General features: G+C 46.5%; 5 protein-coding genes, 2 long non-coding RNA genes and 1 pseudogene across 11 annotated transcripts in view; 5 read left to right on the top strand and 3 right to left on the bottom strand.

The window, feature by feature from the left end:
* The first annotated feature begins 14562 nt into the window (after positions 1-14562).
* LOC144118862 (chymotrypsin-like protease CTRL-1) lies at positions 14563-23547 on the top strand. Its single transcript, XM_077651652.1, has 6 exons — positions 14563-14722; positions 16929-17124; positions 18278-18398; positions 19246-19384; positions 20672-20814; positions 22480-23547. The coding sequence occupies exons 1-6, from the start codon at positions 14626-14628 to the stop codon at positions 22681-22683; spliced, it is 900 nt and encodes a 299-aa protein (XP_077507778.1). The 5' UTR covers positions 14563-14625; the 3' UTR covers positions 22684-23547.
* Positions 23548-35967: 12420 nt separating this feature from the next.
* Positions 35968-61463, top strand: LOC144118861 (uncharacterized). 5 transcript variants are annotated; one of them, XM_077651650.1, is made up of 7 exons: positions 35968-36298; positions 41389-41489; positions 42037-42147; positions 51426-51584; positions 52376-52488; positions 53038-53106; positions 61277-61463. In XM_077651650.1, the coding sequence occupies exons 2-7, from the start codon at positions 41405-41407 to the stop codon at positions 61382-61384; spliced, it is 645 nt and encodes a 214-aa protein (XP_077507776.1). In that variant the 5' UTR covers positions 35968-36298; positions 41389-41404; the 3' UTR covers positions 61385-61463. The 5 variants fall into 5 exon arrangements, with proteins under 5 accessions (XP_077507776.1, XP_077507774.1, XP_077507773.1 ...); XM_077651648.1 differs by having other exon boundaries at positions 35968-36302; positions 52382-52488; XM_077651647.1 differs by having other exon boundaries at positions 35968-36302.
* A 12500-nt stretch (positions 61464-73963) lies between these two features.
* LOC144119922 (uncharacterized) lies at positions 73964-76940 on the top strand. The gene is made up of 4 exons (XM_077652424.1): positions 73964-74467; positions 75315-75445; positions 76232-76294; positions 76909-76940. The coding sequence occupies exons 1-4, from the start codon at positions 74073-74075 to the stop codon at positions 76938-76940; spliced, it is 621 nt and encodes a 206-aa protein (XP_077508550.1). The 5' UTR covers positions 73964-74072.
* Positions 76941-83199: 6259 nt separating this feature from the next.
* LOC144118860 (uncharacterized) lies at positions 83200-104565 on the top strand. Its single transcript, XR_013312172.1, has 3 exons — positions 83200-83348; positions 99568-99779; positions 104488-104565. It is a non-coding gene; the product is annotated as an uncharacterized LOC144118860 (long non-coding RNA).
* LOC144118451 (uncharacterized) lies at positions 85711-90024 on the bottom strand (annotated as a pseudogene).
* Positions 104566-104951: 386 nt separating the features above from the next.
* Positions 104952-124507, top strand: LOC144119921 (uncharacterized). Its single transcript, XM_077652422.1, has 5 exons — positions 104952-104977; positions 106539-106641; positions 112915-113067; positions 120971-121075; positions 123737-124507. The coding sequence occupies exons 1-5, from the start codon at positions 104952-104954 to the stop codon at positions 123863-123865; spliced, it is 516 nt and encodes a 171-aa protein (XP_077508548.1). The 3' UTR covers positions 123866-124507.
* A 4826-nt stretch (positions 124508-129333) lies between these two features.
* Positions 129334-132473, bottom strand: LOC144118859 (uncharacterized). Its single transcript, XR_013312171.1, has 3 exons — positions 132434-132473; positions 131131-131206; positions 129334-130327 (listed from the first exon to the last, which is right to left on the bottom strand). It is a non-coding gene; the product is annotated as an uncharacterized LOC144118859 (long non-coding RNA).
* A 7918-nt stretch (positions 132474-140391) lies between these two features.
* LOC144121662 (sulfotransferase 2A1-like) overlaps positions 140392-144179 on the bottom strand; it is a 9295-nt gene continuing 5507 nt past the window's right edge. The window contains exon 2 of the mRNA XM_077654991.1: positions 140392-142324. Coding sequence (XP_077511117.1) covers positions 141325-142296 — 972 coding nt within the window. The 5' untranslated portion in view covers positions 142297-142324 and the 3' untranslated portion in view covers positions 140392-141324. The remainder of the gene's footprint in view (positions 142325-144179) is intronic.

The raw sequence follows: 144179 nt of genomic DNA, 5'->3' as shown, positions 1-144179 counted from the left end.
CATGATAAATTTGAATTTTCACGTGGGTGGGAAGGAGCCATCGACATCGTGTTAGAAAACCTGCTACTGAAGAGAGCTTTTTGCAAATATTTTCCACATGCCGATCCCACCTGAGATGCGACGAGAAAGTAACTTCAAGGATTTTGTGGCTGCCTAAAATTTGAATTTCTTGACCTGCGTATTTAGGAGCGCGTTGTAGTTCGACTGGCTTGTTCCTTGCACGGAAAATTATTACCTTAGTCTTTGTAGGGTTTATTTGGAGGCAATTAGAAGAGGACCAGTTCTCTAGTTTCGTAAGGATTACGTTGCACTCTTCAATTAACTTGTGACCGGAGATTAGTATACTGCAATCATCGGGGTATATAATAAATTTCGCTTTGTCATAGATATGCACAATGTCATTTATATAGATGTTAAAAAGCATCGGGCCCAGAATGCTGCTTTGAGGCACACCATTTCGTACCGCCAAAAAAGAAGACTGATGGTTGTGGATATAGACAGATTGTTTTCGATTTTGCAGGTATGATTTCATGAGGTCTAAAGGTGATCCACGAACTCCGTTTTGGGAAATTTTATGAGTAAAAAATTTGATGGTTTAGGGAATCGAAAGCCTTACTAAAATCAATGAAGAGTCCGACAGTGAGAATACCTGCTTCAGTGTTTTGCAGGATACATTCCTTAAGTGATAACAAAGCCGTTTCCGTCGACTCGCCCCTTCGGAAGCCAAATTGAGCATCAGACAGGATTTGTTTTGCATTAAAAAAGTTCACTACACGGGAAAAGATTACTTTTTCCAAGCCCTTTGAAAACATTGGAATCACAGATATTGGTCTATAATTGGACACTACATCTTTATCTCCCCCTTTAAACACAACTGTCACTCTTGCTTTCTTCATTTCTTCCGGGTAAACTCCCGTTTCAATTAACAAATTGAAGATGTATGCAAGCACAGTTATAATACAAGATAGTACATATCTGACTGGTTTTATCTGAATATTGCCATCATCTAAGGCTTCGCTATTGCTTAAATTCGTAAAGGTTGTACATACTTCGGTCTCACTGGTGGGCTCAAGGAAAAGGCTTTCGAAAGGGCTACAAGATGAAGGAACTTCAGGTAGATGCATCATAGATAAATGGGTAGTTAAATATTGCTGTTGAAATGGTCAGCAAGAGCCTGACCGGATAATTCAGAGCCCTTATAGATTATTCGTTGAGTTGGCGCATTTTTCGTATTGCGACGTAACAAGTTATTTACAACTTTCCAGACAGCGTCTGAATATTTCATTCTAGCATCAGAGAACAGTTTTTGATAATACACAATCTTAGCACGCCTAAGCTCAGCATTTAGTTAATTTCTTGTTTTTTTTTTAAAAATAAGATTAGATTCTAGAGAGGGATTATTCAAAAAGGCATGGTACAACTTGTTTTTGCGCTTTATCATTCTTTTGAGCTCTGGCGTGATCCATGGTTTTCTTATTTGTTTAGACTGCTTAATGTTCTTGAAGGGAAAGTGCTTAGAGTATATTTCTACAAAAACCTTGATAAACTCTTGAATATGCATTATTTGAGTCTTTTATATCGAATAACTATGTGATGACCCCCATAATGCGCAGGTCCACACGGGACGGAGAGGCAAAGAGACACCGTATGGCTCAGTTTAAACAAACAGGTATATTCAATAATTACACATGATTAAGGTTATACATCAGAGGCTGGGGCGTCCGAGCTTACGTGCCGACGACTTCATGGGGGCGATGGAGTGGCTCCGGAGTTGGGCTCGAGCGGTTGCTGGCAGAAGCTGCACGCCGTCGGGCTTCGGCGCTGAAGGCCCTCTTGGCGAACGATGTCGTCCTCAGCTCTATGCAGTAGAATTTCAATAGTCGTCCGTTTCTTCGAGGATGGTTCACAAACCCTTCCTCTAGTGTCGTTCGGCTTGGAAGATGAACAGGAGGCGAGCTTGTAGATGATGACAGCAGAGCATATTTTACAACATACATATGCAGAGAGTTAAACTGGAAAAAGCAGAACTGAATTTACAAAAGAACAAACTTTGCACTACATTACTCATCGACCGGGCAGGTTAGTGCCTAAGTAGCATCACATTACATGCTAAGCATGGAGCCCCAGCTCAGACTGGACTGCATCCATTTACATGCGCTTTTTAAGCACTTGATTAACAAAGGACTAAGGGCGGTCATTTTCAGTGGCCCGCCCAAAGCATCAATTCTCCAATCCAAAATAACATGCGAGATGGGGACCACCCCCTGGGTTGGGCTTAGCCTCGAACCCAGAGTCTGTTAACAATACAAACTAAATAAACAACAAAAACGCCACCACTCTCTCTCAAGTGAGAGTATACACAGGCTCTCTCTTCGGAGCTAATTCACTAGCGCCTGTCTTTCCACATTCTTGGCGAGTACTGCCTGTCCGCCATGACAGGTGTCCGTCACGGCCCTTCTGGGAAGCTGTGGGTGCCTTCCCGGCGATAGCCCACGACAAAGGGGGGGGGGGGGGAGGGAAAGAATGTTGTCTTCGCGGTAGCGCATAGCGTCGGCTGTGGTACGGCGCGCTGACAGCTCCCTTGTCCTGGAATGTGCCCGGAAATTGGGGAGGATAAAGCCTGTTTCCCCGGGGCGGCGGCGGGTCCGGTTGTTCTGGTCGTCACTCAAAGAGCATGGCTGGGTAATTGATGATGCCGCTGTCACGGGTCTCCGTCTACGCCGCGCCGTCGAACGTGGATCCTCGTAGCACACACGGAATGTCACAACTAGGAGTCCTGTCCAAAACCATTTTAGCTTGTTATCTGGGTACCGCCAACCTTTCTTTATTTGCGTGTAACTCCAGCCCTGCTTCACCTTTGCCATTGTAGCCGCTATTGTTTCTCAAGTACCATGCACCATCTTAATATTAGCTGTTCCTAATTCAAGCCTTCTGCAGGGTTTGAAAGACCTATTGGAAATGTGGAGAACACGTGCACAGGGTGCAAAGCACGTGATCTGCCAGGAAACACTGAGGCGGCCCCGAAAAGGGCCTTTATTAAGGTTAACAGCCGTTTTGTGCCTCTTCACTTGGCAGCGACGACACAGCGTGTGCGGTCCCCATGGTTTTGCCCCAGCTGTCAAAACAATCCTCGGACACGACCACGACCTTCGACATCTGATGTTTTTATTCAAAAAACACATGGACCAAAGTCTTGCTGTATGCAGTGCGATCGCCATGTGGTTCCATTGACGGCGAACAATCATCCACCTAGCCCGGCTCTTTGGACGGATTCAGGAAACGACTGAAAAGAACAAAAGTAACGAGCGAACGAAGGTGTGCTCCATACAAGTTAGAACGCAAAGAGACGAAGGCGCGTTGCGCTGGGCTAATGCTCTAGCGAGGTCTAATATGTAAATTTTCACGGCTGGCGTTGATTTCTACAAAGCGCGTGCAGTCGCTACGGAAATAAACAAAGGCGCACTGGAGCTGGGTAAGTCTGCAGCTACAAGCACGAGTTTTTTGTCTCTACCGCCGATTTCCACACCGCGCGATCGTCATAACTTTTCTTGGACTTGCTGTTGAAGCTGACAGCGGTCATAAAAATTAAGGCCGCCGACTGTAGTGACAGAGGCTTGCCATTGAAAGGAACAAAGCCCTGCACTTTGTCAACCAGGCAACGAGGCCTAGCGCGAGTTTTAGAGCCGACTTGGACAAAGCGCGAGACGGCGCGCGCTTCTATCGCTTGCCAACGCAAAGAAACAAAGGCACGCGGCGCTGGGATAATGCTGTAGCGAGGTCTCATATGTAAATTTTCACGGCTGCCGTCGATTTCGACAAAGCGCGCGAAGTCCAAGGAATTAAACAAAGCTGCTCTGCACTGGCAGACGGTGGTTCAGCTGGCGGCGCCGGCGGTCCTCAAACCGCGCCTTATGTGGGTCGTCGTAATGGCGTGGCAAAATTTTGAACACCAGCACGACACTAGCCACGTGCTCCTGCAGCAGTAAAACGAGGTCCTGGAATGCGCAAGGCATGTAGGTAAGCGGTACAGCACTACATGAAGCGAAATTTGAGATAAAATGCGTACCTTTATGCGGGTCGTCGTAATGTCGTGAAAGCGAGAACTGTACAGAAATTTCAGCTGGCTGTCGCCGACGAGCGCACCACGCAAAAAAAGCCATACCTGGACAGCTCCCGAAACGCGCGCGTCGCCGCCTACGCTCACGAAGAGAATGCCCGCAGTACAGTGGCTAGTATTCCAGCCACTGTACCCGCAGACCACGCACGCCCGGCGGCCGGCCGGCCAGCCCTAGCGATTCCCTAGGCACTCTAGGGACAGGCCGAGAGAGGCGCGGCGACCCCACATCCGGTTGAGAACGAGGGCGAAGCGAAAAAACGTCACGCAGACACGCATCCCACGTACCAATCGGCGTTTCCAGCCTACCGACCCGCAAACGCTTCTAGCATTTCGAGCCTTCAGCGCGGCGGCCGCCACGCTGTCACGTGGTTGGTCACGTGGTGCAGAACAGATCACGTGGTTCGTCACGTGGCAGCAGACATGGCAGTAATTGAAATACTGTATTGAAATTACTGTAATTTAATTACTTTTACCGGTAAATTGTGATGCTTAAGTACCTTTCCTGGTCCAGTAATTTAGGAATGTAATGAATTACTTTGCGGCAATAATTTCGCCGCGAAAGCAATGAATTACTTGTAAAATTTCATTTAAATGCAGTTCTTCTCACTACTTCAATACTTCACTACTTAAAACTCACTACTTCTTCTGTCGGAAAATCACTGGTATCTCGCGCGCTCTGTTGAGTGCCTCGAAGGAACGACGCGTGGTAAGAAGCGCACAGGACTGTGCTTTCGAGACCGCCAGTGTCGTCTGTTGTCGGCTCGCTGTCCGCGGGTGTGGATGAGTAGGCAGGACAATTAACATGTGTGACGATTGTGTGTGACGGGATTCGCTAAAGGTCGCAGGATAAAGGACTCAGTCTCCGACCGCCACGTTGCAATTATAACGCCATGTATTAAATCATTTCCTGTTTGTCCTACCTAACCCGGTGTCTGGTCTCCTCTTACCTGCTTCGTGTGAATGAGTAGGCACGAGTTGTTGGGATTCACAAAGATAGTGTGGTCGGGGTCGAAGCAGGAAAGAGGAGACTAGACACGGGGTTACATAGGGAAAAACAGGAAATGATTTAATACATATTGTTAGAATTGCAACGTGGCTGTCGGAGACTTAGTCGATAGCCTGCCACCTTTATCGAATCCCGTCACACACTCTTCACACGTGTTGCTTGTCCGGTGGCTGCTGCGTTCTCATCGCAGCGTTGAAGCCGGCTACCAGAAATGTCCCCCTAGCCCGCGCAACTCGACCAGAAACGTGAGCAGAGTAGCACGTTGGGTCCGTCCCTCTCGCCGCGTCTTTTCCCCCGTACGCAAGTTTCTGAGGAGATGGGGTTTTGGAAAGCGGGTGTTTCCGAAACGTCAACGCAAACATGTGCCTTCCCCGAGGCCGAGGCCACGTTTGTCGCTGCGGCTAATTTTTATAACAGTTGAGCTATGAGGTTCGGCGCGTGGTGTGCTCGGAAGGATTGGGACACTATCGCAACGTTGCCACTGAGGGGAAAAGGGGGAAAACCAGCATTCTTCTCCGTAAACGGTTGTGCCACGCAGTCTTGCCAGATCCAGTTAAAAGAAGTAGTGTTTGTAAGACGTTTTATTGCTAAAAAGCAGAACCGAGTGCACTTTTAGCGAGCATCCCCCAAGCAGCACGATGCGAGGCTGTGCTTGGGGCGCCGAAGGGACAGGTGGCGTACGTCGCAGTTTAAAACTATAGCCAGCAGCGCGCCAAGGCAGTCCCAAGGTAACGTCATCTGAGGGCCCAGTGGGTGCCTGATTGTACTCGTCGCCTCGAGGCGCGAGGGAACAGACGGAAATGCGCATGGCCCGAACATTACCAAGCGCAGCCTGCCGAGGTCGTTTCTTGGAACCACCGAGGCAATCGGTAGCCTGCTTTAGAGACTTGTAGCGGTGGAGACAGCTTTGGATGGCAAGTTGGTGTTTCCATTGCTCGTTTCTTTCTTGAGCGCAGTGCAAGTATCGAGTGTTCGGCCATGCTTCTGTTTTATTTGTTTTGCCAGAGTTGCGTAACTCTCTAATGGCCCACACTAGAAGAAAGAACAGGGGTGGGCTAATAGTTGGCTGGGATGGACTTTGGCGGCAAGAACAAAGATTGTGTTCAACTAGAAAGTTCGATGTTCGGTGTTTCTTTTACTCTTTAGTTTTTTTGGATCGATGACAACCAGAAAGTAACATAAAAGCAATCTGATTTAATTTAATTTAATATCAGGTAATTTCATTGCTTTCCAAAGTAATGTTGCCATGTATGTCCGTCAGCAACAGTCGCCAGGCGTTGAGATCGCAGGCCCGCCGACTCATTGCTCACTTATCTTCAGCTCACGATCAAACCTGATGCTTCTACTGTGAAGGTATACGGAGGGGGCTTCTGGCGGCAAAGTGCGGCACTTAAGCGTGGTACCGTTCTTAATGGGTCGTTAGAGTTCAGGGCAGCGGTCCAGCAAAGCGCTGATGATTTAATGAAAGCTTGCCGGTAACCCGAGTCGCAGTACTCTCAAAGGCTGCGATGGCAATGTACCACTCGAAACCATCCACGCGTTTTGTTGCGAGTGAGTGCTGAAGCCGAATCATACGAACTAAGACACTGGCTTAGTCCACTGCCGCGGTGGCTCAGTGGTTAGTGCGTTCGGCTACTGAGCTGGAGTATCGGCCGTGGGTTCGAACCCGACCGCGGCGGACGCGTTTCGATGGAGGCGAAACGCAAAAAGCGTCCGAGTGCTATGCTATGTGAATATTTGTTAAAGATCCCCAGGTGGTCGAAACTATTCCGGAGCCCCTCCACTACGGCCCCTCCTTCTCTCTTAAATCTCATGCTCCTCGACCAGTTCCCTCACGGCGTGGTTGAGGTGTCCACCGAGGATCGAGACAGTTACTGCGCCATTTTCTTTCCTAGAAAAACACTAATTGAATCTAATCTTTTGTGCCTGAAACGTCGTCTTAGCGAACAGAACACTCTTGCCTCTCACTTTCGTGCGATATGCAACCAGAATGTTTCTACCATTATGGATGCGTTTCTACAGGCTCAGGCAGTGACTGCAGTTCTTGACAACTTATTGCCGTGCCTTTGAGAGACTCAATGGAGATACTGATTCAATGCACATAACTGCTGTGTTCTCTTCGTCATTGGTTTCCGGAAAGGAAATGCCATTACCTTGCACATTTGTTCGAGCGCTGCGTTGCTTGGATTTACACTGACACAGTTGACGAACGGAGACAAGAATGTTTAAGCGTATTTCCAAGGAGGGAAGCTATCGAAAAATAGTGTTCCAACTAGCCCGATCACAAATAAACACTTCTGAAAGCTTGTACCTGCGTCTCAAGGAAGTAAACGTGTAAATATATTTAGAGTATGCTGCTTATGTGATGCGTTATTGAATTTTCAGTAGTGCGGTGCAGAGCGAGATTCATACCGAAGCTGGACATGATCATATCGGGATTGAGGGGGGGGGGGGGGGGGGGTTTAAATGCCGCTTACGCTCGTTACGCCTCTGGCCGCTCGTCCAAACGTGTCATTTTAGGAAAGGTATTTACCACCGTTTTACATCGTTAGCTGTTGTTAGCTCGTTCCTCAAAAAAGTGGCGTTGGCCGCGCTGTTCGCATAACCCTCCGGGCCATGAGGAAGCTTTCTCTGCTGGGGCGCACCCACCGAAAAAATGCACATGGCAGCTCCGGGCAAAGCACCCTACACGGATTATCTCTCGGATACGGGGACAATGCGCTACCCACTAGGCCATCGCTGTATAGTCGTTAGAAATATATAAACTCTAACTCAACCCCATTTCTTCGTGATGACAAGCAAGCTAACGCTAGATCATTCGTGTTACAAACTGAAAACCGTCCCATAATTTTTATTCTCGATCACTCAACGGGTGCTGATAATAAGATAGTCTGTTTGATACGCGAGGAAGTATAGCATAAGGCAAGAAATATAAAGAAAGCAAGACCATTCTTGCATACTAGTTGGTACATAATTGGCGCATTTCTAGCTCAGAAAGAGAAGGACACAACAAACGAAGTTGACAGGACACAGCACGACTAACAATTCCACTTTTGATTGAAACGCTGCTTTTATACAGTACTCGTTCTTAACAACAAAAGGAAACCACCATGGAAGCTTATGAATCGCCTTGCCTATCTCGTCCGCCTTAGAAATGATACGGGGTGAATTGGGTTTACTTATGTCTAAGATATCTGATCTCGTTTTCTGTGAGCGGTACGTATTGATCGTTGGCTGACACATGTGTTCCCGGAACGTTCAGTTTCGGTAGCTTAAATTATTACCTTCCCAGATGCATTCGGAACGAGAGACTTGACGAAGGCACACACAACAAGCGCTTGTCGTGTGGATACTCGACAATAGACCATATTCACACTATCAATAAGGTGATATAGAAATGCGCAGAATACAACCTCCTCTATATATAGTCTTTATTGACTACGAGAAATCATTTGACCCAGTGGAAACCTCAGAATTCTTGCAGGAATTGCGGAATTAGTGTGTAGAAGAGCCTTTTGTGAAAATACTGGAACATGTCTATAACGACTGCACAGCTACCATAGCCCTCCATAAAGTCAGCAATAAAATTCTAATAAATCAGTGTGTCAGGCAAGGAGGCACGACCTCACCAATGCTATATATTCACCGCCTGTTTGCAGGAGGTGTTCCGATGACTGGATTGGGAATAGTTTTGGGTAAGAGTTAATGGAGAATACCTAAATAATCTGCGATTCGCTGATTGAATTGCCTTGCTAAGTCACTCAGGGAATGAATTGCAAAGCGCGATCAATGAGTTAGACAGGCTGAGCAGTACTGTGGGTCTAAAAATTAACACGCAGCAAACCAAAGTAATGTTCAACAGTCTCGCAAGAGAACAGCAGTTCACAATTGGCTGCGAGGTGCTGGAAGCGATTAAGAAATACGTCTACTTAGGGCAGGTAGTGACAGCTGATCCGGATGATGAAAGGGAGAAAAATAATGAGATGGAGCGCATATAGCAGGTTCTCTCATACCAATATCTTTCAAGAGAAAAGTGTACAACAGCTGTATCTTACCGGTACTCACCTACGGGACAAAAACGTGGAGGCTAACGAAAAGGGTTCAGCTTATGTTGACAACGCAGCGAACTATGGAGAGAAAAATATATGTGACGTTAAGGAACCAGAAGCCGGCAGAGTGGGTGAGGGAACAAACGCGTATTAATGACATCTTAGTCGAAATCAAGAGGAAGAATTGGGCTTGGGCAGGACATGTAATGCGATAGCAAGATAACCGCTGGTCCTGAAGGGCAACAGAGTGGATTCTGATAGAAGGCAAGCGTAGCAGAGGGCGGCATAAAGTTAATTGGATGAGATTACGAAGGTTGCGGGGATACGGTGGCCGCAGTTGGCAAAGGACAGGGTTAATGGAGAAACATGGAAGAGGCCTCTGCCCTGCAGTGGGCGTCATGAAGCTAGGAATTACAATGTCTAGGAATTACAAGCTGAATTCAGCATCAATGAAATAAACATCTCCGGTGAGTGTGAGGATGGCCTGCTTACCCGGTACGTTCCATAAATAGTACAACATTGATTTTCTTAGGAATCCGTGTCCCCAGCTGACTATGTTCTCTGCCGAAAGTGTAACTACAGCAACTACATCCCCGCGACTCTGGCGGAATAAACATGGTGGCACTGTCAGATCATCGTAGATGTTCATCTAGGTGAACATCTTTGGTAAAATTCTGTATTTTGTCAAGAACCTTTGTTTTCCTCCCTGCAACTAGTATGTACATAGAGGTAGCGCCTTCCTTCAGCACATCTCTCGCATTGGCGCAGGCAGCTACCTAATTGTCTCGTTAATAATAATAATAATAATAATAATAATAATAATAATAATTGGTTTTGGGGGAAAGGATATGGCGCAGTATCTGTCTCATATATCGTTGGACACCTGAACCGCGCCGTAAGGGAAAGGATAAAGGAGGGAGTGAAAGAAGAAAGGAACTAATTGTCTCGTTCGACGCCGTTTTTTTTTTTCACTTTTGCTCCTGGACGAATTAATCATCAAATCACGATACGTCATGTAAGAAGACTGTCTAGACGCCTGCTAAAAGCGTTCACACAACTGCACAGCTTCAAGGGACAACTCCGTCAGCCATGGAATGCGCGTCTGACTTGTTCTGTCAAGTGGCATCATGGACAAAAAAGACTGATCCCCCCTCCACGTTCCGAACCGTGTCGCACTGCACGCGGGCTTCATCTGACGGATGCACTCCTGGCGACGAAACCGTCGCGCTGCATTGGTCTGGACACCACGAACCGTATTCTATAAGCTGTCCATTTTCCGTTGTCCATTTCGCATCCTTTCCATCCTCTGTCAATGGCCACTCAGATGTACGCGTGGCTTTCAAGCGTATGTGGCAGGCGACCCCACCATTGGGTGGTTGGCGACCGGGCCTTACTATTGGCTGAGATTGGATACAATATGCAGCCAATGGTAGGGTGCATCACAACGTTCTGTCAAAAGCGGGCTGCCGGATGTGACCACTGGTTACCATTGCCTGTGATATGCAGCCAATGGTAAGGTCTGGTGGCCAACCACCTAATGGCCCGGTTGATTCTGCGAAAGCACTTGTATTTACCCTCGATGACCACGTTTATGCTTTTGCTCTAACGAAGGCTTTAACCCTAAGCCGAGGCTTCACTCACGCGACAGAATTTTTCTAGAAGGTGAAGGTGGGTGACGCTTTTGCAGGATGGATCGCCACCTCAAACCCTGCTTAACTCAGACGTCAAATTCTTAAAGGAATACCGAATAAAAATTTAAATTATTCAGAAAGAACGACATTCCATTCGCAAGATACGATTACCAGGGTATGCAGCCATCATTCCCTTAATTTTTGACTGGATGGCTGTATCTTTAAGGTTTCGTGAGCGGCCGCTATGCCGTAATCAGCGTGCTCCTGGCTACGAACTGGCGGACATGACGTCAAACCTACCCTCAGCACCGCCTTAGGCAAGCTGGCTGGCAGTGACTCAGTGAGCAGTTAAGGGTTTCGCATCTCGTCCCTTGCTTGCCAGCGTTTATACTGAACCTTGCATGAACGCGCGGTGACACTGAAACTTCCAACACTACTTCAGGTGCGGCATCATAGTAGAATCCTGATATAAATGCGGTTTCAGCGGGTCGGGCGAAAGATCGCAAGCTCGCCCCTACCTAGTACGAAACAGCGCTCGTTTTCTGGCGGGCGTGAGATGGCGCATCCGGTACCGTCTTTGCGAAATCTTGTTTTTTGGCTCGCCGTCTCTGCAGACGGTGTAGATTTTTATTAATTCTGACCGAATCCGGGAAGTAGTCACCCAAACCACACGACCACGAGAGGCAGAGATTCTTGGAGTGTGGACACGAGGAAGCCGAACGAAGTGTACTGTACAGTCGCGAGTAAAAAAGATGAGGACCATGACGTCAACGGAGCAGCGAAAATCGCATCGTGCGGCTGGCGGAACGCCATGTTTTGCTAACACATCTGGAACTTTTGATGTCGGCATGCCCGTAAATGCACCTCCGAGCGTTGCTATTTGCCGCTCCTGTGGCACGTCACTGGTGCTAATCTTTTTTTACTCGCATCTGTACGGTAATGACTGAAAAGCATGTCAGACGCGTCTACTTTCTTGCGGTCCGTGCGATTAGTGGGATAGACGTCACATCGCCTATTTTAATATTCATAAAACAAATATTGTCCGCGCATTTATTTTTCAAAAGATTTGTTTTGGCTACTCGCAATGGCTCAGCCATCATCTGGGCCCGAAATCTTGGCGGTAGTTCTCCTAGTCGCCATCCCTTCAGCTTACAGAAGTTTAAAAGCCAAGACGCTCTGTAAGTGTTCCAGTGTGCGGCTGAAAAACAAACTATGTGCCCCGAAGACCTCTGACCGAAGGCCTACTTGTTTACTTTCGTACGTAGTAGCAAGCTAATTCGCCTTTGTGAGTTATTCCGCATATTGCTTACTTCCTCCGCATTCTCGCCGAACACGCATCTGCGCATCTTTCTTGCGAGTGTAATTTGACGCGGTTAAATATGAAAGTGCACTTGTTGCCGCAAAGAAGTAAAACTGACGTTCTTCTGAAAGGGAAGAGCGTTTTCCAGCCGAGGCGTTCGGGGCGCGTACGGCAGTGACCCTCAGCGCGTGCGTAGATCCCAAAGCCACTGTCACAGCCACGGATCTTATTACCAAACAAAGCACCCCCAAGGAGAAGAGAGAAAGGATGTATAATTACGAAGCAGCTTGATCTAGGCCAGAAAAACCGACACGGAATGTTGCATTGAAGATGTTTGCGCAAGCATGTCTCGTCGTGGAACCACCACTTCATTAGTGGCCGAGTGTTGAAGGGGACGCAGTGTGGCAAGCGCCCTTCCATGTATGTAGTTATTTAAATACGCGTGGTGGAGCTCTCCATTAATGAAAAGGACAAAACATATTTCACAGTGGCCTTCTCCACAGCATTCGTGTGAGACATTCCAAGGAAGTATCCACTGCTGATAGAATAGGGGCGCGTTAATAAGCCCTTGTTATTAGCTTTGTAGGCAGACGTTTCGTCTCCTGTTTTTGTTTACGTGACTGAAATTTTATTTCCAAATGCCGAAGGTGCTGCTTTTGGTTCCATGCTCAGCAGTATTTCGGGGCCAGCATGAAGTTGTCTTAATGGATTTCTTAGCAAGAGGTACCACGATTAGTGAGGTATACTAGGCTTCACTGCTACGGAAATTGCGAGTGGCGATCAAAACCGAGAGACATGGCATGCTCACCAAAGGTGTCTGCCTTCTAAGACAATGCCCTGTAGTTTCCAACTCACATGTTGCCCACGTGGAAGCACGCTGCTGCAGGTTTTACATAGGACTTCCACCTGTTTCCAAAATAGTCATTTTTGTAGGGAAGGTATTTTTCAGATGATGAGACAGACTTCCGAAGTCACGACGTGGCTTTTGGAGCAACGTATTGTCATCTATAAACGAGGTGTTTGCAGAGAGGGACTAATAAATATGCCTTGTTTCGTTGCTCTCAGTCCAAAGGAAGTGGGCCAGGGGAAATGTTTATTGAACGCCACTAATAGTTACATAACAAGGGGTTTTAGTGTAGCTTGTAATACCAGCTGCGCTAAAATTCAACTAACCATTCAGGCAATTACACGATGCAAAGTCTTCATCATAAATAATGAAAAATCGCTGTGACAGTGCATAACTACGATCGATCAGCTACATTGCAACCTCGCAACGACGTAGAAGATAGCGCGAGAGTAAGATAATTCTTTGAGGAATTCGCGAAGTAATTGTCACTTGAGAATGGTTTGTGATGAGCCGACGGCCATCAATAGATGATTAATTGCTGGTAACGCCACGGTACCGAAGGCGCCAACCAGTCATCAAAGAGTCTTCCCAGAGCGTTGTTAAGCTAGTCGCTAGTTAGATGACGCCAGCGCAAGTCCCTAAAGTGAGGCGAAGTTCTCATATATGGAAACATTGAAACGCGCACACGTGTAGATAAGGAACACATTTTTTACCCACAGACGTGTGACGGGCTTTGGTGTTTATTATGGTTGATTGCGGAGTCGACCGGAAAGGAGCTTCGGACTATTATACGTTTTGCGTTTCTTTGAAAGGGCACTGAAACTTCTGCTCCTCGTAGGAGTGCACCGTGATTACGCCCATATTGAACTTGCCAGTGCAATTTTAGCTACGCACGAGTAACACGACTAAAATATCAAGACACCACAGTGGCGCTACGTCATCCGCCGGAATGTGAATTTGCAGGCACTCGGGGAAGCGAGATTCAGTGCTTGCTGTGACGAAAGCAATGCACGGTTTTGCATGCACAATTTGCATTCAGAACAGTACATGCAGAAAGTATCAATGCAAGTGACGCACTTGCTCTAACCCTAATTAAGTTTCGCAGTACGTAGTGCGAGGAGCATTCCGTCAGCACCTACGTGATGCGACGAGTATTTGGAAAAGCATGAGCCTCATGACGTCACGAGAGAGAAGGAAACAGACGCACTAGGCTGTGCGGTTCCGGAAGCCAAATTTTTCTCGAGCCGAAAACAGCAGTATCAAATGTCTGCCGTCTCGCAATTGACATCCGTTCTTTCTCACGGGAAGAGGCATTCATGTGGCAACCACTCCTGGTTGGGGCAGGCCTGCGAACAGAGCAGGGGAGCTCTCTTTCGTTCTCCGAACACGTCCTCCCCGGGCAGATAAAGAGGTAGAAAAGCGAATTAAAAATGGCATAGGGCAAAGAATGTGCGAGCGACTGCGCACTCTCTGGCTCGTTAGGCGGGAAAAGGAGAAAGCGAAGTGTAAGGAGAGGAATGAACAGAGGGAATGGCACGCGGAGACACGTGAACCACAGAAGCGTGTCTTGAGCCATCGCAGAGCTCGTTTCTCAAGGACCCTCGCTGCTTGACGGACGAGTGGTGAAAGAAGGCCGCGCAGCACCAGATATACATAGGGCCGGCGAACCCTCGACATGAAGAGTGCCGCCGTTAGTGCGCGGACTGAGAAGATGGAAGCCAGCATGTGCATCGTCTTGGCCTTAATTGCGACACTCGCTGTGACCTGTAACGGTGAGCAAGTCTGTCCTGTTCCTGTGCATTTGGTGTGGTTTCCGGACAGGTTTTATGAAATAGGTAGATGTAATTTTTTTTTTTACCTAATGGACAATTCCTTTCATTGCCGAACATGACAACTTCATTGAGTGACTCTGCTTTCTTTTTGGCAGCAGAATACTAAAAGTGCGCACATCGAAGGGTGCGACCACCAATAGTCATTCTTGAAAACGTTTATTTACTGTTGTTCATGGCGGAAAAGCGTAGAAATAGCACGTGCAAGATACAAAAATGAGTTCTAGTGTTACACGCAGAGAATTGTACAACATAGTCTGCGGCATGATTTGGCCGTGTATCTGTACTTCCAGCCGTGCTGTAGCAAAAAAAAAATGTTTTATGTCGAGGCGTATGTTGGCAGCCCTCTGGGCTAATTGTGGTTGAACACTTCTCGGTCAAGCAGCGAGTGCTGAGCCAATTTTTTTTAGAGTTCGCTCATGCGAGAGTAAAAAGGCAGGGCTGGTGTAATTGGTCTTGCTCTTGTTAGTTATCCCCTCGTAGGCGCATACCTAGGCCATGAACTATTTTGCGCAGTATACCCACGTTAAAGAAATTCTGCTTTAAAAGCGTTGGAAACCACCGGCCGCAGTGTTAGTTTCCTGCCTTCGACATGGAAACGGTCAGCAACGCCCTGTTTATGGTTGCAGGTCTTCCCAAATCGGAATGAGACTAAATGCTTCACGCGCACTTGCTGACTCGGCGCTGGTAGAGCCAGAGGCACGCTTAAGCAGTTTCATTCACAGTGTCGAAGAAGTTGCATATGATTTCTCCCGGAAAGTAAATGTTGAAAAGTGCTTTTTTCGATTGTACTATCAGTTAACAGGCTAGCTTATAGCCTGCTGACCTCGATACAGTCAGCTGCTGAGACGGCAGTCTCAGACTGTGCATGAAGTTGTGGCTGGTAAAGACATTCTGGTTTGGTGCTTAGTTATGATAATTTTGCATAGGCAGTGGACAGTGCACACAGGAGTTATCTCGGTGTGTTGGTGCCCCTTCTGATGTACAGATTTAGGAGCCACAGTTGGCGTTCTTTCCACAATCAGTAATTTCAGGCAGGACCTAGCTGCATCAGGAGTGTGCCACATCACTGTTTAGATGGATGATGTCTTCTTCAGTTGTACGGCAACATTAACTGCTACCCTCAATAAATTCGACAGAAAATGCAAAAAATTTGCAGGAGAAAAATGTTATTTACATGAGTTAGCTAATAAATATAAAACATAAATGGTGAAGCTGGATGTATGAAGAAATGACGCCAAGAGCCGATATCCGGCCCTTTAGATGTTTATTACTCAATTTTAAATCTTTATTGCAACTACAGTTTTTGGTGGATAAGAGAATAACTGCTTGAACATATTTTTTTAAAATTTTGTGGACCACGGTACTAAGCCAATGTAATCACCAACAGTGTAAGAATGTGTTGTAGCGAAAACTCAAAAGTTCAGGGACTGCCAATGTTGAAAATTGGTTTCCAAATACTTTTGCAGGCATGTATATACGCAAAAGGCTGGTGTAACCAGACAGTCAGCTCACACCATTCATAGAAATTATTCTTGCACACACTGACGCACAGTAATGCAAGCAGAACCGGAAAAGAGGGAGAGTGCGATACAAAATTTTTGGTTTACTGCTACAAAGGTTGAAAACGATGCTGAATTTGAAAATCTTTGAATTGAAGCAGACAGTAATGAGCGTTTGTCTTGTTTATTCAAAATAGTTTGGTTAAGATAAAATTGCAAACACTGTCCTGAGAAGCAGGAGTGCTAATTTCCTACATTAAGTCTGAGTCTCCTTGTATTTGGCTACGTATTTGGTACCACATGTGATAATGACGCGTAATTTCATGTCCTGATCCAAGAAATGCACAAATTGTAGCTTTATTTTCTACCACTATGCTCTAGCTAGCTCTCATTTCATTTTAGAGGCAATGCGTGAAGAGTATGACTGTTCGTGCTACTCAAGCAACGGTTCAGTCCCTTGGCGTTAAAAGGGTTGAATATGTGTCTAACCTGCAAGCGACCAAACGTGCATTAGAAATCAAGGAGAAATTAAAACAGCACAGTACACTTATCATTACGCTGCGCATGTCTTTGCTTCGCTGCTATCCTCTTGCATCTGGCACGTGTAAACTAGTTTCATTCATTCGTAATCCTGTTCACTCGTGAAGCGGCCTATGAGCTGTGCGGCACCGCGCCATTGCGGCAGCAGCAGTTCTCCGGCGGCACAAAGTCCACGGACGTGATGCCCACACACTGGCCCTGGAACGCTGGCATCCACACCATCTCCAAATTCCGGCCGGAGCAGTACTGCAGCGGAGCCCTTATCACCGACCAGCACGTGGTCACCGCGGCGCACTGCGTCGAGTAAGTTGAGCTTTGTCTTCCACCCTTATATTTATATAGTGTCACGATGGTCTCTGCCATGGACCGCACCAAAAGAAGTAGAAACTGGTTTAATGACGCAAAATTACGAGGTCGAGGTTCCTGCAAGCAACAGGTGGGGCTAACCGTACGTAACACTGCCGGCACTTGCTGCACCGGAGCGACGTTTAATTATAGAAAATTTTGTGAAGATTTGTAGCGCAGCTCTGTGACCTAGCAGTACTCTGTCATCACTCACACTATATATAGCCGGATACAACTCAAGAACGAAGCGGCAGATAGCTTTCAAAACAGGCCCTCTAGCCAATGGCGTCGACCGATTTTCATGACACCACGGTTAATCCAACGAAGCCGTGGTTATTCTCCATTAATTTACAACCACCTGCGATTTCACACTAGCCGGACGAAAGGGATCGGTCAAGGGGGAGAAAGGGAAATCAGTCAAGGGTTACAATCATCTACGCCATTGGCTGGAAGGGCTCCTATAAGGGGCATTTGCCGCTTCATTCTTGAGTTGTATCCGACTCTAGCATCCACAAAAGCCTTCAGCTGTTCACGCCACCATGTATAAACCAGTTTACTTCACTAGAGGAAGTCTAGAAAAACCCGGGAAGCTTCCTTTAAAATTGTCCGGTTCTACCGCCGGTAAACGATGTCCTGTAGAGAACCGTGTGGCACGCCTGGCCTTTTGAAAGAAGTGATCAGGACTTCTCTCATCCGCGTTGCAAGCTGGATCGCACGCAAGATAATGGTGTGAATCACAGGCAACACCACGCGAGGACTGGCGCTACTCTATGATATATGGTGTTCATAACGTAATCCAAAAGTAAAGAGTAGGTTTGGTAATGTCTACGTTTTTGCACAGAGAACGACACTATTTCCGAATGTACGAGACCTTTTCACATGTTACTGTGCGAGTCTAAACCGTGTGGTGCCTTTGTGCCTTCATTTTGTTTCTTGTACTCTCTTGTCTGGACGCCGAGTGGACGGCTGCAGTGTATGTGCATGTTGCAGCACTAGGCTAATTAATCTAAGGCTGTAACGAAAAAAAGCACTGATATCATCGCAGAGCAGAGTGCAGTGCCATTCATGCAGGGAATTTAGTCATAAGTGAACAATTTTCATTTCCTTTCAGCAAAAGGACCAGCGATGGAATACGGGTTCACTTGGGATCATGGCGAAGGAGCGCCCTGGACGAAGGCGAAATCGCACTGTCTGTGGAGGAAATGTGCATCCACCATGACTATTCTGGCACTGTGAGTAATTCATGACACAGGACACTCAAAACGCGATCATTTCTAGAACATTACGAATTGCGCACGAATTTTTGAAGGCACGTGCAATGCATGCTTGCAACGACGCAGCCGGAAAAAAAAGTACTTTCCTCCGGTGTTTTTTCTTACTTTCCACGGTTTTTCCGTTTTAACGAAAATATCCTTTTAAACAATTCAATCGAATGATGAGAAAAAAAAACTTTTAAGAGTATAAAGCGCTGGCGGAAAACCAGGCAGACAGGTTTTGGTCGTGACAGAAAGGTCACCAGTTACTTCAGACCAGAACAACTGGTTACTTAAAATGCAGCTTGGTCGTCACTTATCTAAGTCGTATAGCAAGTTTACTTGCTTGGCGAGTCTTTGTTTCCGCATTGCTATTACTTTTCTTAACCACCGCATCGCGGTTTTCGTGTTTGGCCTGCACGTAATTATTCTTTTGGGGTACTGAGATAACAAGCTCCTTTTAACTGCTTTGATCAGGAACTCGTTTCACAAGAATATTTTTTCTTTTGTGCAGCACTGACGACGTAAAACAAACTTGTAACTGTAAATGTTCTAAATACGTCGTGATTCCGGCTGTTATAACTATTACTATAGCAATATGTGAGAACCTTCAATTTTAAACAACAAAATGGGATATTCATGTAAAGCTGCACTCCTTTTAGATCTAGAAACATTGACATGCTTATCTTTTCTTCCTGCAGCGGTACTTAGCAATGTTATGCTTGCACTAAGCGGCACGTTGGAACACCAAACAAAAATAAAAATAATAAAGAAGCCGACTCACCCAGAGTTACATGGTTGCCTATGCTTTTCTTGTTCATCGCAGGAGAACGACATCGCCATAATAAAGCTGGCGCAACCAGTAGACTTCAAGAGCGGAATAAGACCCGTGTGTCTGCCGGACAGAAGTGAACACTTGCCAAAAGATTCCGAAGCATACACAACAGGATGGACTGTTAGAAAGGGTATGGCTGCAGATTATCTCCCGCGATGTCTTTAAACTTGCCTTAGGTAATCACACAACGCAGGACGCAGTGGCGTTAAGTGGTGGCTGCATCCATTATGCGTCAGTGAATGTACGTTAGTCAGCGCACACTGTCCGTAGGGTAGAGGATCGAACTTTCTTATCATGCGAACGCCGTTATGATCACTAATAAGAGGGAGACACATAATTCTGATATATTTTTTGTCAGACCACAACTCTTTTTTTTTACCACGAATTGGTGCGCAGCGATAAGTTTGTGCGGTTATATTTGTTAATTATGAGCGCATATTTATATCATATAGTTAAAATTTCTAAGCTTTTCTTGCGCACCTTGGTATGTAGAAGTAAAATCATTGAAGGAAGTGACCGAAGCATGTTTAACGTCCACAGCAGTTCAGTTATGAATTACACCACATTCAGGAAAAGCGCCCACTAATAAATCTTTTTTTGTCGTTCCTTTGAAAGCGTTAGTGTGGACAAATAAAGGCTAAGAGCTGCGTAGAAAATCATCGTAGAAAATTCATCATAGAAAATAATGAAAAAATATAAAAGCAATTTGCAGGCACATGCAGGTTCATATCTGTTCGAATTCAAGGGTCCAGCCTTTTCTGATGGAAACACTGGAGTGTATGTCGTCATAATGAGCTAGGACATTCGTTCAGGCTTTCAAAAGCTTACTTCTCTCTACGTTTAGTTACTAATTACGAGTGTTCGCTGGCATCGACTTCAAGGCTCTTTTCGAACGCTTTAGTTGCAGTTTTGTGAGTGCCAAAACCAATTTTAATGGGGGAAGCTTTACTTCCTTAATTTCTTCAGCGAAATATCAGCTCCTCGTAAATAAGCATGAAAATTTCAATTTATATTCAGTTATTATATGCACCGTTACGATTAAAAACATTTATTTACCTAAAAATAGAGAAAAGAAAAGCAGGAGGCCATAAGAAATTCAACGCTGCTTATGAGTGCAATCGCAGTGTTGTTCAAAAACTAACAAATAAAAATATTAACGCCTGGCCTGGCATTGGTTGCAGTGTTCAGCATTTCATGAAAGGGATAGTGCTGCTATTAAAGAACACCTGCCAAAGATTATCTAGAGTATATTTTAAAACTGTCCAGCAGAGATAAGTAAAAACTGAGCTTTTTTAGTCTTGAGGAAACCTATTAATTTAACACGATGAGGAATAGAAACAGTGCAGACGGCAAGGGGGTGATGTGGAATTTTGGAAGATTTCTCTTCCTCTGTGAATGGCCAATTTTGTGTTTGCAGGGAAGCCAACCCGTCGCATGAGGAGAACGCTGCAAGAGTTGAAACTGACGCTGATGAACAAAAACAAATGTGCCAAGTCCTTTGATGTCAGCCTTTCTGAAGACATCCTGTGCGCATCTCACGAGCACGGTTCGCTGTGTGAGGTAAGCATCGCGTAATTTCGGTAATAGCGCGAAACAAGGCGGCGCTCTCGCAACACCTGCAAGCAGTAAACATAATGTTCGTACGCTTAATAGTCGCGGTAAGGTGCATGTGCACAAGAAAAAAAATTAATACCTAATTCATACCTGATGGTATTACGTGTTGCTAATGCGAGAGCATTAAAAGCTGTTCGCATCGTTACCGAAAGTGACGTCACTTCCTTCTGACCAATGGAAACTATTTGGTCTTTTGACGTCATTTACCTTCAGCCAATCAAAATTATCCGGTCTGGTGACGTCATTTCTCCGCAGCGAATGGGCGAATTTTAACATTTTTTTCCGGATCAGGCTTCTAAACTATCGCATTAAAAAAAAAAGAAACCTGAAGAACGGAAAAAAGACCAGGTGCGTGTCTCGGGTCTATGCTCTTCAGAACTGAAAAAGCTACTCGCTTGCATCTTTCTTTAATACAGGGCTACGAAGTTAAGAGATTTCGTCTGCCATCTTAACACCTGTTGCTTCGTGATACCGTGTTAACTGTACGTGTCGTGAAATATTGGCATGTAGTTAATGCTTTTGTGTCAGGTTGGTGTCAAGGAAATTAAATGGGTTTACTTTAAGTTTTGTATGCTCGAAGTCTGGTTTGTTATTATTTTCGTAGGTGAAAATTTTAGCGTTTTACTGTAGACTATGGTCACTGCGGATTGACTTGTGGCGAGTTTAATAATTCAGTATGCATGAATGCCTTCTTTTATCATTTTGGATGTTTATGCTGCCCTACCGGCGCTTGCCGGCGCTTGCGCCTTCACGGTGGCTCGCAGCGAGTTTATTTCACATCTCTAATTATGCCTAGTGTTACGAGGAAGCAAAAAAAGCAAACGAAAAGGAAAGAATCGCATTTTTTCTCATATACCAGGTGTTTCAGGGAAGGTGATCACTAATGATTAAAAATACGGTTTTTGACGTCAAGAGAAGTTTTCGCGGCATAGTAATACCGGTTTTGGCGGACGGCAAAAAAAAAAAAAAACAGGCTAATCATGGTAAATAGCGAGGAGATTAACTAAATTCTAGCAATTAACTTCTTAACTCTTACTGGTAGGCACCTGATTGCAATTACATATATGTAGCCGGCAGTTAGCAACAGCCACATCAGTTTTTAGAATTTCAAAAGCGCTATTACCCTCGCCTCCGTGGCTTAACAAAAATTTTCCTACATCGCGCTTTCGAGAAGCTTGCAGGCAAAGCGACCCCTCCAGCGCTCGTAACTAGTTGAAGTAGCCAAATTTAGTCGAGCCACAGCGCCGAGGGTAAACGCGTTTTCGAAATTATAAAAACTGATTTGAATATTTACTAACGGCAGGCTACATATCCATAATTGCAATCAGCTGCCTGTAGGTAATAGATAAAAAGTTAACTGTTAGAATTTAGTCAATTAATTTACTAGTTAACATGATTCGCCTATTTTCTGACGTCCGCCAACACAGGCATTACAATGCCGAAAAAAGCTTCTCTTTACCACAAAAACCTTAATTATAATAATTAGTGATCACATCCCCTGAAGCAAGGCATATCTAGAGTTGCCTCGAAGTGATAATCAGCTATGAACATCTAAACGTGGTATCACTTGCGGTATTAAACATAAGTGTCCACATCATATGAAATGTGCAGGGAGACAGTGGGGCACCGGTGATGCAGAACATCGCTGGCCAGTGGTTCCTGCAGGGAGTCCTTTCCGGAGGCCCACCCAAATGCGGGGACCCTACGCTTCCCATGGTCTTCACACGTATTGCTAGCTTTGTGGATAATTTCATCAACGCCTACCTTGGCGCCAGGACTGAAAGTCAGAAGACGCAGGTCTGCACACTGAAATGATACCATTTGCTCCGACCAAGAAGCTACTGTACACACATATTTAACTGCAGCGGGTTCGTATGCACCATAACATTACAGCAATGGGCGTTCATTGTGCAATAGACCATCATAATTTATGTGAACGATTTCATACTGACCTGGTGTTAGAAAATGTGCATCAAAGAATGCGCACTATCCGGGCGTGAGGTTCTAAGCCATTATTGCTGCTATTTATGATCTCCTTCTCTTCATAATCACGGCACAGAGAGCTCAATTTACTAACAGATCTCACTGCAGTACTGCGCTACTTGGAGTCTACTATAAAGCTACTGCCAGAATGAAAATGGTTTGAAAATTCTTTCGGCGCGAATGAAGCCAAGTTCTAGTCGATAAAGCGTGCCATCTGTTTAAATATTCGCGCTTTGTAAATATCACCAAGTGTTAAATACTTTAAAACAACTTAAATCATCAAAACTTTGAATTGCAAGTCTTTATTTTGCTGAGAGCATTTGGTATTTGGTTTGTTTACTTAAATTTTGTAGCGATGACATGGATCAACGAATATGTTTCATAGATCTTAATCTTATAGTGGGAAGTATAATATTCTAAAACATAACGCATATACAGATCGAAATAAGCATAAAATGTTTAACAAATAAATAATATATATGCTGAAGCGAATGGAACGTTGATTAAAGTATCTACGCATGCTTTTGCATAATGTTAGGAAACATGGGTTCGAAGCAAGCTTGCTTATAAACTTCTTTTGTAATTTATCACTTGGCGGTTTGCTGACGCTTATTCCTTATGGTCATAGTGAACTTTACATACAGCTGAATGAAACGTCATTACTCAACATTGCATGATGACGTCAATAAAATTGTCAAAAAGTAACATTGGTGTGAAGCCTGTAATTTCTTTCAATGAACAAGTTAAGTTTTGATTGGATCGCTGCATAAAAAAAATTACTGGTACTTTACTAATTAAAGTATATGCCATCGGTGTTGTGGGATTCATCGTTCATCTGCAATACTGTAAGTATTCTGTTCTAATAGAACCAATGCATCAGGATGCAATGGGTTGAATGAAGAATAAAGTTCTTCATAATTCATCCCAACAAAACAAAAAAGGAGCCCCAACGAACGCTGCAAATAATGGTGGTGGTGACTGTGTGAGGCAGGCGGGATCAGCTTTACAATAATTTTGTCGGTATTTGTTCTACCTGTGCATCAAAGGCAAAAGAAGTGCACCCAATACCACTACCACGGAAGGACAGCGATCTCTAGAAAGTTTGTAAGTAGCTTAGCTATCAAGCGCTTCTGGTTCAGGAAATAAAGTCAGGCGACGCTGTCCGATGACACATCCCACCTTTTTTTCAGAGCGCGCAGCAATGCCCGACGCTCGGCACGGAAATATGAGTGCACTGTGAGGAAACGGCGCGCATCACTCACAACGCCGAAACTCATGCGCAGAGTTGATGGAGCACATTGGATCTTGTACAGTCGCGGTGGCGTTGGTGCGTAGGCGATGCAGGAGACTGGTTTCTCTCGCGATATACGCCGCGTAACTATAGGAGCCTGCAAAGTCAGGCAAAGCGAAGGGTTGCGCCACGAGCTGTTCAGCGAGGTTCTTGTGGTTTGGAACTGCCAATTATGCTGGACGCGATTAGACTTTTTGAGCGAGGTAGTTATTAACATTTAGTTTGATAACTCGGAGAAAGGCACAGGAAGTGGGAAAAAGGAGTGGGGCTGGCAATTTCTCACATTAGAAGGGCTTAAACCTGTCCGCTTCAGGAGGGAAAAGGGCATCTGTTACGCTCTGTGGCGCAACGCGCTGAAGTGAGCGAAGGCAAACCAGATGGTGTCCACATGATGACGGTGTTGAGCGGTGTCAGATGTGTAAAGACTGTTTGATATTATGTGACCGTAGACGCATCGCTGCTCGATTTCCGGCGTATTGCGACATAACGGCGCGTTGGCATTGTCGCAGACCTTTTGCGAGAGACTTCCAACAAGTTGGTCGCACTGCTGCATCGTCGGCGCGATCGTTGCTTACTGCCCAGCCGTTAACCAGGAGGATTTAAAGAGAGGCAGGCTGTTCGTAGTTGCCTATATGTTAGACGAGCTCAAAAAAGGCTAAAATGTTTTATCGAACATAAACGCACGACAGCTCAATAGGACTACTGCAGATTATAAAATAAACGCATATTAATGTGTTTGACATTTATATTTCCTAAAGCCTTTCTTGCCTATGAAAGCCGCTCGCGCCGCACCGACTGAAATTGTTAGCATGCGAAACAATGGCTGCGATTGGCGTCGCAACGACTATGCGACTGGGCCGTATTTTTTCGTGCACGTCGCATCGTGTGAAACAACCTTAACCTCTGGACGCGCACAGCCGCCGCACATTGACGCTGCGCGCATTTGAAACGCGTTCAGACCCGACTTCGGCAAATCCCGACGCAAGCGCTCAGAGTACTCTTGTTGCAGGGGCACCAAATCCCTCTGGGATCTCAGTCTGTCGCACACAGGGCACGAGTGGCCTAACGTACTCGCCCGCATTTCACGGTTGTACTCGACGGTCACGCTGTCGCGCGCTGCGTACCGTAGCTGATATACCGGCGGCACCGGCGGCGGCGCTTCGCTCGTCCCACCAATGTTCGTTGACTTCAGCTTCTCGCTGGACTCGCAGTCTTGCGAGGACCAGCCTCCGCATCCAGCGGCTCCCTGCAGCGTCTGTCGATGGTCAGGACATGGTTCAAGCCTCCAACAAAGTCTCCAGCACCAGCTGCGAGTAAACTTCGAAAGCGGAGGCTGGAGACTGGTGGCGACGTTCGGTCCGGTCCACGGTGGTCTGGCCTCTGCGTCGATCAGCGTCGCGTTCAGCAGCGCTCAAAGCGGAATCTTTTATGCTGATTCTGGCAGTCATGCTGCTGAGCTGTTGGTGTTGTTGTCTGCCTCTGCTCACATGGTACAAACCCACGAAGGGGGATTGGCCAGGGTTTTTTGAGGAATGCCAGAAAGAATGGTTGAAGTGATAGCAAGGTCAAAGGGAAAGTAAGCGTTTATGAACGAGAGCTGCGGCGACCAATTGAGCCACCGCTGCTTCTGCATCATTTTCTTTCTGAAGTACTGTAATCGGATTATTATAATTGAGCAAGATACTTCGCAGCTGTGTTACTGCTGCTCTGATCTTCAAAGCGAGCCGCTGTAAACTTGCCGGAAATATTTTATGCCAGGCGCTATTTTTTTTCTCAGCGAGATTAGTAGTCGAAGACTCAACCTATCCACAGCGTTACAAAACTGGAAGCGCTGTGGTGCTGACTTGAATAATCAGAATCACAAATATATGGGAGTCGCGCAGGCAGAGACATTTAGTGTCATTTTAGTAGCCGCACTCCACGAACTCGATCTGCCTAATATATGCCAAGGGTGCATGTCACGAACACAGCAGAACATGAGTGTTCATTTTACTGTGAAAACATTAGAGGCGTCGTTCGCGACAAAAACCGGCGTCCGTCCGTCCGTGACACTAAGAAACAGGTGGCCCATCTGCTGCGGGGGCAGGTGAAAACCTGCCTATCACGGCCCGTGGCAACATAATTATTTTAAATAAATTAAATGCAGTTGTCGCCCTCCAAAGTGGCACTGTACATCAGCTTATTGGTAGAGAGAGAGACAGCTTCCCAAATAACTGTGAGCAGAAATGAGCCTTACGGGAGGTCGGGACGAGCAACTTGCGTCTCACAAGCCCGACAAGCGGTTGTGTTTGAAACAGCCACCTGCCGGGGCGGTGGGGCATCGCTTAACAGCACTGCTCCAGTAGGTGTATGAGGACTCAACGCAATTAATGAATCTATTAAAGAGAAGGATTACTTGCGTGGCAGGGATCTCTGATACGTTAAGCGTCATCCAGGTTTTTTGCTCGCTGGTCGCTCCGGGTTTGCCTGCTGGTGAGATCAGTGGGTATTGCTTCGATACTCGAATGCCAGAAATCTTGCATGGGACCCGAAAGTGAACGGCTTGGAGTGGATGACTATACTTTACGAGGTGGCAGTTTATGCTGCCGAATGTCCACGCAGGGTCCTGGCAAGTGTTTTCCAAAGAAAAGCACAATACTTATAATGTGCGAATTCTGCGGAAGACCACGAGCAACAGTCAGCGTTCTAGACCGAAAGCAGGGACGTACGGCCGAGTCTGGTCAAGTCTGTCCCATAGACCGGGAAGTTGAACTTTTTGGTTTATTATCGCATAGGATATCAGGGCAAATGAATGAGACAGGGGAGAGACAGGGCACACGCGCGCCATTGTCAGCTGGTCGTCTCGATGCCAGATATGGAATAAGGAAGCTTGAACGACGGGAACAACACAAGCGCGGCAGAATGTTGTCAAAACGACAGCCTCCCACCACGTGCCATCTGTTTTTCTTCTCTCCTGTTTATCTGTGCGCATGCCACGTGCCTGCCACAGTCGACCTTATGGTGCAAGCAGGTTTCGAAAGAGCTGCAGACGCAGCGGGAGGCATTGAGAATCTTCAATGCTTGTGCTGGAAACGCCTTGAGTTATATCCCCAAAAAGCTCCTCTTGGATGACGTGACATGCGCCCGGAGTACAGCGCCGTCTGGCAAGTCATGTTAACCTTTTAGTGTTTTTCTTTTATGCTATTTGCAAACCATATGCTTCACCTGAAATGTTCTGCAATCTTAAAAATAGGCTTTCTGGGCGAGAAGAGCACTTTTTTCCCATAGCGTTGTCAGCGGTGTACCGAACCAAAATACAGCTAAGACGTGCTAACTAGCAGGCCGGTTAACTAATATTGAACAGCTACCTTTCTGACTATTAGTATTAGGCTACTTAATAACTTAGAGGCGTGTAGCCCACCGTGAGCAATATCCATATCAATTTCTAGAATTTCGAAAACGCTGTTGCCCTCATCACTGTGGCCCAACAAATTTTGTCTGTTTCGTCAAGTTACGTGCACTGAAGGGGTTTCTTTGCCTTCAAGCTGTCCGAAGGTGTTTATTTTTTGGCGCGATGTCAGCAAAATTTGGTGGGCTACAGCGCTGAGGGTAATAACGTTTTAGAAATTCTAAAGACTGATGTAATTATCACTTACGGTGGGCTGTATGCCTCTCAATAAATAAGGAGACTAACTGTAATAACTATAAAGTTAGCTACTCAGTATTAGTTCACTAGCTTACCAGTTAGCACGTCTTAGCTACATTCTGATGCGCTATGCCTCTGACAATGCTATGGTAAAAAGAGCGCACTTCTCACTAAAAAAGCCAACTTTTAAAAATTGCAAAACATCTTAGGCGATTAAAACTTTCTTTTGGTCGAGTTGGTTTATATCCATCTTGTAACAAATTTTAGCGCAAACAGACACAGACAATGAGAGAGGCAACACACAGAAGCGCTTGTGTGTGCATGTGTTGTCTTTCTCGCGGTCTGTGTCTGCTCGCACTAAACTTTATACAGCATCTTAGGTGAAACACCTGGTATGTTTAAAAAATCTTGCGATCATGCTTTAAGGTATATTTGTACATTAAAAATTTGGAGGCGCTTAGGGCTGCACATTTATACATTAAATTTTGATTATTCAGAAGGTGATTTATGTTAGTTGATGGCCTTAGTTTCTGGCATTTTCAAATAAAACGATTCGAAAATAACTTTTGTAACATTTCGAAAACATATAGCTTGTTGCTATAACGTAGGAAAGCTATTATGTAGCTAGAATTATTCCTAAGCCTGAACACTGAACTTTCTTCCAGCCCCTGGGAAAGAAAGGGAGTGCCACATCATGATTCGGTTATTAACAAGTATTCAAACATTTTTTAAAGCTTTGCTGGGGTTTCTGCAGGACTTCTTTAGAGTGTGGTACCTCTCGAGGCACTCTCTTGGGTGGAGGCCAGGCTTCCTCCCATATGCCTTGCAAAATAGTAACTTAACCCTTCTGCCGCATTTTGCCTTCTGTCACTGCGGACAGAACGATCCTTGTCGAAGGAGGTGGCACACAGTTGTCTTCGTCAAAAAAGTCATCTTCGATTTCTACAAAGTCATCAGACAACTTTCCGTAGAACACGCCCGCAGATATGAAAGTCTGGCAGTGATTTTTTGGCACCAATTCAGGCGCACAAACCAACATGATTAAAAATACTTCTGCGTCAGTATGGGGCCATCCCTCGAGAGGAAAGCCAAACAGCTTACCTACAGACTACAATGATTCCAACCAGATTTCGCGCCATTTTGTCCTACAGAAATAGCAGGCAAAACACTTTGTCTGACCAGACGCAGACTTTTCCGCCGTCGGGCGGTGCCCATCAGATGACTAGGACGGGCATAACGCTATATGTCGTCTAGAATTTTGACTCACATTTGTATTAAAAGAATGAACTTGCGCCATGTTCTTTAGAATTTATAGTTCAGATAAACATTATATCATAAAATAATAGTTTCATCTTCCTTCATTTAATTTTAAACTGTCTGTCGCCGAACCTGAGTGCATATACTACGAAGTGCAAATACTACGGAGCGCAAGTACGGAATGAAAATACTGGTGTTTTTCTTAAGCCGAATCGAATTCGAGTAGAGCAGCTTTGCTAATGAATCAAACGCGAGGACTGCAATTTAAAACCAAACCGAAAACGAATCACATAGTGAAAAAGCCGAATCTAATACGGATCGAATACTTTCTGTAATTATTCCGTACATGGGCGCATGTTCATACAAAACGAATATTCCTGCAAAACAGCCGCCAGCGGCACCTTTATAAGTTATGACACAAAGCTGTCGCTGTCAAAAGACGCAACATTGATATCTACTAGGGGATAGGCAACAGGAGGTCTGTATATTAACTCTTTTACCGTCATGTCATTCATACGCGTAGTAAAATTAGCTTTTCGTACTAATGACGGCAGCGTACTAACTATAGCGCCAAATTACTATCGGTGAGAGGGATGACAATTTGAGATATCGCCACCAAGATCGAGCACACCGGCAGGGCTTGATAAACCTGGTATAAGGCTTCGCATCGCCCAACCTTGAAGGCCATATGTATGAGCATCATGAACGCCGCCACAGGAATGAACCATGCCGTCGTGCTGATCCCTCCGTTCAGTGCAGACCGATCGCGGGAGCATCCTGTAGGCCCGGCTTCTGAAATAGCCACCGAAAAAAACTATGGCGTGCCCTATTCGAACTCCGTGCTATTTACCCCAAAACTATTCGATAACGTTAGAACGTATCCCATTTTTCGTTGCGAACAATTTTGAAGATGCAATATTTGATTTGTTCATGGAAACGAGTACCAGATATTTTGATAGACTATTCGAAGATTTCGGATATTCGCACACCCCTTACTTAACGTGTATTGTACCCCAGTAGCGCTCTATTCTTCATTCTGGAGTAGCATGTCAGGCCGACAACCAGGCAGACCTCTCCTGTTCCATTAAAGTTCTTCCCCTCCTCCTTTATTCTTCATTACCGCGCAGTTTTTCCCTCGTTTCGTCATAGTACTCTGTTCATGCTTTTCTATAGACCCCTTGATTTAGTTTAGCCTTTATCTCAAAATATACCCAGGAGACGGGGTCTCGCTTTGGACCTCTCTGCGGACCCCTGGTCTTTGCGAAAAGTTTCAGCAGCGTTTCATTGGTCCCTACTTGGTGCTCAACCAAACTTTTCCAGTGAACTTCCGCGTCACTCCTGTGGATTCTCTTTCGAACCGCCGTTACCGCGGGACTGAAATTGACCACGTCTTCCGACCGAAGCCTTTCATTATTCGCACTGCATCTGACCGCACGGGTAGTAGTTGTTGTCCTCTATTGGAGTTGCACATACCCACTGCGTCTTCGTCGTTTTCACCCATCTGACGCCGACTTCATCCTCTTTCGCCTCTGAATACTCGCCATCATCGCTTTGGTTGTTCGCTCGGGGCGCGTCTCTGGCAGCGGGTTGGAATAAACGTCTTCCGTGAAGTCTTGCCTTACAATATTTACTTGTCTGACCATACCTATAATGCCTTGTATTGTGAACTCTTGGTTAGTGGCATCGGTGAATATTGTCACCGAAAGCCTGCAGAGCGTTGAAGAGCTTTTATTAGGCACGAAACCACTAGACTTTGCAGGGACGAATCAGCCGGCGGATGCTCGGTAGAGGAAGGCGATGAAGTCAGGCAGGCGTCAATTATTTTGTTTCTGATTAATTATTTAAAATTTAGTTACTCAACCCACACCGCTTTGTTTCCTCGATTTTCATTTCGATTTCCTCAAGATCTCTCAACATTCGTGATTTTACTTTTCCCTCAGATTCCTCTATATTTATGAGCCGCTTGAGATAAACCCGGGTGAATTTTTTCCTGTTTGGATCTGAACCAAACCCTGGCCAATCTCCCACCATGGGTATGTGCCATCGTATTTGAGGCAACAACAACAACAACAGCAACAACTTTTTCCGAACGCATTGCGCCGCAAGTAGTTGGACAAATAGTGTGGAAATTTCATCAAACCTCATTTATCCGCGCAAACCGTAGAGCCTAGAACGTCTCCTTCATTGCCGAGAATATTCAGAAGGGGCTATGAATCCGTTAGGCTATCAGCTATATGCCGTATTATAACGTCAGCATACATTAAACACGCGAGCCTCTGATCCATGTTCGTTTGCTTAGTTTACACGATATGCTATATCCTAACTTACATTCCAGTAGCCTTCTTTCTATATTTTTCTCATATATATTAAACAGAAGCGGTGATAGCACAAAATTTTGCCTCAATCTTTTGTGTATATCAGCTGTCGCATCATTCTTTATGGCACCCTCTCTGTTAGCTCTGTTATGCTTGCCCTCTTGTTAGCTATGCTATTTTTGTCTTCTTTTTCCTTCGTGGTCTTCTCACGGAAAATTTTGTTTTTGGTTTGGTACATGGGGTTTAACGTCTCAAAGCGACCCTGGCTATGAGGGACGCAGTATTGGAGGGCTCCAGATAATTTCGACTGGCTGGGGTTTTTTAACGTGCACTGACTTCGCACAGTACACGGGCCTCCAGCATTTAGCCTCCATGGAAAATGCGACCGCCGCGGCCGAGATCGGACCCGTGTCTTTCGGGTCAGCAGCCGAGCACCATAACCACTTAGCCACCGTGGCTGCCATTTTTTGGTGCTGATCTTGGCCCTTCTAATTACACACTTTTTTCTAGTGTCCCCTAATCTGACGCCCGGAGTGCTCCGCGAACTCCATATAAAGCCTACTGCGCGGTCTGCAAGTCCCCTGCCTTTCCTCCCAGCCTTGCACAGAAATGTTCCGGCTCATTCGAAAATTCTCCCCAATTCCTGGTCCTCGCGCTGCCTTGCTCATTGCTAACACTTCGAAGTACTTCTTGCAGCATTTTAAGTTCCGAAGGCCCGGTTCGCAGTTAACGAAGTCATTTTCCAGTTGTCTGCTGCGTTCTTCCTCGTCCCGTACCCTGCACTAGCGATGACATGTTTCTCATGTCTTGAGCTTCCTCGGCTAAGTGATCAGCTATTCATGCTTCATCTTCGCTCAATAGGTCGTTAAGCCTTGCCGCTATTATTACAACATTACACCCTGGAACTACCGACAACTTACTTTCCGTCTTCTGGAGCACTGCATTCGTCGCATTACCTGTGAACCTCTGGAGTGCGGCCCGCCTATCTCCTTTTACTCTTTACATTACGGCTCCTTCGTATATACTCATATTTCATTCCCCTGCGGTAAACAGCTCCGCACTCTTCATTTCTCCTAACTGCCTCCACCTGCTCGCTTGTATCAGGAGATTGGAAGCGTGGCTATTTTGTTCTTGCTCTCGGTCGGCTGTCACAGCGGTCCCGATCCCGTTGCTTCTCTGCTCCCTACGCAGCTATCTTAACCCGTCGTATCAGGTGCTGCTTCTGCACAGGCCTACGTGATATTTGCTTTCTGACCTTGTTTCATCTCGGCCACGCCGATGCTAGACTCATGCGTGTGCTTCCCATACACCGGCATGCTCGCCATTGCGGCCTGAATAGCGGTGGATTTCACATTTTCCCCTAATTCTTCCAACTTTACCCCCGGTTTTTTTTTACGCCTTTCCCAACACCAGTTTTGTTTTTATATTCTCAACACGCGACACAAGTGCGGCGTTTTAGCCTTTCATACTGTCCAATCTTGCTCTCACTGCTCATAACGTATACAATAATTCCGCACCCTGTTACACCTACTGGTTCATAACGCCTCCTATTGCCTTAATTGTGTAAGCATGAGCCTCCACATTTTAACAAAGTTGTTAAAATTCAAGTTTCAAGTTCATATTTTTCGTCAGGTAAAAATGCAGTGCATCAAAGCTTCTGTTGCAGAAAGAGGTCCCGAAGCAGAAAGCAGTAGTAGGACCTCTGGTGGGAAAGTAGATATACTTAGTAAGCATTAGGTATGCAAAGAATAAACAAAAATTACAGTTAAAGAACAAACAATAACCGTAATAACAAACAGCAACAGGAAAAACATTTAAAAACAGAGCAGTAATGCCCCAGCAAGAAAATAACATAAAAATGTTCTTCGTTAGAGAAAAAGTTATCTAGGTAGAAATGAAAAAAACATTATGACCGTTTGAATGATGTAAGAGACGGTGAGCACTTAGCGGTGAAGGGTAGACTGTTCTAGTGGCTAATTGCTGCAAATCCAACTGTTTGTTTACCGCAGCTAGTGCGTACTTTTGGTAGTGAAAAGTTGTTGTGTAGAGGAAATCACGTGAAAATGGGAATATTTAGGTTCGTTTTGCCGATAATATGAAGCAAATTTCTATTAAAGACGAACTGAAAGGCAGTGATCGCCAAATTAAATTTGATTAGCAAATTAATCGGAAGATTATGCTGTTCATTGAAAAGTGGAGGGAAACGAGCATTATAATGACTATTTGTAATGAATCGAACAGCTTGATTTTATATGCGTTCAAGAGGAACTAGATTAGTCTGGTACGTAAGACCCCAGAACTAATGCAGTAATCGAGATGACTGTGGATGAAGGCATGATACAGCGTGATTAGCATTTTGGGTGCTGAAGCACTTACGTGCTTTTAGAAAATCCGCAAGCTGTATAAAGTGTTTTGCTTAGTCTGTTAAATATGAGAAGTAAACTTAAAAACCTATAAGCGCTACACCAAGGAACGTACAATAAATGATCACTGAGATGAATTTCTTGGGAGATGAAGAAAACTGGAGTTATGTTGTCTTGCTCCTTGTTGTGCGAACTAAAAGCCATATACTTAGTCTTGGAAGAATTAATCATGAGTTCATCATTTTGACACCGTACGTTTAAATTAGCTAAGCCTTAGTTCAATTGGTTACTTAATGTGCTGATGCTACTATGAGAGGTTAACACAGTCGTGTAGAAAGAACTACGCTGTTAGCAATATAAAAACGAGCGATAAGAATCAGGCAATGGACATCTCGCCGTTAAGATTGCCCAAGCTTTCTTTCCCGCAATTTTTGAGGAACGCAGTTTAACGAATGCTCGCTCCTCTATGAAGGCCAGACTGCTTGGGGAAAACACAGCGTAAGAGTGGAAGTAACCGAGAAGCAACAATAAGCGAAACGTCTAAAGGACAACTTTCTGGAAATATCAGCAGAATGCCAAGCAAGCAAACGCAACAGCTATATTGTGTATATTTGATGAAAGACGACCAATGGAAATAAATAATTCATTCGAAAGTCATTACCAGTATTAAAACAAAATGTCAGGAGAAGAATTTTGAAGCAGCAATGAAAAACTTTAGAGAATAAATTTGAAGCAGCGATGACAAAAGTTTATCGAAGCATTCCACGCCGTGTAGCCTTGCGGTGTGTATGATGACGCTTGTGACATTTTCCGCGCTTAGTTTTTCAGACCTCAATTATCGACTTGGTGGGAGGCCTTGCACCGCATTAAAATACGCTTCGCTGTCCCACGTAACCGCGAAAAATTTGAAACAGTAAATGGGTTGGGCTTTTAGCATTGTTTTCAAGCACGAATCCCTAGTTTGGGCTGACCGATGCCATCCTCTTTCTGCTTAAAAGAAACGAAAGAAAATGTTTGTTTTCGTCATGAAAGTAATGAAACTTCTAATAACAAATAGCTGGCGGTATAGCTTGCTGAGCACAAAATATTGTCCGAAAGGAAGTTTTTTTGCAGGTGAACACCACCGCCACGCACCTGAAAGCTCGATTGAGGTGTCCACTGACTCAGGGAGCCAGTAATGCGCCTTTCCTTTCATCAAACTCAACAGAGTCTATACCTTCCGCTGGTTTTGAAAAAAAAAAATAAAGGCGCGATACGGTCTTAACTTGTAGGTTGACGCCACCAGCACTGCCTCCTCAAAGCACGATTAAAAAGTCCAGTGAGCAAGTTACACTTGCAACTCAGAGGATTCACACAGACATACACCGCTGAAAACCTGAGAGTGCGGCTAAATTGCTTTCGCAATAAAAGTGCCGTCTGTGCCGAAAGCAACCACACTACAAGGATTGTTTCTTACCCATGGAGCGGCGCGTATTTATGGCATACTTCAAGCTCTAGGTGTAAGGCAAGTAAGAACCTTATTCTCACCTATCGATACCTTTTAGTTTTTAAGGATGCCGTAAGAACACCACTATATGGCTGAGAACAAAACCCAATTGCCTCGTTACTTGGGAAAAGCAGGTACATTCCTGGTAAAGATGCCGTTTTTCACTCGATCACCCCATGGGGTGCAACGGTCTGGAGTACAGCCTAGAAATAACTATAATATATGACTATACCGGGAAAGCATCGTGAGGGGAGTCCCTACAGTCCTGCTCATTGCTTACTGCGCCAGGTGCGCTGATAATTCATTACATACGCACTCCTAACCAGCCCTGGCTTGCTTCGGCTCGAGGCCAAATTATGATAAAACCGTGGCCCGGGAAAATGCTTTTGGTTTACCGAGCGATAGCAAAAAGAATTCTTTCACTATTCAGGACCACAGTGAATGGACAGAAAGCGGAAACGCCGCAATGCATGTAGGTACACGCTGTCTAAAATCTTTGACGCTGCCGTCATTTTGTCGTGCTATTTCGCGTGGCAGTCTTCGGCTACTCTGCACACTGATTCGCACTTGTGATGATTCTCTCTGATTTACAATTGTGGAGCAAGCAGTCAGCTAGGATTTGCAAACAGGAAAACCGAAGCGCATTTGCATACCACAGAAAAGATCATACCACATATGTTAAAGCCAGATTTAATGTATTCAACAAAATGTCATGAAGATATATGCTCATGCATTCATTTTGTGCTACTTGAGAATATTCATGTGGTGTCTAGATTTCAGAACAGCTCGTCTTGTCCAGCTGACAGTTGGTCTATTTGGTTAGAAAGGCTCTGACAGGAGCTTTCAATAAAAAGGCGGTATTCCTAGGATGCCAAAGGACGCCGCTTCATTCTTATCCTCCATCAAGAATTTTATAAAATACGTTTTTGAAGCTGAATCATCTGTAGTCAAACGTTGAATATCAGCGCCTTCGCGCCTTTCCCTCTCATCTCGTCACTTTTTACTGGCTAAAACACCGAGGCTCTTCCGCCGGCTACCGACGCGCGCGGGAATTCTCCGGGAGGTGGAGCTTCCTGACCCGCCGGAGCGGCTGACTGGCCGCGGCCATGAGTGAGTGAGTAAGAACTTTATTTTCCACCGATGTAGGAGACCCCCTACTCCCCATCCCCGGCACGCAGGCCTAGAGAACGGGGGCCGGGGTCTCCGCGACTAAAGACAGGCGAAGCGACAGTGTTTCTTCGCGGCTTTAGCCGCCAGGCGGATGGCTTGCTGCTGGTGGGCGAGGGACTCGCTTCGCAGCATCAGTTCCCAGGCTTCTCTACTTCTTATGTTCTCCTTGGCGCCCGGGGAACCAGGGCATTGCCAGATTATGTGGTCTAAAGTACCCCTGTTTCCACATGTCGCGCATTTATCGTCGGCTCTTTCCTCCACTTGCGTGTGGTAGAGCCAGACGGGGTTCGGGAAGTTCCCAGCTTGCAGGCGCCGCCATGCGACTGCCTCCCTGTTTGTTAGCGCTCGGTCCGGTCGTGGCAGGGACCATCTACCAAGTCTATAGTGCTCTATGATCTCTTTGTATGTCTGCAGCCTCTCGTCCATCCCTTCGCAACCAGGCGGCTCTGCGGCTGCCCGGAAGTAGAGTGCTCGGGCTAGCTCGTGCGCCGCCTCGTTGCCGGGGACGGATTCGTGCGCGGGGGTCCAAATTATTCGAACTCCTCTATCGAGTTTTCCCTTTTCCAAGATTTTGACTGCCTCCTTCGAGACCCTCCCTTTTCCAAAGTTCCAGACAGCTGTTTTGCTGTCGCTAATGATCGTACTGGCTTCCGTGCCAACGCAAGCGAGCGCTATTGCAACTTCTTCGGCCGTGTCTATGTTTCGACTTCTAACGGAAGCGGCGGCGACGGGTACGCCGCGGCCGTCAACGACCGCAGCCACCGCCGCCCCCAACTTTTTCCGCTAGCCACGTCCACGTAGGCGACTCCTTTCGGCCCTATTTTGTCCGCGTTTTTTTGCGAGAGTCTCGGCCCTCTTCCGTCTCCTCTCCCCGTTGTATGTGGGGTGCATGTTTTTAGGTAGCGGGGGCACTGTTATGTGTTCGCGGCATCCTCGTGGAATGTCCGCGTGTTGGCATGTCCCCCTGTCTGACTGCAGCCCCACCCAGCCAAGGATGGTTCTGCCCGTGGTAGATTTGCTTAATCTTTCCAGTTGTGTCATGCGCACAGCCTCCGCTAGCTCCGTCCAATTATTGTGCACACCCATTTCGAGGAGGCGTTCAGTAGAGGTCGAGATGGGGAGTCCCAGAGCCCTCTTCACGCATCGTCTGATGAGTGCGTCTATTTTCTGCTTTTCGTCCGATCTGATGTTTAGGAATGGTGTGGCGTAGCATATGCGGCTAGTGATGTGACGGAAGAGGGCGCGAGCATGAAAAAGTAGCCATAAAGTACTCGCAGACTTTCCTGCTCGACTGTGGGTTTTCTGCAGCGTGTGGACGTGTATTATTTGGCTCAGGTGCTCATGATGAGAGAATGTAGTGATTGAGCGAGTTTATGTACTCTCTTCGGAAGGTGCTTGAGAGCCCCTTTAAGCCACAAAAGCAAACACATATAACCTCTGTATTTACACAGTTGTTTCAGACTTGTTCCTTTCAAGAAACCTGTCGGCGGCCAGATGACTGACGACGTAAGTAAGCTTTGATTTTGAGGAAAAGGTGAAGGGGCTCCTTACTTTTTCTCAGCTTCTGGAACTGATTGTATCAAGAGATGATTGATGAAATAGTAATAAGCCGGACATGCATTGCTGAGAGTTTTCAGCTGGTGAGGTGCTCTGCTGATACCTTTTACTACTACTTGAGTACCAACTGGTCTGTCTTCTGGAGGTGGTCGAAAAGAATTGGATTTAGCTTAAATCGCTGCGCATTCGCATACGCAGCTCTTTATTTACTCCCTTTGTCTGCGTTCTTCCCGATTCAAGGGCAGGCGGTTCTTCCAGTACTCCAGAAACTCAAATAAATCGCTGTTATAAATAGATTTGGATATATAAGACGAGTTAATTATCAGCGGCGTGTTCTTACTATGAATACCTAATAAAACTGCCTTTTTATTAGCTAAGCTGTAAAAACTGATCTACATTCTACAACCTGCCGCACTTGCACTGGCTGTTTGGCACAAGATAAGCGTACTCATATAGATGGTGAAATATGTTTTGAAATTATTCCGTGCTACTGTTGATGCCTTCGTGTTGTGCTTACAATAGATGCCCTCAGAGATCATCTAAGTTTGAAAATTATGTGAGGAAAGCAAGCCGCCAAGAAAAAATGTACGGCGCTTTCAGTAGTCCCCATCAGCTAGCGCTGCAAATGGCTCCAAGAAGATACTCGTGAAAATAGTTTTCGGTAGACGCAGCCATGAAAACACAGGTTTCTAGGATGTCATAAAAAAAGAAGTGCAGAAGTTTTGCCGCTATAGCTCATACAGCTGGATTTCTGCGTGGAGTTGGCGTTTCGCTCTCAATGCAGGTGCACAACGTAGTTTTGTGCATGTCGCCGAGATTACGTTACCTTTCGTTCTGGGTTTAGTGCCGCAAGATGAAAAGAGAAGAAATGCTGCGCCACATCCGTAGATAGGTAGAAGTAGGCGGGAAGGCGTGGTCACAGAGCTGCGGAACACCAATGAAGGATGACTTGTCAGCGCATCCTTCAAAGCACGCCTCCGCTGTGGTGCTTTCCGACATGTTCACAGCACTAGGCATTACCTGTCCAAACGGCAGTGCCTTGGAAGATGGCGCGATGATGTGGCTTCTGGCACCACGAAAAGTTACCGACTGGTCATCAAGGACGCTGTGATTTTCAGCTCTGCCTGGTCGCTTAAACCGGCGTCACTACAGACTGTGGTGGCTTAGTAGCTATGGTGTTTCGCTGCTGAGCGCAAAGTTGCGGGTCTAATCTGAATCGCAAACTCCAGATTCTATGATGTCAGGACACGTTAAAGAAAGCCACCTGGTTGAAGTACGCGGTTGAAGGAAGAACAACTTACTATGTAGATGGTGTGAAGAGCAGCAATGAGGCGGCATTTCGTCCTCGTTTGTAGTCGACAGAGCAGGCCCTGACCTGTCCCACGAAAACGGACTAATGTAGAAGCTGCCTTCGGAGGCGTGCAGACGCTACGTAAGGAAATGGGCTTCTTTCAAGACTCCCAACACTCTTTTCAGGCCCTTGCTGTTGGTAATCTTAAGCCGTTTATACTGGCTGCTTGAAGGCGTCATAAAAGGCAGTGTTTAGAGAATCCTGCTGCTCCCGATAGCTGACTGTAGTTTTAGGATTGTAGAAGGACCTCTGCCCCAGGTCTCAGCTGAAAAAACGATGTTGTCCACAGCCGTCTTCCAGGTCAGACATGAGTCAAGCATGACGCCCCGAAACATCGCATGGATCGCCTGACGAACCTTGGTTACTTGCATTCCTAGGCCATCGCGTCCACCAGATTCTCTAAATTTGCAGGCACAGCCATCAGCTTGACCACAGAATCTTATGCTTATAACTTGATGTCCACGCGCCGCTGCCGTCAGTGTAAACTGACATTCGCAGGGGCGTACGATCACACGGTAAAATGTCTGGCAGAGCAGCCATAGCGATGCTTAACAAACGCGGGTATAGCACACTTCTTTGATGCGCTTTTCTAAGCCGGACCTTAGTGCTTCCAAATGTCTTTACAGTACGCACGTCACCCTACGGTCACAGACATAGTACGAACGAAGGAAAAATGTGCTCTGTCGGTTTCATGCGTTGTCGCTGAAAAATAATGGCTTCTTGTTCGACACAGTCAAACGCCTTCGACACGTCCATACATGAGACAAGGATAGAGGGATCTTTTCCCTGGCGCTAGATATGACTTACCAAATCTAAAGTTTTGTTTTGTGCGTTGAGAGAGGAACGGAACCCAGTCATACATGGTAGCGGGTAACGGTTCGACTCTGCCCATCTGGGCTGCCATTGCAAATTATTCTCTTTCTCTTAGCTTTGAGACGAACGAGGGCAGCGAACTGGCCTGTACGAGAAGAGGTCCGCTGCCTTTAGCGGGTGTTTCAAAACAGACACCACCCATGCTGTAAACAAGGGTGCCGGCATGTTTTCTGTTGCACAGAATTGTTAACTAGATCCCATAACGTCACGTGTGATCATGCCTCGACAGTTTTGAAAGCGCTGAAGCCGTCGTCGACATGGATGAGGTCGAACACGAATGGTTGAAACTCATTCAATGTTATTTCATAGACGCCAGCAACTACTGCGGCATGTAAATTGAGTTGAGCTCTCCAATAATATTGAGAGTCATCTTAGGCTTGCGCTAAGCTGCGCCTGTGAGTCGAGCGCAGTTTGGCTTAGCTAAGATGACTTTTAAGCTGCCTTGGCGAACATCAACTTCCAGAATCCTTTAAAATTGCAAAACGTTTTATATCTGTCGTAAGGCTTTCTTTTCTTCGTTTGAACGCACACAGTATGAAGAAATTGAACAAACTAATAATTTCGTATGCAAAAAGAAACGTGCGCCAAAGTGTAGAATTTGCAATCATCATAGTTGAGCGCAGATTCATGCCCAGCTTTTTCGGGTAAAAATTTGGAAAATTGAAAAATTGTAAGACACAGTCACAGAAATATTAGAGTTAATGGCCCATTATTCTGAGATGTAGCAAAATATTTCTTTTAAAATGGTTCTGTCGATTGCATCGAACAGTTAAGACTGAAATAGAAAACCAATGGAGAAAGCTTTTGGCGATAGAAAGACGTGAATAGAAAAAAAAATACAAGACTGCCGTCGGGTGACGTGTGGATATATTGATTGTTATAGTGAAATCCATTATATGAAAAAATGGCGTTCCTAAACGGTTTCTCACTCAAAAATGCTTTTCCCCAGAATTGCTTGGTATGCGAAGATTCAGATTAATGTTTTTGTTACCGGTTCCCCATTTTTAGGCCTTTCCTTGTAAATACGGGGCTTTGGTTCCGTTAAATTTACTGAGATCATAGATAGGAGGAAAGTTCGATATTTATTTCAACGGTTCTCAGGATGCATTTCGTTTGCTGTTGTTGCTGCCTCAAAAGCGATGGTACTTACCCAAGGTGGGGGATTGACAACGGATTTCGTTTGTTGATGATAACACTTCTTTGTCTTCGAATATAACACCTTTAGATGGTGTTTTTCTTCCCCTTCCAGTGAAAAAATTACGATCATGCCAATAACGAGAAGTGGCGTAAATATTTTATATGGTGCCATCTTTCTAATAATCTCAATATCGACCTCTTCTTACGGAAAAGGTGAGTTCATATGTTCATTGGCCTTTTCTACTTCTGGGGAAAACAGACGACAACATAAACTCAAAGGTGTGGCCAAAAAGCATGCTCTATACCTTATCTAAGCTTTGAAAGCGCTTGAACAAGCTTTTGCTCTCCCAGAATCATATGAAACTTGTAGCCTGAGTTTTTCATCAGTCAAACGGCGCTAATTTGGTTAGTAAAGTCGGCAGTCCGCGAAGCCCGAAGAGGAAAGGACGCACACCATGTAAACATCACCCTCATCAACAATGCACAAATCCGCAGGTGAGGATCTTTACGGGATAGTCAACGTTAGCACGCTGTTGCCATTGTGCCCTGAATATGCTTGGGAAAGGTTCGGTTGAAAGAACCAGCTGAGGTGTCCATCAGAGATAAGAACATGGGTCAGTCTAGTGCGTAAGAGAGCCGTCCGTTCGGTCTTTAGCGGCTGGAAGTGCTCTTATTCTTGAATACATGAATTTAAACACCAGTCATTGGCAGTGCGCTTTGCTTTTACGTGAACTCGGATGTGCTGTGTGACCTTTTGCAGAGTGCCGGCAATCCTGTACAAAAGATTGGTGCCCAGCTGTCAGGAACGGCGAATGGAATAAGTGGATTGATGAAACCGCTGCAGACCCCGAAGAGCCTCCCGGAGCAAAAGGTGAGCAGACAGCTAGTCAAGTAAAAAAATAATCCGACGATGAGGCAGCGATCGAATATCGAGCGTTAACACAACTAACATAGAACGCCGGTTCGAATCCCTGGCACCAACTAGACTCGAACTTAAATAGTAAATATATGCTGCACGAAACGCGAAATCCTATGCCATCATCCCGAACACTGTGCGACAAACGGCTGAGCCGCATTGTTCATATGAAGATTCTTTAAAACTTGGAATTAGGGGCACTTAGGTCGCCGGTTCGAATCCCTGCCCGAGCAAGGCTCTAACTTAACTAGTAAGTGTGTGCTGAAAAAATGATGAATCGTATGGCATCATCTGGAACTTTCTGCGGAAAACGGTTGGCCCACAAATTTTACCGAATGTCGGCACTAAGTGGACCTACTTTGACTCCTTCCAGACAAGGATGCATATACAGGATCAATGTACTTTCTTTTTAGTCGTGTTGCTCGGGCATCAGGCTGTAGTCTGCTATTTTATTTCATTATGCAACCACCTCGGTTACCACGGCAGCCATTGGGTTACGATTTGCCTTTAAACGCGTGACGCTTAAGTAGAGATAACGCTCTAAAAGGGGCTGCGAGTAGAGACAAATGCGATATATGGGCACAAACACATGAAGATATATCAACTAAAAAGAGAAATGTCCTGCGTGCGACCAGGCCAGATAACTTGCAGTTTCCGCCACGAAGCACCATAAATATCAGTTGCAGGACATAAACTAGCATGCCGTACTGTGAATAATGGAAGTGTTTGATAGTATAGGGAAGAAGGAAGTCAACTACGCTTTTCTGTAGCGGTTACGGTGCAACATTTTCACAGGAGCGCAAAATTGTTGCAAGCCAGCGGGCAACTCGCAAGTTGCTTTTCTTTTTGTCAGGGAGCAAAAAAAAAAAACTGTCGTTTTGACTACTTTAATTCAAATGTTTATGGTATAAAATGGCAAGAAAAAACGGGTGCGCGTCTTCTGCGTGTCCAGGCGATGGTTTGGTTTTATACCTCCGGAGCCATAGTGACTAACTAACGATAGACAAAGTAAACGTATCATGCAAAGCCGTTTAGGCCTTTGCAGTGTTCCTACTCCGCCGGAAAACTGACTCGCGCAAGAATAAGTGAACGCAAAAAAAATGACCTCGTTCGCCCCTCCTGGACCCACTTTTGCCCTGCGCGACAGGAGATCCTAAACGGTTATATAAAGCAGCAATCTCGCTGTTGAGTCCAGAAGCCCTGAAATTCTGGACTAACGCTTTTGGATTGCGTGGCTACCGCCACGCACTGCATGTGACTGAACATTCAAAGATGCCTTGGAATTTTTTACTGATTGGTAGAGCCTATTGATTTTCTAAGCGCAGGAAGCATTTTACAAGTGAGGCTTTGCAGCGTCGATGAAAGGTAGGGCATCAGTATGAGCCTGCTCAAGAAGCATCTTACCGTACTCTGTTGTTTCTTAACATTTTCATACGACAATATTCGTACTGAGTTACACGGTGTTCGCTACTCGCAGCTGACAGACGGCCCCACTTGTTAATGTCCGAGAAAGCTTGGTATGTTCTACCCCTAAGAAGTGAACGACTGACTAGTTTTGGAGCTCCTGTCACTTTCATAGCTTCTGGGCAGTTCATTTAGTCTGTAGCAGGAAGCATTGGTGAGACGCTTGGTAACCCATGTCCATCTGATAAATCAATGGGAAAAAAAAACTCACAGAATGGTTACCACGGTGAAATGAGAGATTCAGCGATGAGTGTTGAGGAATTTGTATTTCACAATATATTGAGGTAGAAAAGACGGAAACAATTTCATATTTATTTTATTGCGAAAGCATAACTGGTCCCATTACGAGGAAAAGCCGGTGGCGTGTGTGTGTGTGTGTGCCTGTACTCGCAGGTGGTAAAAAAAAAATCCCACCGATAGCAAGAAAAATAGGGTGACGTCATCAAGCGGCCGTATGACGCACACAGCAAGCCGAGCACTGCCACTTCAGAGAATCCTAAGCATGTCGTTCGTCTGTATATACTCGCTACTGACCCACCTCAGTGCGGCGTTTATTTTCCCAGCATTCATAAAGAATTATGACGCAACCATCTGTCGCGCAAAGTTAAGAGTGGTGTTATATACTCGAGTGAGTGTGTGGGTGACGTAGTACATCGCGCCACTGCAAACAAACTGTCAGCACACGCCACGACATGCAAAATCGGCTAACCTCATCGCCGGGCAGCGAGAGCGTCCGAATGTTTGAGGCCTTTTGCATAGCCAATTTAAACTCGTAAAAAATAACTTTAATCTGCATACAAACCTTATGCGTAAAGAATGCACCCAGAGACAAGCAATGCTTTCGCATTGCTAAACCTAAGCACCCTTAAGTGTCTCTGCCAAATTTTCTGGCTTTCCACCCATCGTGGTTCTTCTAGCGGTCCTCTGCAGCCAAGAGCTTTAGGTGGGAGGCGCCACCACCTCTGACCCTCTTCTCAGGCGGAACGTTTTTCAGCAGCCGTCGCGGACAAACCGCGCTGCATTCCTAAGCACTTGCCACACTATCCCTCCTCCTGCCACGGTAACCACCGCAGTGAGCCACGGAAAGAAAAATCATGGGTGTAACGTTAAGGTACAGGAAGCAGGCAGTGTGGGTGAGGGAACAAACGCGGGTTAATGACGTACTAGTCGAAATCAAGAGGAAGAAATGGGATTGGACAGGGCATGTGATGCGAAGACAAGATACCTGCTCTGGCCCTTAAGAGTAACGGAGTCGATTCCAAGAAAAGGCAAGCGTAGCAGGGGGCGACAGAAAGTTCGGTGGGCGGTGGAGATTAAGAAGTTAGCAGGCATAGGGTGGGCGCAGCTGCAAAGGACAGGGTTAATTGGAGAGACATGGGAGAGGCCTTTGCCCTGCAGTGGGTGTAGTCACGCTGATGATGATGCTCATTCCTTGCACTGGCCGTAGCCTCCCGCTGCCGCGGTAACTGCCGTCCAGGTGGTTCCCGTGGAAATCAATCTCCAGTTGTTCCTTACGCTCTCATCTTACCATTCTTGAAACACGGTAACCACCCGTCGTGTATTCCGGGTGATTACCGTAGTTATCCGTCTATATTTACGCATTCCAACGCTCTCTCTATAGCCTCCTTCTTCCACGGTACTGATCATCCCAGTAAAGATTCCTTCGCTCTAGCCGTATCGTTTTCCTTCCATGGTAAGCCCCCCTCCGAGTGGTTACTATGGCGAACACCCATCGTTTACGCCTGCTACTTTCAGCTTCGCATTTTTCAGCTTCGCGTTACATGATATCGTGCCCGTCACTGTTGCTGCTAACCTTATTTGGAAGCGTAGTGAAAATTTAGAAAATTTTGTATTAAAATAAAATATATGGAGCAGCCATTTCCTTGCGCCTGTTAGCCTTTTCTCTCTGTGTTCTTTATTTATGTGTTGTAAATCAATATTATTTGTGAATGCGATATTGTATCTCGCTGTAACTTTGTATGATTAGTTGGCACTGTAAGGTTTCTGGTGACAGCCGGTGGTCTGATTCAGCTGCGTATTCGGCCGGGACACCTGCAACCGGGGTCACTGCACGGCGATAGGCATTTTGGTTCCCACGCTCGGTCCTCGCGAGGTTTATTGGATTCGAGACGGAGGATTCCACTGCCGTTTGAAAACAACATTGTTCGCGGAAGATCGTGCGGCCCGGAGCACCCCTTCAACTATGCCTGCTCGCCGGCGTCTCACCTATTCGGACTTCCCGGAAGACGTGACCGGCTGGAACGTGAGAACTGTCGTTCGGATGGATGGATGGATGGATGGATGGGTGGATACGGCTGAACCCTTTACATCGGGCGGTGGCTCAAGCCACCTAGCCATGTCTTGTGAAATTTTACTCCTGTCTTGCTTTTAGCCACCAATCAGATAACCTTTGCTTGGTTACTTCTAACCTCTTAAAATCCACTTTCCCCTCACTATCCCTAAACCCCAATGCCTTGGGTAAGTCAGCCCCGCTGCCTTCCACTGTAGGGTGAAGCCCTTTACAGAAAAGTATCAAGTGTTCAGCCGTTTCCTCCTCCTCTCCGCACGCAATGCACAAAGTGTCTATCTCCTGGTACCTGACTCTATACGTCTTAGTCCGCAAAACTCCAGTCCTGGCCTCAAACAGCAAAGAACTTCCCCTAGAATTATCATAGATATTTTCTTTGACAATTTCCTGTTTAAAGGTCCGGTATGTTTCCAGTGCCGATTTCGTCAGCATCCCTGTTTTCCACAACGCTCTCTCTGTTCCTTTAACCTTTTTCTTAACCGATAAATGCTGATTTGCCCCCTTACTGCTGTCTAGATATTTGCTTGTCAATTTTCTAGTTCGCTTTCTCCATTTCGTGTCAACATTCTTTATATACAGGTATCTGAAAACTTTCCTAGCCCACCGCTTTTCCTCCATCCTTCTCAATCGTTCCTCATATGCTATCTTACTGCTAGCCTCTCTGCTCTCGAAAGACGCCCATCCCATATCCCCCTGTACCCCCTGATTTGGTGTATTGCCATGTGCTCCCAAAGCTAACCTCCCTACTCCCCGTTGCCTAATTTCCAGCCTTGCTTGAACATCTGGCCTCATACACAGGACCGCATTCCCGAAGGTCAGGCTAGGGACCATCACCCCTTTCCAGATCCCTCTTACTACCTCATACCTATTGTAATTCCACAGTGCCCTATTTTTCATGACAGCTGCATTCCTACTAGCTTTATTCATTACATATTTTTCATGCTCTGTCAGATACTCAACACTGTTATTTATCCACACCCCAAGATACTTGTACTCATTCACTACTTTTAGCACGAACTCCTGTATTCTATGCTCGCCGCCCTCTTCATTAAATATCATGACTGCAGATTTTTCCTTACTATACTTGAAGCCTAATCTATCTCCCTCTGTACTGCATATGTCTAACAACTTCTGCAGGTCTTCCTTGTTGTCAGCCATTATCACTATATCGTCCGCGTATATTAGTCCCGGTAATGTCTGCTTAATCAATTCCCCTTGCTTGAAAAAAGATAGGTTGAAGCCTAGTCCACTCCCCTCTAGCTTGGCTTCCAAACCTTGCAGGTACAACATGAACAACAAAGGGGACAGAGGACATCCTTGTCTAAGCCCCCGCTGTATCTCTACAGGCCCTGATACATTTTTTCCCCATTTTATGAGCACTCTGTTACCTCTATATATATCTTTTAAAAGATTAATTACTCCATTTTCTACATCCAATGTGCCCAATATGTCCCACAAATGCTCCTGAGTAACGTTGTCATAGGCTCCCCTAATATCCAGAAATGCTAGCAATAAGGGCCTATGTTCCTTTTCCGCAATTTGTATACACTGTGTCAATGAAAATAGATTGTCCTCCAACCTCCTTTGTTTCCGGAACCCATTCTGTAGTTCCCCTAACACCCCCTCGTTCTCCACCCAAGCCTGCAGTCTATCCTTTATAATTTGCATCACCACCCTGTAAACCACAGATGTCACTGTTATGGGGCGATAGTTACTTACGTCTGCTTTGTCCCCCTTTCCCTTATATATCATGCTCATTCTACTTAATCGCCATTCATCGGGGACTTTCTCATCCACTATCATTTTGTTCACTACCTGTATTAATGTTTGCTTGGATTTTGGTCCTAACTTCTTTATCAACATAATCGGGATACCATCTGGTCCTGTTGATGTGCCACTAGGAACCTTCTTCTCTGCCCTTTCCCACTCTCCTTGCTCAAGTGAAGCTATTGCTGTAACCGGTCTATCCTCCTTCGATAAACTATGTACCACGTGCTTTGCTGAAAATTTTTCCGTCATCCTTGTTCCTATGTGTTTTATTGCTTCATCCCCTTCTAGTCGAATACCCTCATCTGTAACAATAAACCTTTGTTCTAGCCTAGTTTTATTACTCATTGCATTTAGATGTTTCCAGAATTTTTGGGCTGCTTTTCTATCCTTTTTATTTACTTTTGACATCCATTGGGCACCCTTTCTTCTAATTTTCTCATTAATCAAATAGGATGCGTCCCTTCTACACTTTATGAAGGTATCCCATTTTCTGTCTACTTCGGGTTTTGGTTCCCCCCTCTTCTTGGAATATCTGTGTTCTCTGGATGCTTCCTTGCGCTTTTCTATTGCCCTCTTGACCTCCTCATCCCACCAACTCTTGGGTTTGCATCTTTTCCCTTTTAACTTTACTCGCACCTTAGCTAGCTCTAGCTCCAGTAATCGAGTTAATTTGGTATAAGTCCATTCTGTTTCACTATCCTCAAAAATTACTTTCTCGATTCTTTTGGCTGCTACTTCCAATTGCTTTTCTGAGTAAAAATTTCCCCCTGATTGTTCATCTTGCTTCAGTCCTACATTGCTTTTTCCTCTGAAGCTCAACTTGATACGCTTGTGGTCACTACCTAGACTTCTGGAACCATCTTCATCTATGCTCATTACCCCTAATCTGTTATACATCCTCTGTGACATTAGTGCATAATCTATCGTCGAGTGCAGACTCCCCGCCTCCCATGTTATGAGCCCTTCACACTTCTCGGTGCTGTTGCATACAACTAAATCATGCCTGTCACACATGTCCTGCAGCATGCTTCCTGTCGAATCCGTGTACCCATCCAGGTCTTCTATGTGTGCATTCATGTCACCTAATATAATTATCTCGCCCTGTCCTCCTAGCTCATCAATGTCGCTTGCAATACATTCTAACATTTTCCTGTTTTCCTCTTTGGCATTGACCCCTGTCCACAGGTATACAAAGCCAAGGAGTGTTAGCTTGCCTGCAACTGTTCCTTTTAGCCATAAATGTTCCCTGCATCCCATTCTAACCCTTTGAAAATTCATACTTTTATGAATGAATGCCCCAATTCCACCTCCCTTTCTGCTGCCCTCTGTTCTGTTGCAATATTCCCATGCGTAGTCTGGGTTACAGGGTGGTTGCTCCATGTCTCTAAGATGTGTTTCCGCCAAACCATATACCATTAATTCCTCCTGTCTTAACTGTTCTTCTATTTCCTCCCATTTCAGTCTATTCCTGCCACCTTGCATGTTAATGAAACCTATATCTGAATTAACTTGGCCCTGGCGCTTGCGTCTCTTTCTTCGCCTATGGTTCCACTGTCCGTTTGATCTTAATTCTTCCTTCTCTACACTGGTTCCTTCAGAGCTCTGGGTCCCCCCAAAAAAGCTGTTGCCTGGCGACCTATCCTACTACCCACCTTCTTGCCAGTGGCACCACCGTAGTGGATGCCATCCTGTGCAAAAGGGTGGGGCCTAACCTCGTACACTTCCCTGTTCACCTCCATCACCTCGTATCTTAGTCGTCGACTCAATAGCCTAATTACCCGATTAGTCTCCACGACCCTCCTTTCCGTTTCGCGAGCCTGTCTCTGGACCTCTGGGATTGTGCATATGGTCACATGCACACTCTCAGAGGCCTCTCTAAGCCTACGCATCCCCACCTCCAACTGCGTCTCAAGATTCTGGCTCCTCCCCTGCAGTACATCATTGAGACCAGCATGGATGACCACAAGGTGTTCGCCATCCATGCTGCTCACCACCACCTCCCGGACTCTGGCCATTGCATCAACCATGCACTTTCCCGACTGAGCCTCCACCTGCACCCGCCTGTCTGCCTTCACTGCCGTCAGAACGCCTCCCTCAACCCTCGCTACGTTCGAGTCCCCGACCACCAGAACTCTCCTGCGCCCCAAACGTTCGCTTCCTAATTCCATCTGTTGGCCTCCGGATCGCTCTAGCTGCCTCTCCTGCCGCTGTACGCTATTGTCGCGAGTTTCCATGCCCGCTTTAACCTTTTTCATTTCGTTCTCATTTTTCTCACTCAATGCTCGCTGCACTACAGCACTGTACGATTGACGAGCCTCGTCCCCCGCCTGACACTTCTCCGAACTGGGGTGCCCAGCCGGCCGCGACCTGAGCGCTTCAACCTGTTTTTCTAGCTGGATCCGCTTTTCCCGCTCTTCTTTAATCTCGCCCACCATTCGCTTCAACAGGGCGGCATTATTCTCCTCCTTTTTAATCAAATCGGCGACCTGAGCTTCCAGCTTAATCCGTGCCTCTCGTTCGACCTGCCAGTCCGCATTAAGTGCATTAAACCCAGCTTCCCATTCCCCTTTTAACACATGAACGGCGTCCCCAAACCGCTTGCACATCTTACACACGAAGTTAGCCTCATCCGCCTCGGCTAAGCTCCCGAACCCAGTCTCATCTAAGTAACACCAACGGTCGCACTCCTGGCACTGTACTAACTCCCCGTCCTCGTCCTCCTTAACTTTCCTAGCTTGCCGACCCATCGTCCGGCCGGCTACGCCTTGTGAAAGCCCGCCAAAATTCCTATGCCGATAGCCCTCGACCCTGCGCAACGTAAAAACCCGCTAAAAATTATTCTCACACACCTCCGCTGGCCTCCCTACCCTTAACTCGGTTTAAAACTACCGCCCGACAGCATGTATACAAGTGTAAATACCAAAAACACTTAGCTTCGGACGTAGTCGCTGCAGCTCCCAGCCACGACTGCAGCTCCCAGCCAGCTATACTGGCGAAGACAACACTCTCTCTGGTGGGAAGGGGGGGCGATTGTCCAGCGGCACCCTCTTTCTCCGGCGAGGCATGTGACGGGGCGCGTCCCTATGTGAAGTGCTGTGTGTGTGTGTGTGTGAGTACGGCAGCGCAAGTCAGGCCACGCCCAACCTGGCGAAGACATTCTCGGACCTGGGGAATCCTGGGGACCGTACCCTTTTTAAACCGGACGACGAGTGCCGTGAGAGAGGAATCCTCGATCATCCTCAGATCTTCTCAGATCCTCCGACCTTCCCCCATCACCCTCCAATGGGTTCCAAAATCTTGTAAATAATGTAAAATAAACCCCCTGTACAGTTTCCTTCATAACCAAGTCCGACAACGTCATTCGGAGAAGGGACCTGCGGTGCTGAAAGAGTCAGCTCACTCAAGGACCCCTCGTCCCCAACAGCACCCTGTCAAGAGTGCAGGGTTGATGTCCAAAATTTTAAACATGTTATACGCACTGTGCATTGATTGGCTGCCTGGGCTGCATACAAGTACACAAGTGCTCAAGTGGCCCATGAATGTATGTGTGTGACATTGCACGAATTGCGTCCCTCATAGCTTAAGTCGCTATGAGACAATAAATCCCATGAACCAACCACATTGCGTGAATATGCATTAACAGCGACAACAACATACCTGGGCTCGCCATTTCATTTTTTTTTCTCCGCAGAAGAGTCCTGCGTAAACGAGTGGTGCCCAGCAGTCAGGTGTGCAGGATGGAATGCGTGGTTGAACCCGTGCGCCAAAGACCCGGAAGAAGTGCTAAAAGAAGCAGATAGCGAAACACAGGAGCCGACAAAAAAACCGGAACAACCACCGACTACACAACGTGCGTAATCTGTGGCATGAGTGTGAAGGTAGCAAATAGATAGCTTACGGAGGCATTTTAATGGCATAGACAGTGCTACAAAAGCCGGCAGTAATATCAGGAAATCGTAGTAAGGAAATTTTTTTTCAGCTTGCACAGCTGCATCACACCCATTGGAATTATTCGTTGGTAAAGTTCCCGTCAAGCGCCATTTGTAGTAGTTCAAATCGCAAGTTTTGACCGCACACACACTAAAAACTGGATTTGGTTACTTTTTTCCACGTAGAACTTTAAAGTAATGCATATATGTTGTTGGCCTCAAATAAGAATGCTACATGCCCACTTCGGGGGAATAAATTGTTGCTTTTGCCCTCAAGAAGATAATGGATAATGGAAGATAAGATATGTATGTGGAGAAAAGTTTGTGTTCACAGGGAACTTCGTATTCTCTGTATATCCGTAAATGAAGGAAAGCGGTTGAGAAATTTCATATTCGCATGATCAAGCTGACTTTTCAACATGAGAGCTCAACACTAGAAGGTAGACCTTCTTTTCAATTCAGTACGGATCATGGGTGAAGTACCCGTGTTACGAAATTTTGTTTACTTACGCAAATGTGGCAAAAGCCTCCACGCTCGATGAGTAAAAAAGTAAAACTAGGCCAGATTGCTCCTCTATCTTTGCTAGTGAAAGTGTGGAATAAAATGACAAAACAGGAAGCTCATTGATAAACGACTGTTATGATTCTGCATATATTTTTTGTACTGGTGCTGTCCTGTATATCCTGTCTACTGTTGTTCTTTATTTTGCAGCTGCAGGAGCAGATGGCTCTCAGGGTAAAGAAAGCGGAAACTCTAAAGAAAACGTGAACGTAAATGAGAAAAAGGAAGAAACCCAGGAGGAGCTACCTTATTTACCCAGATGGGTGCGTCGAGTTATTGAATATTTCTTGTTCACTGCCCTTTTTGTTTTCAGCCGTAACCAAGGTTCTGTATTCTAATAAATATGGTTCATATCGACAGGGAACGCTTCAAGCTATGAGATATAACTTTGGACCTCCTCGTGTTTAACACAAGCAGGTATCGCAAGTCTGGGCCTAAATGGGCCTAAAGACAACTCGATCGAAATCGTTAGGCGTTTGTTTTGGAGGGCATTTCGCCACCTATTGGTTACAACATTCATGCAGTTTCAGTTTCATTTCCAGTTTACTAATATCACGTGTGATTGCGTCACACAGCCAGCGAAATTATTAAAGACAAGAGCCCCAGAATCAGAGACTGGAATTAGGGGCACTCTCGGGGTCGAAGACTGAAATCTTTTGATAAAAATGCCTAGAGGCACGTTGTCTGGGACCATCTGCAATCACACTGCAGGAAAGAAGTACTACACCTAGTTGATAGTCGTTTTTTTCTCTTTTGCTTGTGATGGACACGGGTACTGTCTAAAGTTCATACAACTTTTTTAATGTTTTCAGAATAAATATTGGTCTCTCGACTGCAAGACCCGTGCGGGCGAGGTAATCCGAAACGGTGCAAGATGCCTGGTTGGTGTACTATTTGTTTCTATATCTACTAAGCATCTGTGGCGAAAAAAGTTCTTTTAGCCACTTAACTGCAAATGCTTTTTTTGATATAGAAAAAACATTTAAATGAAGCATCAAGGTTTTCCTCTGCTAGGCTGTAACGCATCAGAAAAAGAAGAGATGCAGGCAGACGTTATTGAAGCCTCTATGGTACTTTCGGGTTCGAAGCTTGATTATGGTGCACGTGCAGCAAATATTGCAAAGCACTTACTCACATACATATTTCCCAGTTGCTCATGGGTGAACCCTAACCTGGCGCATATTATGCTGCAAAAGAAATTCATGACTCTCTTTAAGGCCAGTTGACACATCTAATTCCTATCCACGTCACGAATAAGGGCTACAAAAAACTACAAAACAGTCACAAAATTGTTTCACTGTGTTTGTAGACGATGAGCTAAGCATTACGCTGGAGCTAAGTGACGAGTGGATGAGAAGCATACTTTTGCTTGACTTTCATATTTGCCCAGGCAGTGTAGCTTTTTTGGAAATAATTTCAAGGTGATTAACTGTAATCATCACCACACTAAAGAAGGAATGAGCAGCTTGCATTGCAAGGTACCTGTAACTGCAACTGTAATTGCGTCTTTTTTCTGCCCTAGATGGTGCCATTACAATAAGCTATCCTTAGTGTATGCACATATTCGCAGCAGAAGCATTGTTATAATACAACAGACGCAAGGAAACTTGATATTCCAACACCCCAAGGAGCATCTATATTTTAGAAGAAACTGAGAGATTAATCATATTTATCGGTTAACGAGGTCATGAGAAATGTGCACAACACAGCTCGCCTTTGAATTAGGCTTTCATAAACTACTAAATGGCTTTTGATGGAGAGGACACATAGGTATCATAAAGGCGCTGCGTACAAAAATCTTCGATAAGCCGAACAGAGATCTTTAAAAAGTACCTCGAACGGTTGGGAAGGGACCCGTGCCCACGTGGGACAGTGGTAAAGAGATAACATGGGCATGACTTGGCATCCTGATGACGTTGTGCGTTGAATAAACTATTAGTATTAATTACAGAGAATTACTGAGTATTAGGACAGAAAAATCGCAAAAGTGCGTTTAAAGACGATAAGAATAAAACGAAAATAGCGGGTAATCATTTGGCGGATGAGCAAAAGATTATGAGAAATAAACGGGCAGAAGGTGTACTTAGGGACTGCAATTTATCTAAATCGGGCGGTGATGAGAAAGAAGCCAGCAGAAACAAGAACAATACGTCGAGGTACCCGGGGTTGCGACATCTGCGTTATTAAAAGTAGCTTGCTCATATCTCTGGATAGGAAATTAAAACACCTACGTGCCTTGCCGGCACTCATCTAAAAGCTTACTTTTGGATGATAATAAACGGCTTAGAATTAGGCTGAGATTTGCGCTTTGAGCCATTAACAAGAAAACCATAGACAGTACGTCGTGAGATCAAGGGGAGGATACGTGAACTAGTAAAGACAAGCTGAAGTTAGGAGAAAAAAACTAGAAATGCACATAACTGAAAACGCATAACGTAAAACGTAAAAGCGTAACGTATGCGCATAACCTACGCAAGGAACGGAGTACCAAGCAGACACAACATACCAAAGGGGAAAGGAGGAGGATGAAGGAACGGTAAGGTTGGCTAAACAATATGCTGTGACAGTGCGGCAACTGGAAGTCATTCGGAGTGGCCCTTTTGCTGTTATTTGAGGAAGTGGGCTAATGGTGATGACCTTGTAGTAGCCTAAAACTATTGGAGGTAACAAATATTACCTTGGGATTCTTGTTTGTAAACAGCAACCCTTTTACACAGCTATTGACAATCGATGTTTAATGGGGATTGAGCCAACGTCGATATACAAGCTTTCTTCAGTGCTGGCTGACAGTTTGTGCTGCACCAGTCTCAAAGATATAAGTGAATGTTAATCTTGGAGAGAAAGTAACTTCAGGTCGGTGACTTCCAACTTTACTGCACTTTTGACAACTTGCAGATTTCTACAGAGGTTCTACTCTATGTTTTGTCGTTGGCCTGGCTAAATTAGTTTAAAAGTTTCAGGCAGCTAACAGGCCGCAATTAACTTTCTGCAACTGGAAATGGAAAACTGGCTGTTGGAGAAAGGAAATGGTGCAGTATCTGTGTCACATCTCGGCGGACACCTTAATGGCGCCATAAGGAAAGGGATAAAGGAGGGACTCAGACAAGAAAGGAAGAAAGAGGTGCCATAGTGGAGGGCTCCGGAATAATTTCGACCACCATGAGATCTTTAACGTGCACTGACATCGCACAGTACACGGGCGCCTTTGCGTTTCGTCATCATCGAAACGCGGCCGCCGCGGTCGGGTTCGAACCCCTGTACTCCGGATCAGTAGCCGAGCGCCCTAACCACTCAGCCACCGCGGCGGGTTTCTACAAGTGCCTCCAAGTCCCTTTTTGTGTTTCGGAATTCCTCTTAGTTGACATTAATAGTTGGCTGAATGTGCGCAAGCCTTTTGCTATCTCTGCATGCAAGCCGCCGCGGTGGCTGAGTGGTTATGGCGCTCGGCTGCTGGCCCGAAAGACGCGGGTTCGACCCTCGCCGCGGAGGTGGAATTTCGATTGAGGTGAAATTCTAGAGGCCCGTGTGCTGTGTGATGTCAGTGCACGTTAAAGAACCCCAGGTGGTCGAAATTTCCGGAGCCCTTCACTACGGCGTCTCTCATAGCCTGAGTCGGTTTGGGACGTTAAACCCCCATAAACCGTAAACCAAACCTATCTCTGCATGGGTATCAGAACGGTGCCTTCACGTCTGTGCAGTTTTTTGGTAATTTGTGCTATAATCAGAGAGGCGCCGCTTCCTTTTTGCCACGGCGATGGTGGTGGAGGCTGTTGTGCCTCTATTGGAACCCGGTGGGTCGGCAGCAGCCGCCCAGAGGAAGCGCCTGCACCGCCAGAGTGACTCGAGCAGCCAGGACACTGTTGTGTACTCGGTGCCAAGTGAAGACTCCTCGTCCTCGGCCGACGACGGTTTCATACCGGTTGTTGGCAAGAAGGCCAAGCGCAGACTGCGTAGACAAGCCGAATCGTCCTCATCGAGCACGTCAACGGTGTCCTCATCAAGAACGCCAACGATCATCACGGCGCGAAGTTCCTCAGCGCATACAGCCTTGTTTGTGCCGTTTAACTCAACGGACAACTTGAACCTACTGAACAGGCAAGCAATCTCTGTTTATCTGGAGAGCCTTGTACCGGGAGGCATAAAAGATGTCAGAATCAACCCGTTCAAAAACGTCATTGCCATTGATGTGGTGGAGCGAAGTTCACTAGAGAATTTAACCGCAATCACAAAACTCGGCAACATCAGTGTACGCCCCCTTATTCTCCAGGACAGCGGCACTACGTCTGGCGTAATCTACAACGTCGATATCGCCATCTGTGATGCAGATTTACTCATGTTGATCAAGCCGGCAACCGACGGCATTTCCATCATTCAAGTTCAGCGGTTAGGCAGATCTCCATGCATCAAGCTGACCTTCAAGGGTGACTGCATACCATCGTACGTGAAGGTTGGGAACTTTCGTCATCCAGTTCGACCTTTTGTGCCTAAGCCACTTCAATGCAGGAAGTGCATGAGGATAGGCCACGTGAGCAGCGTCTACATCAACTCCATCATGTGCCCACGATGCTCCAAGTCACACAGTGGTGATGTTTGCCACGCGACTACCTTGACGTGCTCCAACGACCACCGCCCTCATGACTCTTCCTCGAAAGACTGCCCCCGTCTAAAGACCGAGCGGGCGGTACTGAAGCAAATGGTGAGAGACCATCCTACGCACAAACAAGCCGCCGCAAAGGTGCGACGACGTCGTTCGCGCCGCCGAAGGTCGTCAAAGAAAGCAGTCACATTTGACAATAATGCCCCAAACCCAACTGCAGCCTGTCTGCCTCCACCAAAAACCGTACCAAATCAATGGAGCCCAGCGCTTGGTGAGGCTGGACCTGCTGCCTCAGATGCAACTTGGCCACCACTGCCAAAGCCTTCTACGCCTACTGCGTCAGGGATGTTGGCGCACTCAGGGCAGTGTGCAGCGCCTACGACTGATCCAGCCAACAGGCACGATCAAGGCCATGGCGCAGATATGCAAGTGATTGCAATGCTCACGACACTAATGAATGCCATGCGTGCTCTGCTTTCCAGCCTACACACGCCAGCAGCACATAGCGTACTTCAAGTGCTGGACGCGCTACATCCAGTTCTTGCGGCTTTACAGTAGACGGCATCATGGCTCCTTCGGACTTGCCTTTTCAAACTTTTCAAAAGAAAGTCAAGCAAGCTTTCATTTTCCAATGGAATGCTCGTGGGCTCCAGTCCCGGATTTCCGATTTACGGCACTGCGTCTAAGAGAATCACTTCCCCATTCTTGTGATTTCTGAACCGAAGACCCCGGCAATTTTGCGAATATCCGGTTATGAGGCATTTTCATCACCCACGTGCAACAGATCCAGCGAAGTCATCGTCTACATTCGACGTGAACTTACATATGTGCAACATTCAGTTCCTCTAAACGAAGACAATCAGTACGTTTGCCTGACAGTGAAGAGCCGTGACCTGACGTTTACGCTACTGGCGGTGTACTTGGCGCCATCAAGTCGTTTCGACGCCAGAAGGTTGATTGGTTTGATGGCAGCTACACCTGCTCCGTGGGTTATTATGGGTGACTTCAATGCTCATCACACCATGTGGGGAGGCGTTAGGATGGACGTTAGGGGAAGACAGCTTGTGTCCTTTGCCTCTGACCATGACCTCCGGTGCCTGAATGACGGAAGCCCGACCTATATTCGAGGGGTGACTTATAGCAGCTGCTTGGACTTGACTTTCGTTTCAAAGTGCCTTAACAACAGCGTCCGGTGGTTTTCGGATGTAGAAACCCATGGCAGCGACCATATCCCAACCTATCTGATTATTACCGGTGATTCCACATTTTCCCCAGCCACGTGTAGGCAGCGCATTGACTGTACAGTTTTTAAATTACTTATGAAGGCTGCTTGCGCAGAGGGCTTCTCTACCGGTCTTGAACAAAAAATTAAGGAGGCCATGGAACACGCCACCTGCCCCTTTAACCCTGTCGCTAACTACACCGATTTTGACTTCGAACTGCAGCGACTGCGATCACAACGCAGCAGGGCAGAGCGCAGATACCGACGCACTAAGTCGCGCCTAGACCTAAGAGATGCTAGGCGCATACAGAAGAAGATTCAGCGCAGAATTCAGGCACTGCAAACACAACGATGGAGGACATTTTGCCAAACACTTGATCCACGGAAGCCTTTGTCACGCGTTTGGAGTGTAATTCGGGGTCTTCGCACGTACCCTCAACCGCGCTACCCGTTCAAATCCGTAGCGCTCCACCAAAGGCGCAGTGTGGTTGAGGTAGCTGAAGATTTCTGCGCAAGAATAACAGGCCCTCCGAATACAGGCGCAACGCTGCAGTGCAACAATGTTACACCCTCACGGGATTCTCGGATGGATGCACTATTCTCCATGGAAGAACTTGATGCTGCGCTGGCTTGTTGTAGAAGGTCATCATCACCAGGGCCCGATGGTGTGACGTACTCCGCACTTGCCAACCTTGGCCAAGAAGCTCGACGGGCTCTTTTGGACACTTATAACAAGTCATGGACTGCTGGCATAGTTTCTCATGATTGGAAGACCAGTCGTCTGGTTCCACTTCTTAAGCCGGGGAAATCACCGCTCGACCTTTCATCATACCGTCCAATTGCACTCGCCAGCTGCGTCGGCAAAGTCATGGAAAGAATGCTTCTCACACGTGTGGAATGGTACTTGGAGCGATATCAGGTTTATCCAACCTTCATGTCTGGGTTCCGACGGGGCCGCTCTTCTATCGACAACGTGGTTGACCTTGTAACGTCGGCGCACCACAGCAAAAGTTTGAAAAGATTGACCGTGGCATTGTTTTTGGATATCAAGGGCGCGTACGACAACGTAACGCATCAGACCATTTTGGACGCAATGGAAGCTGCTGAGATCGGAGGCCGCACGTTCAGCTGGATACGCAGCTATTTATCAGAGAGGTCGTTTTTTGTCCTGACTGCGGACGGACCAACGTCCTTGCACCGAAATTCGCGCGGAGTCCCTCATGGTGGAGTGCTGAGCCCAGTTCTCTTCAACCTTGCTCTTATCGGCCTGGTCGACGTATTGCCACAATCTGCTCAGATCTCGGTATATGCAGACGACATCTGTATTTGGGCATCAGGGGTGACCCGTCCTCAAGTTCGTGCAAGACTTCAAAAAGCGGCATCGATATTGACATCTTATCTTCGCTTGCAGGCCCTGAACATTTCGACTGAAAAATGTTCACTTGTGGCGTTCACACGCAAAATAATGTCACGTTACACCATCCGCATCAATGGCGAAGCCATTCCCTATGAGAGAAGCCACAGTTTCCTTGGTGTTGTTATCGACAGGAACCTCTCGTGGAGTCCACATATCTACGACATGAGAAAGAGACAAATTTCGATTGTCCACGTCCTCTCCTTCCTCGGGGGAAAGTCCTGGGGCGCATCAGTGCGCTCGATGCTACAAATGTACCGTTCCCCATTTCTGGGCTACATGCGGTACAGTCTTCCGATATTCAGTTCCATTAGAAAAACAAATATCAAGACTCTTCAAAGTGTGCAAGCGAAAGCTCTCCGTATCTGTCTTGGACTGCCTAAATGTGCATCAACAGCAGCAACTGTTCTTGTTGCCCGGGAACATCCTGTTACTACATACATTGCTGTTGACACCATGAGAACACATATTCGGCACCTCACACGGGTTCCCTGTCATCACCTCGCAACACTCCCAATAATTAGGCCGCGTACTGCATTCGCCAAAGTCATTGAAGCCCATCGCGGATATCTTCCATCGCAGTTCACCCCTGGGTCGAGACCGAGCTCACCCTTATGGAGTCTTCATGAACCTCGGGTTCACCGCTATATTCCTGGCATTACAAAGAAAGCTGGTGTATCACTGCCCGCTCTCAAACAACTGACATTGAATCACCTGCATTCTTACCACAGTCACCGCATACATATTTACACAGATGGATCAGATCACTCGACCAGTTCTGCGAGGTCGGTGGTGATACCGGCCAGATCCATCTTCATGAAAGTGAAGACGACCCATCCAACATCTTCAACTGGCGCGGAACTCGCAGCCTTACGGGCTGCGGTAGAGTTCATCAGTCAAGAACCTCCACATGACTGGACGGTTTTCACCGACTCTAAAGCAGCCCTTCAAGCCCTGCAAGCTGCGCTACGCTGCGGGTCGCAGGAGCAACTTGTTGCTGAGATCCGTCTACTGTACCACGGCACCGTTTCCAAAGGTCATGACATCATTTTTCAATGGCTGCCAGGACACTGTGGTATTAACGGTAATCACCAGGCCGATGCGGCTGCGCGTTCTGCTCACAACGACGGACTTCCAGTGAGGATCCCAATATCGAGACCTGACGCTGCGTGTGGGCTTCGCCCTTTGGCGCTGGAGCTCACACTTTCAGAGTGGAACACGGGAGAGTTTTGCAACCTCCGCCTCAAGGCACTGGACCCTGAACTGCGCCTTCGTCTTCCGCGTAACTTAGAACGTCGCGACGCAACACTGCTATGCCGTTTATGGATCGGTGTTGCATTTACCAATTACTATGCTTTCCGGATGGGGATGGCCGACAGCCCTGCCTGTGAGAGCTGTGGTTGTGAGGAGACCATCGCTCATCTTCTCTGTGAGTGCCCTGCATTTGCGAGTGCAAGACATACACTGTGTTGTGCCCTGGACCGCCTCGATCCTCGCCCATTAACAGAGCAAATGATCCCCGGTCCGTGGCCACAGCAGTCGACTGCCCTCAAGGCATACAAGGCACTCTTTGCCTTCTTGAGAGCGACTGGATTGAGTGACAAATTGTGACAGCGTTGTGCGTGTGTGTGTTGTGCCTTTTTCCCTTCTCTCTTCCTCCTTTTAGTCCTCTAATCTTTCTTCCCCAGTGCACGGTAGCCAACCGGAACCCCTTTCTGGTTAACATCCCTGCCTTTCCCTCCTCCTCTTTATCTATCTGTCTATCTCTGCATGTGGCAACAATTGCTGAAAAGTGACGCAAAACTACGTGCCTTGCAGGCGTATCCAACAAGAACGAAGATTGGTCAGGGGACACCTTGTTACCTGGGCACGTGCGTGAATGGCATATGTAGAAATATTCTGCCAGCGAAGTGTGCTACAAGTTGATGCATGAAAAACATGAACTACAGTGGACGTAGCTGTCGTCAGTATAGGTGCTGGGAATAAATATCTTCTCCCAAAGCGATGCCGCATGTCTGTACTGCTTTTATATATTTACTCATTTTTCAGCGCATGTGACCTAGGTAGATAATACTTTACGCGTGAAAAACAATCAAAGTTTATTTCCGAAAGGGTTTCACCTACGTATCCACTAAGCAAATGCATTCTCAATGATTACGTGGAGAGGAATTACTATTCGGCGGAGAACTTTTGTAACTGGACGTAATGAGTCTGGGGGTAATGGATGTGGCAGGTGCCGTTGCCACTGTAATGGGGAAATCGATGAAAGCGTGTGAGTCGCGTTTCACGTAGATACGCGTTTAATGCTTTTTCTTTCGCAGATATGGGCGTAGGAAGTATGTAATCTTCTCACTCTCCGCCACAAGTGACCTCGTTCTTCCTGATTTCTTCTGAATTACAAATTTTCGTTTTAAGGCTGCGGAGCTGGTGAATATATTACGGTGATAGCGCATATTGAAGAAGAAACCCAGTGGATGCATGTGTGCTCGCGTGATCACGTCCGAGACTTGGGAAGGGGGGAAACGAGATGAGGAGGAAGTGAAGAAGACGTTCACAAGGAAGCCGCGGAAAGGCGAGGAGTGGGCCAAATAGTGGGAGTGGGAGAAATAGACGTAAGCGGAAGAAGCTGCAGGAATTGCCATTTGAAAACATAGCGCAGTCTATCCCGCCGGTGCATTGCTTGCCACATAAGTGCAAGCGTCTAAGAGGTGTCAAGATACTGGGCCGGGTTAAAACCGAAAAAGCACGAGAATTTGTCGAAGTTCATTATATCAGGTAGAAAGATGCAGGCTGTGTCAGCGACACGTCGACCAGACTCTATATTTGCAAATCACGTCTCTTCGATGCCATGTTAACGTAATGTCACTCTTGTCTGCATATTTCCTCTTAGCTACTTGCGCACCCTTCCTGTCCGGACAATTCGCAACTACTTGTCCGCGTCACACTCGATCGTCGACCGTGCAAGTGAAAGACAACCATACAGGCACAAAAATTAACGGCAGTGACAATAGTGGTCTGCCAGTGATACTCGAAAAGAAATCGGCGGGGTCGAAATGCACAGTGTAGATCGCCATTGCTACTTTGCATGCTTGCTATGTTGTTGCGCCCAGGCCACGACCGTCTGCGTTTTGTTTGCCTTGGAAGCTAGATGCGACAGCGTATATGTGCTCAGGTGAGGTGCAAGACGGAGCCACTGGCTGCGAACTCAGCTTCCACGTACTACTTGCGTGAATACGCACTGTGACGTCTTGACATGCTGGAGTCCGGGAGTAGCAGTGAATCGGATAAAAATAGAAATTAATTTTTAGCATCCGTGTTTCCTATACACGCACGTGCCAAGAATTTCTCTGCCGCCTTTGTTTGCGCGATTACCAGCGCCTAAATACTTGTCGCACCTGTCACTACACGCCGTCAACAACCGAATGTTTTGCATTGCAGACCAGCCACACACGTGTAGTGTGATTTATATCGCACCTTTGACGCCTGCACCCAGATTTCCTGATACGATCTGATAATATCTGATACGGGTCCCATTTGAACCCAACATATTGGACTTATTTTTGGAAATGTGGCGGAGTGCTTAAAGGTTGCTTCACTTCCGCCACCGGTTGGCCCGGTATTGCACTGCCTCCGGGATCGGCCTGGGGCATTATACCGCTCGTCGTTTCTATCCTGTCTTCCTATCCCATCTTTTAACTCTTCTACTATCTGCACGTGGTAGCGATTGTGGCTCGGCTTGAGCCAGTGGGCAGGCCTGTACACTTACCTTTCCTTTCTTCCTGGCAACAGACAGAGAGACAGACAGAGAGAGACAGACAGAGACAGACAGACAGATAGAGAGACAGACAGAGAGACAGACAGAGACAGAGACAGACAGAGACAGACACTGCAGAGACAGGCAGAGACCGACAGAGACAGACAGACAGACAGACAGACAGACAGACAGACAGACAGACAGACAGACAGACAGACAGACAGACAGACAGACAGACAGACAGACAGACAGACAGACAGACAGACAGACAGACAGACAGACAGACAGACAGACAGACAGACAGACAGACAGACAGACAGACAGACAGACAGACAGACAGACAGACAGACAGACAGACAGACAGACAGACAGACAGACAGACAGACAGACAGACAGACAGACAGACAGACAGACAGACAGACAGACAGACAGACAGACAGACAGACAGACAGACAGACAGACAGACAGACAGACAGACAGACAGACAGACAGACAGACAGACAGACAGACAGACAGACAGACAGACAGACAGACAGACAGACAGACAGACAGACAGACAGACAGACAGACAGACAGACAGACAGACAGACAGACAGACAGACAGACAGACAGACAGACAGACAGACAGACAGACAGACAGACAGACAGACAGACAGACAGACAGACAGACAGACAGACAGACAGACAGACAGACAGACAGACAGACAGACAGACAGACAGACAGACAGACAGACAGACAGACAGACAGACAGACAGACAGACAGACAGACAGGCGGTCGGGCGGGCGAACGGGCGGGCGGGCGGGAGCGCTGGCAGGCGGGCAGGCAGGCAGGCGGGCAGGCAGGCGGGCGGGCGGGCGCACGGGCAGGCGGGCAGGCAGGTAGGCGGGCGGGGGGGGGGGGGAGGCAGGCGGGCGGGCGGGCAGGCAGGCAGGCAACTTGTACGGTGACAGAAGATACCGTGCACATCTTGGCGCCACGGCACACAGCATAGCCGGCATTGAGAGCTCCGTCACCTAAGGCAGCACACTGGCGCGAACATTTTAACGAGGCTTCAGGCAGAGCAGCACAGCACCAGCCTAGCGAGGCTGCCGTATCTTCTCTTGGGCAGGTATATTCGACAGGCCGTGGCGCACGTGTGACGGTGAGGCAAAATCAATCACGAAAATCGCAGATTGTTGGATTTGGTGTCTGCGAAGTACTTTCGTAATGCCCGCTGCCCGAATCTAGGGACATACTTAAGTTAACATAAGAAGCTGTCATGTGTGTTGTGTAGATATTGAATACTAGGGGAGGATGTGTTGTGGGAGTATGGGCGTGTATAATGTGTGTGCGCCAAAGCGTGCAGTCCACTGGGTGTCGCCGCTGTATCTGTGCAGGATTCGGCAAGGAGCCGAGAATTTTTCTCAATCCGTGACATCGAACGCAGGAAAAAGGAAGGTGAGAATGTCTTGAAGGAGTAGAGAACAGGCAGCGCGGAAAAAGAAAAAGTGCCCACTGCTTAGGAGAAAGGAGGTAATGATCAGAAAGATTGTCAAGTGAAGGAGAGGCGAGACACTAGCTCGCCCGGGGTAGTAAAAATACCCAGTGTTGTTGATTCTTACTGAACTACAAAACGCTTGCATTACAAGTGCGTCACAGGGCGAATTTTGTGCGTAAGCGGACACGCTAGCAGCGTAAAGAATGTGGGCGGTGTAGGATCGCGCCAGCTCACATAATGCACTTGCCCTGGTTAATTACTTTTAATCAAATCAGTGCAGTTGAGTGGAGTGTGAATCCGTACAAGCGGAAATTTTTTTTTTCGACCAGCTCGTTGTTTTGCACTTATTTTGTCGAAGGCAGCCGTCAGCTTTACAGGCGTGTGCTGGGAGAATCAGCAATATGTGGGCTAGTTGGTGTTGATATATAATAGAAGAATTGCGCAGCGCAAACAAGACGGGGGCTAAGACAGTAAACAAGCAGGACAGGACGAACGCTGCGTCCTATCGGGCTTGTTTAGCTATCTTGTTTATGCTGCGAAGTTCTTCTAATATGTGTACAGGTCGCTATCATATTACTGAAAGCGCAGTGCTCGCTCCTGCCTTTTTATTGAATTGGCAGCGGATGTAAAGAGGAATGCAGAATGCGACCCAGCTGAAAGCCAGTAGGTATGTGTAAATTTTAAAAGACGAAAAAGAAGCAACGTAAGAATGATTCATATTTCAAATTTGAGGGAGAACTCAAGAAAAATTTCCAAGCAATTGCACACATTTTAAGCGCCCTGCATACCATCAAGTACCGTGGTGACTCAGTGGCTCTGACGTTTAGATGCCCAGCCGAAGGATGTGGGATGAAATCTCATTTGCGGCAGTCATATTTAAAGGGATGTGAAACGCAAAGACAGCAGTGTGTGCTGTGACATGTCTTTCAAGTATCAAAAACCCAATGTGGTCTAAATTAATTCAGATCCGGCGAATATGGCGTCGCCCACAGCCCATGTGGATCTTTGGGTTGTTAAACCCCACTACCCTTACCTCATCAAGAAAAGAATATATCTCCAGTTAGCGCAAGGGATGGCTGGCGTTGGCACTTGAGCACGTTTTTTTATTCTACACTATTCAATAACCATTTATGCAAATTAAAATAGTCGTACTTGTCAACACTTTTAGTGTAGCTGATAGGACGAACAGCCCCATTGTCCATTATTTGAACCACTATGGGATGGATAAGCTGTTTTACATTTCAGCAACATGCTGTTAGCGAGCCATCTCTGCTATCCTTTCTTTTGTTGCGACAGCATGACTTGTGGCTGTCCTTATCTGCCCCGACGACAACCATATATTACCGAAACCGCTAGTTTTGCAAGCATATTGACACAGGTGATAGAAGGGAACTCAGGCGATAGAAGCAGAGGACGAAGAAAATCTTCTTCCTGCTCGTGCTCGCTCTACTGGCTGTGTAGCCCCTTGGTCCCCGAGTGCTTTTGGTGTACTATTCGTTACAAATCGGGTGGAAGCAGTGCTGGGTACGCTTCCAGACCCGCGCTGCCCACCTGTGATCACGGATTTCACCCCGGTTCACCAGCGCCGCGGCCGCCGCCTGCGAGGAGAGTCCCCAGAGTTCAGACCCCTTCCGGCAGCCACCAGGACGACACAGCCTCGGACGTCGGAGGAGCCAGCTGCCATGTCAACTGAGAGTAGGCTCCCAGCTCACATCCTGTGCCAGCAGCCACGAACACCCCCGTCTTTTCATGGCGACGTGTTCGAGGACGCCGAGGACTGGCTCGAGACATTCGAGCGTGTCGCCCGTTACAACGGGTGGAGCGATGAGCGGAAGCTCCACAACGTGTATTTCGCTCTCGAAGAGTCGGCGCGGACATGGTTCGAAAACCATGAGGCTTCGTTTCCATCCTGGGAGGCCTTCTGCCGCAACCTGCTCGCCACTTTCCAAACGCCGACCGCCGGGAGCGAGCTGAAGCTGCGCTACACTCGCGCAACCAGCGCCCGAACGAGAGTGTCCGCATGTTCTTTGAGGACATGACCCGCCTTTTCAAGCGCGCGGACCCCTCCATGTCGGAAGACAAGAAGCTTCGCCATTTAATGCGTGGTGTCAAGCAGGAGCTATTCGCGGGACTCGTGCGCAGCCCACCGCGCACTGTGGCCGAGTTTCTCAGCGAGGCGGCCACCATGGAGAAGACTCTACAGCAACGAGCCCGCCAATACAATCGTGACGTCAACGCCTTCGGGCCAGACACCTGTTCTATGCATCTCGGAAGCGCCCCGGACGACTTACGCGAACTCATCCGTTCCGTCGTCCGGGAGGAACTCCAAGCCCTTCGGACGCCTTCTAACATGCCATCCTTCGCGTCGCTGACTGACGTCGTCCGCGACGAGGTGCGCCTCGCAGCCCAACAACAAGCATCTGAGGTACCCCTCCAGTTTGACGCAAGACCCACGTACGCGTCTGTACTCCGTCAAGTTCCGACGTCGGGCTACACCATCAATGCCGCGGCTCCATCAGTGCGGCCACCGGGTCCCCCTCGTGATCCCGCTCTGCCAGCCTACGAGCGGACGCGTAAGAGTCAAGTGTGGCGGGCCCCAGACCGTCGGCCCCTCTGTTATCATTGTGGCGAGGCGGGTCACCTCTATAGGGCGTGCCCGTACCGCCGCGTGGGCCTGCGGGGTTTCGCCCCGGACGACCCCTGCCCTCGCAATGGCGAAAGGCCACTTGAGATAGCCTCTCACCTATTGGAGCGGCGGAATCCCGTCACATCCGGTCGCCGCGGGTCTCGATCACCGTCCCCAATGCGCTACCGTTCTCCAAGTCCCCGCGGAGCGCAAAGCTATTCCGGACGCCGTTCGCCCAGCCCACGCCGGGAAAACTAATACCGGCGGCCTCCGGAGGCAAGGCCGCTGCTGTAGGGAAATGTGAAGATCCTCCGCCACCATCACGCCGATACGCCATTTCGCTGGGGACAGGTAGCGACAGCATCCGACACGCTACCTCCGATTTGTACGTAACAATTGATGGAGTCGACGTCTCCGCCTTACTCGACACCGGTGCCGATTACTCCTTAATGAGCCGTGCCCTCGCCCAAGAATTAAAGAAGGTTTTGACGCGATGGTCTGGGCCGAGCATTCGTACTGCTGGGAGTCACCTGATTACCCCTGCTGGCAAGTGTACTGCAAGGGTCGGCATCCGTGGTTTTCTGTACGTCTGTGAATTCGTGGTACTGTCCGAGTGTTCGAGGGACTTGATCCTCGGCCTCGACTTTCTGCAGACGAACGGCGCTGTCATTGATCTGAACGAAGCCCGGATCACGTTCTCGACGAAACAGGCCGTGGCGCATACCGACAGAGATCCGGGAATCAACGCTCTGCGTATAGTCGACGATGACGTGATGGTGCCACCACGGTCTAGCGTCCTGGTTCTCGTGAGACATGACTTGTTCCACGATTACGAGGGTATCGCGGATAGCCACCTCCCGCTGCTGCTCGCGAAGGGAATAGCCGTCGCTCGAGGCCTCGTCCAGTTGCATAACGGTTGTACTAGTGTCCTACTCACGAACTTCGCCAACGAGGTTCAGCACCTCGCCAGGGACACGGTTGTTGCCTTACTTCACGAAGTTACTGTGTTGCCTGATTTATGCGCCGTCGGGGCCAGCCCTCAAGACGAGGCCGCACCATGCCACGCCCTGCAGACCGTGAAAATCAACCCGGACTTGGCACCTGAGCAGAAGAATCTTCTGTCTGCTCTTCTAGCAGATTTTGCAGATTGCTTCGCCACCAGCTCCAGGGTCGGTCGTACACCTGTCGCCAAGCATCGCATCGTCACAGACGAGGCCACGCCGCCTGTATGCCAGCGCCCATACCGTGTTTCTCCCAAGGAACGCGAAGCCATTAAAACGCAAGTCGATGAAATGCTTGCAGACGATGTTATTCAGCCGTCAACAAGCCCATGGGCGTCGCCCGTGGTCCTCGTCAGAAAGAAAGACGGCACCTTGAGATTCTGTGTTGATTACCGGAAACTAAACAACGTGACCAAAAAGGACGTTTATCCGCTTCCCAGGATTGACGATGCCCTCGACCGATTACGTGACGCCAGGTTCTTCTCCTCATTAGATCTCAAAAGCGGATACTGGCAGATAGAGGTGGACCAGAGAGACCGAGAGAAGACGGCTTTCGTGACTCCAGACGGTTTATACGAGTTCAAGGTGCTCCCGTTTGGTCTTTGCTCGGCGCCGGTCACGTTCCAGCGTATGATGGACACCGTTTTATCCGGTCTGAAGTGGCAGTCTTGCTTGGTGTACTTGGACGACGTCGTCATTTTCTCGCCTACCTTCGATCAACACTTGGACCGGCTGCGCATCGTGCTTCGAGCCCTGAAATGCGCGCAACTAACGATCAAGCCCGAGAAATGTCATTTTGGTTTCAAGGAACTTCGCTTCCTTGGCCATGTTGTTAGCGCACAAGGCGTTCTCCCGGACCCCGACAAGACTGCTGCCGTCTCCAATTTTCCGCGCCCAACCGACAAGAAGGCACTTCGACGTTTTCTGGGCCTCTGTTCTTACTACCGACGCTTCGTGCCCGATTTCTTCAGAATAGCTGACCCGTTGACAGCACTGACTAGAGACGAAATACCCTTTCTGTGGGGAAGCGACCAAGAAGAAGCTTTTCAGGAGCTCCGCAACCGCCTACACAGCCCCCCGATACTCGCCCATTTCGATGAAGACGCCGCCACCGACATACACACCGATGCCAGCAATGTTGGCCTTGGGGCGGTACTTATCCAGTGGCAGGACGGCGTGGAACGCGTTATCGCTTACGCGAGCCGAACACTTTCGCGATCGGAGGCGAACTATTCGACGACAGAGAAAGAATGCCTTGCGGTGATCTGGGCCATCAGCAAGTTTCGTCCATACCTGTACGAACGACCCTTCCGTGTTGTCAGCGACCATCACTCGTTATGCTGGCTGGCAAGCCTTAAAGATCCGTCCGGCCGGTTGGCTAGGTGGAGCCTCCGTTTGCAAGAGTACGACGTGACTGTCGTTTACAAGTCGGGCCGGCAGCACCAAGATGCGGATTGCTTATCACGCGCACCCGTGGACCATGCTCCGCAAGAAATCACCGAAGATCTTCCTTTCATTTGTGCTCTTAGCCCATCCCATGTGGCTCAGCTTCAACGAACGGACCCGGAGCTAGCGCCGCTCATCGAGCACCTGGAAGGTCACAGTGGTCGGGTTCCGCGTGTTTTTCGTCGTGGCCTGCAATCCTTCACCATGCGAAATGGCGTTCTCTACAAGAACAAATTTGGAAAGTCCACCGAAACATTTTTACTCGTGGTGCCCACCCAGTTACGACCTGACATCTTGAGCGCTTGTCACGACGAGCCGTCCACCGGCCACTTGGGAGTCAGTCGCACGCTGTCAAGGATTCGGGAGAAGTACTATTGGCCCAAATTACTTCCATCAGTGCAGACCTACGTGCGAACCTGCCGCGACTGCCAACGCCGGAAGTCTCCACCCATGAAACCAGCTGGATTTCTTCAGCCAATAGCGCCACCGAAGATCCCTTTTCAACAAGTTGGAATGGATCTCCTTGGCCCCTTCCCGAAGTCATCCACTCGAAAACGGTGGATCGCTGTTGCGACGGACTACTTGACACGTTATGCTGAGACCACGTCGCTTACGAGCGGAACTGCTGCCGAAGTAGCCGAGTTTTTTGTCCACAGCATCGTCCTGCGTCATGGCGCCCCTGCGGTCATTATTACTGACCGTGGGGCAGCTTTCACAGCCCACCTAACCCAGGCTGTGCTGAAACTGACGCACACCAGCCATAGACGTGCGACGGCGTACCACCCGCAGACCAATGGCTTGGTGGAACGGCTCAACAGAACTCTGGCCGACATGCTTTCCATGTACGTGGATATAGAGCATAAAACCTGGGACCAAATTCTGCCATACGCTACATTCGCTTACAATACGGCACTGCAGGAGACAACGCGGCTCACTCCCTTCCAGCTTGTCTTCGGCCGTCGAGTTACTACTACGCTGGATGCTATGCTGCCTGTTGACCCCCACTGCGAGAGAGACCCTGACCTCGACATCGCCACTTTTGTGCAGCGTGCGGAAGAAGCACGGCAACTGGCAAGGCAGCGCATACACCGTCAACAGCAACTAGACGCTGGCCGCTACAACCAGGGACGGCGCTTCGTTGCCTACGAGCCAGGCGACTATGTGTGGATTTGGACGCCCGCTCGTCACCGCGGGCTGTCTGAAAAATTACTCCGTCGATATTTCGACCCATACCGTGTCCTCCGCCGCATTAGCGATGTCACCTACGAAGTTCAACCCGCCACCCAAGCCAGCTCATCCCACAGACGCAAGCTTACCGACGTTGTGCACGTCGTTCGTATGAAGCCGTACCACGACCGACCACCCGATTGAACTTGAGGCTGACCGCTGTGCCCTGTTCTATGTTGTGATCCTCGTGCCTCACCCTAGCACGCTCGCTTTCTGCTCGTCACTCTAGCGCACGATGGCAGCATCGGGGCGATGCTGCAGTGGAGGGAGCAATGACACAGGTGATAGAAGAGGAGGACGAAGGGAACTCAGGCGATAGAAGCAGAGAATGAAGAAAATCTTCCTGCTCGTGCTCGCTCTACCGGCTGTGTAGCTCCTTGGTCCCCGAGTGCTTTTGGTGTACTATTCGTTGCAATATAACGAAACGAACGTTTAATGTTAGCGGTTATTGTGTTATCTGCGCCTGAAATATTTGCTTCCTGCGAATCATGTCCTAAACCTTGTTCAGCTAGCAAGCAAACAGTTGAAAACGCCCCCTTACTGCTTACTGACGTTGTGCGGTGACTTATAACAACTGATCTCTTTCTTGCAAACTACGTTGCGTTCTTTGTGCCTTGCCATCTGACTTCACCGATTTTTTTATCAGTGACGCTAGTGAAAACGTGGTTCAGAAAATCGGGCATTGTAAACCTCATATTTGGCGGGTGCCGCTAGCTCGAGTCTGAGCAAACATACTTTTATATCCATGAGCGGTAAAAGCGAAATTTGTGTTATTATTTATCAGTTTCATGGTTGAAAACTGAGTTACAAGGGCATTTTTCTAGATTTTGTGGTGTCTGACCGGCACGCATTATTCTGGTTCATGTGAGCACAATGACCAGAAACCGCAAAGCATTAAGCTGTGATGAGAAACTATTTTCGCTATTTTTTGAACACTTTGCTGGCATCAATGGCTGAGTGACATTTAGTAGGCCCCTGAAAGTATTTCGGTGGACACGCACGCACGCACGCACGCACGCACGCACGCACGCACGCACGCACGCACGCACGCACGCACGCACGCACGCACGCACACACACACACACACACACACACACACACACACACACACACACACACACACACACACACACACACACACACACACACACACACACACACACACACACACACACACACACACACACACACACACACACACACACACACACACACACACACACACACACACACACACGCGCGCGCGCGCGCACACGCACCGCGTACGGTCGCACATTCATAAATTGTCATTTTTCTTCCTTGATGTTCCATACCTTAATGTGGAAAGGTGCTGATGCCAAAAGCATAAAAATAAAATAAAATGATCGTAAAAACACCTCTATTTATATAGATAGAATTGACCAGGAGACGGTGATGAGCGCGCAGTTCAAGGTATATTTCAGCACAAACATGAAGCGTGCCACGTATCCGTAGCAATGACTAGGAACGAATCAGTAGCCAAGCAATGCGAACCACCAGCATGCATGTGAAAACGTGCCCACTGATCGGCATCACGCTTTACCTATAAGAACTCAGTGACAACCATACTGGGCCTTTTTTTACACCGACGTTTTCCTACGGCATTTCGACCATGTGAGCTGTGTTCTGCGTCCCTCGGCTCTGCTCATGCACGCCTATTTTCCTGGTCCCTCCCTCACCTTTACTCAGAGTGACGTGGCCGCCTCCGGTACCTCACCTCCTCTTTTCCTTTATTTTTGTATTCACAGCGGCAACAAACATAACGATGCCAATAACAAGATGTGCTTTTACGAAAGCAAAATAATAACATGATATGTCTTCATACTTTTGTTTTATCTTCGCGTTTACGTCACGAACTTATCGTGCATATTCTTTCGTACAACCTCTTGCGTACGTGTTGCTTCCGTTGATTGTTCTCTATCTGCGTCAAAATTTTGTTGTCAAAGAATTCCCTGAAAGCGCAAATATTGCTTGGTACAGTTTGAATTAGTGGCAAAGGACATTAGGCAACGTTTTTCCAGCTGTAAGTGGCGTGCTATTAGCCATCCTCAATTCTTATTTTTCTTTTTTGCTCAGATTACGGCATTTACTCTTTTTTTCCGACAATATTCGGACATTGCCTCGGAAAGGTGCAATTTTTGGGAAACTTACATTTCAATATCTAGGATTTTGTTTAATTTGCGGGAAAGTGAACGTAGCGAGGATGTGGAGCAAGAAATGAAATGTTAAACAATTTCTTGCGCTCATACTTAAAGCTTGTCTGTTAGACGAATTGAAAAAAAAGTAGTCCAGAACTTTGGTTCCTCGAGGCAACAAAAGATGGCACGCAACGCAGCATCCTTCAAATGTCGGATGCTTAGAGGCAAACGATAGAAGTGTCTGCATGGCAAACGGCAACATGGATGAGAAAGAGCAATTTTGTAGAACACCCAAGAAGTAATCTTCAGAGACGGTGCTATATATAACGTTGGCGATGCATTCTGTAACAACTGATGCATTGTTTCCACTGCCCTCAGGTATTTGTGCCTTACTTTGGCAAATATTCCTCTAGCGGTGCAAGTACTAAATAGCCGGAACTAAATGCATAATCAATATTATCACTTTGTCTCCATTTTTACACAAAGCTCAGACGCCGAGGGCACTTCACCGATGAGAAGACGGTTCTAAAACAACTCCAGTAGCAACAATAAACTTTATTACTAGTGAAGTGGCTTTAGCCATTCTAAGAATAATTATTTACTACAGCGAGCTCAAGAGGTCGCCCCCGACTGGATGCCACCCTGGAATCACCACATCCCCAATGAATCCTTTCCATTTTGTGGCAATAAAGTTGTAACCACCACCACCACCTGGTTATAGCCAATCGTCCTTGTGGGTATGCGACTTTGTGAGGCTATTATCATCATCAGCGCTACACGCGCACCGGAGTGCGAGCTGCATACACGAGGACTCACGCTCGGTGGCGAACCTACAACCGACGCGTCCCCTCCAGCAAGGCAGTGCCCCGATTTTCAACGCCCTAAGGCGGAGGTCATTTTTACCGCTCCTCACCTTGCCGACCAGATGCAGCACTCACAGGTCCCTCTCTTCCCGAAGAACCGTCCAGTGGGTCCCGGTGGTCCACTCGGCTACCCAGGTCCCGTGGCCGGGGCACCCGGGGGCCCCTTTCGCGGTGGCTCCGCCATTGCTACCGCGCGTGCTGCCGCCATGGTCCGGCGGCAGTCCATAGCCCGGAGGCAGTCCATAGCGGGATCCAAGCGGGCAGGGATGCCGCCAGCTTGGCCCGGTGGACAGGCCATCGCCGGAGCGCGACCTCCGCTTCCGCCTCCGCCGGCTGGTTTTCAGAGAGCAGCCCCCCAGCCTGCAGCCCCGCCAGTGGCACCCCCAGCGGATCCGGGAGCTGCTCCAGGGGTCTTCTCGGAGGAGGCAATGGCGGAACTCGAAGCTCAGATGCTCCTGTGAGTGACCTTGGTTGGAATCGCCCACGCGACAGTCATTCGAGCTGCACTGTAGTTGAAGAATATCCCTGTGGTACGCAGATATTGGAACCTAGATTCTCTCGTGCAGCGTCCTCGAGCAGGGGGTGAGTCTCACGGCGGGAAATATTAAGTTCACATCTTGGCTACAGATTGGCTACTGTCAAAAGGAGGGCATGCGATGACGGTATTCGGAGCTCTCATGGAATATGCAAACAGAAGCAAAAGTTCTTCGCACGGATGATGCCAAACTTTTTACGAGCTCACTTCGTATTCGCGCTTCGGGAGTCCATATTTCCTTTCGCGGTGTAGAAATCCCTTCACATACTGCGTTGGGAAACGTGAAGCTTGGCTGAGTGCAAGGATTTATATTATTTTCTTGTGTGATGTCTGTGCACAAAAAATAATAATTTTGATGCTTTGCTAATCGAGACACGGGACAAAGTGAACAATGGAGGGGGAGCCTCAAGGTGCTTAGCCATCGTTTCGACACGAAGACTTTTCTTCTTCTGACAAGTCCTTTTCTCGAAACATTGGTTAAACATGCTCAGCCTCTCTCTTCAACCTTTGTTCACGTTGTTTTGTGTTGTCAAGATACCCTTGTCTTTACGATGAACTTGCTAACGGAGTATTTCGGAAATCTTTGGTCATAAAGAAGATTTGCTTTGGAGGCAACGCTGACTGCTTTACCAAAACGTGGACGGTTCTTAGGACACATACCAGCACTTTATGCATTGACAATACAGCGCTTTCACCCAGAGGTTACACCAGCAGGAAATAATTCCATGCAACTGAATAGAGCGCTTCCTTTTACTTTTTGCACGTGCAGCCAGCGAGCCCTTTACGAGCTGACCCAGAAGCCCATCATCCCGGATCCACTGGTGTTTCTTTGCGCCTGCTGCTATCTTATCTTCATTATGACGGCCCTGGGCGGAGGAGCTGTCTACTTCACCTACCGACGTTCGTTCATTTTGATCACCTCTGTTTGGGCTTATTATAAAGCTTGACACATACAAAACAAATTTCCCTCGGTGTTGGTGCTACGTTACTTACGACTCTGGAAGGAATCAATAAAGAGTGTAGACAACACTAAAGTGTCTCATTTTAAGACTCATGTCCCGGAGGCAACGGCTGCATCCATGGAGTTATTTAATGACGTAGTATCGTCGGCTGTGGTGAATGCTGAGTACCATATTAAGGCATGTGTTATATTATGAAAGAATGCCTCCCACACCAACACCATATTCTCCGGGAATCTGACTTGTAGACAGGCACGAACGCCAGGAAGTCCCGATGCGCGCCAGTGCTCTTTTGTTTTGGTGACTGCTATGTGGCGATCGATATTTCGTCAATTCGTTAAGCTCTTACTGTTGCATGAAAGATGCCTTACTCGTGGAAACAGTAGTTGTGGCATATCACCCAGAGACGCCATAGAATTGGCTCCCGCTACAAAGCATCCCTGTTCTCATACATGTAACTAATATAATGACACGAATGACATCAAAAAAAAAAAAGCGGCAATTGTCTTTAAACAGTCTTTCAAGCCGTATGTTGAAAGCTGGGAGGCGAATGGTAATTTTCTCAGTTTAAAAATTAGAGGCTCGATGGCAATGATATTGGACGAGTTTTCCACAACCAGGTTTTATATGCTTGTTTTATATGCTTGTGGTTTGCGCGAAATATACCCATGGAAAATTTTTATTCCCGTCGCACCTGTTATGCCGCCTTGGTCTTCTTCACATGCAGTGAAGCCACCGCCATTGGAAAACCCACCCGAGCAGACTGACACCACGGTCACATTTCTTGAAGGTAAGCTCGTCTTGCGTTAAATATATCCGCCAGCCTAGAACCCAAACATGTTGCAAGCACAGTTGCTAACAGCTGCTCCTGGCTCAGCCGCTTATCGGTTGTTGTTTTAGCATTAAAGTGATGTATTTCGTTGCGCTGACATTAGATTTAGTACCGCAGTATCGCTTTGACAGAGGTCACAATATTCGCATATATGCTTGGTCGCCTCTTTGCAACCTTTCGCTCAATAAATGGCTTCTAGAATCCTGAAATAACAGGCAGCTGAATTCATAAGAATTGTACACTGGAAGCCTGAAAATAAGAAGTAAACGAAATGGCCGACATGAATTGGAATAAAAGCTTCACAGGCTCTTAACATGGACAGTTTTTGTTTAGGTGGGTCCTAGGTGGGCATGGGCCAAAGTCTGGCTTGGCACGTAAAGAGTGTTAGTAATAACTTCGAAAGCCTCAATTTTGTTGTAGGTAAAAACACTTATTGACGTCGCTCTCCCGTGTCTGCGCAAGAGGACAGAGCGGCTGCTGTTCGTGAACAACAGCAGAGTATATAGAGTAATTAGCACTGTAATTAGCCGATAAAAGTTTGTACACTGTTTAAATTTTGCTTACGTTTTTAGAGCTAGATTTACAGATTCTTGCGAGGATCTAGGCTTACAGAGAAAATTCGTACTCCCCAACATCGTTAATTATACGATTTCTTTAGTCATACCCAGCTATTCTGGACAAACGTTTTTGAGCGGGAAACTGTTTATGAACACAATTTTTGCACATGATGTAAAATTTCACTGTAACGATCAATATATCTGCAGATCTCCCGACGGCACTGTTGCATTTTTTTTCTATTAACGTTTTTGCTATCTTCATAAGCGTTCCCGATTGGTTTTCACTGGCAGTCTTAACTTTTCATTGTGATCGATGGAAACACTTTTTGCTACATATCAGAACAATGGACCACTACATTAAATATTTTGATAACAATGTCTTACAGTTTTCTCATTTTCTAAATTTGTCTGAGAATGTTGGGCATGCTGTGAGGAAAGTTCTAGGCTTGCAGAGACAATTCGGACCCTCCTGCATTATTGGTTGGTCAGTTTCTGTAGTAACGTTATATATCGGTCCTCATTGTGATTCAGCACTCCTCTCTAGATTTCGGTTGCATTTATCGCTCGTTCCTTTCGAAAGAAATTAGGCAAACAAATAGACCAAATTTTCACTCCTAAAAGAAGTAATGCATGCAAAACATGCAAACGAAAGCAAGCACTGAGCAGAGCCACACGAGCTGGCCGTAAACCGGGGAGTTGTACCTCTATCTTAAAAACGATTCCCAACGTTTCGTACTCATTCCTGGAATGGGACAGATAAAAGCGTGTTGTATCAAAGGTTACCGACTAAAGCTGCGGCCATTAGTAGCCCATTACGCCACGTAGTAACGAGAACTGACAGCTAACAAGTGCATTCATGGAGACACCGTGAACGATGTGAATAGTTTGTCCCCTTCGCTACCAGAAAAAGAAAGAAAAAGTGAATATTTATGTGCTAGGGGTGCGCGAATATTAAAAAATTCTGAATAGTAAATGCAATATCCTTCTTTTCATTTCTCTGAACGAATATAATAGTGCATATTCGAAATTATTTGAAACGACCCTAATCCGTTCTGGAGTTTTCGAATACTTTTCGACGACTATTTCAAAAAACTAGGGCTTACTCTGACGACGCCCAGTGCGGGATGGAGGTGTCAGAGCCGCGACCCAGTCAATTTGTCTGACTACCTTCAAGTCTGGGCGACGTGACATGGTTCAATTATGTTCATACCCAGCAATTCTGGACAAAAGTACCTTTGAGCGGGAAACCGTTTATGAAGGCAATTGTTTCATATAATGTAGATTTCACTACAAAGAATGAGTATATCCCCGGAGCGCCTGACGGCACTCGTGTATTTTTTTCTATTCAGGCTTTTGCTATTGTGAAAAGCATTCCCCATTGGTTTTCTATGGCAGTCTTAACTGTTCGATTGATGCGATCGATGGAAACACTTGAAAAGAAAGATTTTGATACATATCAGATGAATAGATAATTGCCTTCAGTGTTTCCATGGCAGCTTACAATTTTGCAATTTTGAAAATTTTTGCCCGAGAAAGCTGGACTTGTAGCAAACGCGACCTTCATGCTGAGTGCCGGAGTAGATGGCTCAAACTTTCGTCCTTTTCATCACTTAAATTTGGCGCTAGTTTGCTGGCTGCCGACATCAGCGTCGCAAAAGATTGTTGTCCTATGGGTGAGACATGTCAGTCACCGTGTTACGTGTTGCCAAGTGGAGATGAGTGGTGCGTCTTTCCAGAGACGCAGCTTTAACTCCAAGATTTAGGGCGCCGCTGGTTGCGCTCCGATGTTTCGCATGAATGGTCGTTTCGTGTGAATATTCACCCGAGTAGCGATTATTCACATAAATATTCGATTCATGTTCGATTCGGTTCTTTCACTATTGATTCGTATTCGTTTCGGTTCTTTCACTATTGATTCGTATTCGTTTCGGCTCTTTCACTATTGATTCATATTTGTTTAAGTTTTAACTACATTATTCATATGAGACGTCGTTCCCAAGCGAGCCTACTACTCCTACAAATCGCACGCCCCTGTGACCTGCCCTTTACAAATGAAGGTATATTCTTTAAAAGAAAAGCGAGAAAGTGTGATCAGAGGAAAAAAAAAGTTTCCTCAAGTTGTCAAAAAGGCATGAAAAGGGTAAGTTGTGCATGCTCGTTTAATTTAATGTTTGTCACGTGCGTTGCCTCTTTTTCCGGTTTCTTGCACAGGCGTCACCAAACCACGTAAGTGTCAATCATCTGATCTTTGTTTACTTGGTCTCTTCGACATCTCTCTTTAAACAAGGTGAAAAAAATTGTTTTTGAAACCCATGCATAATAGAACGTCTCGCTGAAACCCATGCATGTTACTATAGACTGCATTGGTTTAAACGGAAAGTACGTCTTTTAAGGACGCTAAGTGCGCTCATTTTGTGCATTGCTTAGCAGCACTCAGAGCATGGCTAGTGAACATTTCAGCAGTGCAAGCAAGGGTCACGGGGATTTGCATGCGATCAAGAAAATGCCGCTCTTTTTTCTGGTCAAGAAGAGAAAACAATTCTTGTGATCATGTAAAAATCACATCGACAATTTAATTGCATAAGTATGGAAGTTTAATCACGAAGTGCGCCCAGTAATTGCGCCTTTCAAGGGTGCCGACTGGACCGAAAAATAAATGGCGGTGAATTTGCCGGGAACAAATCGATAATAATCATGTTTCTTAGCAATTCAAGAGCTACTTCAGCTTTCATAGGCGCCGCAAATAATTTCCTTGCTCGTAGTTTCGCGAGCATTCTCACTCCAGACGAGCAGCGGATGCAGTACCCTGGCACCTATCCTTTCAACATTACTATCCTAGCTTGCGTTAGGTTTGTCTTTAAGGATGTCCTCCGAGTATCATTGCAACAGTAATGAACGCTAAGGACGCCACCCACAGAAAGGAGAAAACCTGCCCCAGTTTCTGCTACCGGTCATAAAGCGGGCCTGCAGTTTTAACTCTCTGAATAGGAGTTCAAACGCATTGTTTTTTCATAGTTTTGATCTTCCTTGTTTTGTGTAGTTTGAAAGTGAGCGTGCGCACCTGTAAATACGTTGTCTCTTTTTATGCGCTAATTTATCGCGATCTCAATTAAACCCTTTCTTCCAAAAGAGTGCACGCACAGCTGTCTTGCTTTGCCGGGGTGCAGTTCGTATAGGGATCGGTTGCAAGTCCCTTTAATTCCTAAGTTTTTGTGGAAATTTTTATTCTTATTGTCATCTTTTACAGAAATATACTCGTCAGCAAAACAATGCAGACCACGTGAAGGGCGAGGATCGCTGCTCTTGCGACGGTTTTCAATGTGTTGAGTAAAAAAGAGGGCGACGGTTGGAAAGCGGCAAAGCGACGTTCTTGCATTCCAAATGTTTTATTAGGTTCCGCTAAATTTTTCCGCACCAGAAGGCATTTCATCAGGAATAAATCATGGGCGAACTCACAGATAATGCACCTGATGCAAGATGCATGCCCGCGGAGCACATGAGCTGGTCGCGAGCGACCAAGCGAGGTGAGACGAAGAGGAAGATAGGAGGAGCAGGAGAGGCGGTTAAATTTGATAGTTGTTAGTTGATAGTTGTGGCTCGAGTTGTGCCGTGCCGAGAGTGGTGTTGTTGACGAGCAACCTGAGAGCATGACAATGATGATAGTGATCTAGCACGACGCTGATTGGGGGAGGAGCCCGTTGTTGTTGGCGAGCGGCGGTCGCGTCCTGAGCTCATGGATGTATCATTTTTAAAGTAGATCGTTTTAATTAGCCCGTGGTGATTATTGGCTCATTGAAGTAATGAAAATGTAGCCAATGACTGAAAAAATACTTATTCAAATAGAGATAGGATCGAACTTAACAGGGTAAGAATTACGTTTCCCTAGATTCAATCTCTCTATTGAAAGTCGGGGGTTTCAACAGCGGGCACTACAGGAAAGTTCTCTGCTTGAAAACTCTGAGCAAGAAACTAGGAGGAGATGCTCTTCTTACATTCAGTATTAAATTGATCACACACTCATCCCTGTCGACACAAGTCACGGCCGGAACTGGGCGCGGCGGGCCAGCTTAGCTGAAACTCAAGTATATGCTCAAGTTTTGCTGCATTCATGTGTCAATGGTAGGCTGCCGACTTCCCTTCATGACCAAAAACGTTCCGCGCCAGATCCCAACGAAGCGAAGAAAATTTGGCAGCCATTCTGCCTTACAAGACAGTGATTGCATCGCAGCAGGTAATGCAGGACTGTTAGAGCACACCGCAGGTCCATATTTCAAAAATTCTTTCCGAGAGTCTTAAATGCCTGCTTCAGCTGCAGGTTCTCGGCTTGATTAGCTATGGGTCAAATGATTCTGACATTCAGGAGACAGTGGCTACATTCCTGAACCACGTGATTATAGCAATTGATGCAACAATTGCGATATTTTTTCAAGCTACCAGAAACCATTTATGCTTCTAGTTTTTAGCTTAAAGTTTAAAGCAGCAGAACGCCCCGCTTATAAAATTTTGTGCGCAGGTCTCGGAATGTGTCGAATTCTGAGACAGTCTTGAGCCGTCCGCATGTATAGAACCAAAAAACTTACAATAGAGGCCGTACTGCAGCATAATGTTTGGCCTAATGAACGTGCCGATTACGGCACCGGGTTTAGTACGAGGGCCTAACATTGAAAGCTGCAATGCGAAGCTGCGCAGTGCTTAGCGCTTCGACTGTTGTCTTTCCTACCGCACTTCTATGGAGCAGATGTACTCCTTTGTGTAATTACTGTCTTCAACCGCAAGAAGAATTTGCCGCACAGGAAAGTGGAAGTGAGTGCTTTGCTGCATACGAAGTTGGATTCGAAAATCTGTCTTATTAGACGAAATTCCTCTTATTAATTTATGTGGCTTGTTGACTGAGTGAGCTTGAGACATCTGGTGGAATGGCTTCAATTTCACTCTGTTTTATCATTTGTATAGAAACATACTGAAAGAAATGGGCTGTGTGTGCTGTTTTTACTGATTGGAATTCTTGAAATGAGTACGGTACCTCTCACAACCATTCTGGCGTGCGTATTTCTCCTACTATTTTTCATCGCTCAGCTAACTCCGTTATTGAGAAGCATGTTTCAGTTGCACAGCCTCACACACTCCTTTATTCCGCTTTCAGCTACGGAGGCTCCAAAGGAGTGGGACGTCAGTAAGATGGCATTTTCGTTTTTCATTCAAGTGGCAGTGGAATTTTTTTGTCGTGCGTATTTTGTGTAGATGAAAAAGTTAGTTGGCGCTTGCGTGAGTGACCTGCTAGCCTTTTTAGGCTTTTTGCTTGCCCCCTCCCTCCCCTCTCTCTCAACATCACACCTGTCCAGTGGACGTTGATGCTTAAATAAATTTTACTTTTACTTTGACGGCGGTCTCTAATTGTGCGAATTTTGCGCGTGCGTCAGGATTCCTCGCACTCGGCGATCCTATGTTAAAATGCGGCAGGTGATGAAAAGCGCGTTGACATGACAGAAATGGGTAACGTGAGCTCAGTTTAACTGCTGCCGCGAACTGCTGCTAACGTCCTTGCTATAGATGTACAGTTCTCGCCTCGTCAAAGATCGACGCATCTTGAAAACCTCCAGCGAGTCACGTGGCAGGGAACACGCAGGCGTTGCTGCGCTTACATTCAGGCAAGTGTCCCCATGGCGGGTAGCTTGAGATGGAGCTATGAGAGCCCAGACATTAAGTTCCTCTCGGTACAATATGGACATCAGTGGCAAGAAATGTGCACATGTGATAAGTTTCCGTACCAGCGCCTTTTTTTTTACACTTACCGTGCTGCCATAATCTACTTAATAGAAGGAATGAATGTATTTAGAAAGACACGCTGAGGTCATCGAGTCCCATACCATTCTCAACTGTTTCACTGAAATGAAAATTCTGCAAATCGGCCTGAACATCTTGATCGCAACTCACAAAAAAAGAAAAGACCCTTAGGCTCCACGAGTAGCTATCATTGCTGCGTCATTCTGGCGCCGCACCGTAAGCTTACAATTTGAGCGAGTGTCAGCACGAAGCTCTCCTCTTGGGCAAAACATTTTTTCTTTGGGTTTATTGGAGGGCAAGCTTAACGGGCCAGATCGCTCTGAATAATAGGAATTTATTATGCTAAAACAAGAAAGCTGCTTGGCCATTGGACTTTGTAGGTCTGACTGATGTAGACTGTGGGCTGATGTTGTAAACTTGGGTTTCTTACTGGTGTTCTTTGGCGGGGTTCTTTACGATTCCTCCAGCGCTTATACCTTGGCCCGTTTCTCATTGAAACTGTTTTCTTCCAGGTGGTGCGACCAATCCACTCATATGTATGCTCGACTTGGTGCCGCCTCCAAAGTTTGCTGTGGTCGATAAACTGATAGGAGACAAAATCTGCAACAAACATTTCGTGAAGGACGTAGTGGAAGTCAGCGCCCAAGGAGAAGTTTCCCTAGGCGGCAAAAGTAAGCCCTTGCTCTCTGTCCTGTACTAGCCGCGATGAGCACGTCGCGTTCATCACTGGGCAGGCGTCTGAAAGTGTCTCGTGGTGATGCTGATGATTAATTATAATGACACAAGGGGACTTTGGCTAGAAGCATCATCGCACAAGTTGTTTTTGTCTATGCATGATGGATTAAAAGACTCCTTAACCACGCATTTCACCTCTGCGAAGAGAGCACCAGGCCAGGAGAAAGCTTGTGCTTATTGGAAGCGGGGGGCACCTGGCGGCAGTGAATGTTCAGGCTGATGTTCAAACCACTAAGCCACCAGCGCGAGATGTCGAAAGTGCCGTGTGGCAAGAGACCTGTACTAGGACGTATTGCTTTCTGTTAAATCTTGTTAGTTTCTGACCATTTGGCATGTGTGGCGAGATGTAAAGGATCAGAGTAGAGTTACATATTCACAAGCACTACGCGTTTTCACTATGACTGAAAACCGCTATCTCTAAATGAAACAAATGAGAACCGCAAGCAGATAAACACAAAGTTCTTCGTGGTGGGCACAGAGAGCGGTTACATTGTTCTGGATTCACTTCTTCAGCACACCGTCGCGGTGGCCCAGTGGTTATGGCGCTCGGCTGCTGATCCGAAAGACGCGGGTTCGATCCCGGCCGCGGCGGTCGGATTTCGATGGAGGCGAAATTCTAGAGGCCCGTGTACTGTGCGTTGTCAGTGCACGTTAAAGAACCCCAGGTGGTCGCAATTTCCGTCGCCCTTCACTACGGCGTTCACTTGTGGCCGCTGAATTTAAAGGTGGAGACCGCGCACACGTTAGCTCATTCATGCACGGGTCCAACCGAGAACTTGGTGCTCTGATACGGGGTATCAGAAATCGCTACATGCCGTAATACACCTCATACTTGTTAGAGATGACCCTTAAGATTAAATTAATGTTAGCAAATACGCGCTGAAGAAATGAGACGATTAAGCATTCATGTGAAGGAAATGCAAAAGGATATATTTACAAAAACTTATTGCATGCCAAAATAGTTACTCGCAAATTCGCACCCGCTCGCGCACCCGCACCGTCGAACATCGCACACACACACTCTCTGAGACACACTCGTTCCTTGTCGTCCGTCTCTTCGCTGTGTCTCCTCCCAGCGCCGCAGGCTACCGCGCACTTACAATGCACCGGAAGCGCGCGCGCGCGCGCGCACACACACACACACACACACACACACACACACACACACACACACACACACACACACACACACACACACACACACACACACACACACACACACACACACACACACACACACACACACACACACACACACACACACACACACACACACACACACACACACACACACACACACACACACACACACACACACACACACACACACACACACACACACACACACACACACACACACACACACACACACACACACACACACACACACACACACACACACACACACACACACACACACACACACACACACACACACACACACACACACACACACACACACACACACACACACACACACACACACACACACACACACACACACACACACACACACACACACACACACACACACACACACACACACACACACACACACACACACACACACACACACACACACACACACACACACACACGCGCACATGTGCACGGGCCCACTTGAAAGCAGACGCCGCGCGGCTCTCCAGTTCGTACTTCGGGTGGCGGGGGCATTGCCCGCGACCCTAACGACCACACCAATTGGTAACGAAGCGGGTGACCATCGGTCCGTTCGCAGAACGGTGGGTGGCGCCAAGGACGCTCCCCGTACAGAAAGCACACGTGTGGGCACAAAAGCACGCTCGCTGCACAGAACGACACTTGCGGAAAGAAGAAACATGTGTATAATAAATGGCCCTTTCTTACACTCGGGCATTCTGACAAAACTTAACGGCCTCGTTAATAGAAGTGAACAAAACTGTACAACACACAAACACTTCGCAAACAGTCAAGAAACATATACAGACGTATGAATACAACTAGAATAGAACGGATGCAGGCAGTAGACAAATGGGTAAAATTAGTAGCACGCATCCTTGGATGTGGCTCGGCACTGCGCGTTTGCGTTCCGAACGCCTGAGTGGCTGCGGGACACTCTCCACTTCTCTCGCAGTGTCTTTCTCTTCGGTGGATGACTCGTCGTCTTCTAAGCGGTTTTGCGGGTGCGTTGACGTCCACCCCTTAAGCTGTGACACGTGAGCTGTAGTCGCAAAACGAGTATTCTTGCACTGATCGAGCTCTGTCACTCGATATGTATCAGAGGGTAGAGCCTGGGTTATTACCAACGGTCCTCTCTACTTACGCTGGGCCTTCGTCGGTTTTCCGGATCTGGTCAGGAGCCTTAGTCATGAACACGATGTCGCCGACATCGTAGAGACGTGCCGGGAAGTGTCTTCGATCATACGCTGCCTTGCTTTTCTCTTGCTCGGCGATGATGCGCTGTCGAACTCGTGTTCGCAATTCCTCGGGGTTTTTCCATTGGGCTTCGTCGCTGCCAACAATTCTTCTCAAGGCGGTGCTGTGGAACTCCGGCTGGTACCCGTACAGCATTTCGAAGGGTGTCTTGCCTGATTTCTTGTTTACGGCATCGTTGATGTCACGTTCTGCCTTTGAAAGTTTTTCGTCCCAATCGCACTGCTTTGGGTCGCTCATTGAAGTTGCGATGACGGGCAGAACTGTCCGGTTTACTCTCTCCACAAGGCCGTTTGCTTGCGGGTGGCGCGTCGAGTTAAGCACATGACGTATTCATCGTGCAGTGCAGAATTCCGCAAAGGCGCGCGACGCGAAGCAACTGCCTCTATCGCTAATAACTGTCCTTGGCAGACCTCTTTCGAGAACGAACTCCTCTAGCGCACGGAGCACATGCTTGGTTGATGTGTCGCGTGTAGCGATCAGTCTCACAAATCTGGTGAGGTTGTCGATGAACACAAGAAGGTACTGGTTGCGCTTCTTTCTTGGGACGAATGGCCCCATGTGGTCCATATGTATCACCTCGAACGGTCGTTTGCCCGGCAGAATTGGGTGTAAAAGACCTTCTCTCTGCCAGCAGGTACTTTGTTGTAAATGCATTCGAAACACTGCGAAATGTGCTTCCGGACGTAGTTCCTCATTCGTGGGAACCAAAAGCTCTCTTGGATTTTGGAAACTGTCTTTTCCAGTGCGAAGTGTCCCATCAAATCATGCGTTTGCACCACAACTGCCATTCGCATGCATTTTGGCAGTACGAATTTGAACTTCACGTTTCCGTCCTCTTCTATCTCTCTCACGTTGTAACCCTTCGCTCTTGCCTTCTCTTCCTTCGTACGATCGCTCTCCGGTTTCTCTAGAATGGTTAGAAGCTCTCGCAGCTCTTCATCGCCTCTCTGAAGAACCATTACTTGTTCAGCAAGGTCACAGGCCACGCACACCTCGAACCTTTCTTCTAGCAGGGAGTTCATCGTGTCTTGAGCTTCCACGGGACCACGGCTAAGAGAGTCGACGTGGAGCATTCGCGTTCCCGGGCGTAGCTTGATTGTGAACTCGAACTTCTGGATCAAATCATACCACCTTGCGATTTGCGGCTTTTGGGTTCGCTGCGCGTTGAGGTAAACCAAAGCCTGGCAGTCGGTAACAATTGCAAAGTGTATTCCCAGCAGCAGCGGTCTGAGGCGATCCACTGCCCAAACAATTGCCATTAACTCGAGCTTAGACGAGTGGTAATTCTTTTCCGCGTCCGTCGTCTTTTTACTAACACAATAGACGAGATGCCATTTGTCGCCCTTCCTTTGGAGCAGCATTGCTGCTAGTTCTTTCGCACATGCATCGGTATGTAACTCAGTCTCCGCTTTCGGGTCATACAGCTGGAGTACAGGTTCACACATGAGCCCTGATTTGAGCTCCTGGAAACTTTCCTCTTGTTCAGAGCCCCATACAAATTTTTCTTCTTTCTTGGTGAGCCTGGTGAGAGGTTCGGCAATCAGAGCATATTTCGCGATGAAACGCCGAAAGAAGCTCGTCAGCCCCAAGAACCGCCTGACGTCATGAGCGTTTTTCGGTACAGGGAAAAGCTCTATTGCCTGCACCTTAGCTTCTCCGGGCTGCACCGTTCCCTCCTTGAGGCGAAAACCCAGAAATTCAACGCTGTCCTCAGCGAAGGCGCACTTGCTAAGTCTCAGGGTTAGATTCGCCCTTTTGAAAGCTTCGAGAACCTGGCGCAGCCGCACGAGTAACTCGTTCCAGTTCCGTGCCGGAATGAGCACGTCATCCAAATAGCACATTGCAATCGTGCCCCTCAAAGGCCCCAAGACTCGATTCATCAGGCGCTGGAACACCTATGGAGCGTTTGTGAGCCCAAACGTCATCCTTTCGAACTGCCCTGTCTCATCAGGTGTTATGAAAGCTGTTTTGCTCTTTGCTTCGTCGCTGAGTGGCACCTGCAGATAGCCGTGAGCAAGGTCCAGCACAGTGTACAGCTTCGCCCCAGACAGTTTCTCAAGCTGTTCGTCCATAGTAGGGAGCGGGTACTTTTCCTTCAATGTCTGCGCGTTCAGGCGGCGGTAATCGACGACTAAACGCTTCTCGCCGTTCTTTTTTTGCACTAGGATCACTGGGCTCGCGTAAGGCGACGAGGTCTCGCTTACGATACCCTCTCTTTTCCACTCTCCGAAAATCTCACGAATTGTCTCTCTCTCCGCGGCATTTGTTCGGTACGGCCTAACCGCAACAGGCGAACTTCCAGGTGTCTCCGTGATGTCCATCTTAAGCACAGGAGTGCATCCCAGCTCGCTAATGTTGTTGGCGAAACAGTCGCGATATTCATTTAGAAGGCCAAGAAGTTCAGCCTTTTGCTGCTTCGTTACTGAGGGCCCTACTTCAAGCGGCTGATCCTCGATTGGTCTGCGCTCTGTCGCAACGCAGAAAACCTTGGGCTAAGTTGCATCGCTCTCGCTCACGCGGGCAGGTTGGTTTTGGCTGTCAGGTATCTCCACAACGTCAACCTCCATGACGCGCCCGAGTCGCCGTCCCCTTTTCACAAGCAAGTCTTTGTCTCCGCTCGTTAAAATCGGCACACTAATCTCCCATTCTCTCATGTCGACAAGAATTTCGCTTCCAAGTGTACTGAACAAAACAGGGCCTGACAAATCGGAATCTGATGATAAGGTTATCCAATTAATGGACTTAGAGTGAATGACGGTCTCTCTAGTCGATTTCACACGCAGTCTGGGCTCATTCAACGGCTCCAGGTGAGAGAACGGACATACTCTTTTGTGCCAGAAGCGCAAACAACCACCCAGCCTGGCGTAGGCCACGTAAGGTAGTTCTGTGTACGTTCTCCCGACAAGCAAGTCAACTGTCAAAGTATCGTCTGGCACTACAAGAAAAGGAACGTTCTCGCCTTTGACACCGTCAATCTCGAGGTCTGTGTAGCACTTGCCGATCGCCCTGGCTGAAGGAGTGCCTTGGCTGCCGAAACCGTAGAGGGCCATGGCATCCTTCGTCAGCCTCGCACCGCAACGTGCAGCCGCAGAGGCACGCAGGAGGCATCCAGAGCTGCCGTTGTCGATCATGCCGACGACGGTCGTCGTCCCGTTCAGCATGGCCTGCTTCAGTAGCGCTCCAGGGGCGATTTTCCGTTCGGTGTCGGTCACTGTGTTGGTCTCGTTCCTTTGGCTCATCGAAATGACGCTGCGTGTGGCCGCTCTTCCCACAGCGTAAGCATTTCATCTCATGCCTTTCTTCTGGACAATCGCGGGAGATGTGTCCGAATCGCCCACAGTTGTAGCATTTGAACTGGCCTCTTTCGTTGGTCAGGGGTGGTCTCCTGTCCTTGCCAAATCGATCGTACGTAGTCTTCCGCGCAGGTGGTGTTTCTGCAACCCTTTCGGTGGCCGCCGTGAATTGCCTCTTCTCACGCGTGCCGCCAAACCTTTGCTCCCGCTCTCGGTCGATACACTCAAATTCCATAATATCGTGCAGAAGATCGTCGTCGTCCTCGTGGGTGCGTCCAAGTAGCATAGTACAGAGCTGCCTTGAGCGGAGACCGGTCTGCACCTGCTCCCGGGTGTCACAAAAATCGAGGTTGGCCTCTCGACAAAGACGCACCTTTGAATGGAAGTAGGCTGTTGTGCTTTCGTTGCGCTGCTGTACTCGCTCCTGCATCTTCCTCCATCGTTCTGCCGCTCGTGTCTGGCCGCAGAAGGTGCGGCGGAAGTGGTAGTCAAAATTTTCCCACGACGTACTCACTTCTTTGCGAGAACGCAGCCAGTCCTTGGCAGGTCCCACAAGGTGGCACTTAGCAGTCTCCAACTTGAATGGTTCAGGCCATCGGTTAAGTGTAGCGGTGGTCTGCAGGTTTCCCAGCCACTGTTTCGCCGACGCCGCATCGCCGCTGCCATCGAAGTCAGAAATGTTCTTGCTGAGGTCAGGCATCACCTGATAGGTTGTTGTTGCTGCTGCCACGCCTGGCGCTCCTGATGACGCTGGTAGAACGAGCCTTTCCAGCAGACTGGCCAACAGACGGTCTTTTTCCCGCATCGCGCTCAGGAAGTCGTTCACTGAAATTCTGTCGCTCACTTTTCCTCCATCTTGACCGTCGGTGGTGCCCGCTGTCGCTCCTGAAGGTGTCTCGCTCATGGTCGTGATTAACTACAGTTCGCTCTCTGGAATTCGCAGTCTCCAGTCCGGTTCCCGCAGTTACAATCCCACAGTCCGGTTCCCGCAGTTACAATCCCACTTCTGATTAATGTTAGAGATGGCCCTTAAGATTAAATTAATGTTAGCAAATACGCGCTGAAGAAAAGAGACGATTAAGCACTCATGTGAAGGAAATGCAAAAGGATATATTTACAAAAACTTATTTACATGCCAAAATAGTTACTCGCGAATTCGCACCCGCTCGCGCACCCGCACCGTCGAGCATCGCACACACACACTCTCAGAGACACACTCGTTCCTTGTCGTCCGACTCTCTGCGGTGTGTCCTCCCAGCGCCGCAGGCTACCGCGCACTTACACTGCACCGGAAGCGCACACACACGCACACACTCACGCGCACATGTGCACGGGCCCACTTGAAAGCAGACGCCGCGCGGCTCTCCAGTTCGTACTTCGGGTGGCGGGGGCATTGCCCGCGACCCTAACGACCACACCAATTGGTAACGAAGCGGGCGACCATCGGTCCGTTCGCAGAACGGTGGGTGGCGCCAAGGACGCTCCCCGTACAGAAAGCACACGTGTGGGCACAAAAGCACGCTCGCTGCACAGAACGACACTTGCGGAAAGAAGAAACATGTGTATAATAAATGGCCCTTTCTTACATACTCAACAATTCTGGACAAAATCATTTTTGAGTGGGAAACTGTTTATACACGGAATTTTTTCATATAGTGTAAGATTTCACTGTAACAATCAATGTATCGCCAAATCACCCGCCAGCAGTCGCATTTTTTTCTATTAACGTTTTTGCTGTCGTCAAAAGCGTTCCCCATTTTTTTTTTTGTGGCAGTTTTAACTGTTCGATGCGATCGATGGAAACACTTTAAAAGAAAGATTTTACTATATATCAGAAGAATGAACTATTGCCTTGAATATTTCCATAGAAGTATGTTACAATACTGCAATTTTCAAAATATTTGTCCGAGAATGTTGGATATGAACATGCATACAGGTGTGAGAGTGTCTTATGTTTTGTAAACGACTTTAAGGCCAGTGCAAGGATAGATGGAAGCTTGTTGCATTTCGCCTCCTGTACAGACTTGAACGTGAACCCTTGACTTGTATTATTACCTGTAAGTGAAGAAAAGTAAGCGCAGTTTTAGTCACGACTTCAAAACTGAGCGTATCGGAAACAAGCTCATTTTTTATCAAAGCAAAATCGGATCTCTGTCTGGTACTTTGTGAAGTGCCACGACACTGAATTAAAGTTGTCGCTGCAGGCCGTGTTTCTGCTAATCGTGCTGCGACAAACCGTGAATTCAGTAGGCTCACCTGCTGAGTTCGATCCGTTAGTTAACTGAGGCTCGTCCAATACGCACTTGAAATAAAAGTTTAGGTCAAAGGATGCTTTTGCATTCACTGTAACTTTTATTTCAAGTGCGTATTGGACGAGCCTCAGTTAACTAACGGATCGAGCTCAGCAGGTGAGCCTACTGAATTCCTTTACCCTCCAGTCCTTTACGATACAGGCCTTCATCATAAAGGCATTGAACTAAAGGCTTTTAACCTGAAGGCCTTCAACCTCAAGTTACTTCTCCGGAAGGCCATCGCCGAAAAGCCTCTCACCTAAACGCCTTTACTACAAAGGCTTTCATCATTGCTATGGTCATCATTCACCTTAATAATCATTTAGCAACATAATTTATCATTCCAAGACTATAACTATTACTGTCTGGTCTAATGTCTTTGCTTAATTGCCTGTGATTACCCATTACTATCTTATGCTACACTGCTGAGGTTATATTTAATGGAATGATGACGTAAAGAGGCTTTGGGACGCCACTTTTTGGTTGACAGTTTCGCTGCTGATGAGGCGTATAATGTCGCATTAACGATGCTGCCAGGTTCCCCGAATTACGTACAGTCAGGTTGGAATGAAACGCGAACAGGCATAAGCCGTACTTTTATGCGGCGTAGCGAGATATTTCTTTACACCCAGTTTATAAATACCAGGTGTTCAAGTAAGACTTTCAAAAATATTCAAAAATAGGCTTTCTGGGGTAAAAGTATTGCTTTTGCGCCATTGTATTACCAGTTTGGCGGACACCGGAAAGCCGGTGAATTGTCATAAGTAGTAAGCTGGTTAACTAATTTTTAATAATTCAGTGTGGCTCGACAAAATTTGGCTGCATCGTGCGAAAATACATAAGGTTTCGATAGCAAGCAGGCAGAGTAACCCCTCCATTTCACGTAACTAGTCGCAGAAGCTAAATTTTGTCGAGCCACAACGCTAAGGGTAATAGCCTTTTCGAAATTCTAAATCTGATATATCTATTACTAACGACCGGCTACAAACCTCAAATTACAACTGTGCGCCTAACTCTAATACTGCAATGAAGAAGACGGTAGTGCGCCACCATCAACGACGACGAAGAGGTTCGGCCGGCCTAGGCGACCGGCTGCCGTGCGCGTTGGAAAGCCCGAGCTCGCTCTTGAAGTCCGTTCTGGTGCAGCCGCAGCTGGGTCAGTTTGTCCAACGGTTACGCCGCCAGCCCTTTCAGCTCTACAAAAAACAGCTCTACACTTGGTGGAGTTTCGGTTTCTCGTCCTCATACCGCCCTGGACCTCCGCAATCGCACGCTACCGACCCCCGCTATGCCCGCTCAGCCCGAAGCCAACGACCAAGCTGTGCAGGTGGGCTCAACCCGTCATCTGCTCCGGTGCCGTGTGGCAGCGAGATCCCGTCGTTTTCAACGGGCACCGCGATCAGGATGTTGAAGACTGGCTGGTCTCTTACGAGCGGGTGAGCCGCCATAACAACTAGGACGACCGCATGAAGCTCAACAACGTCATATTCTATCTGAGCGACGTCGCCAACCTCTGGTTTCGGAACCACGAGGCTGATATTCCAGCATGGGCTAATTTCAAGACGACGTTTGCAGAAGTTTCTGGCCGCCCTGCAGTACGGAAACTTCGCGCTCAGCAATGTTTGCGTGTTCGGGTTCAGCATGCGGGTGAGGGCTTCACCGCCTACATCGAAGGCCAACAGGATCAAGCATATTATGAAGGGAATTGACGACGACGCTTTCCACATGCTGGTGTCAAAAAGTCCGAATACCGTCGCTTACGTGTACAACCTCTGCCAAGGCTATGATGAGTTGCTCAAGCTACGCCTTGGCGCTCGTCGCTCACCCGTCGTGCCTGGCGAGTCCATATCCGGCATGGCCGTAAACAGGGACCTGTTTGGTCAAATCAAAGACTTCGTACGCGATGAGGTGGCCCGGCAGCTTTCGCTCCTTTCGGGCAGACACTCTTCGGCCCCGGTCCTGACTCCTGAGTTGCGGCACACCATCGCCCAGGAGGTAGACGATGTACTTCCAGCTCGTCGGCAGCCAGTTACCGTAGCTCCTCAAGTCAACCTACTCGAGATGCAGTCCGCTCCCGCTGCTGCACCTTTGGGCTACGGTGCAGCCATTGCGATGCCTGCTGCCCCTCTGCCTGGGCCTCTCACATATGCCGAAGTCGTTGCACGCCCATCACAGTCGCAGGCCTTGGACTACGTTCCCGCCCCAGTACCTCCGCCTGTTGCTCCCCGATTCCACCCAGCGCCGGCTGCTCACAACCCTTGGCGCACGGCTGATAACCGGCCGATTTGCTACGCTTGCGGTCTTCCGGGCCATGTCGCGCGCCTCTGTCGCCGTACTTTGCCTGCCCCTGTGCCACCTTTGCGGCTTACACCCCGTCGTACTACCCCTTTTGCCCATCTTCAGTAACATCAGCCCCAGCGCCCTCTTATGACCCTGCTCCCGGCCGCCAGCCATTCGCTTCGCACCGCTCACCTTCCCCTCGCCGTCGCTCCTTGTCACCCATGCAGCGTCGCAGCGTCCCCGCGGAATCGAAAAACTAGGAGCCGCTGTTCCTGGGGCCCGAGCTGCGCACAGTTTGATCAGATCAAGTCCTCGCCTTTCCCCACCGAACTTTTTAAATGTGTTAGTTGAAGGCGCTCGAGCACTTGCGCTTGTGGACACAGGTGCTACCGTGTCTGTTATATACGAAAACTCCTGTCGTTCACTGCGTAAAGTCACCACCACATCTTCGGGACTATCTCTTTGCATCGCTAGTGCCGAGACTGTTGATTCTTCCGCTGCTTGCACAGCACGTGTCCTCATCGCGGACGTTTTGTATGTCGTCGAATTCTTAGTAAACCCGCCGCGGTGGCTCAGTGGTTAGGGCTCTCGACTACTGACCCGGAGTTCCCGGGTTCGAACCCGGCCGCGGCGGCTGCGTTTTTATGGAGGGAAAACGCTAAGGCGCCCGTGTGCTGTGCGATGTCAGTGTACGTTAAAGATCCCCAGATGGTCGAAATTATTCCGGAGTCCTCCACTACGAAACCTCTTTCTTTCTTCTTTCACTCCCTCCTTTCTCCCTTCCCTTACGGCGCGGTTCAGGTGTCCAACGATATATGAGACAGATACTGCGCCATTTCCTTTCCCCCAAAACCAATTATTATTATTATTATTCTTAGTACTCAGTACTTGCTGCCATGACCTCATCCATGGCTGGGATTTTCTGTCCCGCCATCACGGCGTCATAGATTGTGCCCGTGCTCATGTGGCATTATCCGTGCTCCCTGATACGCTCGTGATGACCCTCCGTCTTGCTCTGGTACCAAACTTGTTGTTGCCGCGGACACCGATGTTCTCCCCACCAGTGCCATGCTCGTTCCCGTGCCCGCCACCGCTGGGCCCAGCGAGACTGTACTCTTCGCGCCTTCGCCCGTCCTCTCTTCTCGCCGAAACCTACCTCTTCCATTTGCCGTCCTCGACATACGCCACGGTGCCACCGAACTCGTCGTCTCGAATCCCTCACCCTATCAGTTCACCTTGCTCCGTTAAGAATGCCTTGGACACATTGAACACCTTGACCTGCTCATGCCCTTCGACGATGAAACTATTTGCGGTGGTACCTCCGCAGCCGCCCTCACACCGCCTAGTGCTGTCTCCGACCCGCTCTCCCAGGAAATGTTTCACCGTTCAGTGGCCAGTGACCTCGACCGAGCTCACAGCGAGAAGCTCCTTGCCCTGCTTCACAAGTTCCGTTCTTCCTTCGATCAGCAGACAACTTCTTTGGGCCGTGCGACCACCGTCGTTCACCTCATTGATACAGGCCCTCATGCCCCTCTCCACTAGCGCCCCTACCGTGTGTCGCCTCCAGTGCGCCGCGTCATCGCTGAACAAGTTGACGACATGCTGCACCGCGGCGTTTTCCAGTCCTCTTCTAGTCCGTGGTCTTCGCCCGCCGTGCTCGTCAAAAAGAAGGCTGGTTCGACTCGGTTCTGTGTTGATTATCGTCGCCTAAACAAAATGACGCGCAAAGACGTTTACCCACCACCCCGTATTGAATACGCCCTCGACTGTTTGCAAGGAGCCGAGTTCTTCTCCCTGGCTGTCCGTTCCGGCAATTGGCAAGTCCCCATGGCTGAACCTGACCGCCCGGAAACAGCTTTTGTCACCCCTGACGGCCTCTATGAATTCAACGTGATGCCATTCGGCCTCTGTAACGCTCCCGCAATGTTTGAGCGCATGCTGACAACATCTTGCGTGGCCTGTAATGGCACATTTGCCTATGCTATTTAGACGATGTTGTCTTTTTTACGGCTGATTTTCCGACACATCTAGAGCGCTTGCACAAGATACTGCGCGGTCTCACCGATGCTCGTCTCCAACTCAACCTCAAGAATTGTCAATTTGGTGCCCGCAAACTGACCGTACTCGGCTATGTCGCCTCCAAAGATGGCATCCTGCCCGATCCGGAGAAGTTTCGTGCTGTCACAAAGTTTCCCAAACCGACTTCTGTTAAGGAGCTCCGAAGCTTCGTGGGCCTGTGCTCATATTTTCGCCGCTTTGTGCGCAACTTCGCCTCTATCATCGCACCGCTTACGAAGCTCCTAAATGGGCCCGCCGATCTGTCTGCTTGGAACTCAGCCTGCGACGCTGCTTTCGCTACCCTTCGTCTTCTGACTTCAGCACCGATCCTGCGCCATTACGACCCTAGTGCGCCAACCGAGTTGCACAGCGACGCTAGCGGCGTAGGCCTCGGAGCTGTCCTTGCACAGCGTAAGGCCGGTTTTCCCGGAAAGGTTGTTGCTTACGCAAGTCGTACGTTCACGAAAGCTAAATATAATTACACCATTAAGAAAAAAGAGTACCTCGCCATAGTGTGGGCACTCACAAAATTTCGTCCTTACCTTTATGGCCGCCCCATCGACGTTGTTACTGACCACCATGCCCTCTGCTGGTTGGCTACCCTCAAAGACCCTTCTGGACGCCTCGGCCGCTGGGCCCTTCGTCTTCAGGAATACGAAATTAACGTCGTCTATAGGTCGGGCCGCAAACATTTCGGACGCTGACGCCTTGTCGCGCTCACCTCTGCCATCTCCTGCACCTTCTTCGTCCTTGTCCGCCTCGGCGCTGGCCGCGCTCACTGCCACGGACTTCCCCATGGAACAGCGTCGAGATCCATGGAGTTCTTCGCTCCTAGATGTCCTCAATACGCCGACTACGGCTTCGTTACCTCGGGCCCTTCGTCGTCAAGCTTCTCATTTCACGATTCGCGACTCTCTACTATATCGCCGCAACTATCACCCGGATGACCGCAAATGGCTCTTGGTTATTCCTCGCCAGCTTCGCTCTGAAGTTTGTGCGCATCACCATTCCAACCCACAAAGCGTTCATGTAGGATTGCTGAAAACCTACGAACGTCTGCGGCAGCGATACTACTGGCGTGGAATGTACAATTTTGCTCGCCGTTATGTACGCTCCTGCATTGCCTGTCAGCAGCGCAAGTCCGCTCCTCGCCCCTCCCCCGGCCCGTTACAGCCATTGCCTTGCCCAGCTCGACCCTTCGATCGCGTGGGCATCGATATGTATGGTCCCCTGCCGTCCACGCCTGCCGGGAATCGGTGGATTATAGTTGCCGTGGACCACCTCACCAGGTATGCGGAGATGGTAGCCCTGCCCTCTGCTAGTGCTCGCGACGTCGCATCTTTCCTCCTGCATCATTTCATCCTGCGTCACGGTGCACCTCGGGAACTTCTCAGCGACCGCGGCCGTGTTTTCTTATCGGACATAGTTCACGAGCTACTGGATGCGTGCCACACAGTTTATCGCAGACCACCTGCCTACCATCCCCAAACGAACGGCCTCACTAAACGCTTTGAACCGGACTGTAGGAGACATGCTCGGCATGTACATTTCCTCCGACGCCTCCAATTGGGATCAAGTACTTCCATTCGTCACTTATGCTTACAATACTGCCTGTCAAGCCACTACCGGTTTTTCTCCGTTCTTTTTTATATGGCCATGAACCTTCTTGTCTCCTGGATACCATCCTTCCGTGCCACCCTGACAGCTCGGAATGCACTTTTCTATCTGACGTTGCCTGTCAAGCCGAGCAGTGCCGCCAGCTGGCTCGCTCGTTGACGAGTACCACTCAAGGCCTCTGCACATATGCGAGTGACCGGGGCCAGTCCGCCCATGACTTTCCCACTGACTCGCTCGTCTGGTTGTCTGTGCCGGCTGTCTCCAAGATTGCAGTTAAGTACCTCGGCCCATACCGTGTTTTGGAGCGCACGCCACCTATGAACTATACCGTCGAATCCGTGACCCCCTCTTTGGATCACGGCTGTCGGGGCCGCGAAATTATTCATGTCAGCCGGCTCAAGCCATACGACGGCCCCTTTGTCATCTCTTCGCCTCGAGTCGCCAGGATGGCTCCCTCTCATCGCCGGGGCAGTTGCAATGAAGAAGACGACAGTGCGCCACCATCGACGACGACGAAGAGGTTCGGCCGGCCTCGGCGACCGGCTGCCGCGCGCGTTGGAAAGCCCGAGCTCGCTCTGGAAGTCCGTTCTTTTGCTACCGCTGCTGGGTCAGTTTGTGCAACGGTTGCGCCGCCAGCCCTTTAAGCTCTACAACAAACCGCTCTTCAATACTTAAAAACTTGATTATTAAAAAATACTTAACAAGCTTACTACTTAAAATGCTTCACCGGTTTTCTGCTGTCCGCCAGCACTGGTAATGCTATGCCGCGAAAGTCATATTTTTACCCCAAAAAGCCAAATTTTGAAAAATTTTGAAAGTGTTCGCTGAAAATCCCGGTATATACTTCGGTAGACTTTTTACCGAGTAACCTGAACCAGGCTTGTTTTATGCTGGAGGCCCAATTAAAAAGGAAAAATATCTAATTTTGTTCACAAGCGCTGTTCGCGTTTCATATATATATATATATATATATATATATATATATATATATATATATATATATATATATATATATTGGTATAAGGTTTGGGCAAACTAATGAGTTTGAAAAATAATAGGCCTGTGCATGCACCGTCACACAGGAATGAAACGCGAACAGCGCTTGTGAACAAAATTAGATATTTTTCCTTTTTAATTGGGCCTCCAGCATAAAACAAGAATGGTTCAGGTTACTCGGTAAAAAGTCTACCGAAGTATATACCGGGATTTTCAGCGAACACTTTCAAAATTTTTCAAAATTTGGCTTTTTGGGGTAAAAATATGACTTTCGCGGCATAGCATTACCAGTGCTGGCGGACAGCAGAAAACCGGTGAAGCATTTTAAGTAGTAAGCTTGTTAAGTATTTTTTAATAATCAAGTTTTTAAGTATTGAAGAGCGGTTTGTTGTAGAGCTTAAAGGGCTGGCGGCGCAACCGTTGCACAAACTGACCCAGCAGCGGTAGCAAAAGAACGGACTTCCAGAGCGAGCTCGGGCTTTATATATATATAATCAAGTTTTTTAATAATCAAGTTTTTAAGTATTGAAGAGCTGTTTGTTGTAGAGCCTAAAGGGCTGGCGGCGCAACCGTTGCACAAACTGACCCAGCAGCGGTAGCAAAAGAACGGACTTCCAGAGCGAGCTCGGGCTTTATATATATATATATATATATATATATATATATATATATATATATATATATATATATATATATATATATATATATATATATATATATATATATATATATATATATATATATATATATATAATATATATATATATATATATATATCTGGCGGCGCAACCGTTGCACAAACTGACCCAGCAGCGGTAGCAAAAGAACGGACTTCCAGAGCGAGCTCGGGCTTTATATATATATAATCAAGTTTTTTAATAATCAAGTTTTTAAGTATTGAAGAGCTGTTTGTTGTAGAGCCTAAAGGGCTGGCGGCGCAACCGTTGCACAAACTGACCCAGCAGCGGTAGCAAAAGAACGGACTTCCAGAGCGAGCTCGGGCTTTTTATATATATATATATATATATATATATATATATATATATATATATATATATATATATATATATATATATATATATATATATATATATATATATATATATATATATATATATATATATAAAATCACGCTTTACTTGTTTTAGCGTTGCTCGTGGCACATTTGAAAGCTCCTTGACTGATATCCTTTGCTTTCTGGACAGCGGGACAAACGGATGTGTCAGCGTTAGTCATCGCTGCCTATGGAAGACATGCAGCCGTTCTCAAAGGCCAAACGGGCGAAATTTTTCCAAGCGTGTACTGCTGCGGGAATGGCATACAGCAGCAATTGGAAACCGGCGATGTGAATGACGACCTGATATACATCAAACTGCAACCAAACTGGGATGCTGCTGTCGTGAGAGGGTTCTTCAGTGTAAGTCTTCTTGCGTCAAAACATATAATTCCGCGAACTGTGTGTGTCCAGTTGGGCGTGACCTGAATGCTCACTTTCATTCTTTAAACTGCTAACTCAGCTTTCGGTTAACCCGCGTCACTGGTGGATAATGGGAAAAATATTTATGAAAATGAATAAGAACACAGTGAAGGGTAGACGCGCCACTTGGTGGATAATGAGAAATTTTTTTATGCAAACGAATGCGAATGGATGGATGGATGGATAGATACGGCAGAACCCTTTAAATCGGGCGGTGGCTCAAGCCACCTAGCTATGAAATTTTACTCTTCTCTTGACTTTAGCCACCAATCAGATAACCTTCGCTTGGTTACCTCTACCCGCTTAAAATCTACTTTCCCTTCACTGCCCTTAAACCCCAATGCCTTGGATAAATCAACCCCGCTGCTTTCCACTGTAAGGTTAAGCCCTTTATAGAAAAGTATCAAGTGTTCAGCCGTTTCCTCCTCCTCTCCGCACGCAACGCACAACGTGTCTATCTCATGGTACCTGGCTCTATATGTCTTAGTGCTCAGAACTCCCGTCCTGGCCTCAAACAACAAACAGCTTCCCCTACAATTATCATAGATATTTTCTTTGGAAATTTCCTGCTTAAAAAGCGTGTATGTTTCCAGTGCTGATTTCGTCAGCATTCATGTTTTACCGAAGGGCAGACGCGCCATCTGGAGACTAATGGGAAATTTTTTTATGAAAACGATGAAGAACACAGTGGAGTGGAGACACGGGTCTTGAAATGGTGAAAAGAATTGCGAAAATTTTGATTTTTCACAAGTGGCATTTTGGGTCTAAATATATTCTTAAGTACCTACCTACAAATCTTCAGTCTAATTCGACTTTCAGCCAATAAAAATTGATATATTCACCCCTCCGAAGTGCCGAAACAGCGATTTAGGTGCAAAATACGGCAGAACTTCGCGTCGGTCGCTTCCCGCAAACTTGTCCACGCTGGCCTCTATCTCGAACCTGGCTTTCTTCCCAACATCCTGGTAGTACTCACTATTGTGAAATCCTCTCAGAACCTCCGCAATCCGCCGTTGTATGAGGCCTTTATAACAACCCCCGAATGGCTGGCAAGCGTGCTTCAAGTGAGATTTTCTCCACTTCGTACACACAAATAACAGCGCGACAGACGAGACAATAAGGAAGAGACACAAACACGAGCGCTGGCTATGAACTGATAGAAAATTTTATTGCACTGACGGAATTTGTACTCCGGGGTAGCGCCCACACTATAAAAACATAAAAAGCTTTAAAACCAAGCAGCAAGATTCTCCGCGTACTTAGCTATCAAGGAAACTAATCTCTCTTGATTTCAAAGTGATAGAAGGTGTGCTCACGTACTTCACTCCGCTTTTATGAATGACATGCGCTTCGAATAATTCGCACACAAGCTTTTCCTTATATCTCCTGAGAACCTTGATTTTGTCAAGATTTGCAGTGCACTTGCAGGTGGCCACGCGTTCAGGCAGATTCTTCTTCGTGCCGTTTCTTGTATCTCTGCCGTGTTCTCGGCGCCTGTCATTAAAACAACGTCCAGCCTATCCTATGTAGGATGATCCGCAGGACAAATGCACACCGTAGACCATTTATTTTTTATATGCGGTGAAAGGCCTCTCGTGTTATTTTCGCACTGTTTTGGCCGCTTTTCTACTCGATTGACCATTTTGCAAAGATTTTTCAGTTTGTTAGGTGCAGTAAATACCCCCCTTACGTCGGACCGCCCCAAAGCTTCCTTCGAAGGATGACTCGCGCCGTGCACACACGGGATCACAACTGTTTTTCACGTTCTTCTTGTTCCTGTGCCGTCGTGGCTGCCCGGCGGAAACCTTAAAATTTCAAAATTCCCGGACGCTGTTCTTTTTAGTGTTGGCTACAAAATTTTGAAATATTTCCGCTGGGCTGCCACGACGACAAAGGAACAAGAGGAACCTGAAAAAAGCAGTTGTGATCCCGTATGTGCTCGGCGTGAGTCATCCTTTGAAGGAAGCTTTGGGGCGGTTTTTACTGCGCCTAACAATCTGGAAAAACTTTGCAAAATGGTCAATCGAGTAGAAAAGCGGCCAAACAGTGCGAAAAGAAACAGCAGAGGCCTTTCACCGAATGTAAAAAAGAAGTGTTCTACGATGTGCCTTTGTCCTGCGGATCATCCTACATAGGACAGACTGGACGTTGTTTAAATGATTGGCTCCGAGAACAAGGCAGAGATAACAAAAGACAGCACGAGGAAGAATCTGCCTGAACACGTGGCCACCTCCACGTGTACTGCAAATCTTGACAAAAGCTAGGTTCTCAGGAGATAAAAGGAACAGCTTGCGCGCGAATTATTGGAAGCTCATGTCATTCATAAAAGCGGAGTGAAGTGCGTGAGCACACCTTCTATCACTTTGAAAAGAAAAGAGATTAGTTTCCTTGATTGCTAAGAATGCGGAGAATTTTGCTGCTTGGTTTTAAAGTTATTATGTTTTTATGCTGTGGGCGTGTTCCTGGAGTATAAGTTACGTCAGCACAACAAAATTTTCTTTCAGTTGATAATCAGCGCTCGTGTTTGTGTCTCTTCCTTATTGTCCCGTCTTTCGCGCGGTTATGTGTCATGAACCAACTGGCCCGGCTCTTTCCACTCTTGTTTCCACTTAGTGTTTTTTTTTCTTAACATGACTGTCCTTACGGAAGTTTTCGCTATGTTTTTATGGAGGAATTTCAGTTTTTATTATACCGTTTAAGTCTGCATGAACTAAACTATTTTCGCTATGTTTTTATGGAGGAATTTCAGTTTTTATTATACCGTTTAAGTCTGGAAGAACTAAACTATTAAGCCATCCTATTTTTTGTTATGACTGAGTCGAACACATGTTTATGAACAATAATGTCACCTGTTTATATTTCATAATTTTGGTGCATTGACATAATTGCACTAATATATTTATCTGATGGCGTACCTCAGCAACAATATAACCTGCATAGCTCTGCGTGGAAAATCTCTGGCTGCAGCTCCATTTAAACCGAGGCCAAATACTGCTGAGGAAAAGTGTTTTAACGACCCCTAAGAAATTACCCCACATATGTGCTTCAGTTATTTTGTTGTAACATGCTGACCAACTGAAATATACTGAAAGGAATTAATTTTTTGAAAACAGGATGATGAAATGCATATACTCCCCTAACTTCATTACGATATCTTTAATAAGACCGGAATCTTCCCTTAGAAGAGCTTATTTCTGTAGGTTGTGGGGCGCAGTAGACAAAGTTCTGCTGTAGACTAGCGCTTTATGAATGTGCAAGAAGTTCAAAATTCCTTTGCTCGAGAGAAATGTTTGCTTTTTATTTTGATTCCAAAAATCACCGGCACGCGAATTACCGTGTCTACTGAGTTTTGTTGCATTTTAGGTTGCATTTGAGATGGTTTCGTGCCAAAATCGCGGTTTAAACAGCTGTCACACGAGTAGAGATGTGAAGCCAGAAGTTGGGGTACTGTACATGTGAGGAAACGTAATTTTGTGACCGGAATTTTTTACGCAATAAGTGAAACCAGCTCAGTAGTGTAACGCGGTGAGGAACTCTGACAATTCGGTGCAGCACGAGTATCATCTATGTATCTGAAATATTTAGACGGGAGCTTTTGGCTGCATCGCGAAGAGGGAAGCGGGACCTTTGAAATGCTAAGCAGGGTTTTGTTTCCTGGTACTTGTAATTAAATTATCGCTGTTAAAGTCATTCTGTGGGCGTCCAGATGCTGAGCGCAATGTGTGCCTTTACCTGCCTCCACTGATGAAGATTTGATTGCTTGTTCGAGGCTGTTCGAAAGTAATAACAGGACACACAATAACCTGAGACTGCTCAAAGTATTTTCCTAGCACCCTATGGTGCTAAATATTTTGTATACAATGGCACAGAGGTAGCCCCATGGTTCCTCAATTTTTTCTTTCTACCCTAAAATTTGAAACTCCTGTTCCGACTTCAATAGTAAACTTGCCTATTTCCACGTTGCTATGGTTCAGCTTGTCACGTTAGGACAATTTAAACTATTTAGGATCGATTATTGCTTTTACCTGAAGGCTTTCCACCCGTTCAAATCGGATTTATAGTTGCGGCACCTATACTTGTTTGCTAAAAGCTGCCTCTACAGCAGCGCCCTAAATAAAGGGCGAATAATTTATTTCCTCAAAGTTCTATATTGTTTTACTAATGTATGCTGTCTAAAATGAACGCTGTTAGTTGCCTCAAAACACATCACAACAGCTTATCACAATAGAAACTAAGTTTGTGGCAGTTGCTGCTATCGTGATGCGCATATAGCTAGAGCTGCATGGCATGCCTACGCAGGCACACAACTTTACCGCATTTGTGAGCTTCGCTGGATTTCTGTGGTGTTTTCTTTCTACCATATTTAAGAAAATATAATTTCATTCGCGAATATACCCACTTTAGGCGTGTATTCACAAGGAGCATAGCCAATGTGGCACATCTTCATTTGGCCAATTTTGAAAGGATTGTGCACGTCTGTATGCACTTGATGATATAAAATGCCAACAGAAGGTAAAAAGTGAAAGTTATGAGAACAATTCTGCATTATTGGAATGCTGTGCATTTCCATGAGGATGAAAAAAAATGCATCAAAGAACCTTTTTCATATATCGGTTTGCTGATCGAACCTATTTTTTCTCTTTGGCAGCAACTGGGAGGTTTTGTGAGTAAGGACCCTTTCTTAGAGGTTTCCATGGAGGACATCTCCAAAATACCAAGAGAATCGTAAGCGCAAACTATAAAATAAGCAGCTTTCTTGTTCATGTTAGTGGAATAACTTTTTATTAAAATAATCTTGGTGTCGGAAAAAGGTACTTCGCATTGCGGTGACGCCTTGCGATACTGTTTTAAAAATAATCTTTTGAAGCATATCGATTGCAGGATGTACAGCTCATTATTTTTTAGGATGTTTGAATATATCTGAGGATTTTTCAGCAGGAATTTGCAACGCGGTGAAGCTATTCTTGTCAGGGGATCCCCATACTGGGCGGTAAAATGAGAAAACGCAGTCATCCTTGCCAGAAGCAGGAAAACGTGAAAGTTTCTTACGCGCATAAGCCGCGGTGTCTTTAAGCTGTTCAATGATATTGTTACTTTGCGGCTTGCCAAAGAATGAGACAGGATGACCGGAGGAAATCGTATGATTTTAATGGCCGCCGACCTAGCACGAGCATTACCTCCACTGCCACTGCCAGCTTTGTCTTTTTCGTGAGAGATTTACTCCTTTGTTAAAGCCACTCAAACCACCATGTAATGAAAAATTATGAGAATAATTTTTTGAATATCAACTTGAAAAAAAATATATTTGTGTTTTTAGTTCTAAAATCAGTAAACTCTCATTTCTAATAACCTCTATTACTGAGAGAGAGGAGAGTGCAAAAAAGACTGTGTCCAAAAAACGGAGAAATCAAAGACAAAGCAGTCTTCGCTATAACAACTGAGAGCGTAAACATAATTTGACACGAAAACCACATTAGCTCTTAAACTATTAAATGCACGCTGCCAGAGCAGCTCTTGCCGGGTACTAAAAAGTGGCCAATACAAATCTGTGATGTCGGCGAAGTAGAAGCCTTTCTGCAAGGAAAGGGAAGGACGTCTTTGTATTTTGTAATAAGGCTACATCTTATAATTGTGTACAACGTCGGTTTCTGTAAAAGTTTTACACACTCGAATTCCCAATTAACTAGAAGCCCAGTCAACTAGTGATGGACGTGCGTTTCGTTTAAGACTGATGCGGTTAATGTTGCTGTGAAAAAATATCTTTAAAAACACTAGGGAGCCCCGGCCCAGTCAATTCGCTAGGCCGACGCGACATTTGAAAAAGAGTAAGAAGTATAAAAAATCAAGCTACAGTGCTGTTATTTCGGCACGTAACTGAATACACCGCACGTCTCTGGCAACTGGCAGAAGGCCCGATCAGATATCGTGCTTTGGAGCACAGAATTTGTGCTCGTCGCAATGACAGAAACCGAAATCACTAGTATACCCCGTCAGCAGGAGGAAGAATAATCTGCCATAAAATTGAGCAGTGAAAGGCTGCAAATTATTGATTTGCATTAAAAGACACCGGACCAAAATTTCTTTGCCAGTGTAGGAAAGGGAATACATGAAAAAAAGTATGCAGGGATGTACCAAGAAGGCAGAAGTTAAAGAGAAAGCGAATGCAAACTGAATTAGGCAGAGAAATGCTGTTTCATGGGCCTCAATACAACTAGAGGACTGGAAAACTCGGGGCTTCAAGAAATAGTCCCACTCTGAAACTGTTTAAAGGAAGAAGCTATCCCTGAACCTGTCAGGTTTTGCAACAAATTCTACTTGGAGCCCTCTACTATGAGAGACGCCTTAGTGGAGAGCTCCGGATAGTTCCGAGCCCGACCGCAGGTAGTCGAAAACATCCAGAGTCCTCCACTGCGGCGTCGCTAATAGTCTGAGTTGCTTTGGGATGTTAAGCAGCATGAAACCAAACCAATCTACGAAAGGATTTCCTAGCTACAGTGTTGGTCTTGTATAGCTATTTTGGTAGAGGTGCATTAGTGTATTGGTTAAAATGTTCTGCACACAAATTTTAAGCTCTTGACGTTCAACTGCACGAATGGCTGAAAACCTATTCAATTTTTGTTGCAGTGGTGCTAAGGGAGGAAATATACTTTTACTGCACTTTTGTGGTGATGCGTAAAGATTAAACATTTGTCTATGCAGGGCTCGATTCGCGTCGGTGATTGTGGTGCCACCTCCGGCTGTGGCGGTCGAGAGTTTGGCACAACTGAAAACTGCACCACTCGCAAACCCTTTCAACATTTTGGTAATGTCGGGTTTCTATGAACTCATTAAAAAGATTTAGAGAGTGTTCAGGATATTATTTTTGTGTTCTCGGAGCAATGCGAAGCATCTGAATGTGGGACTTGTTCTTAGAGTAGTGTCATCTCCGTTTTTTTTGTTCTTAAAGGATTCTGAAACACCTTCTGAGGAGCGCACATCAACTCGCTCAATCTCTGCATTTTGTCCTTATGAACACCTGAACGAAATAACACACTTCTACAAGCAGGAGAGAACGGGGAACCGGCAATAACGCGCGAAAATTGGCGAGTCCTTTCCGGCGACATTTTCAGGCTCGCACTCTCTTTAGTCGCAAGCTGTTTTCCTTAAACAGTTCACAGATGGCGGTTGCCCCACCGCCTGGACCTATGGAGGAGCGCCGACCTTAAAGCGTGCAAGAAACGACAACGGGAAAGGCGCGAATGGTCTGAAATTTAAAATCTGACTACAGATAACACAGCTTTAACAAAGCGCATTAAAAAAAATTCTTGCGGGAGGACATTCATGAAGGGGTATTTTTTAACATCACAGGCAACTTTATTTGGGCCCCTTTCAGAGCCCCTTTAGTAGAAAAAAATATAGCGTAATGCTTAACTCGTAAAGTTGCCTATATGTACCGAGTTTTAAGGCATCCGTAATCATCGTTCTCCTCTAGGCTAACCTTCAAAAAAAGCGCGCTCTTTGCGTTATATTTTGAGCAGCAAAAATGACGGGAAGCTTGCTGAGATGTGCAGCCTTGAACTGAAGCACCGCGGGGATTTATGCTAAAACAAGCAGTTATAGTCGCCTCGAGCATGATGCCGTGCACGGTTTAACTGCGTATTACACTTGTGTGCAGCATGATTTGTACTTGTCTCACCCGTTGACTGCCTCTAACGGGTTCAAGTTATGCAGCGTGGGACATTTTTTTTTCGCTTCTTCCGCGGCACCGCATGAACCAGACTGTCAGTGCAGCTACTTAGTCTTTCCATGTGGCATGCGCATATGGCAATGAAGAATCACTAGTCGATGACGGTAAAGCCTTCATATTTAGAAGAAAAGACCCTCTCGTTTGACAAGAATGAACAACTTGTAGTTGTGGTGTATGTAATGTATGCGAAGAAGTTTTGATAGCGGTGACACGCCCGGTAACTGGTATGAAAGGCGTTTAGTTCGGCACGCGAAAGTGGGTGACGCTTGCGTTTATATTTTGGGAGAGTTAGAGCGAGGAGCGAAGAAAGGCTTTTGTCCAGTGGGTGGTCGCGTGATCGGGCCCTCACAAGGTGGCGCGGCCCCGGTCGAGCCTAGCTGCGTGCACGCTGGATGGGCACGCCAACTAGGATGCTCTGGCCGGGTGCATAGTAGGTGTTGCATAACTAGCGCTCAACACAATCGGGGGTCCCCTATGTGGTACGCAGATGCTTTGGAAGAATTGCAGTGGAAATTCCTCTAATGACTGCCTTTTCATGCAGGCAATAAGGCTTTAAGTGGCCTCATCGGGCTTTGTTTCACAGAACTGAGCACTCGGGAGCTGACAATCGGGCGCATTTAAAAATGAGATTATCGTTGTTAACGAGCGAACGCCATGATAATCGGAGCTCGCAGTAGCAGACTGCCCACTCTAGCACTTGTGCTCGGTAGCGCTTAGCTTTGCGTGAACGACGTCGTCAATAGTGGAGCAGACAGATGAGATACCCGCCGCGGTGGCGCAGTGGTCAGGGCGCTCGGCTACTGAGCCGTAGTACCCGCGTTCGAACCCAACCGCGGCGGCAGCGTTTCAATGGAGGTGAAACGCAAAGGCGCCCTCGGGCTGTGCGATGTCAGTGCACGTTAATGATTCCCAGGTGGTCGGAACTATTCCGTAACTAAACCACCCTACTGCGAAGTGGTTGCAGAGGCCGTATTCTATAAGCCGTATTTTTTAAAATGCCATTTCGTGTCCGTCTGGTCCTGTGTAATACTTAGATATACCATAATGCAAAAAAGAACAGCGCGAACAAACGGGGACTAGACGAAGAATACACAGGAACAAGCGCTGACTCTCAACTAAAGTTTAATCACAGGAAGCACACTTATAAAAGGAAACAGAAAACGAAAAAAACACAAAATCAGAACGCATGTGTTACTATGTGATGTCCAGATATGCAACCTCACAGTCACGCAGGAGCAGGGATGGTTGGCTGACACATAATCTTGGTTTCTTTGTCATGTTATACGCCTCGATAATTTCCCTGGTCAACTGGTCGGGGTGTTTGTACAAAATGTCAGTAAAATGCAACGACGGAAAACATGATTGACACTCTCGGCAATGATCAACTAGATTAGTGGAGCGATTAGATTCTAATGAATTGAGATGTTCTCCGAGTCGTGTGTTAATACAACGTCCCGTTTGCCCAATGTATATCTGACCACAGGATAGGGGGATTTTATAAACTACACCTTTGGAGCACGGCACAAAACTTTTAGCGTGCTTAACACCACAGGACGCTACAGATTTCTTGGGGTTGCGGGACTTATTTTCTACTGCTGAACAAATTTTACTGAGCTTATTCGGGGCCGAAAAAACCACATCAACTTTATACCTATGGGCCACATTTTTAAGACCATGAGACAGGCGATGTACATAGGGAAGGACTGCGAACTTTTTCCGTTTCTGTTCTTTCTGTGAAGACGGCAGCAATGTCGGCGCTTTAAGCTTTTTAATTATTTTATTGCAACCCAAAGTGATAAGCTCAGCTGGATATCCTGCTTCCTTTAGTCTCTTAGCCTGATTATCAAAGCTTTCTTGCATAGCATGGTGACAAGATTTTGACAACGCAGATGACAAGGATGAAACAACAATTCCACATTTCACTACCTTAGAATGATGTGACTTATAGTTCAGCAGCGGTTTGTTGGCACGTGGCGCGTAATTCCAACACATGTGTCCCTTCCCCTCAGTCAAACATAAATCTAAAAATTGTATCTGGTTATCGACCGGTACCTCAGTGGTGAACTGTAAACCCCCTGCATTAGCTTTAAATGCTTCTAACACTGTAGACATGTGCTTAGCATAGTCCGTTTTTTCAATGAGGATTAAAAAATCATCGACGTATCTGAAAATTCGGTACGGCATTCCACACAAATCTTTCTGGATAGCTCTATCCACGAATGACAGAAAAATATCACTAAGCGCAGGCGCTACTTTAGACCCAATACAAACACCCGCTTTCTGGGTATAGAGTGTGCCTTCCCATTCAACAAAGGTAGATTTAACATAAAAAGACAACAGCTCAAGGAACCCAGACACAGCAATACCACAAACACTTATAAACTGTTCTTCATCATTGTCCGAAGTGATGCAATCAGAAACAGCAGTCATCATTTCCTTGTGCGGCAGGGAGTAATATAAATCTACCACATCAATGCTGAAAGCCGAGCATGAACCTGGGTTATGCGCCTGTAAAAACTTGACGACACACTCAGAGTTTGGTACCTTAAAGGGATCATTAATAGATAAAGCTGCCAAATGTTTCTGCAAATATCCAGAAATTTCGTGTTGCCAGGTGCTCTTTTCCTTCACTATGGCCCTAAATGGTAATCCCGTTTTATGTGTCTTAGCAGAGAAGAAAATCTTTAAACAGCTGCTTTTTGCCTTACCTACACTCCCTTTAAGTCGCTCCAGATTCAATTGTTCAAGCAGTTGCACCGCTCTGCTTTTTACCTTCTGTAACTTCGCCGAGACCGGCTGAAAGTTCTTCTCGATGGCTACTAATGCTTTATCCGAAAATAATGATTCAGGTATGACTACAAAGCACCCTTCTTTATCCGCAGTTACCAGTCGCAAGTTATTCGAGACAAGGAAGTTAATCAGTGATCCGAATCCCTTTCTATGCTTGACCGCCGTAGAGGTCCTGGCTAAAACCGCTGTACATTCCTCTACGCACCTGGGTCGAGACTCATCCGGTGCCAGGCGAGAAATCGATCGCGCCATGGTCACCTTTTCTTCCCCTCGCAGGTGTGGCTCAACACAGAATTTTGGGCCCATCTGAAGAAGGGGTTCATGCGGTTTTGGTAGTGGCGTATCACCAAGTACAATCACTTTTCCTGGTTTCTGCGACGTCCCTTTCCTTGACGGGAGATTCGGTCGAACCCTGCTCCACAAGAACTCAGTGCACTCGTCAACGGTTTTGCACCATTCACGGTACATACGGGGATGGTGATGTAGACTTCCGCTGTGCTCACAGGCAACTCTCAGGCGGTCCTTGAAAAACCGGCCTTGGTGCCTCCATTCCGAAGACAGGATTTTACATACGCGGCGAGCATGTCCTTTGGACGGTTGCAGGAACCCGCAAATCACTTGAAGTTCTGGTGGACACCAACCTTTCCTTGCATGCCAGGAGGATGCACGAGCTTTGCACACACACACAGCAACCAACGAGGCCAAGACAGCCGGGTCATCTATCCTGTTAGATATACCCGCGGCTTTGAAGCGCCTGTGGAAAGGGACCTGGGCATTGGGTGTTTGGCGGCCGGACCTCATTATTTTCTGGCGTTGGCTTCTATTTGCTGCGAGTCGTCGACGGTGCGTGCGGACACTATTTCGTTCGTGCTACGCCGGCTTCCTAAATGTGCGCTCATTTTTATGACAACCGTTTTGTAGTTCTGGCCACATATCATATGAAGTGCATCGACACTGTTCTTTTTGCAGGCCGTGTTTCGGAAGTACGTAGGAAAGCCTACAAAATGTAGTCGCAAAAGAGCCGTTTGTCAGCCATGCAAGAAAAAATTATATTTCCTTAATGCATCGCGGCTCGCACTAATTTCGTCATCGTCAGGTGGCGGGCGCGGCCTCGACAAGACGCAGCCAAGCGCCCTGAAACTCCGCTCAAGACAATCTAGCAGCCTGAAATGACTGAAATGGCGCGCTAGCCTGTGCGCATGGCGCATTAGCTGCCTAAATAGTTGTGATTAATCTACCAGCGCGGACGTGACGCATGACTCGCGTTTTGGGAGATCCATGTGCGTAGCCTCGGTGGAAAGTACTGGTCTGAGCCCTACCCGTATGCGGAAGGCAAAAACCACATGCGGCGGCTCTAAAACAGGGTAAACGCTCTTGAGGCGCTGACTACAACATAAAACATGGTTGTAATTATTCCAAAGCTAAAGCGCAGTCGTCACCCATCCTTACACGGTAGCTGCATTCAAAGCAAAGACAACAATTTGAAAAGCGCCACGTGGGCCATCAGGGCCTCATAATTCGCTTTACCACGGATTTAACGGTTAATTTTTACACCGAGAGATGTTATACTTACGGTTACCGACGTTAAGTGGAGAGACTGAGTGGTCGCCTATGCGTTTGACTCCAGGGGCACCACCCTGAAACCATGAAGCTGGAAGCTTCACTCGACCGTAACACTTGGCAACCAGCGCCGGCGTCCGGAGCGCAGATACGGTGGTTTTGCCTTGACATCGACTAGTTGTGAAGTTATCTTACTAGAATACGTTTTGTCGCGTGTTTAATATTAGTGAAAATTTTCGAGGAAACAACTGCTATATATGCAATGCTTACTGGCACGGTGAGTTGAATTTTTTTGACGCTGGCAATACACCTTGATATACGTGCCTTTGCATTCCTGCTTCTGAATTATGCATTGTGTTCTGTCGAGTTGCCTCGAATAACCTTCGCAGGGTATCTGACACTCGCCGTGGCCGCGCCCTTCATTTCACCGATAAGCGAATGGCATTGTACTACGCCTCATGCTTGCAGCACGTACTCGAGCACGGGCGTTCAACGTGCCTCTTGTGTGCAAGACCGTTTTTGGTGTGGTCATATTTTGAATAGTACGCAGTCAACAATGCAGAATCAACTAGCCCAACTCTGAGCACTGCCTACGTTCTGACATAGAAGCTGCTTCTATAGTTTACTTTTAGTCCTAGTCTAGAGAAGAGGAGAAGATAAGGCTCCAACAAAGTAGATTTTATTCAGGAACCTGCAGGCATGAATTGCCCTCATATTCCTGTGGGGAAGCGGCCTCTGCCATTTTGGCGATATTCCTTTTGAACTGTGCAAATGTCACTACGAACTAATTTATCTTTCTAAACGGGGCCATTGTGCTAAAAAAGACCATATCTCGATATGTCAACTTCTGCGAAAAACATTTAACTCCATGAGAATGTGACGAGAACCAGATATATTGGGCTGGGATCTCCAAGAGCCATAGTAGTTAAAAATGATTGAGTATCGATTGAAATTTTAATATTTCAAGCTGCAAAGCTGGCTGTTTCGCTTTTTCTGCAGAATGAAGCCATCGAATTGGCATCAAGAACATTCGCCGGAAAGAAGATTTGCATCGCATTCACTACGGCTGCACTCGAGTCCACGTCCACAGCGGGACGCGTTAATAAACCCGGCGACCCCGTTGACAAAGTCACACCTGTGAAGCAGTCGTCAGTGAGTGCGTCTGCTGTTTTCTGAGCACTTAGGCTCCTAGCAATTAAACCGTATATCTTGAGGACAATGTTCCACAGCCCTCGATAAAATGTGCAAAGCAGGTCACTCGAAAGGTCTTAGAAACGATGAATCCAGCGAAGAATTCATACCAAGAGGTAGAAATTTCGGGGATTTATTTCATTGGACTCGGATTGCTGCGTGCATAGTAGTACATAAACACTAAATTTGTGTGTGTGTGTGTGTGTGTGTGTGTGTGTGTGTGTGCGTGTGTGTGTGTGTGTGTGTGTGTGTGTGTGTGTGTGTGTGTGTGTGTGCGTGCGTGCGTGTGTGTGTGTGTGCGTGTGCGTGTGCGTGTGTGTGCGTGCGTGCGTGTGCGTGCGTGTGCGTGTGTGTGTGTGTTCAGTGCTAGCGTATATGCTGAATAATTTCAGCTTTACAAACTTGACAAAAGCCCACCTTTGTAAAGTGTAACGTTTCCGACCTAGGTACGGCTTTTATGTATGTATTATAAACGCTCTTTTTAGTTGTTTCTTTGTATCTGTGTTCATTTGCCTTGTTCTCAGCGGCTGTTGCTCTAGAAGGATTTAACGCTAATAAACTGTTATTGAGTGCACATCAGCAAGAAACATTTAGAATGGTAAGAAGGTGGGAGGGAAGGATAAAGATATTGCACGCCTAAGTATCTCGAGCAGTTACATTTCTTCCAGTACTGTGGCCGCACAGATATAGTGCGTAACAAAAAGTGGTAGGGCTTTAACGTAGAGTATACGTGCGAAAGCACGTGTTTAGCCTGGTTGGCTCATAATTTTGCTTTGCTGGGTCGTCGGTCGACACGACTGCAGATGGCGACGATATTAGTCTCAGGTTAAGCTCTAATCGAGGTTAAGCTGATCTGATTTCTTCGCGCCGCAGATGGATGTTGTTGAAGACGACGACCTGCAATGCACCACGCGATGGTGCGTTGAAGTTTAACACGAGGCCATCTTTTGATAGGCTAACAAAACAACAACAACAACAACAACAACAACAACAACAACAACAACAACAACAACAACAACAACAACAACAACAACAACAACAACAACAACAACAACAACAACAACAACAACAACAACAACAACAACAACAACAACAACAACAACAACAACAACAACAACAACAACAACAACAACAACAACAACAACAACAACAACAACAACAACAACAACAACAACAACAACAACAACAACAACAACAACAACAACAACAACAACAACAACAACAACAACAACAACACGAGGCGTGATCAGCTGCGACGATAGCATAGTGCTCTCGTGCAGTGGCCAGCGAAGCTGATCTGTTCGCGCCGCCGCGGGTTCGAAAAGCAGTGGCATCAATGTTTATGTTATTTCTACATGGTCTGTTGCTATGCAAAGCTTGGTCAGGGTCATTCTCAGGGTCACCCTTTCATTGGCTACAGCTGGCACGACGATCCCCCGAACTTACCCGAGCTTCCTCCCATTGGCAGCAGCTTGCGCCGCTGCTCCTCCGAATCAACCCGAACTTACCCTAGTTACTCCGAGGTTTCACCTAAGATTCTTGGTTGCGACCGCCTTAAGTAGTACTTTCGCACTAAGAGCAACACATCTCTACCAGGTGTAGGACGAAGCAGTGACGATGGCTGTATACCTCTTCCTGGTTCTATAGCATTAACTCTTATCAGAGTACTTCTGGCATAAACCACAAGGGGTACGCGTCCTCCTCGGCCGCATCATGACACAAACTTCTTGGTAAGACCTAATTTTGAAGAAATAACCAGCGCAAACGACATTGCATTACTTCAGTCAGACCTCAACACAATATGGAACTGGTGCAAAGATTAGTTAATGCAGCTAAATATTAACAAATGAAAAGTAAAGTAATGCGTGCACCCAGAAAAACTTCCGCCCTACCTCATTACTACATCCATAATATTTCGCTGGAATCGTTCTCGTCATATAAATACTTCGACGTTCCCATTACTTATAATCTCAATTAGTCTTTTCATGCCGAGAACATGATTAAAAAATGCAAATTGCATGCCAGGCGACTTAAGGCTTCAGTTTTTAACATTTCTTCGAATTTGAAACTATTGCTTTATAAAAAACTAATATGATCCAAACTCGAGTATGCAACACCTGTATGGGACTGCGCTCAAGACAACTTATTTAATGATTTTGAGATGGTGAAAAATAACTCTCTACGTTTAATTTTTGCTAACTACAACTTCACAGCAAGTATAACTACTATGAAGTCAAATCTCTGCCTCCCAGAGCAGAAATTGCGGTGAAAAGTGTTTCGTGTCGCCCTCTTCCACAAGCTATATCATCCCCCTCTACGTGATCACCTCATCCACCAGGCAATTATGCATGCCACCGCATAGATCATAATCACGAAGTAGAAATTATGTCAAGCAACAAGAAATGCTTCTCGCAGTCATTCCTGCCGCGCACCTCACGTAACTAGAACCACCTTCCCGCAGAAGCTGCTGGCATTGTAAAATATGAGCAGTTCCGCGTAGCATTAGCTAACATTGTATGTTCAGAATCCATTTAACGTTGATGTGACCAACTGTACTTTCATTTTTTGCATATTTGCCATTCCCGCTCTGTAATGCCGCTGGACCTGGGGATAATGTAAATAAATAAATAAATATATAAATAAATTCCTAACTTACATGTGCAGTAATGCCGCTCCCAACCAGGAAAACAGCGGTCGGTTTCGGTTGTCCTATGCTACAATGGCGATGGCTGAAGCTATTTGGAGCAGAAGAATGAAGTAACGCTTAAGACTGAAGCGAAGGCAGCACGGTTCACGTAGGCAGTCGAATGGTGCATGCAGTGAAGAGCTCTTATTTCTCGCTGTGCGCCGCCGTGGTGGCCGAGTGGTTATGGCGCTCGGGTGCCGGCCCAAAAGACGCGGGTTCGATCCCGGCCGCGGCGGCCGAAGTTTGATGGAGGCGAAATTCTAGAGGCCCGTGTGCTGTGCGATGTCAGTGCAAGTAAAAGAACCCCAGGTGGTCGAAATTTCTGGAGCCCTTCACTACGGCATCCCTCATAGCCTGAGTCGCTTTGGGACGTTAAACCCCCATAAACCAAACCAAACCATTTCTCGCTGTGCTAAACAATCACAAAACACTCAGTTTAATAAAAGAAATAGGGTGCCGAGTTATAAAAGGTAGAAAAGATTTAAGACTAGAGTTCGAACTGCATTAACTGTCTGCGGGGCAAAAGTTCGTAACGTGAAGCTTTTTCTTCAGCTTTGAAATAACCGTGAATACCGCAAAGGGAGTGGCCGGTTTGGACGCTCAGTGGCAGAAACTGCTGTTAGGGAAACAAATGCGATTCAGAAATTTCCTAGCTTCAATCACGTTGCAGGAACGAAGAAACTACGGGGGAAACACCACGTGTAAAATTAGAATATATCTGTTCGCGTATTAAAGGGAGACAGAACAGAAAGGTGATGACGGCGGTGATGATTAGTCGGCAGGAACAAAACAAGTGTCGTCGAGCGTGGCAAAGAATGACATGGGGTGATGAGGGTGAAAATATTATAGGCGATCAATGCGATTGAGGCGGCATGGTATGCGTTTGCATTAGTGTTCTCCGCGGACCGCGGTGGCGCTCACAGATTAATACCGCGCTGAGCAGGTGGCATGATTCGGTTCCTTAATGACCGTGTGACTCACCGTACCACCGCTCCACTTTTACCCAATCGCATCCAACTGACTCTTTGTTGGTGTTCTCTTTCGCTCCTTCTGTCTTTCTTTAGTGGAGAGAGAATTTATTTCTCTCCTCTTTGTCACCTTTCAACCGAGGTTGGAGACGCATGGACGGAGGGACATAATTTTCTAAAATGAAATTTCTAATGAGAGCGCATGAAAAAAAAATATTTTACCTGCGATTACGGTACATTCTAACGCGAAATTTGTGCGCAGCCTTCGTAGTAGAGCTCGAAGCATTACCGCTTCGTCGCACAAGGTCTCTCTCAACCCGGCCGCGGTGGCTGCGCGCTTAGCGAGCGCTTCTCAGTGGCGCAGAGCGGCCCGGTGCAACCCTTGTCCGGTTGCGGCGTCCCCTACAACGTTAGCTGCTCCCCGCGATAAACATTTTCAACGTGCTTGTCTCATTTTAAGATGTCCTTTTCCATGGTAAACGGCTTGGACGGCCCCATTAGAAGCCCATGTATAAGCTGGTTGACAGTTCAATTGCTGACTCATGGCTCACCCAACTTGCGACTAGGAGTTTCGTAGTTGCCCTGATTCGAACATATTCACTTACCTGTGCGACTGCTGACGGGCGCACAATATTTGCAAAAGTAATCACTTCACTTGAGAGAGGCAGTGTGCCGTTTTTCGCAAACCCTCCAACGTGTGCTGCCTAAAACATAGGGGTTCTGCAGTAGCTGCGGCATCTATTTAACAGTCGCTTATGCGCAGGTGGATGCGGTGCACGTTATAAGCATGGCAACTATCCGTAAACGCGTTTACGATGTCAATACGCAACAGCTGGCGGAAACTGAGCCCGACCGCTCTCGCCTGCCCCCACCGAATCATCCTCCACGTCCGCTGCCGCCTTTCTCTCTTCCACCTCTATTCCCTCCTTTGCCGTCTCATTCTCGCCCTCCCCTTCATTATCGCTTTACTTTAATCGTTTGCCGTGCTTGCCGGTTACGCCGATGATAAAAAGAACGCCAAAGCCAGGAATGGGTGCCTAAGCGCGCTCTCGAAAAATGGTCCGCAGATAGAGGGGCACGGTTTGGGCAAAAAAAAGGGGATCGCAGACTGTTCGTGAAGGTCTCTCGTACGGAGGATGAAATCGCCTGAAGAGAAAAACTGCGAACCACGTTGCGCACTATCCTCAAACGTTACGACTTCTTTCTAGAATGCCGGTTGCTGATATTCTGATTTAGATTTGGACAATCCCCATTTCTATCACTATAGAGCATTTGTTTTTGTTTCACTACGGCACCTGTTGCAGCTTCGGCGTTCCGCGTGTTAATCATGCTTCAGCGCTTTAAATGACATATTGCTTTGTTCATGCAGCATCGAACGAAACAAAAAGCATGCATTAATTTTAAATGCGTCACCGTGCATATCGTCATCATCATCGTTGTCAGCCTGACTACGCTCACTGCAGGGCAAATATCTCTCCCATATACTTCCAATTATTGCCCTGTTCCAGATGCGGCCACCCTAGCCCCGCAAACTTCTTGATCTCATCCGTGCACCTAACTCTCTGCCGTTCCGCTACGCTTGCCTTCTCTTAGCCTCCACTCTGTTACCCTTAACTACCAGCAGTTACCCTGACATCGCATTACATGTCCTGCCCAATCTCATCTATTCTTCTTGATTTTCTTTGCCATTTCTCTAGCCTCGATACCAATTTTAAACTGCTGTTTCTTTCCGAGACAGTTGAACATTACTTTGGTTTTCTGCATATTCATTCTTTAGGCCCACCATCCTGCTCTGACAGCAGTCATTGATCATGTTTTGTAATTCATCCGCTCCGTGACTTAGCAAAGCAATGTCAAAAGCGAACCACCGATCACAAAGGTATTCTCGATTGACTCTTATCCCATTCCCAATCAAGGCCTCTGAATGTCTCCTGCAAACAGGCGAGTAGCATTGGCGACATCGTGTCTCTCTGCCTGACACCTTTCCGTACTGGAATTTTAATGCTGACTTTGTATAGCATTATGGTCGCTGCGCAGATGTTATAAATGTCTTCCATTATTATTACATAAAGGTTATCCACATCCTGATTACACAATGCCTGCATGACTGCGGAGGTTTAGACATAGTCAAATGCTTTCTCGTAATCTAGGAGGCTATATAGAGGGGTTTGTTATATTCTGCCCATTTCTGTATCACCTGATTGATGGTATTAATAAGGTATATTATCGAGGAGCCTTTTCGAAAGCCTGCCTGGCCATGTGGTTGATTGAAGTTGAAGGGTGCCCTTGATTCTGACCTTAGGAAATATCTTAGTAAATACCTTAGCAAATGCTTTGTAGTCAATAGACAGTAAGCTTACTTCTGTCAAGTCCTTGACTTTCCTTATGAATTTATATTTAGTGAACGCTCTTCTATATTGCTCAATGTCATTAGGCATTGCGTCGCCCCTACGCCCTTCAACCGATCTGCTGTTATGATTCTGACCAGCTGCTTTCCCCCTTAGTATTGATCCTAACGCTTTCTTGACTTCCTTTTTCGTTACTGGCGTGATATCTTATTGCTGTGCGCCACAACAGCTCTCATTAATGCCCTTATTACGCTGGTTGCTGTATATGTTTGTGCAGAACTCTTCAGCTACTTTAACTATTTATTTTCACGATGCTAATGATATTGCCCTCTTTGTCTCTTACAGCATACATCTGATTTTTGCCTATGCCTAGCTTTCTGCTACATAGGTGTATTATAGTATACATGTGTATATCTTTCTTTAATACCTATCAGTTGCCGCATCGCCACTAATCGCCAATATATCATATATGTAAGCCGAGTGCGACGCGGCCCGGCGTTCTTGCGCAAAACTGGTCCCGACTGTCACTCTGCCGACACAACTAACGATAAATGGTGTCAGAAATGCTCTGGAGTCACTGCCGCAGTGTTCGTGGTCAAGAAGCAGCATGGAAGTTGTGAAGCCGCCGGAGCCGCTTAACTTCACCGGCGAAATCAGTAAGCAGTGGCAACTTTTCAAGCAAAGTTTTAACTCCAACTCTGGTCAGAACGAGAGCCGGGAAAGTTATGCAACTGTCATCACCAAGTTCGACAGCTACTGCGCAGAGAACCTGAAAGGAAGTTCATAAACGCTACCTGTTTCGGCAACGCGTCCAAGCTCAACGTGAGCCGGTAGAACAGTTTGTCAGAGAACTCAGTAAGATGTCTCGCTCCTGCAACTTTGGCACTATGTCAGAGTCGTTCATACGTGACTAAATAGTTTTTTAGCAAATAACGATAAAGTGAGGCAAAAATTGCTGCAGGATAACAAGCTGATGTTGGCGAAAGCGGAAGAAATCTGCAGGGCTGCGGAAATGAAAGCCGCGCAAAACGAAATCTGGTCGCTAGAGCACAGACAGATCAACGCCGTCAAAAAGCAGCAGCAGCAGCACTGCGACGAGCAACCTGATACGTTCAAGTGCCGCAGGAGTGGACGTTCGCACGGTCCGCGAAGTTGTCCTGCATTTGGCAAAACTTTCAGGAAATGCTAAGAGCAGAATAATTTTGCTACACGTTGCAACGCGAATAAGCAAGTAAAGGAAGCCAGGAGCAGCGAGACTGCGAAGCGGAATTTGATATTCTTGATGTATGTGTCAACAGCATTGCAAGAGCGCCTGTCCGTGAATGGGTAGTCCGAGCGAAAGTAGCGGACACGACGCTAGCCTTCAAAGTGGACTGAGGATCGCAACTAAAACACAGCCTCGACACCGACACCAGTGCCGAGAAGATCCCAGCGCGAAAGAACACCGCAGCGTTTCAGATATGGCGACAACTTTGTGCTGGTTCCGTGATGGAACTCGAAACCATCTGAACTGTGTGAACATTTATTTTCATGTGAACAGTGTTGTGAAATGAGTAGTTTCTGTTTTGTCATTTCAAAGAAAGAAAGGCAGATTTATCATGTATGTTAGCCGAGTGCGACGCCGCCCGGCGTTCTTGTGCAGAACAGGTCACTCTGCCGACACAATTAAAGATACAGCCATGTACTGCTATTACAACAATATTCTTGAACTGTTCAGGGTAGCCATATTTAGGACACCCTAGAGTTAGCTTTACAACGAGTGTTGCAGTTTTCTGGTCTTTTATAGATGACAAGAGACAGTTACGCCATCTTCACACTGTTGTTCGATGATGCTTGTGCCCACGTACTTACTGTCTTCGCAGGCATGCAACCTTCCTGGAGTCACACACGATAAGCTGACAGTTTCCAACTATGTCAAGGGCGCGCCTTTCTATAGCTTCGACACGAACGTCACAATGTTCGAAAAGGTAAACGAACTGTTTCTGGCGTTCCTCAGTTTTGTAGTTAACTGGTGCTGAAGTGAAGTGCACGGCTGTTATGCTCCTCCTCGAATACCTCGACAACGGCTGGCATAAAATGATCCGATGCAGTGACGCGTTGCATTTGTGGTAGCAGGATATCTCAGCCAAACTGGAGCAGGTGCTTAGTGCAAATGTAATTGTGAGGACTAACACCAACAGCTGGAGCCGCCGTGGTGGCTCAGTGGTTATGGCGCTCGGCTGCTGTCCCAAAAGATGCGGATTAGATCCTGGCCTGTTCGGTAAAATTTTGATGAAGGCGAAATTCTGGAGGCCCGTGTACTGTGCAATGTCAGTGCACGTTAAAGAACTCCAGGTGGTCGAAATTTCCGGAGCCATTCACTACGGCATCCCTTGTAGTCTTAGTCGCTTTGGGACGTTTAATCTCATAAGTCAAATCAAACGAAACCAATAATTGCAAATTGTAATCGCGTTAGAGAGCAGACAGTAGCATCTACTTATTTATTTATTTATTATTTATTATTTATTATTGATACCCTCAGGGCCAAAGGCATTTCAGAGGGGAGTGGTTACAAATCACAGAAAATGAACAAAAACAAAAATTCAACATACAAGCGTCATGTTCCTGGTTATACAATTCAGAAGTAAGCATAATATGTAAGTGCAAGGTAAGAGAACAAAACAAGGGAAACTAAAGTAAACAAAGGAAATGGAGAATGATAAGTACATTTGTTGTGAACCTTAGTATACAATGTTAGCTAAATTGCTACGGAAGCGCAGGATGTCTTGAATGCAGGCTGTCGGTCCGGGAAGGTGGTTCTAATCTGCTGATGTACGGGGAATGAACGACTGAGAACAAGCTTTTGTTTCGTGCGACGTTATACCGACCTTGTGAACGTGGTCTAGCCGTGGAGAGATGAAAGACGGAGGAGATATCAATTCATCGCGTAGATTGGGACAGTTGTAAAAAATTTTATGAAATAAACATAACCGTGAAAAGTGGTAAAGTTAGACCACAAAGTCGCTGCAATAGCGAACTCTCAGTGTCCCACTCAACCGATACTGTTGGAAGGGTGGACTCTAGTTTACATGCGCGAACTGCCTCTGGCTGCCTTCATTTTTCGTATATCTTGACTGTTTCCCCTCTTGCACTCCGAAACATCGCGCATGCATTAAACGCTAAGCTCGTCTGTTGAAATTATGTAAAGCAAAGAGCTATGTACTTGGAATGTTGTTCAGGCGTACTAAAGTTGTGCTCAAATTACTACCCCTCAACTTTTCTCGAATACTCTTCAATAAAAATTTCATAAAGAATACAGGCGGATGCCTGCGGTATCTATATTACATTTCGATGTAATATCCGTCAACTTGTATGGCTTCGCGCTACTGGTGAGGAAGGGCATGCATGCCTGCTTTGTACCGGCTTTTTTCCATATGATGGAGCCATATTTTCATGGCGAAAATGACGCTGTTGTCTTCGTGAAATTTGGATTCGCGATGTGCATCTTTTAGTGGCCAGAAATGATGACTGGAACGATTGAAATCAGACGATGCTAAGTCAGGACTGTAAGGAGGTTGGGGCAGTGCAGTCCACTCAGATTTTGCACTCGTTTTTTTTTGTTTTCAGGCTGGTGTGAGGGCGGGAGTTGTCGTGAAGGAGAATCTCCCTCGCTCTCTTGTCACTTGGCAAATGCTGGTAACGCTGATTTAGTTTCTGCAGAGGTTTGATGTATGTGTCCACATTTACTGTTTCGCGCTCAGGCAGCGCATCCACAAGGATAACTCCATCAATGTCGCTAAAAACAGTCATCATGAAATTTCCGGCCGACTAAGTCGCCTTTATCTTCCTTGTTCTTGGCGAACTTTGGTGGGGTTATTCCATGTAGATTATTTTTGCTTTTCGCTCAAAGTGACGAGCCCAGGTTTTATCACCGGTCACTATCCGAGGGAAGAAAACCTCTGGTTCCGCATCGAAACGCTTAAGCAGCTTAGAACGTACGACGTCTCTTTGCTGTCTGTGGCGAGCTGTAAAACTTCGCTGATCCCACCTAGCGCATACGTTGAAGTATTCCAGAGTGACGATGATTCCTAGCGCACTTCCTTGCAGGGTGCTATTTAAACTTTTTTGGCTGCTATCGGTTATTTTTCTCGTTCGTTTCCTAGTTTTGCTTTTTCATTGTTATTGCATTATATTTTTTCCTGTCTTTCCTTACATCGGCCTCATCCACACAATATTCTTTCCCCCCTGCAATAATACTTTCGGGTGCTGCACGTCTTGTAAATAAATGAGTTTTTGATGCCACTAATCTTTTATCTGTGGCTGCGCAGCAGCGATTCCGCCGTCTAATTTGCTGAAGAAAATTTTTACAGCAGGGTCTCGGGAGAGTACAGGTTTATGCGGCTGTGACGCACATAATGCCTCCCCTCTCTCCCCCTCTGATGTATTGTCCTAAATCATCATCCTGGCAGCGCCATCCCGGCCTACTTCAAATGAGCGTGATATCCCAGAAACACAGATATGTCTCTGGTGTAGAGCTCAGTTTTACATAATGAAAGAAGGAATCAAAAAGCGTTCCGAGTGTCGTTGTGGAGACTTCCTGCCCGGGACACGTGTCACTGCATTTAAAATGCTCCTCTCATGCCTTGCAGGTGCTCGGCATCCTTTCGAAGTTCCACAAAGTTTGTCTATCCGCCCACCACGTGTTCCTCGACGACTGCCCGAATTACTCCCTACTGCCCGTTATGAAGAAAGTCTTCGACAAGAACTTCAAGCGGTGACTTCTTGTAGCCACACCGACATGCAGTACCCCGCAAAACTATGCATAATAACGGTCTTGTTGTTAATAAGCTTGTGCACTTTTCGTGAAACTTTTCGGTCATCCTGAACTTTATGACAGTGAAATTTTTTATATAAACGTTGCGTTAAATTTAGCGGCTTTTTTGCGCAAAATGGTACGGCTTGCCGGGTCTGGGTGTGTGCCACGGATTGATACACCGCGAACTGTCTTTTGTTTTGTTCTTGATTCATGGACACTTCATCAGCGAAGTACTCCGGCGCAGTGTGCACATTCCGCTGTGTTGTGGCGTATAGCTTGAGCCGTATTGGTTTTTTGAACTATTTATATTTACTCGGCGTTTAGGGGGTTTCGTTTCATTGTGGACCCAGACTAAAGCATCGATATTCAAGAAAGTCTCGTTGTGAACCTAACACCAGAGCAAATATTTCAGCGTGTTAGGGTCTATAAGGCTGGTTACATTCGGTAACTTAGAACTGGAATTTTATTAGGTTATTGGAAAGTGAGGGCCCTGTTTGCTGAAGGTACAGCGCTTAAGAGAACGATATGAAACGTGGCAGAATGAGCTCGGAGCCGCCTGCTCAAATGCATCGCGGTTATTGCAAAAAGGCCCGGTGAAAAAGACTAACATATCAGGTTGGTTTTTCTGCACTCGAATGATAGGGCGTCACTCAGCTCCATTGTTCGATGATGTAAATGCTTGCGCAAATTGTGTTTTTATGATGTATATATAAACTGTGTTGCTGTGAAAACAATCTTGCAACGACTGCATCTGCTGATAGTGAAACATAAGAAAACACGCTGCGAAATAAATAGGCTCACATTTGATGTTGGCAGTTTTCAATTTTAGATTTTTTTGGCTGTGGCCCAAGACTTGTATGTTCATTAGTTTATATGACGTAGTCTTTATGCAAAATCCACTTGCACAGGTTTTGAAGGCAAAGTCTGAATTGAATAAATTTATGCACGGAATGTTACGATATGTAAAGGGAGTGCGGAATTTGGAGTTATTAAATTCCTAAGTAAGAAAGTAAAGAATATGATGCAGTTCTATACTTATAGCGTTCAGACCTCTCTCAGTTGAGCGTTAAAGAAGCGTGCCTGACCGCACGAACAAAATGACGAAGGGGTGGAAACAGCACAGATTTGCTAAGGGTTACGCACTACACTTCCAGCATTGCTTGCCCTGAATGCGGAGAGAAGATGTATTTGACAGGATGCTGCTCGAGTTGCTCAGGCATGTTTAACAATCAGCCATGAGCCTTTGACGCGCATTCGTTCTGCAGGCTTAAAAGACAGCAACGACTGAGACTGGAGACAGTACGCGATTATGGAGCAGATTAACCTAAGCAAATTATCACGAGTGCTGCGTATATGCCAAGAAAAAACTACCGAAATGGCATGAAATCCAAGAATATAAAAAGTTATCTTCTCGCCTAAGGGGTAGCGTCCGGATGCAGAGAGCTTCGCGACAGCCCTTTATTTCTTCGGAGCCCTTTATTTCGGTGTTCGGAATCATTGTTCACGGATGGGAGCTGTCTGGATGCCGATAATATGGGTTAATGCTGATATGTGCGGAAATGTTCATTGTCTCACATTCATAGATCCCTGAGAATCCTCGTATTATTCCTAGTTCAGTGGTGCGGTGGTTAAACAATGTGCCTCTGCTCTGCGATGGAAGGGGCTGCCATAGATGAGGCCACTCAGACCGGGATGCTCTTCCTGAGCAATCTCTTGAGAGCTTTCATTATTTGAACTGCCACCTGCCATGATAGCCAGCGCGCGCGCGCGCGCGCGCGCACGCACGCACGCACGCACGCACGCACGCACGCACGCACGCACGCACGCACGCACACACACACACACACACACACACACACACACAAACACACACACACACACACACACACACACACACACACACACACACACACACACACACACACACACACACACACACACACACACACACACACACACACACACACACACACACACACACACACACACACACACACACACACACACACACACACACACACACACACACACACACACACACACACACACACACACACACACACACACACACACACACACACACACACACACACACACACACACACACACACACGTGGAAGGAACTCCATAATCTGGTAGGAAGGTGGGAAGCCTGCCAGAAAGCAGGCTTCAGACAAATAAACAAAGAAACAAAAACAAAACGGGTAAATCGGGGAATGGCCCCCATAAGAGCTATTGGAATAAAATTGGTTTTGGGTTCTCCTTATACCTAGGTTGTAGTGACGGAGATCTCAACATCCTGTTGCCGGAGTTATTGACATTGCTCATGATGAAAAAATACCTCCACAGAATGTGTGTTCAGACAATGTGAATGCGCCGAGCATGCCGCTTAGTGCCGGCAGAAGTTTCACGCAGTTTTTACTATAATCATCAGCAGCTTAACTACGCCCAATGGACTGCAAAGGGCCTCTTCTATATCTCTCCACTTAACCATGTCCTGCGCCAGCTGCGGCCTACACCTTTACTGCATCAGATTCACATCTAAATTCCTGAATTCCTGGACACTGCTCTGCACTCCGTCGTGCTCAGGCTTTCTTACATAAGCACAATGTCGGGTCTTTCTTGACAGGTTACCGCCGCTCTCTTGGAATAAGCGGCCAGCAAATTCTTAGCTCCAGGAAGCAATGGGTATACCAGCGAAGGAGTAGGTAAGCTCCTAGCAAGGTAAAATAAGACCGCGCTGATATTTGTGGTACCTGCACATCGGTGCCTATTATGAAAAGACCATAACAGGGGAATTACACTTCAAGCACTCAGCGTTAGTTCAGTTGATCCTACTCGCTCACTCTCTTTTCAAAGCCGTTAGATTTGCTGTGGTTGTTTGTGTTTGCACCCCCTACCATACCCAGAAGCACTTTAAAAGGATGATCTTGCTTCGTATCATAATAATGGACCATTATTTTTAATATTTCCATAAGTGTGTCTTAAAACTTTTTAATTTTCAAAATTTTTTCCCGAGAAAGCTGGACTTGCTTAAATTACAGTTCAAAAGCGCCGCTGTCAGAAGAAATTAGCAGTGGTGCGTCAGCTGATTACGACAGAAAAAAAGATGCCTTGCCACCGACGACGCACAGAAAGCTAGCTGCTTTAGCGGTGGCATTACTACGACCGGCCCTTGTGTGCTGAGAGGAAGGCGTTTCTCAAATTTACGATGGCGCAAAACTGAATTCCCTGCAATAGTGGTAGCGCTAGACTCTCTTTCCTCGTACTTTTGTCTCGATTGGCATCTGTAAAATCTAACGGCACAATAGAAAGAGGTCTCTTGCTGGAGAGCACACCGCAGTCCTGTAGGCGGAAGCTGTACGACCAATGGCCCAAATACTCGAAATGATTTGATGCGAGAACGACTCTTTTCTATTGTCTGGAAACGAACTAAAAACTTCCGGTATATCTCTCAACTCTGCTCGTCGTTGTACTTGATGCAGTTCTTTTCATAGACTGTACAGCTCTGGTGGTTTATTGCGCTAAGTTGACATCGCTCTGCGTGACCAGATTGATCGGAATGAACACAAACGAGAATTGCTTAACGTTATCTTGGCATAGGAACAGCAGGAGTTGCGATGTATTTATCTGTAAAGCTAAAGTTTCACACACTAATTAAACATGGAGGAATGAACAAGTAGCGAACCGATCGGACGTAAGATGTACTCCTCCAGGGGGGCGTGGTCTTATCTGTGAACGAGTCGACGAAGAAAAAGTCCTAAACACGCGTCAAAAGATGGGCAGTAGAAATTACACCCGAGTCTTTCTTACACGCAACGCTCGCGCGCAATCTTTGCCTTAACAACTCCACATCTCTTAACGCACGTAGTAGATGCCGTTCGCAACTGAAAAGTGAAACCAACTTGTCCCTGGCACAATCGGAGCTCAGTTTTTTTTAAATAAAAAATTCTAGCAATTCTTGTTAAAAGGTGTCCTTACTCTTGCTGCCTGCTTTTATTTGCATAAGTGTTGGCTCAAGCTTTAGCTTGAGTGTACAAGACCGGTAGTGGGCGGGTAAATGATATATTCGGATCGCTATCAAGATGCCGTTCATTTTCTCTCGCTCCATTGTTCACATATCCGACGCTTTGGCTGATGCAAACCTTGCCACATAATAAAGAGATCTCATTGCTGACCACGGTTGCCCAACTGACGTACTGATTTGAGTGATTTTGGCGCAGTGGCTAGGCGTTTTAGAACAGAGCACTTAGGCGGCTGTTCCTGCGCTGAGCGGCGTTGCCGTCGCCGTCGTCCCTCGGCGTAACAGAGCGAACAAGGAGCACCGCGGAGGGCGAAAGAGAGCGAACGCAGAGCTTAGTGAAGGATGAAAGACGGTGATAGCGTGAAGACGGACTCCGCATCGTTGATCCTCTAAGAGGTGGCACCAGAGCAGCGTGCGCCGCCCTCTGTTAGCTCGAGGCGAGGCACAGCAGCTGCAGAGTGCTGTGCGCGCTGCGAAAAGCCGAAGCCCAGAGCCACCTTCGCTCGGCACTGCGTTCGCTGTCGCCTATGACTAAAGTAACGGAGCAGCTGCGCTCAAAAACCACATTACCGAGATCCGTAAACGTCGGACAATTTTTTTTTATTTCGCCCGTCACTCTAGCACACAAGATAACCGTGAACGACCCCGAAGAAAACTTTACCGACTGTATGCTTGTTGGCCAGTTTTTATGTTTTTCGCCGCCTTCTAAGGCAAAACCGCAGGTATGGTTACTACCCCCCCCCCCTCCCCTCAAAAGGACACTCCTAAGCTTACGGAGTCGTCCTTTCAAATTTTGCTGTAGGGACCCTCTTGCAGCCACGACAATGTGGTCAGTAAAGCTTTGTGCCCAGGTCCATTGGAGCTGGCTGTTAAAGCTCTCTGGCATCAAGTGGCAACTGGATCTTTGTATGACACACTGCTTTGAAAGCAAAGCAGGCGTTGCAGTGTGCTTTGAAAATGCTCTGTTGAATAACTGAGTGGAGGACTAATGTGGTGAGTGGTTAACGTATAAAATCTTGAGAGGTAATTTATCAGCCGAATACATTGATTTGCTTCATCAGTTTACTAAAGAAAGGCAAAATGGCTATGGGTCGATAATCAGGAAAAATACTTTGCTCCGATATTTTGCCAACTATCAACCCAAATAAAAGGACACTAGTTTGCTTCACCCGTTTTTGTCGCAGCACAATAAGATATAAACGATAATTTGTAGAGACAGCTATCGGTGTAGCCTGACACAACCAGGTGTATACTCCTTGTGCTGGGAAAGTACATGGCTGTTCCTGTGAATTGATATTTTTGTAAAATGCAATGTTAAGGCTGTACTCCACATTGCCAAGACGTGAAAATAACGACGTCTTTGTTTATACAGATGTTTATTGCTGTAACAAATACCGCTTGCACCGATTTGTAAAACTGATTTTAGCGGATTTTAAAATCTTCGCCGCTGCTCGAAAGCCTCTTATGCGCACCCAGTCACTCTGCAAATATTCAACAAAACACTCCTTCCTGTAACTTCCACCGAATTTGCAACGTACGAGACTTACGTTCAAATGAATATGCGCAGAGGTTCGACAAGCAGCCAAACGCAGATGCGGCTGATATGGCTCTATATTTCGTAATCTCTTATAAGGTGATCTAAGAGTTGAGAAACAGCTGAGTTGAATTTTACAGAAAATCATTAGAAAGCCTCACCAACACCAGCTCTGTCAAATACCACATCAACAGATCGTTCAGCGTCCGAAGGAAGAGTTCTGTCGTAAACTACGCGAGCCGATCGGTCAGAATCTTCGGAAGTGGATCTGGTAAACACTACATCAACAGATCGATCAGTCTCTAAAGGAAGGCTTCTGTCGTATACAACCCGAACCGACCGCTCAGCTTCTGCTGGAGTGGCTCTGGTAAATATTAAATCAACAGATCGTTCAGCTTCTACAGGAATAGTTCTGTCGTATGCAACACCAGCTGAACGCTCAGCCTCTACGGGATCGGTTCTGTCGTATACAACACGAACTGACCGCTCAGCATCTTGAGGATTGGCTCTGGTATATGTTACATCAACAGATCGTTCAGCTTCTACAGGAGAAGTTCTGTCGTATATTACGGGAATCGACCGCTGAGATTCTTCAGGAGCGGCCCTTGTATATACTACACCAACAGATCGTACAGCTTCTACAGGAAGAGTTCTGTCGTATACAACGCGAACCGACCGCTCAGCATCTTGAGGATCGGCTCTGGTATATACTACATCAACAGATCGTTCAGCTTCTACAGGAGATGTTCTGTCGTATATTACGGTAGCCGACCGCTGAGATTCTTCAGGAGCGTCTCGGTCGACTTCATCAGGAACAGCTCGGGCTTCCGGTTGTGGCGATTCATTTATCGGCTTCGCTGCGCTGGCTGAAGAAGACAAATTAATATTTGGTTAGTCAAGCAGCTGAAAATACAAATAGAAGTGAGGTATTTTTTCTACCTAATGATTCCAGGCACGGTTTATCACACGATGCTCGCGGTTTATGAAAAGTTTTAATGAGGAATTTTAAGTTTTAAATGTTCAATAAATGTTTTTAAGGCCTAAACGGTTATTCCTAGAGTTAAAATTACAAGCATACGCTTTAATTAACTAGGCAAGCACTATATATTATTTCTTTCTGCGATATAACCTTGTACCCAGTGGGGCTTCAGTTGCTAATAGCATGCATCGTTTACTCCCCTTTCTTGCTGCTCGTGTGTTCACTTAATTTTTATAAGTCGATGCCTAACCAACAATGATTTGCGGAATGTATTCATCACTATTCTCTGTGCTACCTGCGCCTGGTTCATTGGGATTTTTTTTTAGACCTCTTCCTCACTGATGGCGTTCTGAAGATTAAGCTTTCAGTTGCGGGCTGCTTTATGGAATACTGACCAGTATAACCTCACGTATCATGGTATTGATGTTCAGCCCTTTTAGCTCAGCCTGCGAGCTCAGTTCAGTTATGTAACACAGGCGCATTTATAGCTGAGTAACATGTACTTTGTGGGTGATAAATATCAGAAAGTAAATATGCAATAATCACTTATTGCACCGAAACGTGTTCAATCATCTTGCCCAGATTCAGCTTGCACATTACTTCATTACATCAGGAAATCTTGTTGAAGCGATGTGCGAAAGATAAGTGATGAACGCGTCGCGAAAAAAGTGCATATTTTAAGGAATTTACCTGATATTAGAAAGCAAAATACGACCAAGCCAGGAAATACCAACATTTTCATCGTTTTTCGCTTGTTGCGTAGAATCTGTTGAAAAAATATATGAGCGGTATGCACTCAAATCACTGCGAATCCTTTTTGTGTGGCTATAAACGAGACTGGAAATATGATGATGAAATTTTGAAGTAATAATATGATTCTTTAATTTTTGGAGGCCATAGTGATACAGGTACTACTAGTACCTTCACTTCACCACTATAATGGTTATTTAACTGCTTCGCAGTATAAACTAGAACAAAGTAAATCGTTGTTATATCACTGTATTTAATGGTTTATTGGACCCATTAAAGGTTTCCCATCATCATAATTATTCAAAGTGCCCAGATTATGTTTTCTTATATGAATTCTACTCAAGAGGTTTTCGTTGTACTTGAGTTTAGCTTGAGTTCTTCTTACGAGCTTGTTTCGGAAGCTCACAATGAAGCATTGTTTAATCGCGGAGCATTAAAGAAGCCTTCAGAAGACCTCGTGCGAAATGCACGAACGTTGTTGGGATACGTGTGGAATGAAAGCAGTCGTTTAAAAAAGTGCCCGAAGGACGTCATTTACTACCCAAGCAATAAGTGCTCTTTTCTGGGCATGAAAGAGTGACGGACGCGGTAAGCAGCGAAGGAAAATCGAAGGAAAATGGAACCCGAAGAAGGAGTTCGGTAAAGTCCGTTCACTCTGCACAGAGGATTTGAATATGAAATTATGCTTTGAAACATTGGCTGATCAGTAAATGTATCACAAAAGAACAGGGTTTAATAGTTACTCTTGGACAGATCGCCGTGCTTAAATTAAATTATACACGTTATGGGGAAGTAAATACTCCAATAATTCAATAAGTGAACATCTGAGAAACATTTTGTTTACCTCACTATATTTCAGTTAATAGAGTTAGTAGGAATGCCGAGATATAAGCACAAAGATCATATTGCGCATGAAACAATGTGAGGGACAGTGGTTAAGGTGTAGTTTAATTAAAGCAGAGTATACAAATTGAGATAAGAATGAAGCTTTATAGTCGCAAAAAGAAACTTCATTTCGCGCAGCCTTAGCGTGACTAATATTTAAAAACCTATGTTTCTAAGAATGATAAAGGAAACACTGCGATTACCAAATTCGTTTCTTGGAAGCGGATCTCATTTATTCTTACGCGATGTGCTTTATGCCTCAGCAGTATGCAGGCCTGATTGGACTTTTTTTTTGGCAAAAAGACACGCACATACTTATAAGAAGACAATCGAGCGCGGTTATACAAACATAGCTTACCTGCGGTCGCTGCGGCGTTGATTCCAGCGAATTATTACCGATTCCAGCGAATTATTACCGCTACTCGTCAGAAAGCTGGCCGCGCTGGGCGTTTTTATTTCAAAAGTTATAGGCCAGGCTGATCATAAATATTGTTGCGCTAGGAAGGACATTCGTTTTTGATTTTCTTGTTGTACTGTATGCCACTACGGCTCAGACATTGCTTCACATACGATGAAATTCGCATGGACTGAAATGCAATATTCTCTTGACAGGCGTTTAAAAGGTAAACGACATAATGAAGGGAGAAATGAAGCTGCCGGTCCTTGGCATATCCCGTTGCAGCTAGAATTATTTGATTCTGGCTACATACGCGGGGCTTTAATAAATGCTATCAAAGCTTTTAGAGGGATCATAATTGAAACTTCAAGTTTCTAGTTGCAAAAATAAAAGCAAGTTGGAATACCTGCTCTCGACGTAGTTCTGCTTCAAATTTTTTTCTATGTTAGGCCGAAATTGTAAAGCTGTTTAGAATATGAGCTCCGTAGTTTTCTTTAAATATGTACAGTAGGCATTAAAGAAAGACCATGGGACAGTGAACATAAAAAACGCTGCAAGTAAGCCCAAACTGCGAGTATAAGTTAGCTTTTGGTTTTCTATGACCGTCTTATCTACTCGATGGGAATGATGGACAAAGTTTTAAAAAAAAAAGATATTGCTACCCATCGGAGGAATGAACTATTATTTTTAATATTTCCATAAGAGTACATTACAGTATTCTACAGTTGCCTCACAATTGAAATCGATGTCCACAAATCCTGGACTTGTATACTGTTAAAGCATTTCTTGCTAAAATGAACACTGCCATTTGTGAAACCCACTCGCGTTCAGGCACCGATTTATGGATCTCGAGTGCACGAGAATCATAAATAAAGTAGGTGCTGTAGAAACTGCAGGAAAGTGCTGTCGTGGTTTACTGAACAATTCGCACTTTTATAAATAAAAAAAAATTATATCACAATTATGTTCGAATCAGCTATTTACTTGCAACGTGCTTGTAAACGTTCTACAAGAACCACGTACAACCATTGAGAGCGTAGAAATATTGAACCTCTTAACAAGAAAGAATTATAATATGAATGCGGTATTCATGCCTCCATGATATAATCATCTGAAATATTGTATTAGAAGGCTATTATCCTTCAATACACGAAAATTTGCGGTACCACTTCTCAGTTTTCTGCGGTGCTGACTTCTAGAGAATGGAGGGTCCTTTAGCGTACCTATATAATAGAGAAACTATTTACCCCCAAAGTTTTAAGTGAAATCAAAGGACACTGTCATACTCACTGGCAGTGAGACTAATAATTCGAAAAACTTTTTCAAATGTCTTTAATGGGTTGTAACTTATTGGGACGTCCGTTACAAGCGGACAGTGGGAAAAGGATACGCTGAGGGAGGTACATTTGCAACCATCTATTGAACTAGGAGTATATCATTTACGCACATCGTATTATCGAAACATGAAAAATGGACGCCTTAAATTTTATTCCAATATATATTTTGGACATGCGCGCAGTTATTGGCCACCATCTATTGAACTAGGAGTATATCATTTACGCACATCGTATTATCGAAACATGAAAAATGGACGCCTTAAATTTTATTCCAATATATATTTTGGACATGCGCGCAGTTATTGGCCACTAGGTATGGTGCTTGGCTGTCGCTTCGTTGGTTTTAAATTTCCATTTTTATGAAAACTGGTGTAAGGGCAACGATTGGAGAAATTACGTTGTCACGGTCGTACGCGTCATCCCCACAAGCCCCAACTCCCCATCCCCGACGCAGCTCATGTGTGCTTGCTGCGCCCATTTGTCGAGGCCTCAGCCCTATTTCCACCCTCACATCCGGACTAGTTGCACCAGCCAGGCAAGTTGCCCATCTCATATGGGTATAGGAGCGATCGTGCGTTAGAATGTGCGACACATGCCTTACTTACAACACTGCCGCCAGACGCCACCCTTACCCCGAGTTACTAAACACCCCCTGTGCTGTGGAAATTTTGGACCACACGGCTGTCGCTGAAGTTGGCATTACCAAAAGGGTAAAGGTCTGAGAATGTTTATCTTTGCTGTTTAAGACGGCTTTGTTGGCATTATATAGATTGCACTCACCCTAGAATAAATTTCTGCATGAAGTAGAACAGCTTTTACATCATGCCTCTATTCCTGTCCGCGCCCTTCTCTCGCGGCGTACACAACACCGAATAGCGGCCTGTACGAAAAACGTAGCGTGCATGTTTTAGCGTGATAGAGTTCAAGGGCCTCGTTCGCCAAAACATCCGGTGTCGGCGTTGTCGGCGTAGTGAGCGAGAGATCACCCGCATGACCCTGGCAGGTAGTGCCCAGAGAGCAATTTAGGAGGCAGTGGCCCACCCAGGCCACCTGACTGCGGCGTCATCACAAGCTGCCTACCGAATAGTGAGCAAACTACCCACCGTGGCAGGTGGCAGTTAAATTAATGACTGGTCCCTCGGTAGGAGCAACCTGGGTAGCCCAAGGCCCACCACTAGGAGCACCTGCCATCGCAGGGCAGCGGCGCATAGCTTAACCGCTGCACCACTTCGCCAGGAGTAGTATGATGACTCTCAGGGATCTACGGATACATTGTAGAGAACGACCTTCTGCATATATGGGAATTAACCCACTGCTCTATCTCGTTATACCCTCGAGGTGTTGCTTAAGTGTCCATAGCAATTTTCTTCATAGGGCCGCATTGTCTGATAGCCACTAAAATGGTCTAAGTGAAACTTTGTATATTTTTGATATTAGATTTCGAAGTTTAAAAGAAGACGCAGTAAAGAAAGGACGCCTCAGATTGAACTTTGCAGTGAAAGTCTTATTCCGTGTCAAAGAGAGCAACAGTGTTTTTACTTTGACTACTATTATCGCACATGCCAATATCTATGTTTTTGTACTTAGCAGGGATGGCGTCCTGAGAGCTGCTGCTACGACAGGATCACAAGAACCGTTTGATCACTGCGGTACTTATGAACGCATAATTTGAATAATTTAGCAGTCGCTACTTGCACGTGCCCAGCCATGTGTGAAATGAAATGCCAAGAAAGAAAATAAGGGAAATCTCAGAAGTACTTGTATTTGGGCGTGTTGGTTCATATCTTTTCAGGGGGACACAGGGGCGCAACAAAAACACACGGACATAGAAGTAGACAGGCTCCCATCTCCCGGACCATTGCCAAGAATGCACTAAGAAGACTAAGGTCGCCTGTTTTCCACGATTATCGGACTGTAGAGTATTGTTGAGAAGCCGCGATCAGATTGAACGGGAACTGGTGGAAGCCTATTACATCAGAAAAAAAGGAGATAACTGCATCAGTGATTCGTCTGTAATGCTTCGCCGATCTGAAACGGTTTTCTTAGATAGATTTCTGTAATCGCCTACTTTTCGATTTCTTTTGGTGTTTCTGTTACCCACGTGCTTGTGATTCGCACAGTGGCGCTTGGGTAGGCGAAAGTATATTAACGGTCTACGTCAAATAAATCCTGTTGATAGTAAGCGCTTGTCCCTGTCTACTTCTATGTCCGTGTGTTTTTGTTGCGCCCCTGTGTCCTCCTGAAAAGGGAAATCTATTTTTTTTTAATTGAGTCTCAGTGGACACCAGAGTCTACTCAGTGACGATAACTGTGTGGCATGTTAGCCCGATATTTTGATTGTTACTGCGGCGCTCAATGCGGAACTTCGACGTGATAACTTTTTTAATAGTACAGGATGCTTGAAACGCATTTAAGTTTCATTGTGCACTAACCATTAATACCTTGCTTGTTCAAGGCATTGCATTTTGGGTACAGCGGCGTTTTGCTTTATAAGATGCGCCAAGAGGCAGTTCGTGTTTCACCTGCGACAGGATAACAACGACACATAAGCACTGGCAGAGTTCCTTTAAACTCCAGGGAGTTGGCCTCGGAGCGTTAGTAAGGACAGAGCACGAAGAATCGCATTGCAATGCACTTCACTTTGATGCTTCGTTTCTTTACTACTTCAGAAGGAGAACGGAAGGTTCCCTGCGTCCAGTTTTCTGCTGCTTGATATAATCGGCTGCACCAGGAAATAAATCGCCTAATGGCGGAGCACAGTAAATAGTATGCGAACTGACAAATAACGCAGAATTCAGGCCGACGATCGTTAGAAAGTATTTTAGGAAGGGCGCATCCCGTTCAGGTTGATGCATTTTCGCGCTCAATAAATGTGATATCGGGGGCCTCTCATTACACAGCCTTTCTAGTAACTATCTTCCTACCAATGAACTCAAAAATGAATTTTACCTGTCCCTACCGTCTTGTCCTCACCTTTCTTTGTCCTGTCGAAATGCTACGTGTTTCGTAGAGCGTAACAACATAAAATGTTTAGGTGAATGTTTAAGACTAATTGGTGGTGAGGAGAGAGAAACTACACAGTACACTACTGTTATCTTTAGACTTGCTATATTTATGTAGTATCGCGATAAGAAGTGTAATGAACGGGAGTGTGCGGAAATTGTTTTATTTCGATGCCGTCCGTAATCTAGTCGTTTGAAATGTGTGCAAATATGAAAGGACGTGCATGCTCTATGCGGTGATAACCATACCCTGCGACTGTGTAGCGAGGCAGTGCTGCGATAAACGTTTTTCCGAGAACACGCATGACGTAATACTGATATCTCGGTAGTAAAGCTTTTGTTCTGTCATAATTTGTTAAGTTTTGGCTTCGGTGTACTCCCTGCTTGCGACAGCGAAATAATAGATTTCTTGCGGAGCACAGGCACATCCCCTAATGAGCCGGTTATCATTGACTAAGAGTGGAGGTGGGACAGTATGATTTATTTATAAGTGGAACTCAGAGAAGGAACTTAATAACCTGTCGTTCTCTTTCAAAATTTTTTTAAGCTCTGACGGCAAGCTGTAATGCAGTCATGCGGGAAGAAAATGAAAACGTTATTGACCTCTCAGCAGATATGGATATTTGAAATGTGCGCATTCCATGTCCAGCATTCCTGGACAAAAATGATAATATATGAATATTGTAAGATACTGTTACTTAACTATTAAAGGTAATGGTCCATTCCGATACTTAGCAATATCTTTCTTTTGCAGTTTTTCCATCGCTCAAATTGAGCAGTTAGGCTGACATAGAAAACCAAGAAGGAACTTTGCTGACGATAGCAATAACGTTATAACAAAAAGTATTGATATTGATATATTGATTATTTTAGTGAGATCTTAGAATAGGGGTAAGAGTTCTATTCATAAAGTCTCGCGTTGAAAAATGGTATTGTCCAGAATCGTCTTATATATATAGTGCACTTTCAACAAAGGATAGAACTGTTCTTGTCCGTATTATTGGCTTCTCTGTTGAACATGGGCTTAGTGTAAAACTAATATTTTTTTTTTGAAGCAATCGAAGCGCAAATATCAGCTCAGGGTAGCGGTCCACTTGGAAAAAGAAAATTAAAAAAAAAGGTTTTTCAGGAAAGGAAATGGCGCAGTAACTGTCTCATGTATCTTGATGGACACCCAAACCGTGCCGTATGGAAGGGGTAAACAAGGGGATAAAAGAAAAAAGGAAAAAAGGATGTGCCGTAGTGGAGGGGTCCGGAATAATTTCGACCACCTGGGGATCTTTAACGTGCACTGACATCGCACAGCACGCGGGCGCCTTTGCGTTTCGCCGGCCACCACAGTCGGGTTCGAACCCAGACGACTGGTAGTAAAGGTTAGCTTCAAAGTTCTGCTTAAGAGCGATGCACTGGCAAAATTTCGACAGATTGAGCGGGATAGGCATTGGAAAGGATATTTCACTCTGGGAATATAACGAGGAATGTCTTGGTGACAAAATGGCGTATAGGCCACATTTGAGAAGCTGACCTGCCAGTGTACTTCAGACGACTGTGCACAAGTCGAAACACACCCATGCAGTTGAGAGCAAACAAAACGCGAACACCAAGTGCAAGAACGTCTCCCGAACGCTCTTGCTTCTTGTGTATTTCGCGCTCTTCCCTTGTAGTCTTTCGTAGGGAGTAAGCCTTTGCTGGACACTGCTTGGGATGCAAAAGTAGCCAATAAAGCAAAAAGCCTTGCTTACTTTCTCTGTTTCTCGACTTAAAGGGAAACTGGAGCACAATTTGAAAAACTTCAAAAACTTTAATAATTAGTTTTTTGGGGAAGGAAATGGCGCAGTATCTGTCTCATATATCGTTGGACACCTGAACCGCGCCGTAAGGGGAGGGATAAGAGAGGGTATGAAACTTTGAAAATGAATTTCTAGAAGTCAAATATGTAGAGGTGGCATAATCTTCACTTTGCGTGTTTTTCAACGGATGATTCTCTTTTCCGCATTTTATGAGCGCGCGCCAAGCAGCCCCGTCCAAAACGGGGCCAAGTGTGTGACGTGACGTCGCTCTCATCGGTTGTGCAGCCGGCTGCGGTATTTGAAGTGTGCCGTCGCACAGCTGTGTAACATCAAATCTGGCTCCGCTGACCTGAAACTTTGTTACAACAAGCGACTGCTGCGACTCTGGCGATGAAGCAACTATTTCATTCACGGAAATTAAAATATTGGCTCTTGGCCCTGGCAACCAGCGGATAGCGCCAAGCGACAAAAGGAGGCGAGGGCAACGGACGGGGTGGAAAATAATATGTAGCAAGCAACATCTTGAGGTTTCTGCTCGCATGTTACACCCACAATAGCTGCAAAAGTTAAAATAATTCTACTTCGGCCGTTATGCACCCGGGTTCACGTGCGCTTTCTCAAAAAGAGTTAGTCGTTACGGCTCCATCAAAGCGTCGTTACATAATTCGTCGCTTGATGTTTTCCGATGCCGTTTTACGATTTTACGATTACCCTAATGCTTACTGTCTCACAACACACGAAACGTGGAGGAAGTGCAGCTTCATGCTTAAGTTCTAGACAATGCAACACGATGACTTCACGAACTGCGGACGGGTGGGAAAAATCTTCCCGTTGCTGTAGCCTCCGTGTTGAAGTTGTTTTACCTCATGACCATTAACAGAAACAAGGTCTTTCGTTTAAAAGAAAAGAAAATTTATCTATTCTTTGTAGAATGCCCACCGTGCATTGATGCCGAACATAGCGAGTTAGATTTATTTTGGGGTGAACGGTTAAATTTAGGGAATCACGGCAGAGGCGGAGGACTGTTTCAGGAGGCTGTGCTTAAGTTTCCGATGCATTCTAGGTTGTAAGATTATAAAACAGCGAGTTGGCGGGCCATTTGGTTCTTTTGCATGGTGATGGAGCAGCGCAGGGACGAGAGACAAGGAATATTGGTAGGCACACAATGGTGCCTGTGTTTGCACGCGTTGAAGAGAGACAGCGCCCGTGTGCTTCTTTCAGTGCTCCTTGTGTCTTGTCCGTGCACTGTTCCCTCACCGTTCAGACTATAAAAATTAGGTTGCTACTCAGGGAGTGATTTTCAGCGTCATCTGAGTGCGTCTATCCTCGGATTACTTCGGCTGCTTTGGGTGGTGTTAGCACTAACTGCAATCTTGTCGGTGCGTAGCGTTACATGATCTTAATAATGAGTTCCTCCTGTTTTCAGTTTTGTCCGTCTGTTTTGCCATCTGCACGTGGCAGTGAGAGTTCCTCAATTGGTGCCAATTGATATGCCTGTGCACTTTTCTCTTAGGCGGCTGACTGGTGTGAGGGTGCGGCGTGTGTCTATATTTTTTTTTCTGAAGCTGTAACTTCTCTTTTTCGTTTCCCATTACTAATATACATGCTGTACTGATATTGGCCGCCTTGCTGGCGGTGTACCGGCTCTTATTTTTGCCGCAGAAAATTTAATTGCAATCAAGATGCTGTGAACCTTCTTCTGTCTAGAGCAGTGCCATGAAAAATCACCTGGCGAGCGCAGAAAGCACATTTCTGGACGCCTAGTAACGTTTTTGTGGGGCCACTGGAGATCGTATACAGACAGCTTCCTTTACGTTCTGGAAGTGGTGCGTATGGAGCGTTGCAATGAAGAGGCGGTGTAAGCAATCATTATTCCGTCTCCTTGGAAATAGGTCAAGTGATCATGAACCTAAAATATGTATAGCCACGGACACTTCAGGAATTTACACCCGACGGAAGAGAGAGAGTCAGTTTTATTGAAAAGAAAGTGACGATACTCTCTGTAGAAGGGCCTCCTAGTCCAGCAGTGCTCTGGAGGGAGCCTCGGACAGTGTCTATAAAATCACGGCGATCTGGTTTTCATGGTCTGTGGATCGCAGGGCCTCCTCCCAAGAGGAAGGGGGAACAGTTTTGAACAGTAGGACGAGCAGGAAAGTCTTAATAGATGCCGCACCTCCTTTCAGTGTGTCCCTTCCCTCCCCTACCCCACACTTGAAGTACTGTAGTAACATAGTGTAGTGGGCGAGTTGGTGTCCCACCTTGAAAGAACGAAACAGCGCAGCTAAAAGGGACGACCAGGGAAAGTGTTGATACGTGTATTTCCTTTCTCTGGGCCCACGGTTTAGTTGCGCTGTTTCGTTCTTTCAACTCGAAGAATGTATCACGTCTATCAAGAGTTCCCTGCACACTCTACACATGAGCACAACGTTGCTGTCTTGAAGCCTGCGAAGGATCACCGAAAAACATATGCCTGGTTTAGGCTCAAGGACAATTAAACTAGAAAAATCTAGTCGGCTTTCTACCCGAGCTGAGCCATTATAGTCGCCTTAATATGAGGCATGGTCTTTTTCAGGTTAAGATGCTAATAAGTGCTAGACAGCAGAAGGTACTCATCATGATGTCGAGCAGGCAAAGCAATTTATTGCAATACAAAAAACGACCCTATTTTGTGAACTTTTGCAGCGCTCCCCCCCCCCCCCCCCCCCATTGGCACTAAGAAAATATCATATAGTATCCAACTCCGAGAGGTGGGACAATGCGATCGCCTCTGCTCGAATGTCTTTCCAAAGCTCCATAAATGATGCCTTGTCCCCTTCTTCCTGTATTTTCTTCTCGAAACGAAACAGCAGCTCAGGCGTGAAAGAGTCCTTCCAGCTTCCTACCCTGGCTTCTTTAACCAAGGCATATTTGGTGTTGTCCCCATCGACGCCATGCTTGCTCGTCACCCTTTTAGCGGTGAATACAGCATTCCAATCAGAAGTCTGGCTTTCACCCAATTCGAACACAATGACCTTCTTCATATTCTCTGCGTTCGACCATTCCAGCACATTCTGCAGCATTTTTGCATCAGCTTCCAAAGTACGGCCATAACATTCACCAAGGAAGTAGGCTAACCTGAGAACCACGTCTCGAGTGTCGTTTTTAAGTTCCTCGTATGTCAAAAAGAAGACATTTGGCTGATCCTTCAAGGCGTATCCCGCAGCCACGTGTTCAAAATAGTCGCCGTATCCCAGGTCGCCTTCAATGAAAGGGTCGAAGAATTCTTCGAACGTGCCGTCTTGAAACTGGCTGATGCTTAGCTCTGTCGTCATGCGGTATTGCGAGAGGCACACGTCCCACGGATTGCGAGCCATGTATATGTACTTGGCCTCGTCGTTCATTGTCTCCCGCTGAAGTGGTAGATGTGTGAAGAACAGTCTCACTGGAAGCGGCAATTTCCAGTCAGCGCAGTCTATGTACTCGACCTCGCGGTAGTTGCGGCTGAATTCACTGAACGTAGCGATGCGCTCACCATGTCTGAGGATCAACTGCGTTATGTATTGCACCCAATAGGATCCACTTTTCGGGTAAGTACACTGGACGAGATCGCCTTTTGCAGCACGAAAGGAGAGACCCTTTCTGAAGACATCTGGGTTGGCCCACGGGCACCTCGGTACACCGTCAATGACTTGGCGGAATGGTCTCCGACCCAGCATTACTGGTATTTCCTGGGCGGTAGAGGTCCTGAAATGAAAATATACGCGTATTTATTGGTATGGATTCTAAACAACTCCACTCGGGGTGCAAATCGAGCGCAACTGAACAAACACCGGAGAAGGACGATAGGAACACAAATGTTACATCCATCAACACATAGCCCTTATCTTTAGCATAGTGTTGGGGGTCCCCAGGGGAAAAATTGGCGGTGGTTTAGCTCTGGTTAAACCTGGAGCGACGTGATAGCTACAGCTTGCCAAGTGAAACTTCGTCACGTGACCAACCACCTGACGAACCACGTGATCAGCCACGGCGCCGCGCCGCCGGCAGCTGTTCCGCACCGCAATGTAGCTGTCGCTACAAAAGCTGGTGAGAAAGAGATTAAGATTTCCTGGACAGCGAGAAAACAGTGGAATTCACATTTCACATAAAACAACCGTATTCGCAGCGAACAAGATTAATCAATACATGCAAATTTGTAAATAACGCTAAAAAGTTTGATAGTGAAGTCTAATTATTGACTGCCGCTATGTGTAGGGAAATAGAAAGGGAAAATTATTAAGCACGTGATAAGGTATAGGCACAAATAATTTGCATATCTATTTTCGTGTAACTGCTGTGTAGCTAACGCTTTGGTCTCCAAAATTATATAAAAAAGGCAGTCTGTTTTTCAGGGAGTGCACCGTTTAGGCAGTGGGTCTGCATGCCGCTAGTGGCCAGTCGCTGCTACTGGTACGAGCGCCACACTGTCATATCCGATATGAGTTTAAGTTTTAGACATGTTGGTGAAGAACCGAAATGAATGTATTAAGTATTTTTAATACTTATTATCCGACTTCTAGAACAATTCTTGATATGGATGTACGTTAGGCACAATGGCAAAGTAAGCAACACCCGGCAGACTGTCCAGAAAGCCGAGAAAAGGAACAGATGCCTGCCAAAGGACGGGTTTTTTGGTATTTTAAATGAAACCGGCCTCAACCAGGGCGTTTAAAAAATTATATATATATATATATATATATATATATATATATATATATATATATATATATATATATATATATATATATATATATAGCAGACAAAGTTAAGGAAATGAGGGGCTTCTTTGACAAACATATGAAGGAAGCCAACAGTCACCGAAACCATGGTCCATAAGGGAATGTTTCTAAATTTTTTTCAAATTTGTAGTCGCAATCTATGGTAGAATGTTACTTTGATTAATCTGTCGCCTAAAGAAGATTACTTACAAAGCACCAGAAAAACAACCATGCCGCCGGTGGGATCCGAACCCACGATGACGTTCCACGTCACGCTAGCGGTATTAGAGGACGTGCTACGTCCACCGCTATGCATGAGCGTGGCGCTGGTGAACACTCTCAAGGTTCGCTTACTCGCAAAACAAAAATACCCACCAAAAAGCAGCACATCGGACAGCCGTCGCCGTAGCTCACTTGAATAAAACGGAGAGTTGAGCGAGTTGGTACATACTGCTGGGAATAACAGCGCGTAGACGAGGGACAAAGAAAGAAGAAGACGACAGGGCCAGCGCTGACTAACAACTGAAAGTTTATTAGAAAAAACACGCAAAATATACTCATTTGACAACCACGGGCGCGTGCGCAACACCAAAAGCCACAGTGATAAATCAATCACTTAAATCCAGATACATTAGTTCAGAGTCATGAACTGTTACAGAGGGGGTTCTCACGCATGAGTCAATGTTTTTATGAATATGAAACGCTTCACTGATTTCTCTTGTTAGTTTATCTTTGTGTTTGTACAGGATTCTAGTTTTATTAAAGATGGGTGTACATGATTTTTCAGAAGAATCAGGCTGGTTATTCCGGGGACAGTTCCTATATTGTAAAGCCAGATTAGA

This window comes from Amblyomma americanum, chromosome 2 (assembly GCF_052857255.1).
Source record: "Amblyomma americanum isolate KBUSLIRL-KWMA chromosome 2, ASM5285725v1, whole genome shotgun sequence".
Lineage (NCBI taxonomy): Eukaryota > Metazoa > Arthropoda > Arachnida > Ixodida > Ixodidae > Amblyomma > Amblyomma americanum.
Note: the sequence above shows the minus strand (reverse complement) of the source record. Positions and strands in the feature narration are given on the sequence as shown.

Bases quoted from the DNA above. Each gene is read 5' to 3' on its own strand.
- LOC144118862 (XM_077651652.1), top strand. From the start codon at position 14,626: ATGAAGAGTGCCGCCGTTAGTGCGCGGACTGAGAAGATGGAAGCCAGC. The intron at 19,385-20,671 runs GTATGGCTGCAG...TTGTGTTTGCAG, and splicing joins AGGATGGACTGTTAGAAAGG to GGAAGCCAACCCGTCGCATG. The intron at 20,815-22,479 runs GTAAGCATCGCG...TGAAATGTGCAG, and splicing joins AGCACGGTTCGCTGTGTGAG to GGAGACAGTGGGGCACCGGT.
- LOC144118861 (XM_077651647.1), top strand. The intron at 51,585-52,375 runs GTGCGTAATCTG...TTTATTTTGCAG, and splicing joins ACAACCACCGACTACACAAC to CTGCAGGAGCAGATGGCTCT. The intron at 52,489-53,037 runs GTGCGTCGAGTT...TAATGTTTTCAG, and splicing joins TACCTTATTTACCCAGATGG to AATAAATATTGGTCTCTCGA.
- LOC144119922 (XM_077652424.1), top strand. From the start codon at position 74,073: ATGCAGCACTCACAGGTCCCTCTCTTCCCGAAGAACCGTCCAGTGGGT. The intron at 74,468-75,314 runs GTGAGTGACCTT...TTGCACGTGCAG, and splicing joins CTCGAAGCTCAGATGCTCCT to CCAGCGAGCCCTTTACGAGC. The intron at 76,295-76,908 runs GTAAGCTCGTCT...TTACGTTTTTAG, and splicing joins CACGGTCACATTTCTTGAAG to AGCTAGATTTACAGATTCTT.
- LOC144119921 (XM_077652422.1), top strand. From the start codon at position 104,952: ATGAGACAGGATGACCGGAGGAAATC. The intron at 106,642-112,914 runs GTAATGTCGGGT...CTTTTTCTGCAG, and splicing joins CAAACCCTTTCAACATTTTG to AATGAAGCCATCGAATTGGC. The intron at 121,076-123,736 runs GTAAACGAACTG...CATGCCTTGCAG, and splicing joins ACGTCACAATGTTCGAAAAG to GTGCTCGGCATCCTTTCGAA.